Below are 144179 nucleotides of genomic sequence, written 5' to 3'. Positions count from 1 at the left end.
ACCAAATATTTGTGTAAATCTAACTGTAAATTTCTAAGCAAAATAAAGCTAAAAAATCTTCGAAAGTTCAGGAGATTTTCATTACTAAGCTATATCGAGGTAGTGCAGTGCTACTGCAAGAAAATTTGTCGTTAGTTTTTTAAAATCTCCCACTAAAATATAGGATATTTTTTTAAATGAGCAGTAAAAAAACGAGGACATTCCCCAAAATTATTAAAAGGTAGGAGAACGGGAAGACAAAGTGAGAAAAGGAGGACGTGTCCTCCAGAAAGAGGTCAGATGTCCCCTTAACCCTGACATTGTATTCATAACACGGGCGTAATTTAGTTTTTCCAATGACACTGTGACTAATGAAAGGAAAACATTCTCAGTTTACGAGCTGTCACGAGATGCCTGAGGTATATTAACCCTCTGACTAAAAAAAGACGTCAATATACACCGTGTTTATCAACTTATAACAAATTACCAATTATCATTGAAGAAACGTAAATTAAAAGCAGCTTAGAAAATTACTTAAAAATTAAACACGTATTTTACATTTCTATGCAACTAATTTGTGATACATAAAATATCAATTGATAAGTTGCAAAAATGAGCACACGAGATATCTTCTATCAAAACGAACCAATGCAATTTCAAACAAAAGATGGTTAATACAAACAGGTGCATTCCGAGCATTCGCGTACAAGGAAAAATACGAATTAAATATTAGTATATTAATACAGTCATGTAATACACGGATATATTGCTTAATTACACATATACATGTTTATACGCGTATTCTCAATGCACGTACAAAATCGTGATCCCTATATTTTCATTTTAAATAGTATTTATATGCTTTACGACCTAAATGAAAACGCGAACGATTTTATTCGAGTTTGATCCTTTGCATTCGTATTGCGGCACCCGTGAGAGCGTAGAAATCAACATCTAGGGAGCCCGACGAGCTCCAGAAAAACCTAAACCTGCAGAGTGTTCTCTGTTTAATGATCCCCGCAAGCAGGCGGCTGATTGGGTGTCGCAGCGACACCCGATACTCTGTTTACCGGGCAGTTCAGTGTGCTAACCGGAGTCCGGTGGAATCGGATAAATGCAAAGCTGCTACAAACCGTTACCATCCGCGTCGGTTCGAGTTCGCTCCAACCGCCAGAGATTCAAAGAATAGGTATGCGAGTTGCGGGAGGGATGACCCAGGTGTCGAACGAGCGAACTCGAGAGGCGGGGATAGGAGAGACAAAGAATAGGATAGGAAGGAGTCGGACCTAGAGCGATAGAGGAGAAAAGAAAAGAAGTAGGCACGCAGAGCGAAGGATAGAAGGTGGAGGCTCGCAAAGCCAAAAAAAAAGGTAGCACGTGGACGGGGGTGGCAAGTATGAGTGGGTTGAAAGGAATCTTTCCGATAGAGGCTGGGAGCCCCTCACCCCTTGGCCGAGGCCTGCGTCGCGTCGGTCTTTCGTCCGAGCATCGGTGGAAGGAAGTACCGAGTACCCGAAAGGCGGCGTGCTTGAGCGGCACGGTGTGTGTCCGATGTTATCTGTGGTTGCCATGGGGATGCTATTGATTGGCCAACGCGCCGACAGACGTCACGGGAGTCGCGGCGCCACTCCGACTATTGCCTGCCGCCTCCAACCCCACCTCCCTATAGACCATCCACCGCCGCCCCTCTTTCATCCCCGATTCACCCTGCTTCGCCCACTGGCAGCGGCAGCGGCAGCGCGGTGGCAGCGACGGCAACGATAGTGGCAGCGGTAGCGACAGCGACTGCGACAGCCTGCCGCCCTGCGCGATCTACGAATCCCCGCGCGCGTTACTAGCCCACTCACACGGCACTAGACCCCCTATTCCGCGCGTTCGACCGCGTACAAACGCATCCAAACACATGGAAACGCACTATACGCGTCCATCTACTCGCCACGCTCGTCGTGCATCCTCCTACACCCGCCCTACCAGACCCTCTGATATGGCCCGTACACTCGGTAACCTGAAGTCTCGTGCAACTAACACCGACCCTTTCTCGACCGCTAACCCCGTAACGGAGGGACACTCTTGCGCCAAACAGTGACGCCGCGCCGTTCCTGGAAAGCAAGGGGGGGTTCGCCGCGGTTGGGGCGGTTCAGGCGGTTCGGGCGGTTGGGGCGGTTGGGGCGGTTGGGGCGCGCGAAACGGGGTAGGGAAGGGTAATCGAGCCTCGTTGTTTGCATGAGAATAGAGGTAGGCATTTCTCCTCGTATGTTCTGCCTCCGTGAGCGAAGGGCGAAGGGAGGAGACATCAGCTGAGCTGCGACGTGTGACGCGGTCGTTCGATTATCTTCAACATCTCTTGGATCTCGTGACATTTCACGATTACTCCCGCGAAAATAATGCCGGCCGCACTTCGCAGCATGAATAAGCCGCCGCGCCGCGGTACTATGGTACAACTGACCGGATAATAATTCCGCGATACGGTAATTCCCTGAGCATACGTGTACCGAAAATTCAGTATTATTAATACATAAAATACCAAGCGGCACTCCATCGACATTCCGGAGAGTTCGGATTATTCTTATTCGATCGTTTAACTGACCTGAATTTCCGAAGCTCGTACGGAATTTGTTGCGCAAATTGTGCGATATATTTGTTGATCATATTTCCGGGGAGATAGATTTTTAATGACGAAGTTGGAATTCCTGATTCGTATTGTCTTTTCTACCATAAATTTTATAAAATTATATTTCTGAATTGCTGTCGTATTTATGTATACGCTGTATACTGCACAATATTACAGTATAATAATATAATAAATATTACATCGTTGCATTCTAATGAATAATATGCCAAGGTATCAAATAAATATGTCAGCAAGTACCATCGACGGTACACGTGACACAGAACGTCTTAATCCATGTTTTCGACGTCATGAAACGATTCGATCTAGCGATTCCTTCGATATCGAACAATCACAAAATCGACGCCGAGTGTTAGGAGCCTGACCTCGTCCGGGTCTCATTATAATTCTGCCTCGTTGTAAACATAATCGTGTAATGAAAGTGCACGCTACCGGCGAAGGAGTAGAACGGATGGTTAGGGTTCTGTGGCAACAGTTATAAAGAAAACCGGCGCGGTGCGACGCGGTGCGGTTTGGTGCAGTACGGTGCGGCGCGGCGCGGCGTGGTGCGGTGCGACGGCACGGCGACGACTTCCACGGGGTCGGAGCAGCCATCCTGGCGCCTAACCGGTCATATAAAACACGCCGCTCTGTCCCAGCAGCGGCGAGTGGCGTGCTCGCACGCGAGTTTCTAGGAACGTGCCTCTTCGTCAATGAAGAGTATAAAGAACGCGGCGAAAGAACGAGCGGCCGACGCGGATGAATTCCCGGCGCAAATACTCGATTAGTATCTGCCTAATGGATCGTAATCGATTGCGGTCGGTGAAAGGGTCGGTGGGATTGATAAGCGGTGGCTCCGGTGTTTTCACCAGGAATTGGAGGCAGGCTTTATTCGCGTGCGCGATCGCGTATCTCGTGGAACGCCGTTCGAGAGCAGATAAAAAAATATACATGCGAATGTTTGGAACGGTGTCTATTGGCAGAATCAATTTAATCGAATCACGTGATGAAACAATAAATGAGGCACGTGTTTAATCTTGCCGCGGAAAAATGAAAAGCGTCGCGTTCTACGTACTGTTACTGTTTAAACTGTCACGCGATAATAAAAGGGTTACCACTCCCAATAATACCATTTTCTTTTTCTTTACTGTTACTCCGGTAACAGTTTCTCGATTGTAATTCATTTACAGAAAAAGGAAAATTTAAATTCAGGCATTAAAGTAATAACATTTATAGTTAACAGGTTATTATACCAGAAAAAAGACAAATGAAATAAATTATAATTATTATAGTCATTTAATTATTAATTCAGACATTGCCGAAAAATCCAATGAGTATTATTAAACTACCTACACACATCTTTGTCGACTATCGCTTTCTATATTTTTATAATATTACATTTTTAAATTACGGTAAAGGTAAAGCTATAGGGTCATATCTCGGACTTTGATCTCAAAGAGTTAATATTCCTATAATCAAAAACTCGCGTAATTTCATTGAAACGCAATTTGTTTTCGAATGATTGAAATTGGCATCGCAAATATAAGAATAAGGCAGGCGCTGACTGCCACTGCAAGGAGTATAAGTGGCTTATATTGCGGCCGGTGCTTCTCTCACACGCGGATAAGACGTTTATGAAGAATGATGGTGATGCAAGTCTTCGTTCCAATCGTTTCAAGTCTTTACACCGTTACATTCATAGTGCTACAATGAAACATAGCATCTCCAATAATATTTTCATAGTATTGCTGTTCATAGTTTCGCATTATTCTTGAATTTTATTATGTATTAGTGTAATAATTATATATAATATGTAATTATAGTAGCCAAAAATAATAGAAAAAAATCCTTCATAATACGACATAACCTTCATAACTACCTATCATTTTTACTTACAGATTTATAAACGCGAACACTTAGAATATAACAATGGATTAAGTAATAGGGTTTTTATAGAATTAATTTAATATTATGAAAAACAATACAATATAGAACGACGTAAAATCAATGTACGAAACGAGGAACTTCATCACTTTAACAATTGTCTAAAATAAATTCTGAACAAGGAGTGTTAAATGTAAGTGGATTTTCTGTTCTAATAATTTTGTTAAATCGAAAATAATGGAATCTGTAGAATGGAGGAGAGGATTTCACGAAGAAGTGGTTGATTAATGAAATAGACAGAACTAAAGCTAGAGGGCTCGTGTATGTAGTATAAATTGATGCCGCATGCTCGTTTGACCAATCGCATAAATATTCGTGTTTCTCGCGTCGCCGTTCCTCACTCGCTCGATATAGCTCCTCTTTATTACAAGCTACGAGGTAGCAACAAGACACCAGGAACGGCTAGCGAGTCGCCAATGGGGGCGACGAGGAAATAGCTTCTCGCTGTCTCTCGAGCAAGAAAACGAAAACATTAACTTAACGTTTAAGCAACTGTGCATCATTCCGTTACAGAAAATATTCACTTTATAATGTCGAGCTAGTTTGTTTCGTACTATTCTGATGATTAATTTGCTATCTCAAATAGTATGTTATTTTATTTCGCAATTACTTCCATGTTATTTTGGGATTACTTTTGAAATAACAATGTTTGAAATATTACTTTAAATAACATGTCATTTTATTTTAGAATTATTTGAAATAATTATTTGAGACAATTATTTGAGACAATCCTAAAATTTTTCTAATTATCAGCTCTCAATCTGATTTATATTGGCACCCCTATTGATATTTATGCAAGATAAAAGATCCGATTGGCAATGTTAAAAGATTACCTGAAAAGATTTTTCTGAAAAATAATATTTTAAATAAAAAATAACAATGTAATTCATTAGTTTAGATTGATATTATTTCAAATCGACCAATATTATTTTTATTTTCAAATAACAGTTATTTCAAATAGTATAACTGTATTTGTCTATATTTTAAGATGATAGAAAAGCTCATTAGCTAAACAAATGCATAAAACAATTTCTCCAACAATTGCAATTGGGCGGAATGATACAAAGAGGTCGCGTTCTTCAAATTTTTTATCTGTGCATGTAACGAAAATTTCAACAACGTATTTTTTTCGTTCTCGGTGACGTGTAACTGGTTACAGGAACGCGCCACATATATTAAATAAACCACTTAACGTATAACCATACGACCAAAAAATATTTCATTCAATTCGCGAACAATAAAAACGTTTAAGCCCTTCAAGTTAGATGGTTTACCCGCTATAAATCACTGATAATGGTTCGCACGGCTCTGTCTCTCTAGCTTTTAAAAAATTACGCATAGCTGGATACGCGACGAAATATATGGACGGAAATATGCCACTATAGAAATGACTAAAACGTGATAACATTACAGAGGAACATTGTGATACGTTTTTTTAGTTTTCAGAACATTCGATCAAATACCTGTGGCTGCAATGAAAAACACTGTATGTTACAATATCGAGCAGTTTTATTTATTACATTCATTGAATTGTAATATATAAAATTTATGTATTTATCAGTAAAAACATTGTGAAAACATAGTTTATAGAAAAATTATACAATTTGGGATAATATTAATACAAAGCATTAATGATCAGAACTTCAAGCGGCAATATCTCGGAAGTCAATACATGTGACACGTAAATTACACTAAAATATGCGTTAAAACGTTTATGCGAGGAGTTGGAAGGTATCATAGACTCAATGATCGATTAACGAAATAAATACTATCTGGAGTATCGTAACTATGAATATTGATATTCAAATGTAATTCATCTGTCTCTGAATGTTCCATCGCAAACTTCCTTTATTCGACTATCAGCCCTTAAAACTTCCATTGTAACAAGCACTTCATTCATATTTATTTAGCGGGATATTCTCTCTCTTTCGACGAATAAATAAATGAATGAATGACAAGACTTTTGTGTCTTTATAATTGAATATCAAACCGGCGGCGCGGCGGTGCAACCGGTTTTAAGTGAACGATCGCAAACGAACGGCGGAACATTGAAATATCATCCGAAAGAATTCTTTTTAGTCTGTGAATTATGTACGCCCGTTTCGATTGTTATCTCGATCGCAGCGGAGACAATAGGCCGTTCTAAATTTCAATTATTCTTAAACTGACCAGGAATTAATAATCGGTCATCGGTATTTCGGGCGCGCGCTTACGTAATGAATTAGATTCATTTTCCTGTTACGTATTTGAAATGCCATCAGATTTACGGTGCTGCGATGACAACTCGATATCTATTGGCATATTTGTATTTAATGGGACACGAACATCATAAGGAGGATGTGCGCATTGCGACAAACGTTCCACGAGGCGCATTCTATCGCGGGAAGACGCCCGAGAGTGCAATTTAATTGCAAGTTGAATAATGAAATTCTATTCCCTGTCTAACAAATCTTAATTCAGTATCGAAACACTGATGCCCGACGTTGAGCGTGTTCAGTATTACCGAGCAACTCTAGTTACACTGGAATAGTCTATGGTGGATACAATATACAATGAAATTTACATTTTAACGAACACCGAACAGGAATGATTCGTCGGAACAGAAATTCTGACTTCTTTTCAACTTTGTTAAATTTGTCAGAGAATATTGGACAATTGTTTGATTTTGTTTTTTTCATGGTGATGACATTTCTTGGAAATAGAAGAAAGTTTCTCCATTTTTCTCTATTTTTAAAGGCTATAATCAAAAAGGTTATATTACAATCTAAATAAGTTTTTAGATTGTTTGGGGTAAATTTTCAGCTTTTTAGGGGTAATTTTTGGCTTTTTTGGGCAATTTTTGAGCTTTTTTCGGCAATTTTTGAGCTTTTTGACCATAGCCCTTTGATATAATATAATATATATAATCACGCTGTGGGTTTTTATGCAAAATTCTCCACCCTGGTTCTAATAGGGGTTAAATAAAAATGAATTTTCATTCTTCATATTTTAAAAGGTTGTAAATAATTTCACGGCATTGTTTTTATGTCTCGCGTTTACTTTGTTCCCTTGTCCACTTACTCGCTTTTATCACGAAAGCGTAAAATTCACAGTCTAGTTATAATAGATACAGAAATGATTGTAATAAAGGTTGACGGGCATTCGTACGCTGTGCGAAACAGTTACATTGATAAAAATTTAGAGTGCCGTTGCCAGACTGGCGGATTTTATGCATTTATTTCAGAGTTAAGTAGCCGATATTCGAAACAGTGGAAAGCTGAAGGAATTTAATAACCAACAGAGTGCCTGCAACCTTTTAAAATTACTAAAGATAAGAAAAATTATTTGCAATTATTCGCAGAAAGCAGTTGATTACGTATCGCAAGCTAAATGAAGAATTTCAAAATATCGTTGTATCTTTAACAGCCAATTAAAAGTATTAAGTCGTAATTTTTATTTCGTATCAAATTCCGTAGTCCACTTTATTACATGTAAATTCCGCATTAATTTCCTCAAAAACGAAGTATCGTTTCAAAAAAATTTTATTTATGTATGTTCAATTAATATTGCCAATAGTTGAAAGCATCCCCCGTCAGAGACTGAAACAATTTTCTATAGAAATAATAAATAAAAATATATTCCTATATTAAGAATTCAATTTCTATATTTCCTACTAAGTTTTCTAGTATCTGAAGAACAGTATTCCTCCCTTATCGTCGTCGGACAAGTGCACACGAACTCACGGATATGTTAAATGATGTTGCTTGCATGCTTCTATTTACATATACATAGCATGGCACACTATACACGATGCATAAATGAACTACGTTAGTTACTCGAACTACGTCAAGAACGTAAGCACGTATGAGTATGTGAACGAACTTCAATCGCATGTACGGTTTCCTCTTCACTTACAATGTTTAGAACTTCTTTGATAGTAATTATCCCTTAGAAGAAAAAGAACATTTATATTAATTATGCGCCTTTATTGACATGAATGCTTAACCCTTTGCACTCGGATAGCTTCGGCACTATATTTTCATATGAAAGTGTGAAAACAGAATTTTATTCCGACTTGCAAGAACGGAATAACTTTTATACTTAATTTGTTATCGCTAGTACGACAAAGGGTAAATTTAGTACTAAAATTCCACAGTAACGTGTAAGCATTTAAATGTACTAAATAAAACTGGCCGCAAATTAAAGAACGTTACCAAACCAAGAAAAATAGAAGGTTAATTTGCGCTTGGTATGGAACAGTAAACGTTAAAATTATTTACTACGATATCTTTTCGCAGTGTACGCCCACGAAGCTGTTCTTTATTCAGACTCTGACAAAAAGAGCGGCAGGCTTCACAATAAATCGATATTAGAATATTTACGCAGGGTTGGCGCAATTTCCACGGAATTAGAAATAACGTCCTGCCGTTTTCTCGCTCCCACGAGGATCGTAAACAGATAGATTTTATGGAGCAGAGGCGTAAACTTTAACACACGCCCGGTCCGTTCGCCTAATGTAATGATTATTAATTGCCACGCTGACAATATTCAGTGCACGCGAACGCGCCGGTTGCGACTGCACCAGTTTTATTAGCGGCAGGACGACAGTTTGGAAGGTCTCTCAACAAATATACATCTTGGTATGCGAATAGTAATTGTTGTTCTGAAGTTGCCGCCGTGTCGACAAGCAAGACATAAGCCTCTCGGCTAATGCGGTCTGCCTTAGGTTATCCGCACTAACTGCGAATGTCGCGGTCCTGAACGTCATCCCTTTTAATGTCATGTGAGTTTTCAGAACTATCCTCTATCCCCCCACCGTTCACCAACGGAACATTTACTCGTGTAACCATAGCCAGACCTTGTGGAATATTAAAAACTGAAAGTTATTTAGCAGAGTTGTTTCTAAGAGTATTAAAAATGCAATATTTCCTAGATATTCTGAATGAATTTTAATAAGGCCCAAGCGTATCGCTGTACAACCCTTATTGGTGCGTATGTCAGCGGTAGAAAATGCATTGTGCATACGATCTTACACAAGGGCGAGATGTAACCAGATTATACTTGAAAAGTTAACTTCGTACGTAGTATTGTTACTGATATGAACACGGTGATGGGGATATAGAACTTGGACAACTTCTAAAGTTGTATTCGTTGGCTCATGAAAGCATTTGAACGACTTACATTTGCCATAATTAGAGTACCAGATCAGTATATTAAAGTTGCGTATGTGAAACAAAATCTAAAAGGATGTCTGAAAATAGTGTTAGTAGAATTACAATATAGTTTATTGTATTATTCTAGGAATTTCTCCTTGCAATATTATGTCTGCTAAATTAGAATAAACAGAACCTTATAATATTATTATACATAGTATTATAAACTACATTATTCTAACCAGTTTCAGTAACATAATTGCAGAAAGGATCAGAAAAGTAAATTTCAATAATATTTAAGTAAAATGAACACTACTGTTGGCCTTGTAATCACAAATATCGTAACACAATAGTTCATAAAAATTGTGAAAATATCGCTATGAAGATACTTGAAATTAACGAGCAGTTTCATTAGTCTTTAAAGTCAGTACTACACGGTTATCAGTAACAAACTGTAAAGTATCTGAATTTAACGCGACGATTCTGAAATTTCTCTTTGCGTTTCTTTTGCCCCATGCTTTGCACTTTCTCGACACCTCAAAGAGGGAAAGGAGACGATCTATAAAAGCGAAGAAAGGTAGTCGTTGTGGCCGGATAAGAATGAAACTAATTGCAGCGACGTCTACGAATCACTCCGTAACGACGACGCCTGCCCATTCGGGCCGCGATGTGATCTGACGTATTTTCGATAGTGTACGAAACTTTTTAACCATAAGATTCTAATGATGGCGGAACGATCGTACCTCCTTTGGCAGACATTTTCATTGTTAAATCGTAACGATGTTTCAAACTTTTCTTCTCTTTTCCTTATTGTACGACATATTTTATAGAGAAATCGTAGAATTAGCATCATCGCTCATCTGTCAGCGCAATTCTCGAACGGCATTATTAAACACTTGAACGGTGGGCATTTATAACAAAAACTACAACTCGGTATGCTCGGTATCATCTATCATTTTATTTAGCAAATTTTTCTATAGGCCGTAATGGAACCCGAGTCGGGCATTATTCGGTTCTTTCGCATAAATATTTATTAAGATAATTTTACCCGAATTAATTCACTTTAATCGAATATTTATAAGAGAAACAATTTATCATTTTTATTCAAATTTATCACTTTCCGTATGAATTTCTGTATGAATAAATTTTATATAGCGACGAATAAAATTTTATTCGGCAGCCTTTGTCTCTTATCTGTCATTCGTATAATATATTATCCAGTTCTGGGTAAAATATGTGAACAATTAAATTAGTTATAAGAATCTCAATATTCAAATATCAATTTTGCATCCGTTGAGGACGAATTCGGATATATTGACGTCGGAACTGTTCATCTCATTCCGGTAGTTGCAAGCTTGTTCAGTGATTTTTATTCAACAAAAGAGCAAGATATATTATTAATTTTTCCAATAATTTAATTATAACTAATACATTAAAATAAAAACTGTTTTGTATACTTTTCATATATATTCTTTCTTTTAACGATAAAGTTATAATTATTATAATTAAATAAAGTTAAAATAATATTATTAAATGATCGTCTATTTAATAGGAATTTTCGTTTATATAAAAGGATTTATTAATCATACGCATTATTAACATTGATCTATGTAAATCCTTTACTCCCACGTAAGGTAAAATTTAAATAAAATGGTCCGCATAAATGAGATAATTTTTGTTCTCAATTACACTTATCGATGTTACCATGTGGCATTTAATACTTGCGCAAGGTTGTCCATTGTTCTATGAAATAATGACGACTATTGAACATGAGCACCATCTATCGAGTATCCATCAGAACTTTCGCATTCACCCAATAGGTCATATGTTCCTCGTCTCTTACTATACATGAATGAAATGGTATAAAGCAGAAAATGATTAATTCGTGAATTACTTGAAATAAAAATGCAAAGTAAATGTCAGTGCCTTTTAATCTCATTCCACTTTCAGAGACAATATCGTATCTTGTTCTGTTATTATTTCTTCATAGTCAAGAAAGTTATTGCAATTATTAACTCTTACTTCGCCCATCGGAGTAAATTCATATTTAAAAAAAAATTATTGTCGATTTGTAATTAAAACTTACGCTCCAACGTTCACTAGTTTCAAGTTACATCAATTAATTTGAATCCATATAAAATGTTGGAGTATGGCGACTTGATACGCTTTCATTTCTAGATTTTGTTAACAAAATAATTAAAATTTGTTTCAATCTGTACTCGTATCAAATAGCCAAGCCTTTCATAGGAAATGGTTAAATAACTTGCTTAATCAAAGCACATATCATGGCAAAAACGTCGAGAGGTATAAATGATCAACAAACTACAATCCTCAGGCTTCTATTTCCTATACACGATCAGATATTATATATTTAATCTTTATTTTAATCTATATTTAATCTTTAAGTTACCTTCTGTTATCCATCGTATGCATTTACATTCATGTTCTCTCATTATGTAGATTTTTTTACTGATCATTTTTTTATGTTATTTTAATTTAATCATATACTCCATTTGTATTACGGACTTGTTTCATGCATAGGATTATCCAGCGTTCAGTAAAGAAAAACATAATTAGCATACATTTAGTTACTTGCAGAACTCGGTAGGTATAAGGTTAAAGGAGTATAGGCCGTCTGATGCGTAAGAAGCACTATCCAATTCCAAGATCACATAGATAGAGCTCCAACAAATTCAACCGCGACTCTATGCACGAGACCTTCGATCTTGGATGAATGCAATTTTCGATTAAACATAGATGATTCGTACGTAAGAAGGGAGACAAGAGTTTCCGCTGTAAAAAGGATGAACGGCGGAACGGAGTCCCAATAAAATTGGTGGGGAAGTGAATAAGCGAGCGTCGCGGAAGTGAAGAAGCGCCCTTTGAAGCGGACTGTATACTCCGTTATGGAATTTCTTCCTCTTTTGATATCATATTGCATTCATCTTGTCACGATAAGCCTCGAATAAGGGCTAGCATAAAAAGTGGCTTAACTTAAGCCGGATAGAAGTGACAGAACGCGGGGCTAGAAACACGGCTTTTCTCTCGAGACGACGAGAACGAGGAAAAAAGAAATTCCACGTTTTCTTCGTGTGCTTACCAAACGAATAAGAAGCAGAAATATGACTCCAATAGGCTTGTGAACGATTTAAGGAGAGCCACTGCTTCGATATCGCTTTCGTAAACGTTTCAAGTACTACGGAACACAGACGAAATTGTACCCCTTCCTGCGAGCGTACTTGGATACGTATAACTAATTAACTTTGACGTGTACATTAAATATACAATATAATCAAAGTGCATTTTGCTTGATTCGCAAGAAATATTATTGCAATATTATTGCTCTGATATTTCTTAAATAAAAGTATTAAAATAGGATGAAAATGCTTTTTCAAATAAGGGATCTGATCGATTATAAAGTATTAATAAAATACGAACTATTTGGAAACAAAATTCGAGAAAGAGTAATTTACCATTTTTACGCTTTTTGAAATTATCTAAATTCTTCGAACAATAGTACGTATTTGTCGGTTCAATCTTGATTTATTCTACTTCGATTATTATTTGACATAAGTTGATTCTGTTCATAGAAGTTGGCCAAGTCAGCAATTTGACATTTGCATTCGTAAAAACTGCTAGTCTGCATGTTTCGCAACATACTCGCTGCTGTATCTTGTACTCGACGGTGCTCATATTTCACGAGCATTGTTATCAATTTGTGACAGAAACTGTAGGCGCTTTGCCCGCGAACGAGCTCTTAACCAATCTCCTCCTCAAGGACCCTTGTTTCGAAATATTTTCCCAAACAATTCATCGTCATTCCGCCGCCAATGGTACCCCGAGTCTTTCATCCAAGAGAGTTCTTTTAATTTCTTCCCTAAAATATGTTCATTTCGTGTACCGCCGTTTACCCAGAAAAACCAGTTTTATTCGAAGAGCTGTTGGGTTGGGGATATCGTGGAAGCAAGAGATTCTAACCCAGAAATTTGTGCGGTGCTGCCGTAACGAGAGTTGCATTTCAGGAAATAAATACAGGATTTTTCTTCCAGCTCCCATCCTCCTCCTCTCTCCCTCTTTCTCTCTCTTCCTCTTCCTCTCTCTCTCTCTCTCTCTCTTTCTCTCTGTCTCTCTTTCTCTCTGTCTCGCTCTCTGTTCAGTAAAGCGCTTACAATATCCAATTCCGACGGGAGCGGTCGCGAGCGAAAATTGTTTCGGAACGACCGGGCGATGGTTGTTTCGAATGCTCTGCGTCGCCAGATATCGTAATGACGACGGCCGTGAATGCTGGAAGGCAGGAAGTCGCTATTGACGGCCATACGGAAAGGGTAAACGAAACGAGAACGGGCGGTACTAGTATACGGGGGACAAAGATTCGCGAGCGGGGAGGGCCGATGGAACGGAGAATGGAGGGAGATAGAGAGAAAAGGGATGCAGGAAAGAAGGGCAGCAGATAACGGGGTGGAGAGTTTTCGAAGGGTACGAAGGTGACATAAAAGCGAGTAGTGGAAATCCGGACTGGCTGAAAGGAGCGATGCGGGATTACGAAAGGATTTATTTGAGATTTTCCGCTACTGCTACTGTCGGCGACGACGGTGCTGCCGCTACGGCTGCTACTGTCGCTGTTGCTGCAATATCTTGGCTTGGATCGGTGTACAAATAATAGAAAGAAAAAAGGGAAACGAAACCATGGGGACATAAAAAAGGATAAGTTGGCAGTCAGAATACAAAAACATACGAAACAGACTATCGAAGCCAGTATCCTCCGGGATGCAGTTAAGCCCGCTTGTTTTCGATGCCGGATCAGTCTCTTGGCGGATCGTAAATTAGAAATGGGTGAAAATATTTATATGGACGGCTCGGAAGCTAATCTGTGTAAATATGTTAATCCAAAGATTAAGATAAATAAAAATAATCTGTAAAGCAGTGACAATCCTATTAATAATACAAAATACAGTTTCGATTATAAGATAATATACAAATGAACTTGATCAGAAGAGAAATAGAAGATAAATATCAATATCTTTTTAGAGGCTGCATATTAATTTAATTAATTAATTCGGTTATCCCGTAGTTAATGTAACTGCTGGTCAATAAATCGGCTGTATTGATTTATTGACCGGAAGGTTCTCTGATAAAGATATGTTTGCACACTGAAACTCATTTTCAAACACAAGTGGACTTAGATTGATTTCCTTCTGAGCCGACCATATGTTCATCTGAAATTATTAATATGTGGATCTTTATTCAAAATAATGATTGTTTAAGTAAAATGTAAGTAACATAAGTTAACATGTCTTTTGCCTTTTAATAACCCTCGGCATTCGAAACCATTTTAATTCTAAACTCATAGAACAATTACAGTTTTAATCGATTTTAAAATTATACGAGTACATTATTTGGCACCACCTAACATTATATCAAAATAATGTAATATTATAACTGTAATAAGTTAAAAATAATGTAACAATATACCTACAATCTTCATATATTTATGATTTTTGTCATAAATGCATAATATTTAGATTGTCTAGCAACTACTTAATTTTAATGTTCTAAGAATTGAAAATTTCATTCAAGAAACAAAGAGTCGTAGTCATTGTTGAAAACTCTAGAATTTATTGCTTAAGAAATTTACTCAGCCAGCATAAATAACGCTAAAGCCATTTAGTCGCTTTTGAATATTTGATAGATGTTGGCATAATGATTTGCAATTTTGGTCAAAGCCAAACACGGTATATTTCGGAATTCTATAGGACACTGAGTTAATTAAGAGACTGGGAAGGGTTGCCTATAACCTTCGAATACAATAGTCACGTCATGTTTGAACGATAGGGAGGGATCGATCGATGAAAGAAACTAGGCTTACGTATTAAAGCTAGGCAAGCAGTGTTATTCGTATAAAAGTACATAAGTATGATTAGTGACAAATAGAATAAACAGCTATTATAACTTACTTTTCATTTTTCATCATTTTTATGGTAACATAAAACGTAAACAAATCTACGTGATTATTGATACAGATCGGTTAATTCTAAACTTCATCTAGTTTAATTATTGATTTACTTAATAATTGACTTGACTCTTGATACAAATATGTTGTGATATTCATGGTTAAATCATACATTTACAATTTTTATTCAGTATAATTTTCATACAATTAATTTTTAAATCATACATTTTGTGACAACTACTCGTTAAAATATATTGCTTATAAAATAAGTATGGCATTAATTTTTACATACAACTAAAAAATATGACATGCATGGAACATATGGGGTGCGACAAGGAGAGAGGGAAGATGCTCCCAGTAATAACTTCTAGGTCCATTTATGGTAGAAACAATAAGCAATAATATTTACCAGTAGAGCCTGTCAGGCTCGGTGTCCGCAGTAAAGGGTTATGCTTGTTTCAAGGCGAACAAGAAATTAAACAGTTGTCCAACTAAAGACATTCGCACGCAGTGTTGCGAAGGAATGGTACACGGTCGCATCGATAAAGCTATTCACCGTTCCTCCCTCTTGCAACGTTAGCGAGCGAAACGATAGCGCGTCCATTTCCCCGCTGAAACGAGCTGAACGAACGAGTCGAGTGTCTACTTGACGCGTAACGTAAGGCCTTTGAAAATTGTATAAAAGCTGGGGAACGGCGAACGTGCCAAACGGAAAGACTCCCCGGGGACTTTTCCGCTTCTCTCTTTTTTTTGTTCACGGCGCGTTAACAGATCGCATAAAGATTACTAATGGAATCCATACGAGCGTATAAAAGTTGTTCGCCGCTAGCCAAGGTTCGCCGAAACACTACAGGGGTTGGATCTTCCACTAGGCGATGTACATTAGCCAGTTACCACATACACTTTCCATTTACAAGCGTCGCAGAACACTGGTCGAATGCTAGCAAACGGGAAAGCAATATATGAAATCCCTGAAGCAACATTTTTGGAAAAATATCAGTTATAGATCGGCCGTAGAACTTTGATTTTGAATCGAAGTGTTCCTTTGAAATGATCGATAAACGTTCGTAACATGGATAATTTAGTACAATAGAATGTAAAAACTTGATCAATAGGTACAATATTTGACTTTAATACTTATTTCATTCCATATTTCTGTATATGAGTAAATCGCCGAGAAAGGAAACTTCTATAAAATTATTATAATATTATAATTAGACCCATTTCCTTTTTAAATAATTTCGATAAATTTAATAATTTCAACAAACTAGAATGTCTTCGTTTTGGTATTTCTGATTGCAGTTTTATTTGTTAAACTGTTCGATTGCATTTAGAATGAATTACAGTCGCAAGATAACCATTTTACGACAACAAAGTTTATGCTTTTTGTACTTCAATGCTTTTTGCGGGGGAAGCTAACTAATAAAATGTACGCGAACGCACCAACAACTGCTGACAATACGTAAATGTGTAATTTCAGTAACGACATAACGCAGGAGTATTTCCCCCGAGAACTTGAGTAATGGGCAATCGCCTTTACGATGCAGATTACAAACGTGTTTACATATAAGTAGTATGTAAGTATAAATTTTAACGACCGCCATTTTAAACGCGTTCTTGGAAATGCGAGGTGATACGGCTATGCACGTGAAAGGGTTACATTCGAAGATCAACAATAATATTCAAATATTGAGAATCTCACTTTTCTCTGCATTAAAAACAGTGAAGATATTTTAAGCAATTAGGTTAGCTGACTTAGTCTACATCGGCGTGACAAACTATTCAATACTTTGACTTTTGCATTAATATTTATGTCAATACGATTGACATGGTTCTGACAAATTCTGAAAGAAAAAATGTTCAACCTCGAAAAGTTAAAGCAAAACAAAATGATATTTTCATAAGTTGAAAAGTATTTTGGAGGAAATAAATGCTACTGATTCTCCTGTATAAGTTTCCTTCAACATTTGTTCTCGACAGGGGTACAGTTAGTAACTAAAACATCTCTCTTCTGGCAACAGCAATTTATCTAATTGAATTTCTGTAAATTGAGCAATTAGGTGACGATTAAAAGTACCATCGGTCAAAATGGCCCGGTAATCGCGGCGCGAAGTTCGAACGAACAATTATCTGGTTTTCGCCTATAACGAACAGCGCACGTGGCGTTCTCGGGCGCATCAGAAAATATCGTGGAGTGCATTTTAGCCAGTCCCGAGTTTGGCTGATTGGAGAAAACCCATGGGAGTCGTTTCGTCGTCGAGTCTACACCGCAGTCTTTTTAGATTCTTATTCCACGTATCCCTCCTCCCCTCGTACCCCTCCCCCTCCCCACCACCTCTCCGCACCTTTTACGGCTCTTCTCCTGGACGTTCTTTCTTGCATGCCGACCACCAGGATCTTTTTACGCGGCGGATACACGTTTACACACGGGGAAAACGTGTGTAAATGGCGGACGTGAGCTCCGCGCAGCCACCCGGGTACGCTTTTCGTTCGCGCAACAGCTCTTGAAAATTTTACGCCAGACGCAACGGAGGAGAGGATGAAGTTCGAGAAGAAGAAGAAGAAGAAGAAGAAGTAGGAGATCTTACCCGGGGAACGAACGAACGAACGAACGAACATTCCTGCGCCAAGGATCGCTTCGAATTTTCGCGTCTGCGACGTTTTAATAAATTAAGGAACCTTTGGCCGGCCCTCTGCCTAGATGGCTGAACCGGGAATCGTTTATGGTGCTTTCGGAATGAATTTGTTATTTTCCCCATGCCACGATCCTACAGAACTCTCTCTCATTGACCTTTCTCGGAGGCGTTCCCGGCTACGGCTCCGCGAGCGGATAAATTTTAGATAGACTGGTTTGTCTGTAGTTTCGTCAATTTTTCAAAGTACTGGGCTACTGAATTTTTACAGAAGTTCCCATCGAACGTGAAAAACAAGCTCGGGCAAAAAGGTCCAAGGTGTACTTGGTTGCGAGTGCATCCAAATACTTAAGAACGCTATTGAACTTTTCAAGCTTCGTTTTCACGTGAAATTTCTATGCCCGATGATTCAACGAGAATTGACAGGAAATGTAAACAGGTACACGCGAGCGACGTGATCGGAACAAAGCCGAAACGTAATTCGATATTAATATGATATCGTTAATTAAATATAATTATTAATATTATTATACGAGACTGTGATTGGTAAATGAAAATAAAAATTGAGGCATTGAAGACAATATTTTTGCATATGATGCTTTTTGAACTAAGCTTTAAGCGGAAGCTTTCTGTTTTATCTATACAAATTTCTATTCACATAAACATTGCAAATAGAACTTATGCTACCTTCAATCAAAATGCTCATGTCAAAATAATTTAACCGTAACTTGACATTATCTACCTTGTCCAATTTAAACTTATCTATAAACTAATTTAGCTTAACATTATCTTCAATGATATGGAACTTTTTATTTAAACACTTATTAAGTATTATATTTCTACTGGACTAGACTATTTGTGAATTCCAAAGACAAGGTGCACGAAGTATTTCATGTCGATGTAGTATACTTGACATTGATACATTGGGCGCACGGTTTGTCTTTAAACATAAGGAGAACTATAGTTTCTTGAATTGATCGTTTCAACATCGCGTTGCAATTTTCTAGGTTGTCTGCATAAATCGACCTTCGGAGCACTATTTATAACTTTAAAAGACACTGCTATTTTCTCAATACGCGATAAATACGTACATCATAGTGCTATATTTAATAATCTATATGATATCTATATCTCATACGTATAGGATGCAAGGTGATAAAATCGCAAAAAAGAACGATTCAACGTGAAAAATTAAATCGATTTTATTCAGTTATTAACTCGAACATTTAATCTTTTATAAAACCGATTTTCTAGTTATATATTTTTTCGTATAAAATCCCCAATTTTCTAGTTATGCCACCAAAATGAAAAATCTCAGTTTTTCATATAACCAAATAAAAATGGTAATACCTAAATTATAATCCAATAAATTAAGGAATCTATCTTTTCTTTCTTTTATCCTGTGTTTAAAATCGCATCAACCAATAGATGGGTTATTAGCGACTCAAAGTCAGATTAGACTTGGTTGTTTTCTTCTAAATACCTGCACCTATACAATATCACCTATCAAATATATTTAGCTAATAGTTTATATAAATATTATACGTTGCGAATGATCAATTTTCATTTTTCTGTTACAGGTGAGTAATGAAACACAGGATATCAAAGGACGTATTAAGAGAAGAGAAATCTTAGCCAGCCTGTTGAAGGTAGTTCCCATGTAGAATTCCGATTCTATTAGGTTGGAAACTATGAAACGGGCGCCGCAGCAGAACACAGATTAAACAAAAACGCCCGTTTCATAGTTTCCAACCTAATACTTCACAATTTTCATAGAACACGATGAATAACTCAAAGACGCGACAGATCGTTTCACTCGTAACAGTGGCTGTTAAAGTTAAATGGAAATAGCCGGCCGCTGCGACATGTATCCATGAGTAATTAGTGATAACATACTAGATTATTTGCTAGGTAAACATATATTTGAGCGCGCCCGTTCGAAGCGTGTAGCAATGACCATTTCGAATTCAGCACGCTTAAATTACCAGCCAAAATTGCGTTCTTGTATCCATGCGAGATAGCCGCGATTACATGGTCGATCACCCTGCTCATTCAAAATTTCAGTGTTGGTAACAAACTGTAACTCTCTTTGTTCCTTCAACTCTTTCACCGACGTCCAATTTTGGCTGTGACTGTGACAATAGCTTGTATACGATTACGGTTTTAATGAAAGTGAACCAAATGAATCTAGCATTTGAATAATATTAATCAGCGTGCTTCATTTTAGTCTCTCGGGACAAATATCTTGCATAATACTGATAATATAAAAGAAATAACTTTTCCATAATTCCATTTCGTTTTTAACATTTTCATTATAGTCTCAGATCGAAAAGTGACGAAAGCAATACATAGTTACTCTACATCTTTTTATTCCAAATAATATGGAAATTTGAAAAAAGTATTTTAATTATTTTACTACTAGTACAGTGAACTAGTCCCTTTAACATTTACAATATAGTTAGCAAGTTATAAACTTGCGTGTTTAAAATATATTCAGACATATAACTATACGATTACAATAAATACACGGATTACATAAACGACACTGCTCGACTAGAATCGTGTTTAACACGGTTGTGAAACGGTCGAATGAATCGTTTCTAGGCTAGAAAATCTGCGGCCGGTTCTCGTTCGTGTTTACGAGGAAACAGAGACGACGCGCGCCTACGTGATTATACCGGATTATATTTAAAGGAGAATCCGACGAGTGGAAGACCGCGGAGCTTCCCACAATAGAAAGAGGCGGCGGGAGGGCCGGGAGGGGAGAACGGGGATAAAGAGAGAGTATGAATTGATCGAGTGACTCGAGGGACGAGACAAAAGGACGAAGATAGTTGAGTAGATTGTCTCCAAACTGCACGGTCTAAGACGTTCCAGAACGATCCTAAAGCACGGACAATTAGGCGATCGGATCGATCGAGGGAACGGAAGACGATGGATCCGTGCGGACGTTGGGAAACTTGGTGTTGACGCCGCGCGCCGCGCCCGGACCGGTGTGTGTTCCCTGGCCGTCGTTATTGCCGATGCACGAAGCCCCCTCGAGTCTGCTCCTCGCATTACTTACGGATCCGCAAACACGAGAAGATTGACAAACTCTGTACACTCCGTGGCGGAACTATTGCCGCGCAATTGACCTCATATCCAGCCGTTATTACGCTCTATGATATTAGATTAGACGGAACAAGATTGGACCGCGGCATGCTTGGCCGTGAAAATTACGCGAATGCGTAAATGGGTAACGGCACTATTTCTCCTTGTATAACGTGGAAATTCAACGGTAATTCGATGCAAGATCCTCTACATTGGAACTGTTCCGCCGAGTATTCCGAATTAACCCTTTCAATCGCCATTAAAATGAAGGAGAATAATAAGAGAAATGTCTACTTGTTTCCGTTATTTCTATTGCTTTACATTATACAAAGTTATCCAAGCTGTAAGAAATAGAAATTAAAATATCTTCAGCAATCGTAATAAGCTGAAAATAATTTAACATCCGTCCGTTGTATCCGATTTGTTCGTTTCTTTTTCATAAATGCAGGAAATCCGCATTCTATTCATAACAGTTTGACGCAATCGCTTTCGTAACTCGTTCAACCCCTGTCCATAAGAATTTGCATCCGCGGACAGCTGATAGAAAAAAAGGTGGGAGACGTTCATGCGAGAATGATTAAGGCCGTGCGTCTTACCGCGACCCGGCGATATCCAGGGCTCCGCGAAAGATCGGTTTCCGTCTGAAAGTTGAATTCGAATCCGAAGCACCAAGGGAAAACCGTATAACTTCCTAATAAAGTATTTAGCCGACGGATGGAAGCGCGATGTGCCACGGCTACGGAAGCCGAAGGAGGAGAGTTTGGTACGGCGGGAGTTTCAGTTTCCGGGTGATCTGTGGCTCCCTCGTCGTGAGAATCGATGCCGCCAGCCGCCCAATAACCATACATCGTACGACTATCACACCCCTGGGGTATATATACCCACACGCCGCGGCCGCGCCGTACACCGTTCTCTCTTTCCGACACAGATAGTCCCGAGCGCTCCTCGACTTCTATTCCCCCCTCCTCATCTGGGCTGCCTTATTACAAACAGTGAGACGTGCCTGCAGTCGTTCCGAGCGGAAAAAATTATCCGGCTTTCGAATCGTTATTCAGCTTTTTTTTTCTTCGTTTCGAGACTTTTCCCTCGGAGAATGGCGAGCTTTGCTGTATACGATCATCGAGCACGCGTGATTTGCTCGTTGAACGGATAAGGCGATCTGTACGGTGAATAAACACTTAACAGTTTTTTAATCATTCTCTTAAAATCAATAGCTAAGAATTTCGTAAGAAATTATTCAGAAGCTGATATAATCTCATCCATGATTCATCGAATTATTTAAATTCGTATGGAGCAACAAGTTCTTTTAAAATTATTATTTCGAACAAAAATCTCGAGTTTCATTAAACATGATAGCAGGAGCTTGGTTGTAGTGGAATATACGAACACACGTAATATATAAATATAATTTAATAGTTAAGAAAGGTATTATAAATGCACATTGTAAACTGTCTCGTGTGCACGCCGAATGCGAAGTGAACGTTGCGTGTAAGGGAGACAAAAGACAGCGGGACTAGGATCGCGCGCATCAGAAACATAGGACTGATAAAGACGCGCATCGTCCGTCGGTAACAAAACAAAATTTAATTATTGGAAAGGCTTTTAGAAAAAGCATAATAGGCTTCAGAGAAATATAATTGCAATTTTGTTTGTTCTCTGAGCGTTTAGTCGTTATACTTCGTATAATTGGTGTACATAAAATTTACATAATGAATATAATGTGACTACAATTAATATAACACGATAGTGGCAATCATATAATACGAATATAATATAAAGCTGTGAAAGTAATATAATAGTTACACTACTATAATCGGTATATTACCATAGATATGCTATAATTTCTCACGTTAGCCAACACCGGAAAGGTTAAAGTAATCTCGAATATTTGAATTTCAATTTAGAATGTCTTCTTATTAGTTGATGCAGCTTGTTCACCACTATCTCGCCGCGAGTATTAATTCATTGGACAGATTACCCTAATCGGATTTACGTTTTTCTTACGATCCAGTAGACTATAGTTCAGTCGGTTGCCAAGGAAGTCACGTAACTAATCCAGTAGATCTATTGGCACGCAACATTACTATTCTAAGCTATGCTATTGATCGTATAGAGTAAACAGCTTAATACGTACGTATGTAGTTTCGAAACACCGGTACTAATTACTCAAGTGTCAAGATTGAGTAATTTGTTCATTTCTGATTCGATTCCTGGAATTATGTAGGAATAAAGTATTGCGCTTAAAATATTTTTCCCGTGTGTTTTTGACATTTATTTAGTTTTCCTAAAATGAAATCGAAGACTATTTGGCAGATAAATAATTTATCTAACCTAAAGCACATTTTTAAAAAAATTGTATCATCATTCATTCGATAATTTTTTTTTCACAAAACATGAAATAATTGTTAAATGTAACAATCTCGGAAATTTCCAATATTATATCAAACTTCTAGATTTATAGATACATAATTTTGTAGGAAATGATATAATATTTATCACAGATTCGTCTAGGGTAGTTTGTAAATCCGCATAATGGCGCAAACAATATCGATATAAGGTATAAACGACAGCAAGGGAATGAGTAACCGTGGATTGCTTTTTCTATCCCTGATTTGGTAATCAGCCTGAATCGCGAAAACCACTTATCTTCGCCGCATCCAATTTGCTCAAGTGACTTCCGATTGTGCAATATCGAGAAATGAAATTCGGTTGAAAATTGAGATCGTTTGTCATGTCCAGTTCTACTCACCGGTTATACGTATATCTGTTTGAAAAGGTGGATGAAAATTTTTCATCGGTAAGATGCTTGAGAACGCAACGGTTATACGCAAATGAAATGCAGACATAAAAAATGTATGGATACGAATAACTAATTTGCGGATTTTATGCATTTAGGGCAAAAGTGTGTAGCTGAAGCATAAAATTGTCATAAATGACACTGTAAAGACACGAAGAGAATTTAATAATATTGTTACACTATTTTTAATTTATCAAAATGATTGAAGGAAATTTTTATTTTGCATAAAGATTTGCAGTTTATGCATAACAGTTTTTTTTTCATGAAACATTATGTATCCTTTTGAAGATAAAAAATTTCATTAGTTAGAAATTATCGCGAAGGATACGAAGCTTATTGCATCTTGAGGAAATTTTGATTATTTATTTCTTTTTATACATTATTTATATATTATATTTATATATTTTTATTATTCTAATTATTTAACATTCTTCAATCATTCCTTGCACAATACACATTGGCGATACTTCTACAATTTCAAATTAATGATATTTTTGACAATGGTTATCGTTCACGAAAAAAATTCCACCGAAAAAGATAAACAAATTATGTTTACTTTCATTTGATTTCCTACACCGTAAAAAAATATTAAACGATTCGGCGCATCCTTGTTGATATATACCGCGATCAAACTTGTACAAATTCGAATGGTGAATATCACCGGAGTATCTATCGAAGTGCAATAGAGTGTTACATAGGAAGGGTGAACTTGAGGGCGGTGTTCCCATATTTTTTGGAGCTCCGCTAAAATTTATGGTAGCTCATGATTTATAGGAATAGCTGGCTAGAGTATGATCAAAAGGGCAACACGTGGCACATGGTCGAATTTATCTTCCTGTCAGCTGAAATATGACGATCATGAAAGTGCACTGTATTAAAAAAAAAACAAAACAAAACGGAGTTCCTGACATACCGCGTACAGGATTCGGTAAAAGATAATTAGGGCAAATGGAAAATACGAACGACGGAAAATGAAAATGAAATTTATTTTACCGTCAAAGAAACTCAAAGCGCGCGCGCATTTTCCTATAATTAGCGAAAACCAAAGGGAGATGATTTTAGCGAAGCGGCCGTGGAAATGAAAATTGAAGTCGGTTCTTGTACATCCCTTTGTAATACGATCGTTTCCATAGGAAGACCTACGAAATTTCGAAACTTTGGGAGCACCTGCCGTTGCAGAAGTGCTATAATTTGTTGTAGCTTCTCCGGAACTGTTGCAAAATTACCAACTTCGTAACCCTCGCCAAGATTCCATTCGGTTTATGTGTTTGTTAGTTCTCAACTTTAAATTGCATGTATATATATATATATGTAGCCTTAGAAAAATCCCAAATATTATTTCATAACAGTTATCTGCACGTTCATTAACTTACTACATAAAGAACAGTAACTGCAGCAGTTTAAATAAGTAAATCATTATATCAACAGCGTAGGAGTTTACAGATATGTAATAAACTGTCATGGAATTTAACTTCAACTTATATATTATAAAACTTTGAAACATTGTTGCGACTTTCTTTATCGTCAATATTCGCGGTTGTGCAATTTAAACGACTTCAATTCTAAATTAAATCTTTGTACCACTCTATTATTTTACGATTATATTTTTCTGTAAAACTATGATCAATCAATTTCGTTAGATTCCATTTTCCTACTAGTCCTATTATGCTACAGAATGGTAATTTATGTTTGAATTTCTTCAACAATACATTAAGTGTACATTATAGGGCGGTCTTTTCAATGAATGAACAACACTAGGAGTTTACTACAACATTTTCAAATTAGAATTTATACATACAGTAATTTCATTGTACACCTGCAGGTGTCTTCCAGATGCCATTTTGTTTCTACATACAATTTATTTCATGTTTCAAGTATTGGACAGCATAATATCTGCACAAAAATTTACGTTATTTCGTTACATACGTTTATTACATTTCTTTGCATAATCACCTAGCTGTTGGGAACAGGTACGATGTAGATCAAATCTATCGTAAATACCATAAATTAAACAAAGTTACTTTCGCCGGTACGAGTCACAAATTAAATGCTGAAACGATCGACAAACATATAGGTTAACTGTTCGTTCCCCGGGACAGGTGACCGCATTAGATCGTGACAGGTTGAAATTAACATTGCACACTGTGAAAGACCACTTTATCGTCCGACAATTATAAAGATTCCAATCGAAAAAAGACAAAGGCAGCAAATCTCCTTCCAGCTGTTACAGAAAATCCCCGCGAGCAACGGGAGAGCAAGGTAGAAATACAAAAATGAACTCAACGAATGGATCTCGTTGTACCACGAAAATCTCGTATCCATTCAGTCCCATAACACAGTGGACTTTATCGTTCTCGTAGCCGCCACCGGGCGCCGTGACAACGGCGAAAGAAAAAAGAAGAGAGTTGAACGCGGAACGGTGGCCGAGAGCGAGAGGGGGCCCGAGAGGGGGATGAGGGAGCCCGAGAGGGGGATGAGTGAGCCAGGGGATGAGAAGGGAAAGGAGAAATGGATGCGAGCAGAAGTCGAGGCGGAAAAGAGCCGCCCGTTAAATTATCCTTCCCCGCAATTATCGCGTTCCGTCTCAACTCCTCCGCGCTCTTCATATTCCTCTCTCGCCCCTCCTCGCCCCTTCCCCTACCGTGCCCTCATCCCCCTCGTGCCTCGCTCCTCGAGAATTTCGAACCGCGGGGCTCCACGCTCGAGGTAAATCAGAGCCCGTAATATCGCGTTCTGCCATAATACTCGTATACTGTTCCGAGTTTGTTTCAGCTGCCACTTTCGAACCGTATTATCTATATTCGTTCAGGGCATCGTCTTGGCATGGTCTTTCCGCTTCTTACTTTTCCAACGAGAGTGCCGAAATAACGCGTCAATTCACGCGCCACTTTTCTCCGCGTGTCTCGTTTTTTACACAGTAAATTATTACTATTTACACGTAAATTATAACGCTACTCGTAAGGTTTATTATAACACGACTTACACGGTAAACCATGAAATTATTTATGCGTAAACTGTAATATTATTTACGCGATAAACCGTAACACTTTTCATGCGTAAATTATAACACTATGCTTGTACATTGTAACACTAGTCATGTAATAAATTATAACACCATCCACGCGGTGAATTGTAACACTGTTTTCGCGGTATTTTTTATACGCGACACTTTTCAAAAGATTAAAAAGTGCTATTATAAATATTGATCGAAACATTCAACGCACCTTGAAATTTCATTTGAAAAATTAAATTTTCCGTTAAGCACCTCAAAATAAATATGTGGTTTATAAAACTTGTACTAACTTTTGTGTCGAATATCTTTTCTTCATTTATGCGATCTTCGTTCGCGTAAAATAGATCACGTAGAACGGAAATTCGCGTAAATTAAAGGACAGATGTAATTGTCTTTTCCCGGCATTGTTTACAGATTGAAAAGAAATCCCGTTGCCCTTGTTACCACGAAATCAATGTTATTTTTTAAAAAATGTTATACACATTTGTCGTCTGTATCTGTAAATGAATTAGTTCAAGAGGGAGGCGAGCGTGGTCCAAGAAACGAGAGTCGGTTAATAAAACGGGTGAGTTGTCGCGTCGAAATTGCATCGCAATTCCCACGATTTGTCGCAAACAATGCTTTGCCAACAGAGAGGTTAATTACGCAAACAGCATTCCTCGATATTTTTGTAACGGCAAATTAACGAACTTTCCAACAGAGAGAGCTAGAACAACAGAGAGAATGTGAGGGAGAAACAGAAAGAGATAGAGAGAAAGAGAGAGAGAGAGAGAGAGAGAGAGAGAGAGAGAGGGAGAGAGGGATAGGAGGGTTGATGGTCAGAGACAGAGAGAGAAGGAGAGAAGTGGCATGTAACAAACGGAAAAATTTTGTCGGTGATTTGCGTCGTTGGCCAGCGATCACGCGGACCGTATAATAATTCGATTCAATTATATCGTTCCGCGGAACGACGACTAACCCGGGGCCATGCAGGCTCGTTTGTAAAATCAGGCGAATTTATTTGACCGAAGGTCATTAAACGAAACTGCTAGCGTGCTCGCGTTTCCATTAAAACTCCCAGCCGATTTTGCGAATTTATCGCAAAGGTAAACTCGCGGAACTCGAGGCTCAATTAATGCGGAATTTCAGTGAATTCGAGAGTAACGTTATCGAGAATAAAGTACCCGTGATAACGAGCCGTTTCTGGATGCCAGGAGGAGAGAATTCCTTCAAAGAAAAAGGGAAGAAAAACCCCGGCTGTTGGGAGATAGAAGGAAAAATGCATCGCGCAACTCGGCGGAAAAGGATAGAGGATCGGCAAGGGTGAACTCCGCGGAAAACGAATCGACAACGAGTCGAATGCGGATCGGAAAGAACTCGAAAATGAAGCCGTTTGGACGTTAATAATAATAATTTTACACTAAAACCAGCGAGCTCTAAACGCAACATATGTTGCTTTCTAACAATGGTATGATTAAATTTATTTCAAGTTTGTATCATGTCTATTACAATATTATGTATTTACAATAGGTCGTCTCGAACATTATTCCGTTTTTCAACAAAAATTTGTTCTGTAAAGGTGTTATAGAAGCCCTATTTTACTCTAGTTATATCTGTAAATCCACTGAATATATTGTAATAATTAAAACGCAAACAAGCTTCTTTGTAGCTTCTTCTTTGAACAAAATTATGAAACATACGAAAAACTTTAATTCAATGTAGAAACAGTTCTCCGGCAAATGTGCATTCATTTACGCGTGTATTCTCAATTGCAAAATGTCGCGTTTGATTTTTACATTTAATTTATCGACAGTTAAAATTACCAGGTTGCGACGAACAATATTAGATCATAGTTCCTTAAAGATTGTCGCATAGTATTACATCGCTCCCAGAACGATAGTATACGAATAATAGCAAAAGAGCTACGGATACTGAAGGTACCCCGTAACTTATGAATTCTACGTAATTAGGTGGGCAAACAGTGGCGGCAGCTGCGCCCGGATTTTCTTCCGCGAAACAAGGGCGGACTTGTGTGGCGGAGAGAAGTTAGCGGAACGAGAAAAAAAGGGAGCAAAACGATAGGAGGATCCGAAGGGTAGTTGGCGGATGGTTCGAGTTGGCCAGCTTGCGGGGAACATAGTCGGGCGAAAAGAGGGTTCAAACTACCTCGGTTCATTTCCATAAATACTACTGTACTGTCGTACCAGTGTACGAAGTGTCTACCTCCGACGAGAGGGGGTGGCCAGCCCTTTGATCGGGGAATGTTGTAGGAGAGAAACAAACGGAACCTGAGGATACTGTTTCCAGAATTTCCCTATCGGATATTACTAGTTTTGTCTTATGTTGCTCCGGCAAAGATCTGCGTAGATCTGAGTGGATATGCGATTCGAAATACAGACTTTAAAAAGGAGAATAGAGTCCGATTTATCCATAGAAGTTGCTATTTTATTTATATGATAGGTCAGTGTACAGCGTATTTCATTGTAACTTCAATTGAATAGGAACTTTTAATAAAAGTCTACGTTGCATTTATGACTTTCTGAAATATCATGTTAGTCTCCGATAACGTAGATCCTTATTTCATTCAAACCATCATTTATTTCAACATACGTTATAATGAAATCAAATAATTGAGGACAACAGTAAATACAAGTCTTCCAAAATATTTGTGTTTTATATACTTCATAATTTTTATATGTTTTATTTTATTTGTAAAATGCATCTTTTAAATTTTCGTTGTAGGTCGGTGCATTTTATTCTTTTTATTTTTCCAACCGATTGCAATTCTTGAAAACAGCTTTTTAGCCATTGTTTAGTAAACTGATTCCTTCAATATCACAACAAAGTTTAGATTGCTTGGCCCAGTTATAAAAAAGTATAGTGTTTGCACTGATAAATGAATTTTGATGAAAATGTAACATAGAACCTTAACCAAGGTTTCCATTCAATTATTAATTTAAATTATTGATTGCTACGTCGAACTTTCAATAATGAAGGAGGCAAATGACTACAATTGTTTTGTGAACATACAAAATTTAACAAAACAGTGGAGCAAGTGTGTAACTGCAACAAGGAAAATCAGAAATGACAAACTTAAACATAAATTACAATATGTACAAAATTAGTTTTTTCGAGCAAAAAATTGTCGACCTATAAACAAATTAATGGAAGGCTGTTTTATCAGATGGATCGAGCTGCTAATTGACGTAACGGAAAAACTGTGAATGCGAAGAAAAAAAAAACGGCAAATAAGATTTTTGCAAGCCCCGTTAATGCGGCAGAAATACTACAGAGCCCTCATTAATTCGGCAATTTTGTGAAATTAGCTAATATGAAGGTGTGTAGAGCACGGTACGTTTTCGCAAACGGAGAGTGGAGGATCTGTTTACATTTTTAATTGAGTCAAGGTAAATTTTGCTTCCGCGGCATCCTAGGGGTTCGCACGAAAACCCGATGGTTATTTTCCTCTCGTGAAATCGAACCGCAATTACCCGCGAAAGTGTAACGTAACAGTAGTGAAAAAATGCTTCTCAATTTCTGGCAATTAATTCGTAAATATTAAGATTTGTTTTCTTACTCTTATGTTAGATAAATGTTTATTAGTTACATTTTTTGTTCGTCATAGGTTTAGATAGAAAAGTTAGAAAAGTGTAAGTTCTTTTTTGTCATTCTAGGAGTAAAATTGAAAAATATATTTTAATCTTTGTTGAATAAATTAGTTCCTCTAACATCTCCGAACAATTCGAAACATTTGGTTCAGTTTCAAGAGTGCCCGAATTTTGTCTCCACTACTTTATATTATAACAAAAATTGTTAGAAACCTGATTAAAAATATGTTTGTTAATTTTGCGAAGCAACACAAAATAACTACTTTTAGTGCATATCAGATATATTGTAAACCTAAATACATAGAAAGATATCTTACCGACAATTCGATGCAACGGTATTGTTAAATAAAATGGAAGCATAGATGATCGAAGCTTTGACGATCGAAATAAAGTATGATGCATTTTATTAAAACCATACAGGATTGAATAAAATATCCACGCACAATTTGTAAAGTGTTAAGTCCAAAATGAAAATGCATGAAAATCTTTTGTGACGCGACAAACAACGCGCCATTTTTTTCATCGTCTCGAAATCGCCGGCAACGTTTGCGTGCATCTCTTCGCAGTTTCAAACGCAGATGTTAAAATACGTTCACTCCGCGAGTTTCACGGTGTGTTGGCGTATAGAAATTCCTTGGGGGCGATTACAAACGGTGCAGGAACGACACAGGGCAAGATTTTAAAGTGCAGGATACACTTACGTCTCTGGACTGGGCCAAGGGTCGGAGATGAAACCAGTTGGGCGGAGAGGGTGACTAGAGGGGTGCAATCCGGCCACGGAGCAAGGGTGAGCGAGATAGAAAGCAACAGGTTGCAAGTGGAATTCGCGGATGTCAACCACGAGTGAAGGCTGGGGAGTGACTCAAGGCGACCTGTATTGATCTGCTTTTGAGTTATGAGTGTTTCAATTGCGAGCGTATCTTACCTTTCCTAACACCGTGTCGCGTTGTTGGTCACAGTCCATGCGGCAACCTTTCTTGCAACATAATTTAATTGAAAAATGTCTTTGATTGTAGAATTCCTTATGTGTTCACCTAACGGTGAATACTTTCAGCTTTCTTATGAAGGAAATAAAAATGTTAATTATCAGCTGGAACATCTCTTTATATTAGTTTCGATACTTCAATAGTGAGAACACGTCACTGTTATTTGAGAAAGTGTCGCTGATTTTAAAATTTCTAAAAAATACGTCTTCAGAAAAAAATTCTATAATAACAATAAGAATGAAAATCTTTCTGTAAATTCAACAGAATTGGCTCTAATACGATGATAATTAAAAAACATGTTACTATTGCAGTTAATAAAGTTAAAATATGTCCTAATATATTATATAAAAAAGATATGTGATTTTATTTTAAAAAGCGGATGCATTCGTGAAACCTATGACACTTCTTCAACGGCAAAAAGAATATTACTGCCATATCATAGTGGTATACTTATAGAAATATTTCACCTTCCGAGATAAGAGTTGTTGCGCGTGTCAACAGCTGCTACATAGGCGGGAGTTACGGGGAATCGAAATTTGAAACAGAAACCGAATTCGAGGCTGATCCTTGGAACCCAAACCAGAACTCGAATCACAGCCGAAATTCGAATTCGAACTCGAATCTGATCGCGATATAAACTCGCATCTATTCTGGCGACCGGGAGTCTCTGGCAGTTAAAGTTACGCGTACGTCGCCGTGGAAAATTTACATGTTGCAGAGACGTCGGCAGGTTGCATGCAAGAGCGCTATATGTTAACCGGCCGGTGACAGTCGGCTTGACATCTGCTCGGAGCACCGGTAAAGTCCTGGACTGAACTGTGCTGAACTGGTCAGCGCCAAATGGAAATGACTCCGCAGCAATTTAACATTCATTGAAAGAAGCTTCGACCGGACAAGCGACGTCGACCTTCCGTGAAACGAGCCGTCGCGGAAACCGGTCGGCCATGGTTCCTTAGTTCGCCAATGGGAAGCTCGTTATTCTTCTTGACAATCGACCGACTGACCACGCGCGATAATAAGCAACCACTTGCGAATTATAGCTTCGTTCAATAACGATTAGGCGATTGTTATACGCGGCCTAACGTGCATTTGACAAGTCTGTGACGGCGGCTCCGTGCACAGATCATTTGAACGCGTCGACCAGGCGTCAACAATTCTCTGACCTGTGGATGAAAGTCAGATCGAGTTCAAATTACGTAGGTAGTAAGAGACCGTCGAACGTATTAGAAGGCGAAAGCAATGATCCAAATAATTGAATATCTATTGCAACTGTTACTACAAATTTTTTATATACGGGGTGTTTCGTCCAAACGGCCGCTTCAATATCTTCTCCAATACTAATGTTATAAAAGATACTCTATATGGAATTTGATGGGTATCAAGAGATGAATGCAATGCAAAAATTAGTTTGTTTTTTAAGGTTCTTTTTGTTGAAGATTTCATGGTCTTCAATGTTGATTTAGAATATAAGTCTTGACTTTGAAATGCTTGACGTTCTTAAGCATTTAATTCGTGAAAATATGTAATCTTACAATTATTCCACCACCATGATTGGGCCACGAAGTTAGTTAGAGTGTCAGTGACCGTCAACAACAATCTTCACTTTTGTTAAAAATAAATAATAGGAACAGGATACGAAAAAATAAAGAAAAAGAAGAAAAAACCATAAGAAAAGAAAAACATAAGACTATTATTTCATTTGTATTGCAATTCAGTTTAATAAACAGCATAATTGAATAAATACATTTTAAATATATGTATAAAGAATATCTTCGAAAGTTTGTGCACTCTATAACCGGACTGCAAATATTTGCACGCGCGTGTAATATTTCTACTGGTACAGAAATTATTAACATCGATATATCGCATAAATCATTGTCTGAGCTGGTGGAACGGACGTTTAACAATTATATCTTAATTAATAATTTATTTGTAATAAATCGCCATAATTATCATTGCGATAAATCATAATTCATTTTTCCTTATTTGCGAAGTTTAAATATTCACGCACATCAGTTAGTATTAATTTATATGCCGAAAATGAATGTTCCGCATCACAGAACTCGATGGATGAATATTTATTATTTATATTTGCGTCAATATTTTTCTGTTACATAAATCTGCTCGTTTTCGATATCACCGCTTAATGCATTTGGGATTTCACATATTTCACATGGATCTTTCCATGTAATTGCATTTACCATTTTTTTAATTTGTTCGCCATAACCGCCGAGAAGATTTTGTAAATCAATGACGTAATTGATGAATATTTCTATATAGTACTTGTAAATGTGCTTTGACCTATATTCAATTTTAAATAATTCCAGTTTGTTAAATGCATGCTTAATAGTGCCAATTGCAAAAGAAATTATGTATCTATTGTAATTAATTTCATGCTTATTTAGAATTAGTTATAATATAGAATTACCAGATTGACGTTCATTAAAAAGCTATTATAATTTAGACTTCTATAAAGGTCTATTATAATTTAGACTTTCTATTCTATTCAAAAATTTTATTAAATTTCAAAATTTAAATCTCTATTAAAAATTTATTATAATTCTATATAATAAAAATTATTTATGATTTCATAGCAAAATAAATTACAAATTCTATGTAACTCTATGTGATACATCAGAGATAATTATCAAAGCAACACTTAACATACATACACGTGCAAACGCTTCCTGCCTGAAATAAATATGCAAAACAAAAATCTGCAAAATTGTATTGGCACATAAAAAAAATGCGATGGCATAAAAATCCGTGGCCTTAATAACTTCGCTGATAACGTAACGACGGGGTTATAGAAAAATGAATAAAAATTCTATTCGAAGACAATCATCATCATTTCATCGTATTGTAAATCATATTTTCCAGAGACATTTCGTTGCTATTGGCATCTGGGGTTTTGTAGCTCGAAAACTCTAACAGTCGTCTAGTCTTATCAAGCCGAGAGAAACAAAGGAGATAGAGTTTCTTATGGTCGCATGTGAATTCTGGAGGAAACATTTGAGGTTGATTGCGCCGAGGTGGCAGGACATCTGGTCCTCTATAGTATACATCGAACGTTTGCATGAACGACCGTTTCTTAGAGGGGAGCTAAGCAAGGAAAACAAGTTTTCCTTAGTTTAAGATGTCTCCATTTTCGGGGGACAGATGTTCCTCGGAAAATATCATTAATCGCGCTTGATTCTCTTAAGATTCTCGTAAAAAATAATCATCTACACCGTGCAACAGTATGATCCATAATTTTGAACGTTTTTTGTTACTTTGTAATCCCATCGATATCTTGGATTATTGGCAACTATTGAGTTTTGCTTATGTTTCTATTCATTTTCTACTTTGTTCTTTGAAAGTTTACAAATTACGTCTTCCTTTTTTGACTGTTAAAATCTGCACTATCTGCATGTCTTGTTACACGATACATTATATTAGATATTATTCATACTAATATATAATATAATATATATTAATATTGTACCAAAGTCTGTCATCATCGTCACATATACTCTTTGTCTTCGAATCTCTGAATAATTTATCAACAATATAGTGGTAATTAACTGGAAGAGAAGTAATATAATAAACACAGAATTCTGTCCATTATTTTTTTAAATCATGTTTCTACGTTTGGACTATTTAATATTCTGCAGAAATAATTATCGATAATTATAGATAATTTATCGCTATTAAACTATATCATTGTTTCCTACTTATATAATTTTCTCACATCGAATCACAAGGATCTCTACTTTGTTTAAGCACTGCGAAAAATATGAAATATTAAAGTTTCTTCCCAATCATGAAACTCTAAAAATAAACACAAGTACAATCAATTTAATATAATTGTTATTATCGTTAATTGATCTCTGTTCTTATTTTTCACTTTCAAACGATTTCTAATTTTTCATTACGAAATTCGACTTCTTCTCACAAATCTGTTTTACGAAGCAGATATTACATCACGAATACCTAACGAATTAAATTATGGATTAAAATCGAAATACATTTTATTCGGTCTTCTTGAGATTACCGCATTAATTTATGGTTATATATTTAGGCAAGAACTGCTCAGAAAATTCTGTGCGGTTTTTTAAAAAATTATTGACCCCGTGACCCCGTCGCGTCGATAGCACCGCCGTTCCACCGGTTCGGCCTTCTTTCCCACCCAAGAAGAGCACCAGATGTCTCGCTAGCTCGAGCGCAATCTACTTCGAATGCGTCCCCACGAATTCACATGCGGACGTGCCTCATGCAAATATCTTTCTTATCCGTGGCTTTCGCGAAAGAAGATGCCGCGCTCTGGGCGTTCATTAAAGTTATTAGTTTTGCAAGACCTAGACAGGGCGGCACTTGTATTCCCAAAGAGTTGCGGCGTCCGTGTTTTGTGAATATTTCATGCGAGCAGTGGTATAGGGGAACCGATTCAGCTATTCCTCGAAGAAGGTGGATTGCGTCATCGTTTTCTGTTTTATTCTACCACTTTATTTCATGATATATGATACATTATCATACGTTATGATTTATGATATGTCATAAATCTATGATACACCCACGTGCCATATCTATTGTCCCTATAAATGTTGTACGACGTATCTACCGTATCATGTGTACGTAATACCAATATATCGATTTTATTCAAGCGTTATATCGGTAAGGTGTAAATATTTTTTTGAATTTGGAAGCAGTCGCAACGGCGCCATGCTATCAATGAAAACATGATTGAACAATTGAACTTAATAAATGTAATTGTCAATTAAACCGTATTTGACATCAATAAACGTTGCGACAAATTATCTCGAAGTATAGACGAGTGTCGATAACTAATATAGTCTCATCGCATAACTAGCAATCAGGTTAAACATTTATTTGGCGTGTCTGAATGCACAAATAAATAAATTGCGATGAATTTACTCAATTACTTCTTCATTCAAATAACTATCTAAATAAAAAGTTATTCGAATAATGCCCAACTATGGTCAAGACAAAGTTTGTCGCAACAAAGTGACGTTGAAACCATGTTCGATAAACACGACGTCCTTGGTTGTGCGAGTGATTGTTTTAATAAGCAGTAGCGTTTGCCCCCCTTCTGGCCTGTAAAATGAGTAATAGTGGGCGAGGAGAGGCAAAACGGCAGGACAATGGCAGAAAGCTGGCCCGTTGCAGCCCTTTTCACTTTGAAATTGTCGGCAAAGGGCACGACGACGGCACTTCTCCGCGTGGAGGGTCAACGCGGTTACCCGCGTGTGTCGTTAGCAATTTCGACTCCCTTTCTCTGATTTTTCCCCTCTGTCTATTCACCCCTTTGCGTGGTTACCAAGGCCAAAAAAAGAGCAAACTGGATTCCATCTCCAGCGACTGAAAGATATCACGATCGTTCGCCGAATGAAATGGGGCAAACGGCTGTTTGCAGCTTCCTCTACCTCCCCGTAAGATTTCTAACGAAAGAACGGGGTCTTTGACAAATCCCATACTATTTTCAAAATAATGATTACATTCGAAATGTCTTTATTAACAATACGATTACCACGCCATTTATATTCGACAGAACTATTCGTTTTGATAATTGTTAATTAACAAGACATTAGAAGTATTTAAAGATATTATCAGATTATTTTCAATCCATTGCTATACTTGGAAGTCTACTTCTATCTCACGGCTTGGCCAGATATATCTATATATCTATAATTCCAATTTGACTTCGCGTTCCAGATTCTCAAACATTACGAACGCATGAAGTTCGCTGACTAATTACGATGAGCCCTTCATTTCAGGGGAATTGCACGTCAGTATGCTTGCAACTCTGCGGCACAGATTTACGCGAGCTTATTTATTACAATTACATCCCTAATTTTTGGTTTTCATTCAATTTAGATTATGACGAGTTATATACAAAATTGCATCCCGGAATTTTGAACGAACAATTAACATTCCATTGAAATTAAAACTCCGGTTAGAGTTGTTAATTTGATCAGGTACCTATTCATGTTCTCGATGGTAGCATTTAGTATGTATGTAGATTTTTAATAATGTTACAGCAGAGCAAACATAACCATTTGTTGTCAATTACTTCTTAATGTATAGAAAATAATTCAACACAAACTGTATAAATTTAAAGAGTGGAATGTTATGAGGGTGTTGGTATTGATTTTTTAAATCGATTCTCCTAGCATGACCGATAAAATAATAAATATAACTATTTTTATAGAATTCCCATGTTAAATTCGATCAATGAATTATAGTTCTATATTGATAAAGAGAAGACTCGATGTTTGATGTCGCAAATTATTTCATATTAAAGAGAATGTAGTGTACATAAAGTTCCACATTTGCAACACGTATAACTCCATGAAGTCCATTGATATTATTAGGAAAATCGTAGTAGTGTTATGGAAATTTCGTGGACCGTACATATTTCTAATGCGTGGTTCGATGAAATCTATAGCCGTGCGTTCTCGCCCGTCCAGAACAAGCGAAGCGAGTCAAAGCAACTGTGTACGACCGGAAATGGCAGCATTGTCTAACAACCCCTTGCTTGCCGGTTTCCGGCTGGCAATGTTTCGCCTGTCTTGCAAATCGCGCTGCGAATTTCGAGGGTACCTAACATCAGCAGCAGGTGGCTACACACCTGTACTCGTTCTTGGCCCTCACGTCTGTTCCCAATTCTCTCGCGAATGGTATCAAGAGAGTATTTTGGGTCTTCATTATTGTTGCTTCATTTAATATTTAATCAACTAAATCGATTACGATTTCATAAAAGACTATAGTTCAGCGCATCGAATCCACGCGGTGAACATTGATAAGGGTTAAATTCCTGCACAACGAATTCTCATTTGACAAATTGGTAAAAGATAACCAATTCACATCAATAGTTCTCCTTTCAAAGTAAAACATTTTATATCCATGTATAAATATACGTATATTGACGGAATTGCCTTTTTAAATATTGATTAGTGCATACATTGCAGAATTACAAGAATGTTCAGTAATCGGAATATTTTAAACGCATCAGAGATTCACTGATACGGGTGTTACATATTTCCACTCATTACCGTTGTTAATCACTTAATTACCATTGCCGTCATTGCCGTATAATTCGTATTATTCGCGATTTAATGTTGCTACGTGTGTTTTCCGTCTCACATTAATTTGATTCATTAACGAATCTCAGTTTTCAATTTCGCTAGTTCAATATGCAGTAATTCCACTTTCTTTACCTTGTAAATAATTTCAATTGCACAAATAATTATTATTAAATGATACATGGGTATAGATATGTATACATACATTTCTAGACTTCGATTACAAAAGACTCAACTTTTATTTCTACGTCTGACTCGTTATACTGCGATAACTGGAGTTAAATAATTATGGAAGCAAATATCGCCCTCTTTAAATAAATTATCCTAACTAAGCTTTGAATTAATAAAAGCATTTTTATGTAAGTGAAAACTAGTTAGTGGTATATTGCGTTTGGAAATCAATAAATAGAGTATTCTAGCTTCGCTTAGAAGGTACAAGGCACGTGATATTCCAAATATTTTCAAATATCCTGAAAAATGGCAAATTATTCGATCAGATATTTTAAGCAATGTAGTATAGCAAGCGGCTCGAAGGGGAAGTTTAAGGCGTATGTATCATCATTGGGTGGTGCACGCGATGCGAAACACGTTCAAGCGGCTACACAAAATAATTTTGAATCGATAAAAGTTCGAGCGGCTTATTAATTAGGTTTTATTAGAACACGTCGGGCAAGGTAGGAGACAATCATCGGCATACTTAATTAGACATAATCCATTTGGTTGGCCATGGTTCCTATGATAATGTAATCCAGCGGTGGGCGAAGTGCGGAATAAAGGCACAGCCTGCGTTGAATCCGGAGTCTTTATTCAAATTTCGCGTCACTCGATTAAGCAGTCGATTTGCTCTGGATTTGCTTTCGCAAGAACTTCACCGTCCGTGACTTCGACCACGTGCAAATTCGCAGGGATCTACTCTAATAGCTCGCGCTTAGGCACGTTGTGCCTGCCGGTCGAGGCTGGAAGATGGTGGTGAAAGGGGAAAGTGGAAAGTGGGAGACATGGGGGCGGGGAGGGGGGGGGGGGGCTACGGTAAACTGAACGTTCGGTAGCCTCTCCACTTGGTCTCTCTCCTCTCCCTCCTCGAGCCTCGGAGAGCTGGGCTCCATAGCGACGGAATGCCTTTCCCACCTTGACGCAATCTACTTCGAGTACTTACGCGCCCCTACGAATTCGTATCAGACGAAACTTCCTTCGTCCGCGTTTCCGCGCAAATGGCATTGTCGCATCGGCATCCATTAATATTATTAGCCTAAGCCGCTCCGGAATTTCCAGCCGCAAATCGCTTTCCTGTCCACCGGCGTCGAGACGCGCTCCCAACCGGTTTCTTCGGCTCCCTCCTTCGCGCTGCCAACGCATCGCAATACTGCGGTCGCAATCGACTTCATCCGGAAACGCGAAATGCATTTCGATGTTGTCGGCGATATCGACGTTGACGTTTTCGTCGATGTTATCGTCTTTCAACGCTGTGTCTTAATTAGATGTTGCACGAGGACAAAATCATTGTTGTCCAACCGACCGACAAACACGACAAGAAACATACGTGGAGATGCTCGATGTTGATTGTATTCCGCAGAAAATCGATTCTTTGATGTAAGAATAGAAAAATTAATTTCTACCCTCTGCAATAATATTAATCGTCCTTAATAGAAGCAACGATCAAATTGCTCGATGTGTAAGTTCTTTTAGTCTCTGACTCTTTATACATGATTCTTTTCCTTATTGTCTACTGCTTTATGGTCATTATTACGAATACTGTTGTCGCATAGAGCTGTTGCTTGTGATTTTCAACCCCTTGCCCTATGATGTCGTGCCAGTCTTGTTATGGACATTTGGAACTTGGTATACTAGATATGGATGTTATTCGAAACTTTTAAATCAAAATAAAATTCTACCTTTATATTAAATATATATACATTGAAATAATGGTTGGTATAATATAAATGTAAATTGTCTGGTTGGCAGAGCATTAGGAAGAAACAAGTGCTAATTAACGTAGCCTTGAAAGAAATCGCAATAAAACTGACTAAGAAAGATCTGTTGTTTTATTGTATATTTTGCTCATACCAATTTTACAGGAACGCTTTTTTTTAGAAGAATCGATTCTTAAAATTCATTTCTGATTCGACTCGATAATTGATTCTTTAAGGAGAATATTTTTTGGTCGCGTCCAAATTAACGATGCGTGCGATGCAATTGTTATTCCAAGCAAAATATTCTACGGAAACGACTTTTATGTCGTTCTCAAGTTTTAATTGTTCGCCACGTTCGTGATTTCTTCCTGATTGATTCTTGGATATGCCGGTCACGTAGACCGAAGTGCGGCGCAAAAAATAATAATGATTCGTTTCTTTTTTTTTCAGGATTTTAACGATTTGAAATTAAAATAAGCATTTCGCGTAATTCCCTTACTATTATCGTGGCCAGCGAGCGCGGCATATTTTGCAGGACAAAAACAAATTTCGAAATCTCCGGGATCCGCGGCACGTTGCCTACCCCGGCCGTTTTCATGAACGCATTACATACGTTTCAATGAGTTCATATCGCGTGCACGGTACATTGATTTAATCCCAGGATTCTCTATCGGCCCTCGCCGCCACGTGGACATCGTTGCCGCGTAAAAAAGCAATTGAAGGGTTGCTGTTCCGTCATCGACTTTCAATCGGGATTGTCCATCTAAAGTTGATACCGACCAGATGCAAATCTGCTGAACTGAACGAATAGGAACGACATTTTAAAAGGTAAATCCTCCTTATACAGTTTTCATCGCGGTTTCAACGATTTTACTTTGTTGCTTTTATTAACGTCGGTCATTAAACCGCGATTCGGGAATATTTTTCATTTATTTGTCAACTGTTCCCGTTTGAAAGCAGTGGTTATAATGTGCCGGTGATTTCGAAAGCGGTATAAGTCATACTACTACTTATTACTTTTGCAGCAACCCTCCCAACATATTTCGTTTCGAGATATTTAGACTTTTGCGTTCAAGGGTATTAAAAAGTGGTTTTCTATCGCACGGTAAAATATTTTATAAATTATATGATCTTCGAACGTCAAATTTATATACAATTATAAAACATCGTTAATAACAAGCATGGAAACATATCTTTCGAATGACTTTCCAATGACATATATAAGCTTTCAAAATTAATATTAGATTCTAGCATTTTAAAATAGTGAATTTTATTAAAAAGTACCGTAAATAAATTAACTTATTTATTTACATTTGTTTCATACGTAATTTCGTTTATTATATTTCTGATGTATTTTTGTACGATAAGAAGGATTACGTGGAATAATTATCTTAGATCAATATTTGTTAGTAACAATTTGTTGGGGCGTCACGGCGTCGATCAGTAATAGCGACGAACTATGACGCTATAGAAGTGGACTGTATTAAAATGTGGACTTGGAATTTCACTCACTTTATTATTTAGCTTACTATAATACACTTTTGCTCTCAGGTTTAGAATTCTACACTAATTCGTGATCTATGTTCTACTCGTTTCTGTGGTCTAAATGTTTCTCTAGTCGAAATGTTTCTATAGTCGAAATGTGTCTGCTATTTTGACGTCGTACGAGCTTTTAGGAAAGCTCGGTCCAGGAAGAAGTTGGTGGAAGTGGTAACAAATCCAAAAGGTGGGGATCGGAAGAAACTCTATGGTAGGGGTTGGTTTTCGCAACGATTGACAGGGATTTCCTCCAGGTTTGAATGAAGCGTAAAAATACATAGCTGCTCGCGGAACGGTCGCGAGCCTGCCTTGGGCCTTCAGGCCTCTGTCCGCGGAGCCCCTTTGGAAACCCCCGAGTTTTATGATGCCAGCGTTCGCTATTGAGACCGAAAACAGGAGATTGTAAACCGATTACCATGCGTCGCGCGAAATACTAAAATTACTTGATGGTTCGGTTCCTCAAAAATAGCATTTTACCATTACTAGCATCATAAACTATAATTTGTCTTCATTGTTTGAAGATCGTCCTTGGGACCCTGTGCCCAGGACTCAACACAATTCGAATAATGCCCGACTCTGATCCAGGAAGAAAATTAGAGTAATCCCTTGTGGCGTGGAGCAACGAACGAGATTCCCCTGTCATTTTTGTCGAGGAATAGATGGATGTAGGAATGTTCTGGCTGTATGACTCTGATGGACTCGACGAGGATGAAAAGCGACACTTCATGGCGGGTCTCCATCGTCCGGCACACTAAGGGGCGCCTTGTTATCCAACGTGATCTCTAGTTTTATTAGCTAGAATGGGGTCGAATAAATCTTGATAATTGGGTTAGTGAACGCACTACACGTGAAAGCAGAGCGCGTTACGTGGTCTGTTACACAGAGGGTATTTCGGTAAAATTTCGTTACCGGCTTCTTTGTCGGATGAAAGGTTGCTTACCAGTGCATTACTTTTTCATGAAGTTAACCTCGGTAGAAGATACACAGATATTTTCAGGAAATAACTGATCTTTTTACGTCTTCCCGTTTTTTACGTCTTTCCCGTCATCCGTTTCGTGTCTTGTTTATGTCACTAGTTATATCTGAAGTTATAGAAACTAATGTTAACTCAATTTTAACATTTTTTGTTTTTCCTTTTATGACGTGAATATAATATTCTTGCTCATCGAGTAATCTTTTGACGTTATGTAAATTGTCAGCTACATGTTATGATTTCAACACAAATCGAGGAAATTGCATACAAGTAGACAAATGAATTATAGATTCAAAATATGTGCACAAATTATGCAAATATATATATACAAAATTATAAAAACATCAGAACAGTTTAAGGATATTGTGACAATGTTAAACAATATCAAATAAGTACTGATTACTGAAATATCTTTTTCGAAGGAGAAGACAAAGTAATTACAATATTTTCAATAGTAATTAGTACAAGTCTAGAAGATACGTTTTTGTAAACTTTAATTTCTTAGGAACATAAATATGTAATTTAAAATGATTTCGCATCTGTTGTCAGACTAATTCTAGTAAAGACCGAGTCATAACGATACTAACTACCATTATTATTTTCATGGCGCCTGTTCATTACCACCGGCTAATAATAGCTTTTAATAAAAAAAAAATATCCGGGTAAATTGAAACAAGTGGTAGCAAAGATAATTACGAAAGCGAATCTTTCGCTAGGTAGAAAATCCGATACACGTACAGCCTCTTAATAAGTGTCTCGAGGCTGGAAGCGGGAGCTTCCTCCTCACCAATATCAATTAACTTCATGTCGCAAATTGCAAAACTGCTTGGCAGTTTTTAAGCGACCAATTCGCGTTGAAGGGATCGAGCCGAAGCATAAAATAGTTGTTTCAGGAGGAATGAAAAGAGAGAGAGAGAGAGGGGGGGCTAATAATTGTAGTGGCGGGTCGACCTCGTCTCGAATCAAGGCTCATGGTGTCCAGGGGCTTAGTGGTTTGCTTTGGTATATCGTATCTGTTTTATTCCGCGCGTAGAGGCAGTCACGAAGCTCTTTGATGTTCGGGCAAGACTCTTAGCACGGCGGCCGATGGCTGGGCTCGATGAAACATTGGCAGAAGACAGAACAAGGGAACAAGGGCGAAAACTATAAAGATCAGAGGAGATGTAGAGAAAACAGCTAGCAGATTCAACGCTTCCTTTTTTTGATCACTTAGGACTCGGAAAATTTCCTTCGCCTTTGAGCCTTTCGCTCTCTGTTCTCTCGTCGCCTCCTCCTTTCTCCTTTCTCCTCTCTCATTGCTCCTCTCCTTTATTCTTTGTTCTTTCTTTACGCGTTCCTCGCTTCCCTCGGTTTCTCCCACACCCTGCGAGACCACTTTCTTCTCACGAGGATCATTCCCGGAGTTCCCTCCTTTGAAGCCTCCCAATTCACGAAATTGTTATTCCATAAAAGACGAACTTCCGTATTCCTTTGCACCAAAATATATCAGCCACACTTTGCGAGGGTAAAAAAGAATTCCTGATGACGCCCTAAGCAAAACCACCATGACGCCTTCTTTTTTATTTCCGAGCTGGGTACGTCTTCCTCCGGCGTTCCCGCGCAGCCTTTGATCTACGAGAACGTTGGACCCGTTCTTTTTGTTGCTATCGATATTTTCAAAACGGTCGAATAACGTTACGCAAAATTTTTTGACGATAGATACGGGAGTATGATTCCCAAATTTTCGGTGTGGCGTTGGTATCATTCAGTATTACCTATAATTTGTTTTTGTTCTAGTATACTAAACCCTAGGGCGATTAAGGTATTAGATGGTTTATGGTCTGCTTAACACGTTCCGTGCCGAGCTGTATTTAGTCGACTCTTCATTCTCGTCAATTGAAGCTTTAAAAATCAATATATTATATTTATTTATCAATTCTTGTCGATATAACTATGAAGCAGACTTATTACGGATCTATTCTTTTGGTGAAAATTATTTCTTGGATTCTAACTTGTCGTAAAATATTTTTTCAACGCATTGAATAATTATTTAAGCGTGTACCACCAATGGTACACGTGTCACAGAACGTGTTAAGGGAGGCTCATTAACACGTTGAATGCCACGCAGTTTTATAACGACTTCCCCGTCAGGCCGGTATACGCGCGCTGGTATCGTGGTACAGCAATGCGAAACGCAACACCAGCAAATTAGAATTTGCACGATGCAAATGTTTAAACATATTAGTTTTCTGAAAACATGTTCAAGTACATTAATAATAAAATCCCGCATTAAATAAAAATTAAGTGGACTTTATATAAATTTCAGATAACAACTCAAAACAATGTAAATTTCTAAGTTTATTATCATTTTTTATACTGTCAGTCACCGATGACTGACGCGGCCTGAACGGAAAGCTCAGCGTCAGTCACCGGTGACTGACGCGGCACTCAACGTGTTAAACGATTAAATCAATTTAAAAATACGTTTTTCCCATAAAACCGAATTTTGTTTTCACTGTCATTGTAAAAAATAAAGGCGTGTCCCGAATAAATTATGCACAAAAATCCTTGCCTTCGCACCAACCACAAAGCGTGCACAAAACATGTCAAAATGTAGTGAAATTTTCCTGTTACACAGACTCTACATGGTTCAGAATTAAATTCACGGAACTCCCGCACATTTGGGGCTCATTTTTGCACATTTCTGTAACGCGAGCTGAACAAGCGGTCTTCCAAACCAAATACTCGAAAGTTGAATCCTCGTCTCGCATCGACCGAAGACAAATTTTTCGGTTGTCCAAATGACAGCCATTTATGGCGGCGGAAATCTGTACGTTCCCAAGCGAACTTTGATTGTTATCAGGCTTTTAGCGGAAGGTCGTAGAGGTGAAGTGGCATGGGTTGGAGTCGGCAGTGTCGGAGAGATTAAGAAAGCCGGCCGCGGAAGGGGAGTTGAACGAGCCGAGCGACGCCTATTAATTTGTTTAATTGTGCTGACGAATCAAACGCTAAGAATCTCTCTCTTTTTCTCTCATCCTCCACCTCCATTTCCCTCTCATCTTCGTTCTCTTGCTCCATCCCCTCCATCCATCGTCCTTCATCCAACTTCCGTTCTTTCTCGCTTCTGTACGAATTATCACTTCTCAGACCCGGTTAACTGGTATGAGTTTGTAGATGGGGCAGTAACTCGGAGACAGAGAAAGAAGAAAAGAGAGGGGCGAGAGAGAGAGAGAGAGAGAAGAGTAGAGAGAGAGAGAGAGAGATTAGGAGAGGGAGAAAGGAAGGGACAAAGCAAATCGGGGGTTGGCCGTCCTTAACTCGAGTGGTGAGGCCTGGTTCGCACGCTGCACTAGACTCTAGGGTGCTCCAGCGTCCCGAAGTCGAAGAGGCGTTCATTAAACGATAACTCACACTCGGAGAAATGTCTTGTTAAATCGTCGATCCACCGACAATCACTGCACTGCCGTGTATATAGTTCAAGATCGGTTCAAAGACGTGTGGCACGCGGTGAATTCTGTCCCATTTCAAGCGCGCGCGGCTCGTTCAAATCTCGAACAGATTCGCGAGCCCGCTCTCTCTCTCCCCGCATAATTATTCGCGTCCGTTTTCCATCGTCCCTCCGAGTAATGGATTCGTACGATACCGTTCTCCGTGAAACGGGAATTTAATCTGTCGATTTAATGAACTGGAGAAACTTGTGAATTATCTATGAACCTCGGCCCCGGAGACGTTCGTCACTCGCTTGGTTAGAAATTTCTTTGAAATAATAAACGATCCGTTAACCGTGTATTATTTTCGCGGCGTGTCCTCATTACCTTCGATTCGTCGCGTAAAGAGTATTCCGATTTTGTGGTTGGTTCACTATCTGACAAATCGTCTATCGTTCCTTATTGCCAACTTAGGCGGCCTTGATTTTTAGTAGACGGCAAATCTTTACGTGATATAAAAATTCCGTCTATCGCAACAAGTAGGAGTTTAAGAATAAAAATTTATTTTTATTCTTAATAGTTTTAATAATTACGATATTGAATATTGCTTTGCTGCACTTCTGTCGCGTCCAGCTATAAGTATGATACGTCAGAACGAAAGAGAATCTCATACGAAACAAAATAACATTTTAATATTAACAACTTCATTAATATATAATAATAACATTAATAATAACAAAATAAATATTATAATTCGACTGAATCATATAGTCACGAAAATCCAAACAGCTGAAACAACTTTAAATAAAGCCAGAAAAAAACATAGGTTCCTCGATTTCGTTGTTTAAAATTGCAAGTAGATGTATTATATATCTAATTTGCAAGAGATTAGTCACAGAAAAAAAGATGGAATAAATTCTAAACACCGTTGTGCACTGTAAAAAATATTGTCTTCGAACATTGTCATAAACCTCCACTCGTCTTCATCGGCGACGCGCGCAATTACCTGCCATTCAAAAATACGATCGACTATGAAAAATTCTCGCACGATGGGACCGTCCCGTATTTCACGTCGCGAGAAGAGCCACGAGCATTGAGGCACATGCGACCAATAAAAAAAACAGAAGCGGTAAACAAACGACCAACGTCGTATACATAGGAATGGTAGATTTCGGAAAAATGATAAAAGAAGACTCGGCGGGTCCGCGAAGTAACGCGCGATGATATATCGTCGAAAAATCGCGACAGACGGAACGATTTCGGGTAACAACAAATCACGGGATAGCGCGATGACGGGCTTCGCGTGCACGCGAATACGCCTTACCGTGAAAGGATATGATGGATCAATGTAAAGCTAACGGAATATCTTCGGGGATAATGCGACGTGGATATTTTCAACTGCTTGCATCACGTCATGTTCGACCGAAATCGTCGCACAAGATAATCATATAGAGAGAAGAGGTGACAGTTCGAAAGAAATACCTTTGTTTCGAACTCTATGTAAAGAAGAATTGGGGACGTTCATTAAAATATATTGTTTATAAAATGAATATGATATTAAATTTTACATCGAAGTTGAGTTTTATATATAAAACACATTAATTAGCAATAATATTTATAGTTGAGTCTGTCAGTCGTGTTTGCAGTTATATAATAAACACTAGACGTCTTAAAGAAGTTCTTTTTACGTTTATTTTAGGTCTGAATATTATTTAGTTACATATTCGAACATTTCTGGTTTTTGATCATTTATTTTTATTTAACGCCGAGGTGTTAATCTTATTTTTAAATACAATAAACGATAAAACTCGAAAGGTTAATGATGGAGGTTAGGAATAATGGTCAACGAATAATAAGCTTAGATTTGAGTGAAAATTTGTAAAGTTATTTGCAATTTTTGACGTATTACTGATAATTAGTACGATTTTTAATTATTCATTTATTTTGGAAGTAAAATATTACATTGGTGTATGAGAGCGGGTGAAATAATTACCAGCAATGTACATCGTTATAAAGTTAGTTCATCATCGCACACGCTTCTTTGTATTCGCGCATATGAAAGGGTTTCGTGTAAAAACCGCTCGCTTCCTTCAGTTTTATAATTAATTTAATATTTATCATTGACTCAGTTCAGTACGATCACTGTTCAAAGATATTCATTATTTACAGTTGGTTACCCCTTTGCTAAATACCGAGTATTTACGTCAAATTACCACAGATTTTTTCATCGATGTCACAGACATACGACCTTATCAAATCTCGAGAATGAGTCTCGCACGTTTACGACCATATTTATCACGATCAAATTATTGCATCGACATTGTCTGTTTCCTTTCATATTTTCACTGTTTTAAATTACAACTATTTTTTTATATTCTAAATGTATCGAAACAGCAGTCCAGATAATATGAATAGATAAAGTCTACATTAAATCTACACTAAATGTTTCCTTACAAAAAGATGTTGTAAGTCCTTGAGAGAGATGGTTCCTGAAGTGATTCAAAGTATTTTATTTCGTTACGAAAACATCCTCCGCGACGATGTTGTTGAAATTATGAATACTTTTTCATAAGAACATAATTGAACTACAATAAAAATGTTATTAGACTGAAAATAACATACAGAATAATAAAAAATCTGAACAAATAGAGTTTTCTAACTGTTATAAAGCAACACACGTTCCTTAATGTTAGTGCATGTTAGGTTTATTGTTAACATCAGATCATTAGAGTCTTCTTCTAGGTAGGCTCTTTCTGGTCGCACCAGACAGCCGTAAAGCCAGACAAGTCGGATAAATCGTGTTTTGAGCGCGGGAACTTTCGCCCCGGCACGGCAGAGTAAACGTAGTTAAGAATTTCTCAGGAGTGTCTCGTCTTCGATGTAGACACCAAAGGGGTACCGAGCTAATAGATCCGATGCGACTCTATATAGACCGAATCTAATAGAGTTCGTGATCTACATAACGTATCGCCAGTGTTCGGAATTAACTTTTACGCATTAATATGTACCGTAGGAAGCCCCTATTACGAAACATTCGGTCCGTGTCGCGCTCTCGCTAGCGACGAAATTTGTCAGGATAATGAGGGACACGCGCTTGGTGTCGCGCATGGCCAACTTGTTCTCTAATTTAGTTGGAAAGTGTTGCGTCCTGGCAAGAGTGTCGTTAATAATTCCGCGTCGTTATCCGCGCTCTGCAACCCGCGCGCCCGCCCGAAATGGAACCTCAAGACACCGGGAATGCTTTTGCATATTGCGCGCACGTAACTACGACGACGAGCACGACGACGAAGACGCACCCGCATGACTGCGGGAATATGATACCACTCAAAATTCCGCCACGACTAAGATTTCATTCCACAATCTTTCGCGGCGCCCTCTGATATTCCTCGGAATTCTACCAACGTCGAAGTAGGATATTGCGACCGGTCGTGGCCGGGTTCATACCGCACCGCGAATAATTATCGCTCCCCATATGAACCGCGGTCCGATCCTCCGCCAATTCCGTCCATCCCTTTCATTTTTATTATTTAGTTTAAGATGAGTTCCTTTCTAACTTCCGCACGTACAGTGGTCGAAATAATAATAGGTGCGCCTCATGTTTGTGCTGTAACAGCGTATTTTACGTAACTTCTCGGTTTGGTGTTATTAGTAAAGGATTCGTTACAATACATTTAGTGAAACACTCAATTGTTTAAATATTTTCCATTGTGAAAAGTTCTTTGAGATCAAAGTTGTTCCATCTGCAGTGGCTAATATTTTAACAGTCAGAAACTACCTTCACGTTAGCATTACTTAAATTAGAATTTATTTAGAATAATACCATCGAAGCAAAGATTTTATTTCGGATTTACCGCGACTGGATCTTCTTGTTGTAAGGTTTGATATCGATCATTTTACAATGACATTTGGTGATACAGTATATACAATATACTGTACAATATATACAAAATATATTGTCTCGAAGAAATTAATGTATGACTTAATCTTTTATATATGTGGAAGACATAAATAGAAATCATGGAACGATTTTCGACAAGAGAGCTCTCTGCAAAAAATAAAAAGTCTCCCTTATCGATAAATTCTCTTCCTGTGTTTTAACTCTGTCACGGTAATTTAGAGAGACAAGGTGAAATACTATCGACACGTAACGATCGCGTTTAATCCAGTCATTGACTTCGACGTTTTCCCATTGCTCTTACGTTGTGAAAAAGTAAGCCGAATCGTTCACCATTCCTGAAATATTTTTCGCTCGTACCTTTTTGCGCATACAGTCTTCAATTCTCCAATGAAGCCTGTTCAAATGATTACATTTTCCAGATTATTTGTAACGCACCGATTTTACAAGATTTTTGGAACGTTTTCTTTTTTCATGGTTGTTTAGTATTATTTAGAATTAGAAAATGAGAAATCAGATAGAGATACAGTAAAAATTTAATCTTTCAAAATTAAAAAGTCAGTAAATTGTTTTTCATTTCGGTTGACTTAGATTGAGCTGTTTGTAAATGAAAAATTCTTAGATAAGAAATAATTCCAAATCTAGAGGACTTGATAATTGAAAGCCTTTCTGGTTTAAAATTGCGGCTATAGTCGCTCAAGAACGTAGATACATTGCACTGTTGCATATTTCCTATTCATCTATCCTCTTTTTCTGAACCTCATTGCAACGCGAAGACTTAACCACCGATGAGACAAAACTTTCTTGGTCGTGTTAGAAAATCTACCCTGACACCGGGAGAACGTTGGGACAAATGACAATGGGGTTCCTGTTTCATTACGCCGTGAACGCAAAAGCCCAGCTGAGTCATCGGCTACCCTTGCTGCAAAGGGAGTTCCGTTATTCGCTTCGTTTTCTCTTTTATTCTGTCTTTGTTCGACCACATTCCTTACATATCGCTGATGATATTTATCGGGACTGCTATTAGATCGTCTAATAAGTTCGTGCCCTGAATACGTTTCAATTTCTCGAAGTTGACTATGCTTGATGAAGTTTACCATTTGTCTACTACGCGAGACTGGAAATCGACCGAGCCGTAGGCTGCACACAAGTGTCTGACACAATGGCTCGCCTTTTGCACGCTAAGCTTAACTAGCATGTAGCATGCGTAAGTCAGTCACTTTGCTTACGTAGCATGCGTAAATCAACTAGAGGGAACAGACAAGTGCGAACAGTAACGCAGCGTACGAAAGACAGACACATAACAGGCTCGCCGGCTGCTTCTGGTCGACCTTGATTGGCGCATATGAAATGTCGGACTATTGAATGAATAGCGATCATTTCATATCTATTCGAGAAATGTTTATTTAATACGACCCATTTGCTTCTGTATATTTACCAAACGAGTTTTTGGATGTATCGTGTTATTTTTAAATAACTTATGATCTCTTTAATTATAAAACTATAGATAAATATTTAAAGAAAAATGTTGTTTAATATAAATACATAATTAGTTTTAATACCCATCAGTCCGCTATTTTGTCAGAGATCACGGCAGATCGGATGGATTATAAACTGGACAACCATTTTTTACTCTTAATTTTCAGTTTATATTATCATGAAGAGGGATTACTTAAATGTGATCCCACCTGTTGCCGAACTCCATATAACACACCATTTGTTCATAAAATTCTAAAGAACAGTGAAAGTCATCCATTCGTATGATCAATTTTGCCTGAACGCAAAGTTTGGCCAAACGTGTGACACCAAAAGTAAGCGAATAAGTAACGAGTCCTTCTTGAAAAATAAATCAAAAGACTGGAATGATTTCATTTCACCTGAAACTTAGTTTTCGAGAAATCAAGTTTGAAAATTTATCGAATACGCACGTTACTGAATATGCAGGAATCGCCAAACGTTTTCGTGCTTGATCTACGGTTCCTTCTTCTTGTAAGTGACTAGTGAACATATTTTTGGAGAATTTTGCAACATTATTTCCCCGAAGATTAAATTTTGGTTATTCAATTTTATTGGTTCAAATGCCACGGCTACTACGGCAAAAATCATTTTATTAATTCACATATCTTGCTATATGTTATAAATTTACATGATTATATTCACAAAATAAATTTAATGTTCGCTATGTGAAATATAAAATCGCGTTCGTCACACACGTGCGAGACACTGGTAACAATTTAAATAAATTTTCCTTTCTATACAAACATCTTTGATATATGTTTAATTTTCTTCACATGAAAAGTAACTTAATATAAAATAAATAAATAATTTTATATCAACGCGTAGACGATTATTTATAAAAATAATAAAAAATTGAAATTAGAGTATCAGTCGTGTTTTGTAATCGATGAAGAGGATTCGATGATAAGGGAATACACGTTGACCTGCGAGACAGAGTGTTAATTGCGTACACGTATAAGGAACTAATTATCTGTAAGTGAGAGTCACCGAAGAGGCTTTCTATTCCACAATATCCTTGCAAGGGAACGAGTAATGCGATCAACAGCGGAGACTCCTTGTCGGAGGAAATATCGAGATAGCGGCGCAGCCAACGGATATTGGCATGATGATAGGCCAGATTGAGGGGAACTTTGTTATCTAGATTACTTAGGGGAGTAGAAAAACATGGCGTTGTTCCCCGATCCACGCCATCTACGCGAATAGATGTATATTCGCGTGTACGGAAACTTGTCGGATATTTAAGAGCCGTCAAGAAATTTTACGTGTTTTCGAGATTAAATTCATGCCTGTTCATTCATCATTTGTTTATATCGATAAACAATTTTATAAAATTATTCTTATTATAGTTGTTCTATGTTTTCAGATTTGTCGTTGTACAATGATCTGTAGAAATAGGCAAAATATGTTAAGTAGACGCCGCTGTAGAGGCCCTGGCATTATGGAAATGAATGATTTGAAAAATAAATGTTAACATAATATATTACTACGTATTATTTCAAGTAACTATACAATAGTTTATTAGAACAGTTAAATAATTTTTCAAACGATATACCATTATTTGAATATAAAAAAGTATTTTTTACCTTATTTGTCATTGGAATCATGTCATGATTACAGCATGTCAACTTTGCTAACAATATAAGTTCGTACGTAAATACGTATGGTGAAAGTAAATGCAATTGAATTATAAAAATTCCATTCCAAGTATAAATAGGGTTTGTCTGCGTATAATGAAATTTAACTGATTAATTTCATTCAATAATTTTCAGTTAGTTTCAAACAATCAATTCCAGAATTATGCTAATAATAAGGGATAATAAATATTAACGGTCTATATTTAAATAAGCAAACTTTGAAATGTATTTGTTTCTATTTTGCAGTTCCGTAAGGAATTTTACGAAGTTGAGAATTGTAGTAATCGTCGCGCCATTAACTAATAATTTCATGACTACTCACAGTTATTTTTACAATCATCGGGTACCATTCAATTAATAATAAATCGATCTACTTCAGCGAGTAAATTGTGAGACGAAGAGATAGGATGGGCTCAGGGCGATAGGAAACAAAAGAACGGAGAAGAAAGCGAACCTCCTAAATCGACAGGGTGTCGACAAATGACTTTTAACCGCGGTCATTCGTTTGTTGATAAATTATGGGCTTGAGACGAGCAGCAGGTGTGTCGGGAGCGAAAATATGTGTACGCGCACACGATTGTAACCCCGGGAATTTCCACCTTTATTGTTTCGACTTTCCGGCATTTCGAGCAACAACTAAAGGGAGAAAGAAGGTGAAAGAGGGATGGCGACCGACTCAATTACAGTTGCTGAATGACGCGATAATTGGGATCAAGATTGATTGTCTTCCTTCCTACTGCTCCGACCTTTAGCTAGCGAAAAGAATTGCTGCCCTTTCCTTTCCTCTCCTCTCCTTTCTTTCTTCAACTCCGATGCTTATCTGAGCAATGTGTGAACAACCGCAACACGCATACAAATCCTGTGGTAATGTTTAGCTTCGGACGTGGCTGTATAGAAATCGAGGCTTTAACAATTTAATAGACAGGAGATTAACCTTTCACGGACAAATGTCGACGTAGCGACGACATCAGGAGTGTACATCTTATTCCGTATATACGTATAATTTAATTCCAATTAATGAACATCCTTTTATTTATTTATTTCTTATTAAAATTTGTATCTCTTCAATTTAAAAGAAGCTGTAACTATTACGAAATGCTGTGATTAAAATTCAAACCGTTCTTTGAATTAAACAACGACAATTTTAACATAACATGTAGCTTGAATGTTCGTTCATCGGACAGGTTAATACAAAAGATGCAAATTTGGTATCTTGGATAATATTTCGTACGTTAACAATAATAGTTATGCAATACTTTTTTACGTATTTCACAGCTGGTTTGGATTTGTTCTCACCCTACTTACTATTAAAATTTGATTCCGTTCGTCTACGCTATTTTCGATTAATCCGTCTCAGTTGACGCTATGCCTTCGTGTCTTTACTACGGTCGAAACGCAATAGAATAGGTGAAAGGGAAGTATTGATTGCATTTTGTATGTATTGCGAACAGCAACCATGGAGATAAAATGTGCCGTATTGTTCTCCCGTTAACTTAAGCCGATTAGGTTTACAGCGGGCAAAGTGAACATGCTGGTCAGCCCCGAAATCAAAACCGGCGTAAAAATTAATTCCTGCGACTGACTAATTGCTCCACGGTCACCGACTGATGGAAACGCGAACACTATTACACGTGAATTCATGCTGCAGAACGTGTCACACGATTGTGATCTGTTCATCATAGTTGGTGAATAAATTGTAGAAGGTGTATGAAAATTATATGTATGCGCGACGTAGAATCACGCTACGGTGAACGCGACATGTAATTATTGCTTAGCTTGTACAATTGAATCAGGCAGGACGATGATGGATAACGTTTTGTGACGTGTTCTGTGGCGTGATCTGATTTGACAGATTTCTTTTTATTTACGCAATTAACAAGTCTCTCTGTGTTATTAATTTAACGTTGACTGAAAGAAATCAATCTAAAGTCTCGTACTATTTTCTTATACGACATGCAATATTTTAATAAAAATCTAACTCCTTCCAGTCGGTGCATGAATAGAAATAAAAAATCTTTCATTTACGTAAAACTTAACAGCAGTATAATGGTTTTTATTTCAATTCGACTTTGCATAGCAAAATCGCAGTTTTTACTGGTAGGTAATTTGGAAAATAGTCGGCTCGAATAAAAATTGAAGGAAGTCAAACTACATGCCATTTACGTCACGTGTATTCTTACAGAAAAAAAGGCGTAAGAAAACTGTCGACGATTATATACATTATTATTCAAAAAATATTACAATGTCTATCCAAATAATAAATCCGAATAACGAATAAAGAATGATCTCGAATTAACAGATAGAATAACTTGTTACGAGAGTAATGAATAAACTGTTAATCGAATAAAATATTCGATTAAAAACAATTCATTCGAACAATTATTTTTGATACGACGAATTCTCGTTGCGATATCAATTTAAACAAAACCGGCCAGCAGAATTGGAGAAATGTTTCCCTGAAAACTGAGCGTAAAACGCGACGCGCGAAGAACAAGATCAAGGGCCGATCGCTTGACGGTCACAGAAGAGGTCGATGACTTTCTCACCTTGATAAAGCTCCGACGTCGGCCGTGGCCAACGAACACGATCCTTCAGACCGGGTTTAATCCTACTTTATAACCTTTCACACATCTCTCCTTGCACTCGTTCGCGTGACACATCCCCGGATCGCAGGATCGTCGTGGAGGAAGGTGAGAATTCACTACCGAAAACGGAGGATCGGTTGACGTGGAAGGAACGAAAGCGTTCGGGACAGGATGATAGAGAGAAAGTGTAAGAGGAATGCGTGAACGAAGGGTGAACTAGCGCGAGTTCGGCATGGCGGAGGAAAGGAGAATGGTGGGTGGAGACGTAGGAAAGCACACAGCCGTTGCAAGAGCTGCGGACCGGGTGAGCAAGATTACTAGGATTTGCACGTAGATTTGCATATCGATTTTCCCGTCGGAACGGTGTCGTATGGCGCCAAGCGGCACACGATGTCCCTTAATTTCGGCGGCAGAAGTGCCTACGACATTAGCCTCGTGGCTACGTTTAAATACGCTTGTTTCACACCGATTCCGGGTCGTCTCTTCGCCTGTCGCTGAATTAGCCGTGTTAACTCGCGCAAGAATCAGCCGGGGCCGTGTATCGCGTGTACACTCCTTCCAGGCATTCGAGACGGTTCCGATCGAATCGATAGAGTACATAGAAGGTCAAAGCTTGCCAATGGCTTCGGACAGATAAGTTTAGATATTTTTTCATTTCACAGCATTTACAGCTGTTACGTGTCGTAACAGGACTTTCAGCAATCACAGCGATTGCTCTCACTCGTGAAGATTATACGGGAAAAAGTAAATATAGATGATCGGGCGATTCGGTAGCTAATATTTCATAACAATTTCAGAACGATAACTATTTAAAAACTTTCGACTTTATAATGCACTCCATTTATACTACAGCGTGCTATAGTTTAGTTTCGAAGAATTTAAAGCACGCATATTTCCCAGCACTAACTGGCGAGCGAGGTATTAAAGTTGATTTAAAGGGTCTACTGATAAGAAACGGTATTCTCTGGGGAACCATGCGGAATGTTTCGCTCTAATTTTAATGAAACTTTAATGATATTTGGAGGATCTCCGGAGACGTGGGCACCCATTATAAATTTCGCTTCCCGACCACATAATATCTCGTACATCCTTTTCAAGGTAATCATTCGTGCCTCCATCTGACAAGCAGCCGAGTTACGTTTCCGCGATGATCTTAATTAAATCGTTTCATAGCCTTAATACTCGTTCTCGTCCTAATTTTAGAACGTTTTTCGTCAGTAACAAGAACTACTGTTAACTGTTTCAAGCGGCGGATAGAAGAACAACGCTTAATTGTTATCTCGCTTCGAGCTTCTATCGCGTTTGATCCGATCGACGTGGGTAATTATCGAACCGAATAGTTACGAGAATATTTATAGACAAGTCTGCTGATTCGGTCTGATGCTGGTTACCCTTGCTGTGGAAAATATTCATCTCTTGTCTAAAGTTATATTATAATCGAATTTCGCGGTGATATATATTAGGTTGGTAGAAAAATAATGTCGGTTTCCAAACTACATCTTTAAATCGACATACCACAAATCAGAATAAGTTTTCTTTTAATTAAAATAAGATCCATTACGAACTATGTACACATTTTTGTCAATAAATTGATAGTTTGTTAATTCCAGTAGCGTAAAATTCTGTTGTTCTGTAATTGATAAATTCTTCGAACGCACATTCAGCAGCAGCTTGGTTGCTAAATATGTTCCCTTGCAAGTAGTGGTGGAGATGTTTAACCATCTTAGGACCGAACAACGATATATCGTCGTTGGCTATTGTTGGAAAGATAGTTTTCTTATTATTTTCATTAAACAACAATTTCATTTTTTATTTCTTCTCCCTTTCTGAATCTTTTATTTATCATGCTTTTCAAAATTCTTGCAATCTCTTTCCGAAACTTTATCAAACTTCGACAAACGAGGTTTAAACATTTCGCTCAGATTTACACTGTTTTGACCGGTACTAAGAGGGTTAAAGAAGTGGTAATCGGTTGGCGACAGATCCGGAGAATATGCTGACTAGGGCAGTGTTTTATATCCCAATTCATTCAACTTTTGTAGCGTTAATTGTGCAACGTGTGGTCGAACGACGATTCTTTTGGTCCACGTTTAACTCATGCAGGGCCCATTTGTCGAGCTTCTTTGACTTTCCTAGCTGTCTCAGGTGGTCGGTAACTGTTGGATGGCTTACATCTAACTTTTGTGCAAGTTATCGAACCGTTTTTCGTGGATCATCTTCAACTAGTGCATTCGGTTGGTTATTGTCGACGAGAGAAGGGCGTCCACGACCATCTTCGTCTTCGAGGCTCTTGTCTCCATTTCAAAATTTTTTGAACCAACCCTGTACCGTGGGTTCATTTATGACATCTTCTCCAAATGCACTGTTGATTTTACCAGTCGCAATTGCAGCTTTATGACCCGGTTTATATTGATATAAGAATATTACACGAACTTGCTTGGTATCCATTGCGAAGTTAATAACTTAAAGTGACGACAAATTAAGATGACTGCACTGTAAGATGACATTGGAAGGTAAGCAGAATAAAGTGAATTGTTATCCTAAAACGTGCGTCAAAGTTCAAAAGTTCGAAAACCGACATTAATTTCTTACCAAACTAATAGTAAATCCTTCCGAATTGTTCCCTCAGCTTGTAAAGAATAATGGACAATTTGAGAAGAGAAGAAACGTTTTTTTTAAGCTTTGTATTTCCTCTTGTCAAACTGACCATTTTTAGACATGAATTTACTATAATCTACGTCGCTTAGACAATTAACAAATAGTTTAATTACGTAAGTTTAGGAAGATATAAAACAAAATACTTTCATCGCTGTAGCTAAAGACGACCCTACTATACAGTAGTTACTACTGTTTGCAATGTGATTTGGAACTGTCTCGTACGTAAATTGTGACCGGAAATTTCGTCACCGGGACATGAAGGTAACCTTTGACGGTTCATGCGCCAAGGATGAGTCCATACATCGAGTCCACGCTAGAAGAGCGACAGGCTTGCTGGGAGGACAACGGTGTAAATAAGGGTACCAGGGCGAATGAAACACGAAGGAGAAGGAAACGGTGGAGAGCAACGTGCAATTGTGCTCTACTCAGTGGGTCGAAAGTTTCTCCCTGGCGGGTACACATTATTCCTCGAAGCTCACGAATGTGCTTAATTAGGCGATATTTGAGGAGGTATCCCTTTACCATCCTCTCGAGGTCGGCTCTATGCTTGCAAGCTGCTATTACGGAAAGCCACTGAATATTCGTAAGAAAGCATGCCTACCGGCTGTTGCTATCCCCTCTATCCTCTAGGCGTCTTACCTGAACTAATATTGTTAGGGTCTAATTAGTACCATCCCGACACCGTCTGATCTTGTTCTTCCGTCCTCTTCCAGGCCCGTTCTCGCCCACCCTCGTATCGGCTCCCTCCATCCCGCTGCGCACGTGTTTTACAACAATTGCTTCCTTCTCTTCCGTCTTTCGACTGCAGAAGAGATCGGGATGGGACATATATTGAATACGATATTATTGTTATCTTAAAAATGGCGGATCTTTATGCAAAATAAAAATTGTCCGAATACTTTGAAAGAAATAGAAACCAATCAGAACGTTATTCATTCCTACAAAAATTTTTAAAAATAATTTTAGTATTTAAAGTATATGATATTATATTTACTTATAATAAATAAGAAAACGGTTCTTGCAACATTAATTAATAAACAGATGTGTATTAAATGAAGTAAACAGTAGAGAAACTCGTTGACACTGCGTATTCTTATAGTGAAAGAACTAATCTGAATGTTTCAACCCAGAATTAAATAAGTTGTTCAGTTGTTCTGTTATATTGCCCTAAATAAAAGTGCCCCATTGGTGGCAGTGTTCTCCTACACTGTCCACGGATTGTTCCTTGCGTTTGGTCCTTTATGGCAACTTACGCGTGCCTGCTTACACCCTTCTGGCCTTGCAACGCCTTGTTTCAACAGCCACGAGAGTTACATAAGTGCCAGGCGGTGTCTAAAGTGATAAGACCCAGCGGATGCTCTCTCGACGCGTTATTACCAGCCGCACGGGTACACTTAGATTATGGGACAAATTTTGTGGATCTGTTTAGTTGGCTAAGTACCTTGTTTGACAGACACACGTACTATTTTCCTCCGCCTAAAACCTGGAAAATAGAAAATGTTACAAACGATTCGTGCCACTCTAAGCAGCTCTATCTGATTTATTTTATTTTAAATAAAGTTAAAATCGGAATATTATTCCACAACGTATGATTAACTTCGAATTTTAATACTTTGCATAAGTTGTAGTATTATCACATTTCTTTTTTCTGTAAATTTTGTTTCTACTCGCAACTGAACAAACGCTTTTCGATATTATACAGTAATAGATATTTTTTTCATTTATGCTCATTATTATGTAAAATCGATGCGTATCGTTATTTTAAATGCGTCGATATTATTTTTATTTTCAAATAATACCATTGAAAATAAAGGTTAGAAATGGATCATTTGAAATAGTGGCTCTTCATATTCATGCGAAATAAAATTCGCCAAAGTCTAATGCGTACTCTATGGTATTTTTATGGCGCGTGTATACTAAAGAATAATATCGTAGAAACAATGCCGTTATAGCAAACCATGGAACACGCTCGGTCGAATATCCTGTGTGCTGTTAAGTACTTTCATACGAGTAGAAATTATTTTGTATGCTAATATTAAACGCAAAAGTTCCCGCACGATATGTTTAATTAGCCTGAAAACTTCTGTTTTTGTGCTCCACACTCGAAATAATCCTGAAGTTTTTCAATTGGCCCGCGTGTCTGTGAATCGGTATTAAAGCGGGCACGTGAAAACCAGAAGGCAATTCCTGTTGGAGCTTATTAGAACATCGAGCTCGCACAAGTGGCATGGAAGTGCGATTAAACGCAACTTTAATTACGGTACATTCGCCGGTTAACAATATTCTCGCGAACCGTCTCTGTGTACACGTGTACACAGCCGCGCGCAAGCGTTAGAACCGACGCATTAGAAGCAGGAGGAAAGTCTTCAAAGTGTATGCGCAACCTATCTGCAATTTACCCGCGAGTGAAACTCACTCACGTACAAGTGGTTTATAATACAGCTAATATCGGAAGGTCTACCGCCTCCTCGTAACTCGGTCGTCGCAGCGAGCTTTAACGCGATTTAAGGACGCCGCGCGTCGTTACGTACGCGTCGATGACTCAAGATAGGGTAACAGGCTAGGAGAACGACCACGAAAACCGAACAATTTTTTCGAGACTGTGCTAGATACGGTGAAGGAACTAATTACTGCGCCTTGCTGGCAGACGTCAGGAGTTTTCGTTACTGAAAATAACCGCAGAAATTTAATTCGCATTTCTTTAGAGATATCAAATCCTCTTCGAATATTAACCCCTTAACGCGCAGAAACGTATTAACACGGGCGTGCAAAACCGGCCAAAATGTGCAAACCCGTATATATGTATACGGTCGGTGTCGCAACTTATGTCGCTAAAATGTTCAGATTCGAATATATCCGGGCATTAAAAATAACTTAATAAAAACCAAGGAAAACATTCAATTTATTGATATTCATCAAATATTTTTCAGTTTTTTTTTTCGTCTCCTCCTTCCCCTTCAAAATAGTAACTGGCAATTGAAAAACAGTACGATGGGTACAAAATTCGATCTGCAATGCGATTCAATATTCACTATAATTATTTATCCACTATTTTTATTGAATTTTTAGTAATTTTTGCATTTTTTTTTAATATTTATTGAAATTAAGGTCCAAATATGTATTTTCTTAGATACAAAAAATTGATTTGTTTTGGTCGGTTTTTTTTTTAAATTGTGCATTAAGGGGTTAAGAGAAAGTAAAACGAGCTTATACGTACCTATAATCTACACAGATCATTTATTGGGCCTCGATAACTGTCCACGATAAAAGATTAATATTTTTCATACTTTAATAATTTTGTTTTCCATTACAAAACATAATGGAAAAAAATAAGGTATAATAATAAGTGGTAAGGTATAATAATAAGGTATAATATAATGGTATAAAAATAAGTACACCGAATGATTTACTTTAAGTTTTAGCGGATATCTTTAATCTTTTCATAGTTTCCGTGATCTGAACTTTCACCTACTCATTTCGATCGTAAATGCATAAAATCTGCAGTCTATTTATCTCTGGTGGATTTGAAATAATCCAAATCAATATGGAAAGTATCGATAACGGACACATTAATAAATTTTGCTTTTACAGAATATTTATCTGGAAGCGTTCGGACTATAACGGATCGTATTTTTGTTTCAGGGCCGATGTAATCGCGACAAGCCACCCTGCAAATATTTCCATCCACCACAGCATCTAAAGGACCAGCTTTTGATAAACGGCCGCAATCACTTGGCCCTGAAGAATGCGCTGATGCAGCAGATGGGTCTCACACCGGCCCAGCCGCTCGTGCCTGGCCAGGTACCGGCAGTGGTACGTCCGAACTTTAACGCATACTTGCACCATGTCTTCTGCTGTTCACACATCCACATATTTTGGTTTTCTTTTATCACGATCGACATATTCCTAATTTTGTCTGTGTTAGTCGACGATTACCACTAGACTACCCCTTATTGGTAGGCTACGCTGGGTAAATGAACGACAATCCGAATCTTTTCTTTTTTGTTATTTTTTTCATTCTTACGCAACACCGTGAATAACGTGGAACGACACTAACCTCGGATCGTTTGAAAATTCTATCAATTTCATTAGATTTAGTTTTTGATTATATAGAATATATATTTATAATAACGTAGTCTATTCTTATCTAATAGATATGATCGAATTTGCTAAACTAGTACTAGCAAGTATGTTAACGAGTAATACTATTCGCTTGTTGAATACTTATTTCAAAGGATAACCTTGCTGTTTCGGGAACCACGCGAACGATCGGACAAATTCCGTTGTTGAATATCATCGTTGCTAAAATCGTTGCATCAGGGAAAAGAAACTTTTGGATTACTCATTTGTCGCCTGATGGTCCAATTAATCAGGTTAAAGGTCGTTGAAATTTTCTGTACGTTACGCAGTCGTCTCAATTCCCCAGCGCCTTGAAATTGCGGGCATTGCATCGAGAGATGAAACCTCCGCGAGTAAAATCTAGCACGCCGCATGTTTTTGGTCAATGTCATCCCCTTTTCTCCTGAATTGTATCCATGAATATTGATAGACAGTCAATATCAATGAATTTCTCTCTAGAAAGAAACAGTAGCCTTACATTAGTTCACCTAGACTCTGCCACGAAACTGTCATTGAAAAATAGAATTTTGTCGGTTCGTCAATATTGTTTACCGATCGATACTATCTATCACTCTGACGAATCAACAAAATCTGAGACGCGTCTATCGGAACGAGTAGTCCAATAGATCCGATCTGTTTTTCTATCGTGTGCTCTCGCGCCGTAGACGCGCGCTGACATTGGCGAACAGAGAAGAAAAAATTCGGTCCGGTAGAATCAAGTCACATCATTTAAATGCCCACATGCCTTTTATTCATGACATATATTCATAGTCGTTGCTACGTGACATCGAACCCTATACTACTCGTATGACTGCCTGTCTGTCCCCTATGTTTGCCGCTGTGGCTCTCGTGGTTGTGGTTGATTGTTGGTGTGTTCTCCAATTACGTCATTGGTGAACAGGAGGCACCGGCACCTCCGGCACCACACCATCACCTTCAACAGCAAATCCAGCAGCAACTTCTCGCTACCCACGCCTTTATGGTAACTCCTGGTTTTGGTTGGCTTCCACTAATTTTTTAGTTAAATTAAATGAAGCGCGACGGCGACGGACGATTAAACGAACACCGAGCTGGTCCCATTGTAGCGGACAAAAAACGAAATTTTCAAAAACATTTGGACAATTTCCGATCGTTGAACGGATGTTGGAACATCCTTCGAATTTCGGATGACGAACGTGTAGAAAAATTGTCGCGTCGATCGGTGACCATCTTGACGATATTATTGTACCTTCTGATGCTACAGTGATGCGCGTAGACATTTTCATTAGATGTAAACTGCAGTTAAATGGTAACTTCTGCTGCATTACGTATTATCTAATAACGATGTCTATTTAATGGCTGTTATGTCGTTTCAAAATTAATTGGCTGTAGGACGATCGTCAAGTTTTCGGCTTTTCGTGGTTCTGCACAGACACAATACACATATACATTGTATTTTACAATAATTCACAATATGTAGTAATTCTTTAATTAAGTATGGAAAATGAATAGTATAGTTACGGTTATTTTTATATAGCAGGGTAAGTGTATCAATAATTGTGTCTTCACAATGATTTTTCTTATATTTGAAAACAACGTTAATAAATTAAAGACGCTAAATGTTTTAAATAAAATTGGATTTGTAATTTTGTTTTCCATCTTGTTAAAAAGCTTAAGCAACACGTTAAATAAAATTAAACTATTATATTTATAAAATACATCCAAATTACAGAAAAGTACTAATATAGTACACTTCGCAGTTATATTTATTTATTTTAAGTACTTCGTTAATTGAAATAAAATCACGTTTCGTTTATACTACTCTGTACTTTAATTCGATTAATTGATACATTTACTCTAGTTATGAAAGAGATTGAAATCTTTTACAATACAATAAATGATTACATTATTCTTTCTATAATGCATTGTTTTAAAGAATTAACCAAAGAACTTTCGTCATCGATTGTAATTCGAACTGTTTGAAGCAAGTGCTCCTGTACAGTTCTACGTAGTAAAAAATTACGTAGACACGCTGAGACATGTATCGGATCCGTAGGATCAAACTATAAAAATCGTTCGATTGCACCGTCACCGCCGCGCCACTTACAATTAGTATGCCTGTAAGTTTAGTAAGCGGTTGTACGAATGCTTCGACTTGTTTAAGAAAATACCGCACCGTAAATTGAAGGAACTTAATTGCATGCCTCACGAAATGCTCCGTTTCGATATCCAAGGCGATGAATCGTCTAGTTCTCAAGTTTTCCTTCTTTTAGAGGAGTAAAGCATGGAATTCTGCGGCCAAGTTCGAATCGAGCCGACTTCTTCCCTTCCGAACGCCTCGAAAAAAAAAAAAGAAACCGATTCGATCGGTTGCGTTCTTTTGTGTCTTCGTGAAACACGATCGATGAAAAATGGTTCGGAAGCGAAGGATACGGCTGCGCGCAAGTCACGTCGCCTTTCAAAAGAGAAATTCTTATTTCGGTCGACGCTCATTTTCAACGCCGGGGTATTCGACGGCGATGGTTTTTTGGCAGCCGGCGTGCCTTGCGTTCGAAAGCTTTCTCTATACGCCAAACAAAAGTTCCGGAGCATAAGAGCAGAGATCCTTTAGAAAGAAGAATTATCTGCCTTCAAATTACCTGCCTTCCCTTCTGGAAACCTCGTTCCCCACAAAATCGAACGCTTCTTACAGGAACGCGCGCGAGCTTTCGCTCAAATGGGAATTAGGGAGAAACGAGGAACGATTAAGACTCTGTGAGTAAACGTGCTGTCTCATTTACTTTTCGAATTTTCGCTCGTTTCTTTTAACGACACAAGTTCAAATTTATATTGACTGGTCTTCCAAGAATAATTCATTCTCGCCGCGTTGTCACTTTGCGGATCTTTCTTAGTAAAATACATTTTATACATACAAAATACATCGTAATAAACTATGTTCTTTTTCAACATATTTCCCATTCAATTTCCCCTACTTATGAAACATGTGAGAGATTAAAATTATTGTTCTATACCAAACAGAACATTTATACATTTTACGCAAAGATCGCCTATGTAGGCGCGTTTAAACGTTGTTAACGTAAACGGAGGTAAATATAGAATGTACAAATAGAAGACACTGAAGTCGCGTCTATCGATTCTCTGTAAGCTCGGTAGATATCTTGATAGACAATTAACAGCACTCACAGGGTCTTGCAGCGTTCGAATGAAACGTACAGTTCGAAACAGAGCGGAAGCTAACAAGCCAAAAGTACACGATGCCTGTGCTGTCCAAGCTTGACTCGCGAGTAAATTCAGCTACCCTTATCCTATCTGTGTTCTCGAGGAAACTAAGACGCCTAAGCATGACTCAGCTACTGTTGTACGCGTCGATGACGAAAGTTCGAGTCTGCCACTATTACGGCTGTTTTTGTTAGAAGCGGTCAGTGGAGGGAACGTAAAGAATGTAAGAGGCATCGTTCCTGGACAGCACGGCACTATGCGACACAAAAAACGTTCTCAGTGCAAAAGGAATCGTCTGACCCGACGCTTCGACTTTGTTGGGGACCGTGTCGATCGACACGGAGGAGGGAAGCGTCGAGTCTAGGCGGTTTCAGTTTAACACTTTTTCGATACAATGTATATCGCATACTGTACGAGCTTGGTGGGTCACAATCGAGAGCAAGTTCGAAGGCTAGCGTAATAAAGGGGCACTTAACGAAGACGACTTTAATGCGGAGCAAAGACGGGACCAGACTCGTTCTAATCCGTGTTACCTGGATACTTTCCGGGTGTGTTTTCGCAGGCGACGAATCCGTACCTGACCAGTATGCCGCAGGTTGGCAACACGTACAGCCCGTATTTCGCACCCAGCCCCATCATGCCGGCGATAATGGGGCCGGCGGATCCGACCGGAGTAGGAAGCCCTCTCGGCGTGGTGCCGCAGACAGTAGCGATGCCGCAAAAGATGCCACGTACCGACCGCCTCGAGGTATGTCTACCACCAAACTACATTCAACAACAACAACAGCAACAACAACAGTCACAACAACAGCATGGGGCCCAACAAGGCGCAGCCGGGGCCTCAAGGTGCCCGATGGCCGCTCCCAGTACCGTGTACCAAGTGCCGGCCGGTCCCCCCAATCAAGTGTCGCCCGTTTCCACGATGCAATCTGTCAATCATCCACCATCCCCTACCACCATCACCACTACCTCCTTTTGTACTCCTTTGCACAACCCTCACGCCCACCATCACCCGATCCATAACCTGATCTACGTCCACGCGTATTACTGAAGTCGACCGGTGCTTTCCATTCTTTGTTTCTTTTCTTCTTTTTTTAATTTCTTACTTCCGACGCGACTGTTTTGTTTCGTCGAGTCACCATTCGACTTTACTCAATCTAGAAGTAGGTGAGAGGAGACCCAAACAGCTCGTTCATCTGAGTTTTTTAAGCGATGAGGCTTGACCTTTTGTGACCACGTTCACGTTCGGCAACTTTCCGAATTCCATTTCAGATTTCAAACGGACCGAACTTGATCTGTACTTTAGCACAACGAGCAACTAACCAGAGCATATTAAGTGTCCGCTAATAATTATCTTTCTGAAATGAATATTTTTCACAATTATTTGCAATCTCTGAATTTTTTAAAGTAGAGAGTGTCAATGCTCTGATTGCGTTCGCTGGATACCAAAATATTTTTCCAATCGCTCTGTCGATGCGAAAAATATTCGATAATTTTGTCGTCGCCGAAGGTCAAGATTCTTTTATCGGACCGTTTTAAAAGTCCGATGTAGACCGGTTGTCTCCTCGGAGGTCCACTTGCGCGCTGGAAACATTATTTTCAAGTGATTTGAGCCGACTTAGTCGCGCGAATATGTGCTTTGATTAAAGTATTTTTTCGATACCGTTCAGATTTCGAAGGAAAGGGAGTTGATCCGAGAAAAAGAAAAAGAAAAATGAAACTGAGAATCTGTGTCAGGCGTTTTTAATATAACGAACAGGAAAATACCTGGGCTGGAAATCAGTCATCGCTCTCGTTGATTCTCCTGAAAATACAGGGACGAGCATCTAACAGAAAAGCTATATATTTCTACACATTTATTCACGGCAGTGGACATAATGCACGTATAATTGGTGAAACAGGTACTATGATATTCTTCTATGGTGTCTTTTCTTTTTTTTTTTTTTATTGACAACGTACGTTTCCTCGTATCGAAAAGCTGTCTACTAGCCGTGAAACGCGATCGATGGATCACAATTAATTTTATATTTCTTTTTCGTTACGTCCGAAGACAGAGATGAAGAACGGTAAAATGCGGTTCCTTGGACTCGTAGCTTCTCTGATTACTAGATTGCGGATCTCTATGCAAAATAAGTATTACTTCCATCGAATCGTTTTTTCTTCAACCGTTCCAATACGATCGATGTAGCACACAAATGAAATTTTTTGCTAGTCTATTATATGAAATTAAACGTACTAGAGCAGATGTCCAAATTACTGTCACCTCAACCGTGTAACTTAACTTAATTATTTCAGAAATCGTTTAATCTGAATTTCATTTCATTTTACAGTCTAATAATGCCTAAAATCTCTTTTATTGAAGAAAATTGTTTCATGTTATAAATATTATATGCTAATTGCTAATTAAGTTTTTTATAAACTAAAAGTTTATAAAAAAATATGATGTCCCTATAATTATCATTAAAAAAGAATCGTAATTGTTTTTATTCGTCATTAAAAGTAGGTAATGTGTATAAATACAAGGAAAATAAAAAAGATTACACGATTTCAGTCGAACGCTATCCCGAATGCTGCTACTACTAATTATTATAAACAAACAATAATAATCATTACTTTTGCACGTATCTATTATTAAAATGACTCTTAAATATATCAGTAATTCCAAATTGCAGTCGCATTTTTGCATTTTTTAAAATAATTAAAGCGGCAATTATAGCGACACGAACAGTAATTGGGACATCTGCCCTAATAATTCTGCATTTATGACGCGTGTATTTTTTAAAACGAATACTTGTTAAGAGTTAAGAAGTGGTATAAATTTCTGTCTAAACTGATCCTAATGAATTCGCATAAAGATCTGCAATCTGCTCACCGTTTCTACGCGAGACTCGCGCTATCACGTTGAATCGTTCCGACCGTAGAGGAGAAATACGACATTCGATACTACTGTCCAAACGATAGCCTTAAATTTCAAGTAGTATTAGCACGAAGACGCGTATTCCCATCTACATAGGAATGATTCGGCATGGTAATGGGAGCAGCAGTTTAGTTGGCCAGAACTGGTCGCACGGTACGTCCGAAAACCGCGGCGGACAATTTAGTAGAGCGGAAAAAGGCCTCGTCGGCTTCTTGTTCGCGCTGCGTGCGCGGAGTATTACATCTGGTGCATTTTCCTACAGAACTGTCGAACTTGTTCCATCAACTATACGAATTGTGAGCCCTGTCGATGGTTTAGCTTTGTACGAATCGTGTCGCAAGAATGAGCACGGGCTTCGTGTGTGTCTTCGTTCGCAGTCGGGTCGCGTATCGTTCGTCCGTATCCCATCGATATCATAGCCGTACCGATATTTAAGGAGTATGATATCGGCACGAGAGAGGAACCGCGCGTGGAACCAACAATTTCACGTGTCGCTAGCAAACCGGGCGAACTACGACGAAACGAAGTTCGCTTAACGACGGAGTCGAACGCAGAACAACAAGTCGCATTTCTCGGCGAGAAGAGAAGAAGGTGAGCGTGTAGAATGAAAACACGGGGACGTGGCTACACGATTCATAGATACTCATAGTAATTTATCTTGTGGTTAACGTAGAATGCGGCGAAACGTTTCGATTAAGAGGAAGAGCATTACACGAGAGATAGGAATAGAGCTCCGGGCTAATCATGGAGATTACCTTTGCGGAGGTTGTATATCGATAAGATTAACTCATACTATAATGGCAACGACGAAACCGTGATGATAATTATGATTATATTATTAAATTATTAAAAGTACGCAAGTGTGGCAGGATGTAGGTCGGCTCAGAAGTGTGCAACATATTCGATTCGGTTCTATGATCCATTGTTTTGGGATGTTGGGGTCATACGTTTGTTCCTCCAACCAAGATAAGTCTTCGATGATGAGATGGCATTTGCATCCTATCGATTAGAGTTATGACGATTAAAATTGGCTGTTTGACAAATCAATGTGTTCTCATAATGGTTGTTATGTCATTCGGTGATTGACCAGAACTATGAATGCAATTTAGTGCTCGAATCGAAGACAAACCAGATTGTTCAATATCTTTTAACTACTCGTCTCTATGTATTCAACTATACATGGAACATGTTCAAATACTGCTAAAGTTTCAAATATATTTGATTACAGTGCATTAACGATTCTTTAATTCGTACAATCAGTTTTTATTTATTTACAGAATCTAATAATTTTTCAGATAAATATTACTGAAATAACGCTCGAACGCACTTATGTAAAATAGATGATCCCTGTGAAAAAGAAACAACTTATTCGTTTGTATCGACGTAATCAGTATTGCCAGATACTCGTGTGGTAACAAAACCATTTATTCAAAACATAAAGATACAATATACGAACGAATGTGCATTTTATACAGTTATTAACGAATCGAACAATCGACAGCTTATTATATGTCTCTTTTCCTATATTTTAGTAATGGATTAATTGGACAACCTTTTATAACCTAATTCTGCAATATTCGGTTTATATTTGGTATATTTTATATAATACATTTATTTAAATATTCTATCTGTGACGCGGCAGTATTAATCCCTTGCACAATAATATCGTGACGAAGATTTCGAACAAAATCTGTTACATTTAGAAGTTATTTATATATTTTAAATCAAAGTAAGATTTAATTTGTTATCAATCCTCGATTAATGGATTTAATATAGACATAAACATAAATTTGTTCACTTTTGTGAGAATTTACTAATATTTTGTTGAGATACGATTATCTCAACGCAAAGAGTTTAAGTTGCACTAAAAGCAACTATTCTATATCGCTTTGTAGAATTAACAATAATATGGTTTGAGTTCTTAGCGATTATTCTTGTCTCAAGGAACGTTCTTCGATAAAAAAGATTAAAATATTTCTGACCCGCCATTTTGACGGGTCCCGTGAACCTGGTGTTAATTAAGCCACTTTAACATCCCTGTCATCGGTGAACGTCCTTCCGTCGCGAGAAGCGTGCCGAACTCGCGCAAGAAAACGTTTTAGAAGTAACAATAATGTTTCTTGCCGGTCTTCAAAAGTTGGGTTTCAGCGAAGAACTTTCGTCCTGTCGTGGAAACCGCTGTAAGTTTTCTAATGTTCGAGTTCACAAATTTCCCCGGAGCCTGTATCGCATTATCCGGCATCCCGTTCCAGCCCACACCTCGCTACTTCTGCAGCTTTCGCGAAATTAACAAGTTTCGCACAACAGTTCCGCGAGGAAATGAATAAAATCGGACGGACGCGGGCGGGCGGGTTGGTATCGACGCGAAACTCCCGCGATTCCTTCCGCAAAATGGCAAAATGGAATTCTTTCTCTCTCTCACTCTCTCTCTCTCTCGGCCAGACAGAACAAGCAATGGCTCTTCGCGGACATTGAATTTAATACGTTCGCCGTGTATTCGACAGTAAGGTATTCATCTCGTGCGCGAATTCATCTCGAGATTCCTAAATTTGCGATCGAAGCACGTTCCTCGGGCATCGCCGTTTATCAGAATTTTTGATATTTTTGCTACTGTATGATTCAACCGAAACACGTTTACGAGTCCACGGGATGGGATAAAGGATGTCTCGCTTTGTTACGCTGAATTTTTAAGTTCGTTTTAAGAGCCGGTAATGAAACGAAATCGATCTTTGATAAAGAATTTATTTCTATTTAAAATGTGTGTTCCCCGATGTGATCATTAGACTGCGGATTTGATGAATTCATGGCTAGATTGCGGATTTTGTGCGTTTATGTCACTTTATTTTGACTTCTATTTTATTCAATTCATGCGAACAATTTTTATTTTGCACAAAGTTCCGCAGTGTATTTATGACAGAACTGTCAAATACAAAACTGTGAAGAAATTATTCAAATTTTTGAGGATACTGTTACATTATTTTCCATTTATTACAATTGTCCGAAGAGGAAGAACATTTTCATTTAATTTATGTTTCTTACAATTAACCCTTTACGTAGCAGCAGTTTTCTAATAGTTTCTTTAAAATCGAAAATTTACGTCAAGAATTTCTGTTAATATAATGTAATAAGTACTTTTGAAATTATTGTTTAAAATAAATGTATCGAGCTTCTCTTAGATGCAATGCAGTCGTTGAAAAGTCTACTCATAGGCTTAATTACACCATTTACTTAGATCATTTTTATTTTGCACGGAGACCCGCAGTCTGGTAATCACCGAAGTTATATTTTTACTCGATGCCTTGGTGTATCTCATCCTATCTCATAATACAGTTACGCACAATCTAATATTTTTACATAGTATTCGTATTTCATGGTTAGCATTTACAAGCCATAATAATTGGGACTGTAGTTGATAAACTTCACGTCATCGAAATGACCATTAGTTTTACAGACCTAAATGCAAATAGGTAAATAAATTCAACTCGAAGTACTCTTACTGACAAACAATGTTACTTATTTATGTTATTTATTATTACGATTTTACGTATTTCATTGTATTATTATAGGATAGAAGTGCAATATAAAAGTATATTTTGCGCTTGTCTAGACAATTATAATACAAAATCTCGACACTTTTGTAAACGTATATGTATCTCTTTCACTTTTGAAACAGAAAACTCTGAGAAGTTTGATAATCACTTTACAGATATCTTAAAGTGCCCCCTTAGTGCATTTTAATTGTTTTGGAAAAATTGTTCATTTCTTACTTGCGAAGAAAATACAGCAGAAAAGGAGATTACAATAATTAAGTCGAATATGGCACATTTTACATTGGTGCACAAGTATTAATGCTCATGTGTCCAACGTTTCCTGAAAACCTCATCTGTGATACTTATACAATTATGATGATTACAAGCTTTCGGCAAAAATGGATCGAGACAACAGAATCATGACAATGAACATAGCAACTATTCTGCGTTGCATTCTAGACTTATCTGGAAAAAATTGTGACAGACAGAAGGTAGACTAACCGAATAAAAGTCTCTCCGCTTGAATTTCTCGTCGATGATTGCACATTTCTGAGGCCCGAAATTTTAACCTTTTAAAGAATCTATACGTTCGTGTACGTATGCAGAAACATAGTTCAGTGCGTCGAACCGGTAATGCATACGCACACAGCAACACGTGTACATAGTAGGTAGGTTAACAAATTAATTGTGTTTCGTATTGCGGAGGACGAGAACCGAAAATAATGGACAAATCTCTGATCGAACTTACTTCTACTTATGTTCTGTCTCAAAATATGTGTAATATTTGAGCCGCTTAAACACACCGTGAATCAGCGGTTATTCAAAGTTTTCAGTCTAAATTATTTTTCCAGCCTAGGACAGCCTAGGGTTAAAATCGAGATAGCTGTCTTCTTTTTACCACTTCACAATTTCTTTGATTTGTTTTTACATTAAGAATCGAATAATCGATCGCGCTTCGACTTTTTCCCTTATAATCCAACCTGTTACAATTCCTTCACCACGAAACAATTCTTCGGAATTTTCTTACGTCTTCTGGTTTCCTTGGTCTGAGGAATAAGTACCGACGATTAGGGATTAATGATTAAGTAAAATCAGAGAGAGCGAAGAAAAGGAAAAAAAAGGAAAAAAGTATATGCACTGTAATGTCGTTAATTATTAACTATTACAAATAGAATTCGGATGATATATCGATCGATCTATCAACTAACCACAATTGGTCTTACGATAATTATATTATTATAATATTTGGTAAATATACGATAATAAATGATAATTACTAATCGTAAAAATGATAACCTATTTGTGATGTAATACTTGATGACTTGCACTAAGTTCGGGTCACAACGAAATTTATTGAGCGATGAATTCAAATAAAAGAAATATAATTGAAATTAAAAACAAACGCACAGACTACATTTATTGAATCTTTTTTGTTTTATGTTTACTCAACGACCAAACGAAGATAAAGAAAGGAAAAAAAGCAGATCAAGTGTGTGTGCTTTTTGTGTTCCACCTTTTTTTTTTAGTCTATTGTGATCTCTCTCTCTCAATATATAAATATATATATATTTATCTCGTATTTCCTTTCGATGTAATGTGCCTTTGCTCTTTTAGTTGATCGAACTTGTGCGAAGTATGCTCAAATTGTATTATTACTATTTTTCTGTTTTTTCTTTCTATTATTTGTAATACTTGCCTTATTGGAAAAATACGAACGTTTCCATAGCGCATATTCCGCTTGCAAGAGAAAAAAAACACACGAATAGTTTTTCTGTGTAAAATAACGTTTTCTTTCATTACCGTTGGCTTTTTGGTTCTATCGTTTTATTTATTATCTTTTGTTCGTTTTTCCTTTCGATCGCTAATTTACCGTGATGGAACGCCCGACGCTACCGGTCAAGTAAATTGTACAGAGTCGAGAAACTTGTTTGTTAGCTCTCTATTAACGAATTTCTTCGTCGAATGACGAACAAAAATCCGTGTCACGCCCATCTCACTCTGTCTCTCAATTTAATCCCGTCTGGATATCTTGATGCTCCTCAATCTCCACCCCCATTCATCCATGAGGAATCAAAATAATAAAAACAGAAAAGGAAAGAAAATAATTTGCATATCTCCTGCAGAACGTTATATCATTGATGGTTTTTAAATTAATTGCCTGCTGCCTGTTTAAGTATAATGTTATTAATATTCGATATAAATATGTTTGCATTTTGCTACTTAGATATCATTAATATAATCTCTCCAACCCTTGATTGGTCGAGACTGTCCCGGTGGTTAGAAGCAAAAAGCTATTTAACCGAGAACGAACAGACAAACTTTTAATTTATTGTTGTTGGCAATTTACGCATAGGGTAGACCAGTAAACGATAGTAATTAGTCGTCACGACAAAGCTTGATCAATTAAGGAGAAAGCAGAAGCAGTAGAAAGCCAAACAATGACATCTTTATATCCTATAATCATTAGTAGTGTCATGACCATAGTGACTGAAGCGTAGTGATGTCCATTTAATATTACTTTTTTTTTTGTCTTTTCAACTATCTGCATCGGTGTTAACGAACTCTTTACGCCACTAGCACACTAGCGAACGACTTACCAGAACATTCTTTGTTGTACATACATATATCATAGTCCGTGAGATTTCTTTTTCACAGGCCGGCACTTAAATTTAGTGGTCCCTCTGTTCTATTTCTTATAACCTCTTCCATGCAACGGTGTCTGTCTATTTGTCCGTTTTGCAAAAACCCAAATCGATCATAGAAGCAAATTCGATCCAACAGAATCGAACGAAATCAACAAAAAATCCAGTTTTCGTAATACATTCGCATGAAAAAACTCGCAATCGAATAAATATTTTGATAGTTGGATAGGTAGAATAAATGGACAAAACAACCGACGCCGTTGTCAATGAAATTTTTTGCTTTCAAATTAAAGTCGATTCATATCTTCTTCTCCCCCCCTTTTCGTTTACTTCTTTTCACACCGCTTAATTTACCATTATTCCATTATTTTGACAACGGAAGACCTTTTTTCTTCTGTAGCGGTACATGTAAAATATTTCTACTCTGTTGTTGGCTAGCCCGCTGTTGGCGCCACAGTGCTTTCCCAGTCAATAGGTTTTCGTTTCGTTAGATTTTAAATCGGTTCGATGATTGTTCCGTTTCATCCGCAGTTTGGAACGGTTTTCGATCCACTCTTGATTTTTCATCGTTTGATCGCCATCGGAACACGATCCTGGGAAAGCACTGATCGTATAGACGTAATTTGGCAACGTAATTGCACAAAGCTAATGCTCCTTACAGCTTTCGTAATCTTCCTACTGTTACAAATATATATACTTTATATATATATATTTATATCTATTATGCCTATATATATATACATATATATATATTTATTTATCGTCAACAGTGTATTGAGCACTTTTTGATTGAAAAATGTACATTATATTTTCACGTGGTCATAAATATATATGTATATATATGTATGTATACTTGTGTCTAATTTTTTCAGCGCCAGATTTATATTTATATATTTGTTGTTATTTTTCTGTTTTTTACCAAAAGAAAATACTTGTTTACTAATTCTATTAATTATTGAACGTGATCTGCGACTTATTGCGTTTACTTTTACAGCTAGGAGGAGGTGCTTTTACATTATGTATACGATCGCATGCTACGTTTTTTGACATTTTATATGCATTCACACATTATTGTATATATGTGTGCTATATATACTATACATATATACATATATATATTCATTGCGTATTTTTATACATATATATTTCCATATACACTCGTATATGCATCTATATACGTATATTATAAATCTATAAAAATGTATGTACATATGTGTATACAGTATGTAAGCACACGTGTATCTATATATGATATACAATACTACAACCGCAAAACGTACATAGCACATGCGACACGCACGCTTACACACGTACTCAGATCATTTTGCCTATTAGTGCAACATAGACACAGAAGATTCACGTACAAAAAAACATGACAGCATAATTCCCCTTCTCTCCACACTACCTTATTTGAAATTTTATTGTGTGTGCTTCAGCGAGCAGTATGTACCACTTAACTTGTTTTACTTTTTGTCTCATGTTTCTGCTAATACATATACCTGGATAACGTTTGGATTTAAAACGGTCACGACAAGAACGACACGCCGTCTAACGCGCGTGTAGAGAGCGTTGCGCGTCGTTCGTCACCGGGAACTTAAATACCTTACATCGGTGTGAAACAGCTGTGCCTATTATATCCGTTTTAATTCGCCAGTGCACCGTATAGTCTTGTCTATTACCTTGTGAGCACACACGAACACAAACAGCAGCGATAACGCTTCGGTGAGTGTGTACGCGGACGATTTGTTGTCGCGAGGAAAGTAACCCGCCTGGAAATATCATTTTCGAAAGAATACAGAGTAGAAACGAAACAATTCGATGACAGATCCAATTCTCGCCTGATATCCTGCTAAAACTGTTTCCGTCGTTAGTCTAGGAGTGATCTGTCGTAGTACACGCAGTGTTTCCCATCTTGAATCGTCAAATCTCGGATTGCAAAACAAGCAAATTCCTATTGCACAAGTATGCTCGTAAATGCTTTCTTTGAGATATGTTTACGATTGAAATTATTAAAAATTCGGAATGGATGGTATTGCAATAATTCAGACTCGTCGCGTGTGTTATCAAAGAATATTTTTATTTTTATTGTAAAAATAAAATAATTTTGGTGGCTAGGAATCTTGCTCAAGACGATTACGTGCAGCGTAAAGATAAATATTGCGTTTATCAGTAATAGAAGAAATGACGGATTGATAGTATAAACTTATTATATAAAACAAATGAAAAGAGCTTCGATTATCCATTAGTAACTTTTGATCTTAGAGACGCGAATATTTCAATATTAGCCACTCCTAACTGTTAATAATTTTTTGAGTAAACATGCCGTGAGGGAAGCATTTGCAATCATACCTCTGGAGATAAAATTTGTTCGTTCTCTTTCTCAGTAAGATTTCATAGCCAAAGTTTGGCGATTTAACCCGGGAACACGCTGTGTTTGTATTTGAAAAAATAGATGCAGATAAATCGTGTAAGTGTCAATCGAACCGCTTTCACACGAAACAATTCTCGTATTTTTGACCAATTGGATTGCTTGGCGTTGCTCCCTCCTTGTTTCTGATCAACGCCCGCCGGTGTAGATGCCAATACGCCATACGGGAGCGAGGGGCGCATCTCGTATTATGGGGTAGCTCTAGATCATTTCATTGGCCTAAACTGATTCCGTACGGTTGTCTACCTGTACCGTTTTTTTTTGACAAATTCGTTCACTCTACAGGGCCGATTCGAAGGTCGCAACAAATTTCAAGATCAATTCTCGGAACACCCTATACATCTATGTTACACAGGATTTTGAATCAGACGTTTCGCATACCTAAGTCACCCCACTGCGAACAAGCTATTGTATCCTTTCAGAAAATTGTCTTTTCAACTGCGTAAGCAATTATTTGAAGCGTTTGTTGGAAATGAATGACAGTCCACATGCAAGTAAACAAATCTACTCATCCTTTTTTTCACATGGCTACATCCCTTTTACATTCCCACGTAATTCCCTTTTTGCCGTTGTCTATTTCTCTCTCTCTCTTTCTCTCTCTCTCTTTTTCTTTCTTTCTCCTCTTCTCTCCCCGACTCTTCCTCGCTCTTCTCGCCCCACTTCCCGTATATGTCTGTACTACTACATATACGTCTATACGTATTTTATCATATTTTGATCTTCGTGTACGATCCGTATATCGCTTGTGTACGTGTGTGTGTGCGTCTCGTTGATCGTTTAATTTTTATGCGTATGTTCTCCTAACAAATTTTCAGCCTTTCGGTGGAAGCTTGCGCTCCCTTAGGCGAAAAGGTCGAAAGACCGTGTGCTCTCGAGAGTGTTCACGCGTTCGACCGAATAAAAAAAAAAGTGAAAAAACAAAAGACGATTGGGAACGGGAAGAAAACAATGAAAAGTAACGGAAGTGAACACTGCCGAGTGTTTTGCGCATGCTACATCCGCTCGCCTAGCTGTTTCTATCTCTTTCTCTCTTTTTCTCTAACTCTGTTTCTATCTATCTCTCTATCTATCTATCTCTATCTCCGTCTCTATTTCTCTCTCTCTCTCTCTCTTTCTCTCTCTCTCTCCTAACACACGACCGCCAGCGGCAGTTAAGTTAGCGAGGATGACAGAGGTAAATTGATCCACGCTTGATTTTCTGTGTACGCTTGTATGCAACACACAGAAGACTCGCATGCTTCTTTGGAATTTTGTAGTTCACGATGCACAGGGAAAAATGTATAACGACCTACTTGATCAACTAATGGGATCGGCGAAGTTCAACATTTCCTGCAGCGGATACGAAACGTCGTGTTAGTTCGAACACGGTGATAATCGTTCGTTACATGAACATTGCACGTGCTTTGATATCAGATAAAAATTTATAACAGCCACTTTTATTTGCAGTTCTCGTAGGCCGACGACTGGCAATGAATTGATTCTTTACGCTTTGCGAAGAAGCCAACCGGAAGGCAGGAACTAATTAATTATAAGATTTAATCGAGTTAATAGAGATATCAAATATTGGATGTTCTATAATTGCAATGTTAAAGGTTCACGTCGCGTTATATATTTTTCCATATGCGCTGTGCATCGTGACGAAAGATAAACGGCCGGACGTAGTGAGTGATGCATGCGCTAGGAATCCTCTAACACGTGTGCGAATAAATCTAATTGGTAGAACACCGAGAGGATGCCCTCTGTCGTGGCGTCCTGTTCAACAACTTCCCCCAACCCTTTTTTTTTCATTCACAAATAGCCGTCCGATATTCCGTGTCCTCTGACCTTATTGGGCGGGGCGATGGTACTCCCAAAACCAACAAGCGACGTCTATTTGACAGGACACGGTATTTAGATATCCACCAGTAGAGTAGTGATTAGATATTGTCTGTCTCCTCTGGGCGTTGGTACGCTCGAATCTTTGGCATTTTAATACTCTGGTCACGAACCGGTAATAGCATTACGAACTTAATTTGAAGAAACGTTTCGATTGATTTACTGAAATTTAGGCAAATTTATTACGCAGATAGTTTGAACTAGTTGAAACAAAGACATGTCAACTGATTGGAGTGCCGTACTATCGGCCAGAAAGAACGGATGACTCAAAGAAAGTCAGGTTGGCTGTATAGACCCGACTTGCAGAATTGGGGCGCTCTTTCGTATCATTCGATTCTCCTACTACTCTCTACATCGTTGTCTTTCTCCCTCCTATATCTCTCGTGTTCTCTCTGCCTCTTTCTCTCTCTCTCTCTCTCTCTCTCTTTCTATATATATATATCTTTCTTTCTGTCTTTATCTTTCACTTTCTTTCTCTACCTTTCATGTATTTCATCTCTTTTCTACTCAATTTTCCATTCCACACATTGGCTTTCTCTTTGTCGATCTTTTCTCACCCTGAAACACTCTCGTCCGATGTTCCTCTTGAGAAATTCCTTGTGTTCAATATATTAAAATACAAAGAATAAGTAGTTTTAATTTTGCCTGCGAATTTTCCTTCGTTCTACTTAAAATTCCTTTTGTGCACAATCATTGGTAAACTAATATTTTCAAAATGAACTAGCTGTATGTAAATTGAAGATTAAAAAATGAATTAACAATTTGATTTGCTTGTGCATAAACAAGTGCAACTAATTCTAGGAGTAAAATGTTCAGAGTATATAAATATATATATATGTATATCATATTTCTTCACGGCATCCAAATCGCTGTTATTTGTTGAACTTTCGCAATTAGTATTGTTTCTATCATACTAATCGTTTTAATTCGTTTTGTATTAAAATATTTATTGTTATGAAGTTTTTATCCTGTTTTGGAGAAGTTTGTATGCGAATGCTTGTCAACGAAATTGTTTTTATAACTATAGCTGACATAAGTGGTTTATTAATTTGACAAAACTGGAGAAATTGCTAAGCAGAAAAAAGTATTTTCTTCCTTGAAATTTAATTAAATAAGATTCTTGAAGCAACGGTTTAATCATTTCGAATGTGATATAATGAAAATTATCAATATTTGCCCAAAAGCGAATTACTTTTTTCCTATTTACGAATACCGACTTCAATTATCGAGGTATAGTAAATTCATAACAAATTTTAATAAAGTCGTAATATAGGTCATGTAGTTTCAATTCATTTTTTTGCAAAACACGTTCTACTTTTCTGCAAATCTAGTCTGTCTTCTAAATGCCTTGAGAGTAAAACAATGCAGTACAAATAACAAACGATATGATGTGACATATTTTAGGAAGCGACATATTTTACTATTTCTATCACCATATTCTCTAATAATGAAACCAATTAATCCTTTCAGTGCAGGCGAAAATGAGAAAGCATATAGTAGAGAAAGTGTCTACTTTATCTACTTTATCTTTGACTTTACATTACATTCGCATTATACAATGAATGCCATTTTTATCGCAGTACTTACATTTTATTAGTATTAATATTATAATTGTGATATAATATAATAATATATGTTATAGATATGTTAACATAATATTAATATTAAAATTATAATATTATTATTGTAAATCACATCAAGATCATGGCAGAAAAACGTTTTCTCAAGTACAGGTTAAACGTTCAAATGGTTAAAAGTAATTTTATCAAATATTAAATGCTACGCAGGAAATATTTTATTCTTGAAACCATGAATTACCAATGAATGTTGCTAAGAATTCTGTTGTAACTATTATTCTCACAAATTATCATAATTTTTTATATGAAAATACAATTAATATTAGGAGGTTCTAGATGAGAAATTAAGAACAAAATGTAGAATAAAAGTATTGTCATTTGAGATTTTATTTTCAAGATAAATCAATTTGAGAATCCGTCTGGTTACGTGCTTTGGTTTACAAGTAGAATTAGCAGATCATAATCCGACGTGTTGCATGATTCTTCTCAAACATTTGCGACAAGTTAAAGAATTTTATGCTACATTTCCATCTTATATTTTTCCTGTTGTCTTAATATCTTACGCTTATTGCTACATATATACAATCAAACTTAAAATATTGAAATAACAAATTTACATGGAATTATATTTTTATTAGAATAATTTTAAAAAATCAATTTGAGGTACAGAACCTGCAATAGTGCTTTTATCATTCAAAATATGTGGAAAGACGTTTTGGAAATTAAAGAGGTAATTCTATTTATTTATTGAATTTGTACTCGTACACACAAATGATAAATAATATTTCATTTAATTTATTGTAAAATTAATTATTGTAAGGCGCTGCTGTAATTCTTCGATGAACTTAGAATTCCGCAGATTAACAAGCGACATTATCGTATTCCTTTTTTCCTCAATTATATATTCGACATTTGCATATTAGGTCACAATAATCCGATGCAGAATAATACGAAGTTTCAAGAAATAAGAAATGTTCACGTTATTAACATTGTTTATTATGACTAAGTTAAACGGCATTTATTTTTAAAACAGAGATTGACTATCAAATTAAAAATTTAATTTTGAGTCGTCTGGAGCCGAGGAGAATAATAAAGTAAATGAGGTTCAGAGCAATATCTGACTTTTTTCCTGCTAGCAATGGAACTTCGTGTAGCTCACGGTACAAAACTAATAAAACATGAACGTGTAACGGGATAAAAGTATAATTTATCTTGGCGTTGTTTCTCAGAAAATGAAGCGAAAAAAATCTAGAAGGAAGTTTTATTAAAAAATTGTATGCTTTCGTAATACTTAATTAATGTGTGAGAATTATAGGAAAGTTTGAGGAATGAAAAGTTACAGTAATTTATGTAATAAAATATTTTAAAAGATAGAACAATATTGGAAATTTTTATCTGTATTTTGATGCCAAGTTTCCACACTTAAAGTGACGAACAGTAAATAAAGAATAATTATTATATTATTTCTGAAATAGTTAGTTCGAGACGATATTAATGAACATAGTCTGTCAAGATTACGAACTTAGAACATAGAGAAAACATTCTGGAAACATTGCGGAGAATTCTTTGCAAACATAATACTGAAACGTAATACTGGACATTATTAATAGAATCGAACCGTTTGAAATGATCAATCATGAACTGACGTTGTCTGAAGCATTAACCCACTTACTTCGTACGACCATTTTATACTCGAGATACTATTGCAGGGATTTACGATTAAATGTGTAACATGTGTAACATGTGTTTACCATTAACACTGCGACCACATAATCTTGTAAACTTGACCGTATCTTAACTACATGGCTAAATGGCTTAATGTGCGCGTATTTATAGTGTCTATGAAAAATTCGATCTACCATGTAATATGATCGGAATGGCATTCATATAATATGAACATAATGCAAAGTAACAAAAAACGACATAGAGAAATACAAGGAAATGGAACATATACATAATTATATTTAAATCTAGAATCGCAAACATAAAAATCATCAAAAGATACCAAAAACTTTAATATAAAAATATGGATTGAAATAAAATGATTACGATTATAAAGTAATCAGAATAATAAAAAGATACATAATTCTTCTATCAAAATTTTCCATGTTAATCAACACTGAGAGGATTAAAACAGTTGCTTCAAAAATTCTGTAAGATCCGTTTGTTTAAAAAACAGTTTTTGTGTCGAACACCTCAGAGTACTTTCAAAAGAACCGTAAAAATCCAAGGTGGATAGTTTTTACTAGTAATTTTTAATAGTAATTACTTTTTCGTCTCGTCCACCTCATAACTATTCTTTACATTATTATTGATGATTGTACGAGCCATTAGCTAGATCCTAAAATCCCAGTAGAACAAACTACTTGTCTGATTTACATCACTATTTCTTCACAAAACCTAGAAACAATTACTCTCCGCCCAAATCACAACGTCTTCATTACGCCACAGCCTTGACTCGCTCGAGGATTCTCTTTCATCCTCCTCCACAGTATCACCACCGCCAGCCTTCCCCAATTCCATCCGCCATTCGACCCTAGCCACGGTCCCCGTCTCCGTACCCAACCCATCGATTGAAGCGTCAAACCAACCAGCTAGAACGTCGAAGGCGAGAGATATCTTGCTGAAAAAAGAATGGGTCACACACTAGTTCACCATCTCAGCCAACAAATTCCCAGAGCTGCCCCCGGTTTTGCGCCCCTCCCCCCGGCCCCAGCCCCCTTTGGCCACATAGATAGAGTGCCATGCCATGCGTGTTCGCTCTTGCTGTAGGTATGTCGCGAGTTTCAACGCGGGGCGTGCAAACGCGGCGAGACGGAGTGCCGGTTTGCGCACCCCCTCGAGACGGTGCAGGCGAACGAGGACGGCTCTGTGACGGTCTGCATGGACGCTGTCAAGGGCCGATGCAATCGGGACCCCTGCCGCTATTTCCACCCCCCTCTGCACCTTCAAGCCCACATTAAGGCCGCACAATCTCGGGCTAGCATTGCGGTAATGCATTCTCTCTCTCTCTCTCTCTCTCTTTCTCTCTATCTATCTCTCTCTGTCTCTCTCTCTCTCTTACTCTCTCTCTCTCTCTCTACAATATCTTCCCCTATCTCCAATTTCTACTTCTATTTCTACCCCCATCTCTAACTCTAACTCTAACTCTGTCCGCATTTACCAATCTTTCTCTCCACCATTACTCTTTCTTTCCTCGTTCTAACTCTTGGTTTCTCACTATACGTTGCCGAACCTCATCATTTCTGTTCATCAACCTATACACCTTACTCACAGTTTTGAATCATGAAAAGCACTCCAAGATCCTTTATTATTCATCATGTGGACGAAACATCGGAATGGCTCTTCACCGAAATCTCCTACAGTTGTTCCCTACCCTCTGCATAATTTCATTTTATCCTGTACGTATCTTATCGAAGCTACGACGATTGGACGCAAGCGTTGGTCATTAACATTTAGACGGCGAGCACGGCCTAGATATGCACAAGTAGCGATACATATTGGAAGCTAATGTATTGTTTACTTTAAAACATGCTTCATCGAGATTCTGCGGTAGCTTTTCGCGATCCTATGACAACAGATGAGGTATCGTCAGCTACGTAAGTAAAACTATTGAACATCGCAGGTAAAGTAAACGCAGCCACTGTTCAGCGAGAGTTAAATGAAAGATATGAAACGTTGCTATAACAATGATAATATACATATGAGAGTTATTATTATTAATATATATTATTAATACATATGTACGGTAATCTAATGACGACAACACACAATTACGATTATATTTCGATGATATTTTCTCTTCGAATTTTAGTTCAATTGAATAGATTTAGCAGCGACTCAGACATTTACAGATCTAAACTTAGAGCTCGTGTTCGCCGTCGATTAATTAATTCGTCAATTTATAATTGGAGTTTACTGTATACTTGTGGAGATTAAAGTCCAGATCGATCCAAATAGTCCTCAGAACCCGTTCTTATTCTGACGCTTACCAAGTCTTTCTATCTCTTCTTCTCTCACTCCATGTTGCGTGTGCTTCATGTGCAAATATTCGATATCTTGTACTTTCTGTTTTCTTTTTTTTTTTTATCTGTGCTGAACAATTGGACATCAAATGTTTGTTAGATCGCTGAGCTTGCGAAAAGGTGCGGTGGCGGTGAAAGTCTATATCGTCTGCATATATGTTCGTCTCGTGTCTTTTAATTGGTGAACCGGGTAAGAACGAAATGCTTCAGCTGGTTTATAGTCCACCTACGGTATATATCCGTCGGAGAAGGATCGGTATTTGCTAGATGTACAATCCACGAAAATATTTTACCCGACAAGCAGCTACCGAAATTAACACTTTTCTCCATTCTTTTGGTCGATTGGATATTTATTTGGATATTTCGTTTGCAAAATAGTAAATTCAGAAATCCACGAAAGGTAAACGTAAATGTAAAACTTACATGGACAAAGTGACATATTTCGGTCGTACTTTTTGTCATTTTAAATTTTAACTATCTTTGTATACTTTTTTTTCAGCAAAATCATGTATAAGTCCTTCGATATTATTAGTGGTTGCAATTGTATTAACTGAGAGCCGAATGAAATTTCGAGAAGTTAATTTTCAATTTATAGTAAAATGTTTGAGCTTTTATGGTATAAACTTTGACGTAACACGATGATGTTGTCGGACAATAATTAACAATATTGCAGACCACCATTAAAAATAGTCACTGCACAAAAAAAATCGGAACACAAATACCCTCTAATATACAACGAGAACAGGAAAAATGTGCTAGCAAATAAAATGCGGTAGAATTTATTTGAAAGCGTTAAAGTGGAATTGAATTGTTCACTGCTGTCAGCCTTCTCAAAGCGAAGTGTAGTAATACAAGATTAAAATGGTATCATTCCACCGTACTCTTCGCTCCGCAGCAAACGAAATTAGTTCACCTAAAAAACGATAGTAAAGCCGTAGCAACCGTGTTCCATTTTCCAAAGAAAGAAGACCTCGAAGTGCACGCATATGATCCTTCACTGTATACGTACGTAATCTTTTTCCTCTGTCAACGCTCATCCCTGTTCACTCTGTATCTCTTGTATCACTCAAACTCTCTGACTTCAGTCTATCATGTCAGCCCCTTCTTCAGTTTCTTGGGTTTGCATCGAAAAAAGCTTTCGTTGCTGCGCTGCTTTTCGCCAATCTACGTCGAGTATATATGTCAGGCTTCCCCCCCTTGAACGCAGTAGACCCTTATACTCTGTATACGCTATTACACACGTATCGATCTCTATCTCTGTATATCTACCTCTGTCTCTCCCTTTTTCTCTATGTCTCTCTATCCATCTATCTATTTCTCTATACTTCTACATTTAGATAGATGTATGCAGATAGATAGGTAGATAGAAAGGACATGTGTATGGATATAGGGTATCGTAGTCGCCTGGAGGCCACGCAAATACTTTAAGGTAGCCTTATTTTAATGACATCATAATTATGAACTAAGATTTCACGGTGGTTTCGAACGGAATGTATCTTGTTTAAAAGAACGTAACTTTTCAAGATAAGCTGTAAAATATTTGAAGATTACAATATCTCCCTTGGATTAGTATTTTTACGGTATCCGAAAATTCTTCACTAAAAAAATTAACGCTGAATTGTTGCTCCCAATGTACGATATCTTCCAGTCGACGCCGCTCGGAAATCGAAATTATGAAATCATTTAAAGCGAAAGATATATTTGAATAGCCTCCTTCGGTTGGGACACCCTGTGTACATATGCATACGCTATGGCACGCGAGACAGGTGATCGAATCACAAGTAAAATTGGCCAATAGCTGCGCAGTGTTCGAATTACGCGATAGCCGTAACGGTGTGCCGTCAAAGCCGAATCAATTCGTGCTTCTATAACAGCATAAACGAACGTTTCCATTGAACGCGACGACAGATTAAATGAAACGTTCATCCGTACGTACTTTGTCTACTTGAACGTTCGATTGGAAATCGAAGAACGAGACGCCTCACTCGATACGGTTATCGTCGACTTTGTATATTATACTAGTACCCGTATTTCATTTTCTTTATCTCACTGTCCTCTCGTCTTACTTTGACGCTTTATTTCTGATTTCTACACACCCTAATATGATTTGTTAAACCGTCTGATATTTTCATTGGATTATACAAGGTACATCCTATTTCCTCATTTCATCGTATCATGTTTGTCGCTTTTGTGTTCGTCCGTTTTTACATTCTCCTGTATGATGTTCAGCCCGTTCCCGTAGCGTGTAGTAAGTAGTACACGAGGCAAAATTCTTGTTAACATCACCAAACACCACTGTTCTCTTTCTCTCTTTCTAGCAGCCTATCGCAGCTATCCAGGTGCAAAGAACTAGTTGCAATACACCAATTACCTGTTCGGTACATAGGTTGTAACGAGTACCAGATATTTACGCAGCTACACGTGACCGCTCCATTTCCATTTCCGATCATTGAGCATCGAATCTGATTTCTGGAACCCGCTACAATTTTATCGGTACGTCTACAGTGGGTTGCAAAAGTGTCTGGCTATAGAATTAACAATGTTCACGCGAAGATGGCTTTCGTTATACATTACAACGTATGTTTTTTTAGTTTAACTCGCTTCTCCCCGCACTGATACGTTCCTACGAAATCGCGGTGCGAACGCATAAATCGACAGCAAAGGCTAAACAGATTTTCTTCGCGTTGTATATAAAAGTAAAATTCTTTTAGCGGGACAAAATGTCATAGCAGTAGATTCTTTAAAAAGAGTACATTACGGAATATGGATTGGAAGAGATTGACGTGAGATACATGTCGAATTCTTTGTTTAATCATTTGAACAAGTTAAAAATAGTATGTACATCATCTATCGATATTGTCCCTCCTTCTGAATTACATTTATTCGTCTTTGTGAAAAATGCATAGAATGCAAAGTGTTGTAATCTCTGGACAAATGTCTTTTATGTGACATTAACAAAGATAATGTAAAGATTAATTATAAAAAGCAAAACTTATCATATTGGAGCCGCAAATCCAGTCACAATGCATTTGTCGACCAAATAATCCTATATGTAACAATTATATATTATCGCGGGCAAGGTATAACAACAAGCATTTTTCTAAAATACTATTTGAAGATGACCGATAAGACAGAATTTAAAAAAAAATATTAAACTGAAATACCTACTGGACATATTAGACACTTTTTGAACGCACTGTAGATGAACGCGCGAATCGTAATGAAATGTTCTGAGTGATATACTATATATAGCCTTGCAGTTTCAACGAAAATTTTCAGAATGCAGAAATGGAGCTTGGTTGCGATTTTGTAAATAAGAAAGTAGTTAAAAGTGACACGTATCTTTACGAATGACACGTACACCACTCTGCTGACAAGCTGTGCTGCACGAACCCCGGCTATCAACCCTCGCTGCTGTTTTGCTGCCCAACACAAAAACGCTACACTGAAAGTTGTTAAACCTTGAAAGAAAAAAAAAAATGATAAGAAAATAGAACCGAAAGCGTGTGGACGCGTTGCACGTCCGGAAAGTCACGTCCGATGGGTTTGTTAAGAGGTATGGGCTCGGGGACAAGAAGAGTGCGCTCGGAAATTCGTCTTCGTTCATATTCCGCGTGTTCATCACGACGATCGGGAGAACGAACGTCGTCGTTTCGAATGGATAGTCGTTAGTGGAACGTTGCTCGAGTCACACTGGTCGTTAACCGACGTCGAAATTAGCAAAGCCTTCGCAAATGGTCCTCCCTCAACTGCTCTTACAAGTTAGTTACTTCGCATCATTTGATCTTTATTTCCTTGTAGTCGACACGATTGCACGAAAACATTCGACTAAATAAAACGGGATGAAAATTCGATTATTAACGAGAGCTCGGGAAACGATTACACAAAAGCTACCTGTTTCCGCGCGAGATTACGGCAATTGTACGATTACTACCGGCAAGCTTCGAAGACCGAGTAACATACCTTTGCTTCGACCGCTGTTCTCGACTCTCGTAGCCTAGTCTTTTGTTTGTTTTGATCTGAAATTGTTACCGATAAGTTTGCGTTACGACGAGTTTACGACACGACGAGATTTAATTTGACAAGTGGTCGAGGGACGATTTTCTGGAGTAATTTGTTTCTATGTTACACGACGACGATTGAAATTCAGTTCGAAAGACGAGAAACGAATGTCGTTCGAGAGGAACAAGTCGACGACGAAGGTCAACAATTTTTTTCCTTTTTTTATTCTATGACGACGAGGTACATTATCTAGTACTTCGTTTCGACATTCCGTCCCACCCCTCGTGTGTTGTCTTCGAGGAACGTAATTACCCATTGTCCGGGGGAATAGAGAGCGAAAAGTAGTGAAAATGAAAAGAATAGAAAAGCAGAAGAAAAAAAAACAGAGAGAAAACGCGGGAAAGACATTTTCAGCGACGTCACGCGGAAGACCTGCAGCCACACCCGGACACAATGGAAGAAAAGTCTCACATGGATGATTGCGGCAGACCAGCTTGTTGGCAGGGAAGTCTCATTCTCTAAAAGTGGTTTTCAATTTCCCAAGGGTGCATAACGCGTTCCGACGAATCTAACCTTTGGCCAAATTTTCCTCGATCTTGTAGCCCACTGTGCGCCGCGCCATTTTCGGGACGAAGTTTTACTGTAATTACAGACTTTTGCTCGGAGAATATCTTCAAAGTTTCATGCCTGAACGTCTCGAATAACACGAATATTCCAAGATGGGAACAAATTTTAACCCGTTGCGGTCCGAATTGCTCCACAGCCTTGCTCTGAATCGTTGACTTTATCGTTTAAAATATTTATGTAACGTTTCATTCGATAACGGTGCAACGAGTGCATTGAATTTCGCGAAACTTTTATCATCGTAAGTTTCCTGTATACGGTATGGTTCAAAGCTTAGAACTGAGTATCTTCCAAGTGTCTTTAGTTGCAGCAAACTGTGAAGTATTAAGCAATAATAAAATTGTAAATACTTTTACAATCTCTATTTGAATAATTTTTTTATCGGTGTAGAATAAATTATTCGATTAATTTATAACGAATAATGGATAATTGTTAGTCGAATAAACTATTGAATTAAAAAGTATTCATTCGGGTAATTATACCAAACAAATATTTATCCGAAGTAATTCTAAAAATTGACCAATTCTGACCGAAACCAAGATACGATACTGATAAAGTATAGTTCCACGCAGACATCGTATCAAACGTCCTATCTTAAGTAGAGGTAGTCGCTTCGATAAAAAAAAAACATTGAATGTAACTCGCAGAATCTGTACGGCCGCAGAGGGTTGAAATAGCAAAGCTTTCGATAAAAATGTCCGTGGATAAAAAAAAAAAAGGAACAATGGCAACCAGAGATCCGAATTTATCATATAAACCGATTTAACCACGCGGCAGCACTCTTTGATCTATTCCAAGCGTCGGGCATTGATTCGTTCTCTCTCGGGCTCGGTCGCGATTTTCCATTAGATCGATTAACCTCGACCTCGCCGCCCGCGCCGGTATCGTTGATCTGTCTAATCAAATTAATGCAATGAAATGCACTCTTCGGAATTGCTACGCCATATCTGAATGTTTGTCAAATGTACGAACACGAAAAACGGATCGGGCGTTGCAGACACATGGATCAGCCGATAAGAGTCTGTCCACTATCGATTCGTACGAATATAAGCACACGATTCGTCGCACGCACATGTACACGCACACGCAACGTACACGCACACGTATCACGTCTCGATACGCACGTACCGAGTTGAACCAACGACCGCCGGATAATGCCGATGATGCCAGCAGGGAACAGTGGGACATGGACCATCGGAGAGACACGAAATAATCTGCAAATTCAATTTTTCAGGGAGAAAATTGCCTAGTTCCTCGCCCCCCGTGACTCTTTGCTTTCTCTCTTGCTTTCGTCTGACGATGAAAAAGGAGAGAAAAGCAGGAGCGAGGGAGAGAGAATGGCTGGAACGATAGGAACGAACGATATCTCGGCAAAACTAATAAATTTCGACAGATAGTCCCGATTATTGCAGGTGTTGCCGGAGTCAGAAACGCCAGCCGATAACTCGATGGACGATCAAATGGAATTCTCCGTTTTTCTTTCACCTAACTTGCCCCTTTCATTTACGCCATTATCCACCCCACCACCCCACGATCTCCACGAGATCCAACCCCCCGTCCTCCCGCCTCAATTGCGCACTTCCCACCAACAAGTGAATACTTTATTTTCAATTATTAGGAGCCCCGTTTACGATTCCATTATAGGCGTCACGTCGGGCCATATGGACGTTGAATTAAATATCAACACTGTTAGTTCGCAGATTGTCGCCGATGACGCCCAGATAGCTACTTATTGGCCCTCTTGTCACTATTACTACTGTTATCGTCACCGTTATTATAATTGTCATTACTTTTCACAGACTTTCGTTTCTTTTACTGTTTCTGTTGTCAGCTTTATTTTCATGGGCCACGCTTCGATTCGAGTAAACGCGTGTCAGTTTTGTTCGGAACGTTTGTCGGGCGAAAAATAACAGATCGACGATCTTCGGGCATTTTTTTTCATGCTCAATCAACTACCATGAGAGGTATTTGTACAGTAAGAGACTGATGGTTGTACTGTATTTTCACTTTTTGCGGTCGCGTTTGAATGTTATCGCTGATTGGGAACTAATTGGAGACGAATTCGCAATTACGTTTTTATCTCATTAGAAACCATCAATATTTTACCGTTCACCGAAGAGAGATTTTACAAGCTGACGGTACAAACAAATTTCTTCACGGTAGCTGAATAATTTCATTAATCGGTTGAAACAATCTATGTTTCTTTAAACGATTTCCAATTACAATTATCAGTGGCGAAACGCTGAATGTGCAGTGTCATGTTTATTAATGTACAGATTTCACGGTGGCTGGTTACTCGAGGCAAAGAAAGATTGAAATGAGTTTAAGAGCCGAGATCTTAAAAGGAGCTGTATGATAAATTAATTACACATTTTTGCAAAACCGATAAGATGAAGAACAGAAGCCTATTTTGGCTATCGTTAACGAAAAGGTTTAACGTTCTCATTAATGGTTTCGACAGATATCGAGTAATTCGAAAATATTTTAACTTCTTCCCTATAATTAAAAACGACGGAAATATTTAGGTGTATTTGTTCCGCCATCGTCCTGTTCTGACGGCTACAAAAATATTGTAAAATAGGTCAACATTCTGTATATACATGCTTCTGTTTAGCTATTGCAAGCTCTTTGAAAAACATGTAAGTTATTATGATTATACTGTATATATTTGATTTTCTTCACATTTTCTTCAAATGCAACACTTTCATAAAATCTATATAATCTAATATAGAATATCGAGGTATACATATATTTTTTTTAACCAGTCAGCTGTCTTTGACGAGTATAATCGCCACGAATAAACGGCAACATTTTGCGTTGTAACGAATATACTCGTCAAAAACAGTTTAAAGGGTTAAATACAACAATTATTGTGCAAATTTCTGCATGTCCATTAGCCTCGTCTCTTACTGTACGTAAGTAGATTCTTTTCGCGACTCGCATCGGCTTTCCGTGTCCGAGAGGAATGCTTCGTCAATCGCAGAATTGCGGTGTATTACGGAACCGAGAAAATCGTGAAATTCGGGAAACCTGTATTCGCGCGCGTTTACTCGATAAAAGACGCAGCGGTTCGACGGTGCACGCCTCTCCGGTTCCCCGCTCGATGAAAAACGAGATCGTGACCAACGAGAAGCGATCGAATCGCAAGATAGATACGAGTAATTACGTCAGCCCGGTACCGGTGTTCGCGCGAGCAACCCGAGAAGCGTGTTACGTCTATACAGGTGCATATTAATCTACGTGTCGTTTTACCACAAAACGTTCCCCTGTCGTGAATTTTGTGCGCGAATGCGTTCACTTGGGGCGCACGGCGTTACAAACACAATTCCGTGCCGTCATATGTATGCATCGTATACATTTCTATATACGTGCAATCCTGTTACGCATACATACAATATATCTATATATATATATATCTATATATATATTTTTATATATACTTATATATTTATATATATATAAGTATAACCCATATGTCCATGTTATTATACTTATTGTATATTTCTTCTTAGTTTAAGAACAAATCGAAAACAAATGATCGCGACTGTCGTTTCTATGCCTTTAGCTTCAACTGGTCTGTTTTTCTTTTTTTTTGATTTTTATCTTGCCCTCTTCCGCCTGATGACGCTTCTTCATGCTTGCTGACAAAACCTCCGTGCGCTTCGCTACCTGCCAATTAACGCCTGCCGACAAATTACGCCAACCAAATATCCATGCGCTCCGACTATACGGAACGTCCAACGAAAAATCGAATGAAAAAAAAAATTAATCGATGGCCGAATGCAAAACTCGCATGTCAAATATAAATAAAAAAAAAATCGAAAAAACCTACAAACAAACAAACATAACTAAAAAAAAAACCTGTGTGTACAAACAACAACCATCATCGCCGACCGGCACACATGAAACAATGAACTTGACGACGATCGTGACGATATATATATATGTACACGTACACGCATACGAACGATGCCCTATTGGCGTGATGTGTCCAATAAATATGAACAAATTCGATATGGACGAAACGAAAACTGACCACTAAACAATGCTCTGGATTTAAATCTGGATTTAAATACGGGGGATATTTGGACGATAAACGTTTGGATCGATCGCATAAAATCTAAAAAATAAAACTAAAAAGCAGACGGCGACAATGCCAACGAACGTGGCGGGAATGGGCGCGTTGACTGGCGGAGTATCAGGAGTTCCCGCGACTGCGGTTCCCGGAGGACTTCAGAGCGCCAGTATGGCGAGCATCGAACTCGGCAAGAAGCGGATGCGCGACTCCAATGATGACCTGCTAATGGTACCACGGCTTATGCATGGTGTACACTTTCCTTTTTTCGTAGCTAGAACTTACGAAAATGGCCCCCCCACCCCCCATATTTATTAGTTGTCCATTCTATCTTCTAAAGACGAACAGACCAATCGTGTCTCAAATAGTTCTCGAACAAGATACTAAATCTGCAACTATTCGTTACTTTCCAATTCTCTCTTTTTCTCACTCCGCTTGGTGTCGACTAATCCACTAATCATTCGAATCATAGAATGAAATAGTAAACAAAAATCAGCAGTTTTACACAAGACTTACTTAACGAGTGACGTATTTGTCAATTACTTAAATATTCCACAAATTTTTGTTTTTCTACTTAAAATTCAAAAATTTGCACGTTTATTTTCTGTATGTCTCTACGTAAACCTCCAAACAAATGTTTCGATATGCTGGATAAATGTCATTTATTAGTATCAAAATTCTTCCCCTATTTGTTCATACATGAACGAAGATAAATGATCTGTTAGCTCATCTCTAACGTAGAAAACAATTACAAGTAGCATTTCTACAGCCTATTAAATATTTCAACGTGTACTTAAACTTTCGGCGAATATCGATGAGGTTCATTAAATCAGATATTTTTCAAAACATGAACATTGTCAATCTAATTAAATATTGTTCATATTAAATTCAATTTGCCAGGAGAATATTTGAAAATCTTGAATATCACCAAGAATTATCGCAAAATCGAACGAAAAGGAGGACGCGCCGTTCCGGGGGCCATTTTTCTGAAGTTCCTTGTAGCCCTATCTTTAAGTTACGAATACATGGTCATTGCGATTGTGAATACACTGCCGAGCGCGCTTCGAGCTCTAGCTCTTGTCTCTCATTTTTGTTTCGTTTCTAATAAGAGGCCCGCTGTATTTTTCTATTTAGCCTCGGAACAACCGTACACGGTCCTCGAGGGATATTTTCCGCGTGTTCCGGTCGCACGCTCCGTAGAATTCGAGCATCCGCGGTATTCGGCCCCGGTACTTTTAATTACACCGCCACATATTTTCCTCGAAACTCATTCTTTTTATATTTCTTTTCGGATTCTACGCTTATTACAGTCACATGCGACACGCGTGTACCAACTGTATATGTCATTGGCTTTACCCGGTAAAGAAAATTTCGAAGATCTGTCTGTTCTCTATGAAATACGTTCTTCTTAATTTTCGTTCTCAAACTTTTCCTCTTGATTTCGCTTCGTACTGTCGTTCATTGCAATGTTGTTCGTACAAGAGCTTACGCCTCGTAATGTATTTATAGATCGGTTATTATTGGTTTTTCGATCACCAGCCACGAATTATCCCATTAGATCGCAAGCCACGGTACACCCGTTTCAATCAAGCGAGAAATATTCGTGGTTGCTGATGACCCAGTATAATATTTTTCAACCGTTTGAGCACCACGCAGCGCGACCGCGTCGCTATCACCCAATTTCAATTTCAATATCGATCACTCCACCGTTATTGTAACTTTTGTTTTCGCAACCTTTCGGAGAACTTTTTCTTCACGGGGTATTTATACAAATAAGAGCCATGCACGTGAACAACTTTGCATCTATTATCTTCGCTTGCAAATACTTCCACTCTGTCGGTACTCCGCACTGATTTCTTTAAGGATTCGTGGCACTCAAACGATTACTCTAAACTCACTTCATGATAAATTCTCTGCTGATACCAAGAAGAGCTCGTGATCGATCAAAGATCCATCGATTCGCTGGTGTATGGTTGATGGCTACGCTCACAGATTTAAGCCACGCGCGCATTTCTGTGAAATTCGAGACACGCTAAAGCTTTAATCGATTATTGTGGTGCAGACAGGGTCATCCATTTGAGTAGAACCACGTAAATATCTCGTCGACTGGTGATAATGCCAAAAATATTGTGTACGTAATGCTAATAATTCTAGCTGATTGTAAAATACATTCAAACATGTATAATAATATATACAATAACGTGTATAATAATAATAATACGATTGCAATACAGACGACGTCTCAATGTCGAATTACTGAACGTATTACTAAAGAAAAGATCGATGTAGAATTAATTAATAGCAAAGAGATCAAACTGTGAAGGGAAACGAATCGCATACATGGATAGAAATTTCCTGGTGATAAGGATCGAAAACGTGCGAGAACCAAAACTATCTGGAACGAAAAATATAAAGAAATTATCGTCGATAAAGTTAACTAAAATTCACAGGCGAGTTTATCACAATTTGAACGTGGCAGTCGCATATTAAAAACAAACATAAATATATATTCGAAAAAGATAGATATCGCCATGGTCTATCATCAGAACGGTTTACAGCAATGACAAAATAACGAATGTTTCTTTGAAACAGTGTTATTTATTGACGAACTAGCTAAAGAAGAAAATCTTGCAAGAGTTTAGTTTTAGTTAAACTCATGAAGAAAATTCCATAAATAATCTACTAAATGTGAATATTACTAATTTTTATTAAATCGAAACAAAATGATTTTTACCAAACAAGAATTCTTGTTGCACGTTAACCGTTTAATACTGTTCATGAAAGTATCAACAAAAAAACTATTCTCTGCATTACTACAAACCAACGGGACATTTATTTGGTTTTACTTAAATCGATCACCCTATATATACATGTCGATTGTCAACAGCTGAAAAATTGTACAGAACTGATTACATCCACGTATGATATATAGCGATTTGACGTCGAACAGTCACATATCCCTGGTTATCGCTATCTTCGTTTGAACCTCGTTGTATTTAAAATTCTCCAAAGTTTGCGATATTTTGCGGTTTAATTTTTAGAGAATCAAATAGTTGTGCGCGCGTGCTTCGCCATGAGCAATAAGAACGAAAACGTCGACTCTAATCTCTGAACACGAAGAGCAGTCTATGAGAGAGGCAAACACAACCGAAAGAATCGATCGATAAGACAGAATCGCACGAGTGTTACAGAAAATGATTGAGACAAGACATTGGTACTGCATTTACGGTGCGATAGATCTGTGTAAACTCCGAGCTTGCGCCGATGATGCATGTTGTGCTTAAGCGACTACCGAGGTGATGGTGTAATATGTCATCCCCTTGACGCTCTGGACGATGACCCGAAAGTTTTTGTCTCTTTTCTATAGTACCGGCGATCTACGGTACTCCCGCGATGTTTTTTCATTCGGCTTTCTCCTGGGTTCTAATTATTTTTCGTCTCGTTTCCTTTGTTTGCGAAATGAACTTCTATGTGTATGTTGGTTTTCAAAGACACGTCGGAACTGCTAAGAGCACAAGTAGACCGCTTACACACAAACACGTACGTACACGTACCGCACACAGAGACAAAGAAACATACACATTAGCAGTATTTCGTGTTAAATCTAGTTTCTCCTCGTTTTCTTTCCACGTCGTCTTTCATCGTCTTTGCTTTCTTTACGCGGACCACGCGTTTCGTTATTTTTTTCTCCGCTTTCTGTCCATTGACAGCTTGAAGCCTTTAGTCGAACATTCACGGTATCGATGAGTTTTGAGTCGGCGCAAGATTCTTGTTCTACATTTTCCCATGATTTATCGAACAGTTGAAACGGTGCAAATAGTGAACATGATTTTCGTATTAAGCTATGTTTGAACGCGGCAATAGTTATTCTGACAAAATATCGTCATAAAAGTATGACTTTACAGTATTACTACCTTTGATAATAAAATTTTCGTTTATATAGAAAACGTATATTTTCATACTTGAACATTGTCAAAAATAATAACTTTTCCGGAAGTGGTTGACATGATTGCAAGAAAATAAATTCATTTAATTGATAACCGTATGTCAAGAAAGTATATTTTTATCATGCTGTAAGCAAAAATTAAAGTTCGATTAAAATCGATTATATTTGGAATTAACAATTTATCATTTGGTCAACTACAATTCAATTATACCAGAAAAAGAAAAAAATTCGTTCTTAATAAAATTGAGAAATCCGCGATCGGTTTACTGATCAAAAACATTCACGTTTCCTTGTATTATTAATATAATAATTTTAATACCTTGTTCTGCAGAATTGTTACTAGTATTAAGACTACTGCAGATAGTTCACGAAAACAGTTTCAATCACAGTTTCATACGAAAATATTTTACCGTGGTTTTATTTACGTTCTACACTATAACTAGATTATCTAAAGACAATTGAATATTTCGCGAGGATTTAGTTTCCTGATTGTCTCTACAAACAAGTTTAACGAGGTACTATATCAAATATTTTTCTTCGATAAAACGTTCTACATTAATGAATCCAAAAACATCTGAATAATCGAGTGACTTGATACTTCACGCAATTAAACCTTCCTCCATTTTGAATATTGTACACAGCAGTGGCCACTCGATAAGTATCTGTCACATAGCTACCCGTCGAGGATATTTTAAATAATGTCTTATCGAAATGTGTTAATGTTTTATTAAAACATTACGGACCGCCTTTATATGCCGATAAAAGGCAATAACCGACCAGTAATAATAATTTGGTAAATGAAACGATTTCCAAAAATTTCAAGTGATCTTAAAATTTAATCTGGCGATTTCCGAAGATAGAGATTATGCTCCAAGAAATTGGGGCCAGACGCTGCATGTATATTTATAACTTATGTGTTTTTCGATACGATGTTTCGATGTCGAAACAGTTAAAAATTAATGAAATTACTATCGCAGCAACGCATGCAGAGGGCCTTCGTGTTACGGAAGCGAAATTTGCAATTTAACAATCGTCGAAGTTTCTACATGACATGTAAATGTGTATGTATATTTTGTCTAGCCTTTTATTTTTAGGAAAGGAGAATTTTCGAAAACGAGAACAGTGTGCGTACGATTGACTATTCGATAACTTTAGAGCCCCGAACACGAATGGTTATCGAGTGACCGCTATATTGTGCTGTACTGTTAAAAAATTCCACACTTCATTTCATTACACGATCGAGAAAAATTTCTCTTGAAGTGAGATACCTGATATCGCACCTCGCAAACAAGGTCATTAAAGTACAAGTAAAAATCTAATTAATAAAAAATTATTATTAATCTCAAATAGGAGTGAAATTTATCAAATTGAATTTTTTATGTAAAATTTTAGTCTAACGAAATTTTATTATAAATATGAATTATAAGAGATTTTTAATGAAAATTTAGATTATAATTGATTTCAAATAGTATTAATTCCAATAGGAATCCAATAAATAATGCCATGACAATAATTATGAAATTTCGAAGTAACTTTTCTCACGTTGTTCTTTACTTGCAGAATATTCAATAATTCACAAGCAACTTGGCCACACGACATTAACAAACACAAAACATTCAGTTTCAGCATCTTGTATATGTCTTCGAAGAACCGTAAAATTTAGTCGGATCTTTTTTCACTGCATCCGAGCTTGCAATAATGCTCCCAGTCTTCCTTTGTAACCAGCAAGTTATACTCCAACAAAATTTATACTTGTGTATTTCGTTTCTCTGCGTGTTTACTTCAATATTCATACGTAATATTGTGCATCAAGATATGCAAACATTTGTCGTAACAATTCACAATTACACAGTTTTTCCCCCCCACTCTACTCGGACCTTACTAGCTTTCCAGCTTTTGCATCCGTACTATGCAGCTTCTAACTTTTACCACTTCAATCTATACAACTTTTTTCATTTGTCGCATTGTTGTTCCCCCCCGTGATTGTCTTCGACGAGTACAGTCGATCGAGGAACGTCTAATCAGATTTTTTTGGCCCCCGCCCCCAACCCCCCTCTATATTTAATTTCTACATTTTCTCTTCTCTTTCTTTGATCTTGAAGAGGGTGCCTTGCTTTACTACAATTATAGTATGGCTGTTGCGTCACACGAACGGAATATGGCGAACAGCTCGGTGAACTTCCGTCCGTAAAAACCGAAGCAAAAAGAAATCCTTCTTTTCTCCAACAATCGGAGAACGGTCACGTTCCGAGTTCATGTTCGCCGTTGATACATTTTTAATGGATTTATTTGATTCTCCAATTAAAACAGGACCATCGATTCTCAGTTTAATTGGCCCGTGACGGTCTTCTTCTATAACAGAAACTGTGGCTGGTCTTTCTGACACGCTTTACTTTCTCAAATAGTTGAAACAAAGGGGAGCGAAAGAAAGAATACTGAACAATTTTACAGTTATCCAACAACGAACGTCGTCATTTGGGAACGTCGCCGCAAGCTGCGTCATCGGCACAACTTTCACACACTACCACCACTACTATATTATCATTATTATTAATATTATTATTATTACTATTATTATTATTATTATTATTATTATCATCATTATTATTACTATTATTATTATTATCACTATTATTATTATTATTGTTGATTAATTGTCACTACTACAAGCCCACTATTTTCGTGTGCAATCCCCCAAATTGTTCTGTTTTTCTGAAAAAGTAACCAATCCAATGAACCTTCTCCTTCAATTGCCATCATTCCATTGATTTAATATTCAATAATACGAACGCAGCCTTCTCCTAGAAATTAGTTGAAACCAATCCTGTCTTTGTTGCAGATGGACGTGAAGTCTGTCGGATCGTTCTACTACGAGAACTTTGTAAGTGCAGAATCTAACCATTGAATCATACCGTTCTCACCCGGTTTAACTTTACTTATTCGCTTTTCACGTTCGTGTATCTACCGCAAAAAAAGGAACGAGAATAATAAAAAGAAACTATACACCATTTTGTGTGGATACTACGTGTGTATACAGCCACTCGAATCATGTAGAAAGCGATATATAGTATCGCTATCTACGCAATTCGAGTCGCTCGTTCAATTAAATTCTAAACAGAAAGCAATTGTTGAAATTGAAAGTCAGTAACGAAACGTTTGAAAGTTAAGCTACGTTCTCTTGCGAGATACCGTGGAAGACCTCGAACCAATTTCCGTGCTCCGCTGGATCAAGAGACAAACGATTGCATAAAAAAAGGAGGGAACTTAATGCGAGCGAGCAAGAGCAAAAAGATAATAAGAAATATAAGACTCGAAGGTCGAGGCCCTTCGACGAAGTTTCGATTCGAGCCTCTATAGACATCCTGTCGACATCGCTAATCGTAAACGTATGTGCGCTTCCTTTTTCCAGGCCTTCCCAGGAATGGTTCCGTATAAACGACCGGCGGGCGACAAGTCCGGCATGCCGGTCTATCAGCCTACCAGTGCGACGACCTACCAACAGTTAATGCAGTTGCAGCAGCCCTTCGTGCCTGTGTCATGTGAGTACACTGGAACACCACCCCTACCCACCCAAACCTCTAACCAATCGGTCGTGCAACCTCCGAACGTGCAAAGCAACCACCACGCGGTGGTGGTTCAGTCCTCCTCCTCCTCCCAGGGAACCAGTGGCGCCACAGTCAATAACTGCGCCGACGCCAACAATGGCGTGCTGATGGATCCCTGCAACAACCCACCGCCACCACCTCCAACTGCTGACAATAACAGTAACAATAGTAACGGCAGTAACAAGCAGCCGAATACTACGCAAAATCACGATGCTGAAAACGCGCATAACTCCCCCGAATTGAATCACTCGAGTCCTTCGACGATTACTCAACAGCAAACTCAGCATCAGCAAGCCCAACAAGCTCAGCATCAACAACATCAACAGCATCAGCAGCATCAACAGCAACAGGCTCAGCAACAACAACAACAGCAGCAACAGCAACAAGCTCAGCAACAACACCAGTTGCAACAACAGCATCAGTTACAACAACAGCAACAACAACAGTTACAGAATCAGTTGGCGTTGTCCGCCGCTTCCGTGCAGCCCGCGATGAGCCCGCTGACATCAGTCGCCGGGTTGACCTCGATGCCGGGCGTAGTCAATATGGTTTCTATGGCCTCTATGGCTTCGATGGCGAACATGTCGAACGTACCGTCGGTGACGAACATGGCCTCAATGTCGAATTACAACGCCTCGAACGTTGCCAGTCTGAACATGCTGAACAGCCTAGGCATGGCGTCCGGGTTGCCAGCTCATCTCGATCCAGCGGCTCTGGCGAAAGAGGTTGCCCAGAAGAATTACGCGAAAGCTATTAAACTGTCGCAAGCGTCTCAATCGTATCCTATTAACCAGCTGACGGCGCTGAATTACACCGGCGTAGCTTTAAACAAACAGGCTCTCGTGAATCCTGCAGCTGCGGCTGCAGCAGGGAACCCAGCGGTAGCAGGATTACAAGCTACAGCAGCGACGCCCAGGCCAGTCATTCCCAACCTAGCTGGTATTCCAGGAGCCTTGACTTCTCCATTGTCTGCTGGACTTTTGGCCTACTCGAGACCACCGGCGGGCACTCACATCAATCCTTATTCGCTCATGAGGCAGCAGATCCTACCGAATCCTTACGCCTCGCTACAGACCGTTCCCAGCGCGGCGGTCCAAGGCAGCCCATACGTACAGAATCCGTACACGGTTCTCCCCGGTGTTCCTGGTGTCGCTGCTGGCGTAGCAACAGCCGGTGTACCGAGTGTTCCACAAATGCCACAAATGCCGAATCCTGCTACCATCGCGGCGCAACCGCAGGTAGCCATCCCCGTGAGTTCTGGTGTGATCATGCAGCCATACAAAAAGATGAAGACTTCGTAAACTGTTTCTTCTTCGGGGAACACGAGGGAAGACTTGCTTCTCTTGCTGCTGAATATCTGGTTCCTTCTTCTGGGCCCTTTGAATTCTCTCTTTCGACCGCGAACGGCGCGCGTCGGTCTTTGAGTTTCGCGTTCTTTTCGGCTACGATCGGATTATCCTTGTGACGCTCGCACGGTCGGTGGCACTGGTAAAATCCACCCTTGGATACTAACTGTGACACGCTAGATTTTTGTCGCGTTCTATTGTACGAACAGTCTGAATTTTGATATCCGAGGTAGGAACGATCGTTGACGGGAAAATGTTACAGTTAATGGGAACGCACTTGTGTTAATCACAAGCAAGTATACTTTTAAGGAAGCTAGAATTTTTGCAGACGTATCTTCATTTCTCTCGAAAATTTCGAGTATCTGTTGCTCTATTCACAGTATCACAATTTTCCTGAAAGTTATCCGTTTGTCTTAAATTTAGTGAAGTTTGAGAGTTTGAGCGATCATCGACGTTCATGACGTCGTTTTCATGTTTTGTCCGTGCGAAACAAAGATTGAACTAATTTCAGCTTTATCTTCTATCAGTTTCGTGAATGTATTTTCATTAGCTGGATAGATAAACACCGGTTACATATATCTTAGATATCGAATAAACGAAAGGGATATTTGTAATGATGAAAGTGAAAAGAATCAATTAAATACTTGTTCTCCTCGATATGATAGACATTCAACAATAATCGAATAATCGTACAGCAATGGTATATAAATATCCTATAATATGCGAACTAACTGAAATCGAGACGCATAGCGATCTTGTCAGAAACCGTGCGAGAGTTAACAATCAATTTGAAAAATAATATTTCTTTTGTATTCGTTGTTAAAGATATTAGGGATTGAAGTAACTAGTGTATTGTTAGTTAAATAAATGATACTATAACGAGGAATTGAGCGAACTGTAGAAAACCGTACGCGGTCCCGTCCACGAAAGAGAGAATACGAACCGAGCAAATGCGAAACGAGAATTGAATTGTTAGAAGAAAAGACGAGGAAAAGTTAAGAAATAAACAAGAGTTCCGAAAATAGATTCATTTTCTAGTCAGACATTGTCGGTGAACAGTGCCTTATTGACCCGATTCCACTTTAAAGCGTTCTGAACTATGTAAAGACTAACAACGCGAAGACTATTTAAGTCATCCTCAATTTCTTCGTTTTTGTTTAACTATTAACATAAACTGTATACTTTCAGTAACACGAGACGTCCACGAAAGGCGTATTTATCACATTGTTTTATGTTTTTATCTCCTACGTACCGTCTGTTAAAGTGGATCTATGAAGACTTGCCAGAGTTGAAATTTTTGCGGTTTGCACGAGTCATCGGGATTTTTCTTAATAATTTCTCCGTTTTCTTCCCCGTAGCGCCGCACGGCGTCCCTTAGTTCGTAGGTACAATTTTATTTATAGAACAAAATTCGTCGGTCGTAATAGCCGTACTTAGGAATAATTTTAATTCTGTTAAAAATTTCTATCGCGCCGTGTCATCGCGCGACTTGTTCCGTGTTTTGTTTAGTGTATATTATTTTATCTGTTGCGATGATATTCGAAGTGAAGCGTTTCCTCAGAATTTTACTCTATTCTTCTTATATCGGAAAATATATTTTGAATATATTTTGAATATATTTCGAATATATTTTGATGATGCTGTGTCTATATACATATAAATATTTATGCGAATATAATATGTGTATATACATATAGGGAAAGCGCAGATACGCCAGAATGGACGAAAACTACGTTCGGCCTAAGTCACCTAATTCACGTGCGCGACACTTGCCTTTTTAAATCCGTAGAGAGAAAATGAATTTAAATCTAGTTGGCTGGTTTCGGCGTACATTTTTATGTTTCTCGGTCGATTGTTCAATATTCGACGTCGATTGATTTTATTCACTATATATATATTGTTCGTTTATCATTTTCCCAGATTTTAATTTTGATCGTTTAACGTATAGCTCTCACTCTAAAAGAGCAGGAGGGGAGAGGGGACGGTTGGAAAGGTAAAAGGAAGGGAGAAACAGGGAAATTTAATTACCAGGAGGTTTCTAGACTCCCGTTGATCGTACTATGAAAATATTCTGTTATTCGATTCTTATTCTAGACCTCCGATTTTTCCTGGATATTTCCACCGACCCGATCTCTCTCCCTTCTATTTAGTTTTAGGGTATTAATTGAACTATAGTAACGTATGTTTCCTAGAAACACCTTGCACATCGATAAGATTGAAATGGAAATGCCGTCGTGTTCGTGGCAATCCTTTTAATTCATATATATGGTCCGGCCGAACGATACGTGCATGCGGGTGTACGTTGTTGATACTTCGTGGAAACATCGGAAAAAATGTAGTAGAATATTATTTCTTCGTCTCAGGTTTCGATTTTCAGAGAAACGAATTTGAAAATCCGTTCCGTTCGATTTCGATCAATGCTATTCGCCGTGCGACGTGTAACACTTACCTTGACTGCAAACAGTACTCTACGCTTTGTACAAGACGTGTGTCACTATGTATACAGGAAAGAGAACATTAATTTCACCAGTGCTATAATCGATAATAACACCGTATTCTTATAGAGATATTTTTTTGTTCTTTCCTGAATCCTATAATTTTTAAATGTCGCGTAGATATTGCTTACAATCAGCTGTCGTATACGTTGCATGATGAATTAGACCGTACGGATAGTTAATTTTATTCCGAATTTTCTCACAAGAAAAATACCCTGCGACTGTTTCTACGTATTATTCGGCTGGGTCATGTATATATCTATATATATATAAATATAACATATTCATAGATTTAGCAGAGACATGGTCCTATCTTATTTTATTTAGGGCTATAATAACGGTAATATTGATAATATTGATAATATTAATAATATTAATAATATATTTATCTAGATAGTATTTAATTAGCATGTGAAACACGAGGCGTCATCCTTCTGTCCTTTGTGAATTCAACTCGGGGGAGTTTGTTGCACACAGTGAACCTCGTCAATTGCAACTTTCGAGCTTATGCATTTAGTCGAGTGAAGAGATGATTACGAGCGAACCTAAGCGGAAATCAGAGTAAACGAATGACAAATATTACATGCATTTACACGAATTTGCGAGGGAGGAAAACAAAAAAAAGAGAGAATAACCAGGAGGCTGATCTTGAGAGAAGAGATAGAGGAAATATAAGACTAAATAACAGATAACAGAAAAATGAAAAACGAGTTCACATGCGCATTAATTGACACACGACCGCACAAAACCGTTCAAAAAAAACTGACACACGAACACTCTACAGAGGGCAAAATACACGCAAACGTGTCAACGTACTTTAGTAATTGTGCATTTCTTATGGAGAAGAGGATAACGTCCGAACGGAATAACGACGTAACGAGAACTGTTGCTCGTATAGAATTAATTGCTCTCTTCTGTGTACTCGTACACGTATTTGCCAGTGATTTGAAAGCCTGTTTTAGTCAAGACGATAGTACTGACGAGGATGGATATACACTTGTATTATATATATGTATACATATATATACGCATGTGTATATGTAGGTCTACGTACGTGTAAATAAGAAATTTCTTTACATTATTAACGGAGCTAATGGAACCGTGCTAACATGCGAATCTAATTTTAAAATGTTTTAGGTATTCTCGTCGCGCATCGAAATCACTAAATCGCATTACGTCTTTTATCTATGATCTTTTTTTAAACGATCTTTATCTATGATCTTTTTTCAGTTTTAAAAAGTGACAAGAATTAGAAATTATTTATTGAAATGAATGACGCGCTCGCGTCGCCTTGCATTGAATTAACTTGTGTACAGAAAATCGAGCAATCTCTCGACAGACGTTTTTAATTATTGACTACTAATTTTGTTTTAGTAGAAGACAGTGAAGGAATGATTTCCAAGCTTCAAAGAATCGTTCACAATGCCTTAAGAGCGGCCTAATCTAACCGTAGATTTAATGTTTTCGCGATTCAATCCAAAATTTCAAACGACATTGCTTACTTGTTTAAGCAAAATTGTTGAAGAATGAATCGTCACCGTTCGAATCTATATATTCCGGTGTGTGTGTTGCCACGGTTCCCTTTGCTCGTACGCGAGAAGCAAAGGCATCTTCTCCGTCTTCATCGCGAAGACGCAGCACACATTGCACAGAGCGCGCTCACACGCACAAAATAATAAATTTGTGGCATCCATATGGCTACCCCTCTGAGCGTAACATTGTTCAGAAACACGGTCTTCCATAGCGGCGGAGTGTACGACGGTTAACCTTTTTGTATCGTTCATCGAACAAAACAGAGCGGAGAGGCTGTCTTTGTTCTGCGCTAGCTGAAATACCTCTAAAGGCGATACGTTGTGATAGTTTTCGATGTGTAACAACCGGACGCCATCTATAGATGACACGAATATACCGGAGTACACGTATTCGCGCGCGTGCGCGCACTTTACACACATACACGTATACAACACACGATCTTGACGGATCGTACACAATTTCGAACGGCCTCCTAGAGAACAAACAAATTGAGTTGTTACACGTACTCCTCGGTTTCGGAAAGACTCGTGCACACGAACCGACGACTCCAGTGTTCCTTGACTTGTTGTTGTTCACTCTTGTACACTATCGAGAGGGTGGCTGATTTTTCTCAGATCTTCGTCGGACACGGAAACCCACCGTCTCTTTTTACCGATAAGAATATATTTCTTTAAAGCCTTTTGTATCTAATATTAATAATTCTATTACGGTGACCAGTTCCAGTACTCTTATCCAGCACTGCAGTCGCTCTATCAATGACAATTAATTTCACTTATCTCTTATTTCGCATAATCTTTCAAACAGTGCTTAAAAGTCTTTATACAAGTTCTTGTGTCAACATTTATGATTTACTCGGCAGTAATCGAAACGGAAAGAAAGTAGCGTGTACGCATTTGTTTCTCATTCTTCGCGACGTTTCCTGTTACGATTCGTACTTACGACGTAATGTAAAATCTTCCACGATCGAAATCAAGTTCGATGGACAATCAGTCAGAAAGGTGAACTGCGATTACGAGTTTTCCGGCGAAAGATCAAATGAAAAACAGCAGAAGTGCCTTCCCCCTGCACTCATACACCGTCGCACACAAAGAACACACGTGTATCGAAGTACCCGATTAATTCGAAGAAGAAAACACGTAAGAAGCACAACGTCTGGTTTACTTACACGGCATACACATATACACATGTATGTATATATATATATATATATTTATGTATATAAGTACATCAGCTTGCGTATATATACTTATATATATATACATACATGCATACATACGTACATACATACATATTATTATATTTATATATAAATCTATACATACGTACATAACAAATATGACGAAAACCCTAAATACATGATCAGTGTTGCATATAGATATCGTGCAACGAAAAGAGAAAGGTAGACATAAGTTCGCGGAGTAATAGGCAGATAAGCATATATAATAATAATGAAATAATGTATTAAACTGTCGACTAAGGTTTATAAACGATAAGAGAGGAAACACGTTTAACGACGAAACTACGTATATTACACGCGTATAAATAGTAATTTATAACTGTGTACCGTTTCGTCCCGCATCTTTTGTTTAGGCGTCACATGATACACGGATACGCGTAAAACACCATGCTTGCGTGCGTACACGCACGTATTACGTGCGAATCGAATAAGAGCCAGTGTGTGCACAATGTCTCGAAATGTAACGAAATTTTCATGATCGTATAATTGTGTTTAAAAGAGGTCTCACTCTATAATCTTGGACTCTTTATATGCATGTAGACGCGTATGCGCACACACACATGTACACGTTCACATTCTCACACACACACACGTTGCACGATATCACGTAGAGAGCGTGATAAAAGCCGCGTGTTGCGAGAAGACGTCTCACGAGACTGACACGTCGTCCATTTAATTGAAAACAAAAAGCATATACTATAGATCGTATAGGGGATCTAACCACGTGTAATCTGCGTCATCGACTCAATGAAAAAATAGAAAAAAAAACAGAATAGAGTTCCAGCAACAAGTTTGAAATGATTGCGAGACGATAGCTTAATGAAAACAGAAAAAGTTAAGAAACAAATAAGAAACGAGTCTTCGAAGGTCCCGAATGCGTTTTCGCGCGTGCACGCTCACGGGGTTTGTCAAGGAGTCAGCCAGTATTTGTAATAATAATGCTTGAGAAATGCATGAATATTTGTTTTATTAATGCTTCTTCTTATTTCATCTCTTTCTATCGAAACAGAACTTCCCAACAACTCGCTAATCCCTAGTAATACAATCCTATATATATATATAGGACCATATATAAATATATGTACACATACATGTGTGTGTGTGTGTGTATGTTCTTGAAATATAAATATATGTACAAAGAAAGATATATATATATATATAGTATTATATAATATATTATATATACTACATATATACTCGTGTATTACTCGATATTGCGCCCATTATTGCTCACAGTCTTAGCCTCGCTTCCTGCTTCCCTTGTTTTTTACATATCCTTTGACGATATTTGGTCGACTTGGTGCTTGTATCATTACTCGCTCTTCTACGTAATATTAGTTTTAGCCTTTTCTCATTTTCTAATTATTTTTCTGTGAATTTATTGGTAACATTGTTCTGATTTCTTTTTAAAAAAAATTTTCCTCTGGTTTTGATATATATATATATGTATTTATTTTGTTGTATTTTTGCGTACGAATTCCGATATGTTTCAGTTGATAAATTCTCGACGGACGAAATGATAGCAAATTGTACGCACCCGTTTAATTTTTTTCACGTTCGCGGGAATCGTTCCGTACTTGCTGAGCACACCTAGACGTTACCAAGTACACGGTCATTTCTAAAACCTTGTAGATGTTAGCCGCTTTTATTATGAGGAACGCCGTAAAACGAGCGTACGGCTCACTATCTTGTCTATATATTCTTCTTCTACTTCTCTATTTCCTTCACGTTTCTCTGATCGTAAAATTATGTTATTTACATCCCTCCCTTCCCTACAATCCTCGCCGCACCGTATCCTTGGTTCCACCCCTAACCGCAGCTTCTGTTGCGCTTTAGTTGCGAAAGTCGGAGGCACGAAGGAGTAATATCTAGGTTTACCCGTATTTAATCATGTCGACTTTCCCCATTTGCATCCTATGATTCTTAAGAACAATCGCCACATTATGTCTAGTGTCACTTCCACTACCGTTTTGATTATTCGTTGAAAACGATCGATGCATCAATCAGTATTTACTTAAACTGTTATCGTTTCATGAAAACAAATGCTTGCAGGAAAAAGAATATATGTCGTTGTTTCAAGATTACTAACTTGAAAGATAAACGAAACATAATGTTTACAAAGGTATTATAGAAACATAATTACTTCATTAAAGAAGTTTATTTGACTTCCTTTTTATTATGTAAATGATTTCTTCCTTTATTTCAACTATTTTATAGCAGCAGATGCGCTGAGTAAATTTATATGTACACGTAAATTTATTCCATATTGTATATACTAATTATACCGTTACAAAATAATTGCAGCGAATCGATCCGTGTGAAATTCAACTTTAATCAACAAATTAATTTAAACTGATTATCGTTGTTTAGGTAAAATTATTTAATCAAACAGCTATTACTGTAGACTTAAATACGATTTAAAACATAAATTATTTCAATCAGTTATTAATTTTGTTCGTCAGTTATTAGAGCTGATAGGTACAATAGGTAGAATTATTGTATATATATAAATATATAATAACCTGCACGTACTTCGAATAATTTCGAAGAACTCAATTCCGTAAAACCAATATGCCCGAGTCGATCTTTTTCAGCAGTAATCCCCAGTTTCCAAAACTAACCATCCTGCGTTCGGTCAGCTTCATATCCAAGCTTCGAATTATATTATTTCGCCGCTACTCGCCTGCGTAAGAATTTTCTTATATTCGCGCGTGTGCCTACTGAATTGTTTTGTAACTGCTTGGCACATGGATTAGAGACCTTTGCAATACGTCGTGCCTCGGTAACCGGGAGCCACGGTGCACTTGTTACCGACCACCACTCGTGATTTCAAAGGCAGTGTCGCCGGAACAAACGCTGTACATGCATCTCTATTTCATATCAAATAATCCACGCTTCTGATCGCATCAAGTATCGCGCCGAGGCCTACACCTGTTCTGATCGCTTTCAAACTGCCTTGCGATTCAAAAAGGAGAGAAGAGTGCTACGCAGATTGTTTGCCGACGTTCTGTGTCAAGAAAAAGTGAACTCGTAAATATTGTACATACATCAAAGGTTTGGTGATTCCATATTCATGCATACACATATATATGACATTTCGATACATTCGCATGCATATGCACACGTATATGTATGTTTTATATGATATAGATGCATGTATACGTATACGATATATGATGTACGTTTGAGTATACGTATATAATATATGATATACGTATATGCATATGATATATGATAAACGTATATGTATGTGCGTATACACGTGACATACGATGTATACGTCTATGTATCTGCATATGCCCGTGATACGTATATGGCATACGTATATGCATATGTGTATGAATTTGTATAATGTATATGATATATATATATATGTATATGAAGAAGCCAAAGTGATGAAAATGCAAGTATCGAATGCGAATACGCGATTAAAATCGGTATTCGAGTTTTGATTTTCCCATTCGTGTCGACGGACGGCGAAAAGAGACGCTGTGTATGCGCGAGTGACACGATACGCGCACCGTCTCACGTGGTTTCTGGACACGTCTCGTCGATGCCATTACGTTTTGTAAATGCGTAAAAATAAATGTTCATGGCACCGCACGAACAGGGAGCAAAGTAAACCGGAACTGCACACGAATGGCCAGGACTATTTTGACCGATGGTTTAACGCCGCACTCGAATGTTCAACGTGTGACGGCCGATCGGTGAATATCAACGGATAGATAGAACTGACTTCTGGTATTCGTCTAAATTTCTCCGCGAACATCGTTCCGCCGTTGTTCACGGGGGCGCGTCGAATCTCTCGTTCGACGAAAGCAAATCGAAGTATCGTGTGTTCATTTGTATACGGCCGACTTTCTATTGGATACCTCACAGTTCTGTCTTATCTATATGTACGCATATGTTATAGAAACCGATGTGAAGCACTCTTTCCGATGTAAGTATCGCAGTAGCACTTTATTTTGACGCATATGCAAGCTTAAACACTTGGAGCTTCACGATCAATGAATTGATACTCGATCCGATAGAACGCTTCTGTATAGAGTACACAAAGTAGAACACTTACGGCTTCCACGCAAAATGTTCGTAAGAGGTAGTACTGGCTTGTTTCTCATTCATTTCTTTTGTGTATCTTTCCACGCTATTATTGTATGGACGAAATAAATATCTCTTTGTCAATTCTATCTCTATACCTGGTCTTGTTTCTTGTAATCTCTCTTTCAATTTTGTACGTGCGTTCAATTATAACACGATGTCGACGTCACAATGATTTTCACGCATGTGCCTAAAAATGTCGGTTGAAGAAATTGGACTCGACCACCCTCTAGAAATTAGCCAAATCGGTGAATCGATTCTGCGTGGCAATCGATATTTACTTTGAATCCTCTCTGTTGAAATAACAATATTTAAGAATTGACATAGCTTTTCATTATTTGTGGGCGTAATTTCTATTCTACAGAATGTGTTACTGTTATAGCCATCATTATCGTCGAAATCATTGTCGTTAATTTTACTATTATTAGCTGTAATAGTATTATACTATAATGATATCGTAATTAACAGCATACGAAGAGTTTCTCTATTATACGCTATCGAAAAATTGTAAATTCGCAGGAAAGAGAAATTTGTAGATTCTGCCTTCGTAGTATATGTTGATCAATAACAACTTCAATTCTGGATCGCATTGAATCATTCGAGTTCCTAGATGCATATTTGACAAAACACGTAGTTCACTGTTTTTATCCATAGCATACATCCAGAAATGTTTAATGTGTATGATAAAGGATCGTCACTATCAACGAGATGCGTATAAACATAAAGGGAATAAACGATAGACTTGTTTAAAAAGAAATAACGTAATACGTCAAGGACACCATACACTTCTGTATAATTTCCAACTGCGTCCTCATATTTTGAAACAGCTTGTAGACTTCTAATTTCATAGAACTTAAAGTATGATTATGAAGAACGATGTGTCGTTTGACAGGATCGTCTTCATTGAAGTCCAATGTTTTCAGTTTCCATCGGTACGATATCGAACGAATAACACACACAATACACAGACACACGACATCCCACGGGAACAACAAAAAAAAAAAGAATATATAAACTGAAGCGCATGCGAACACGATTATTTATTATGTGTGCAAATCTCTCTCTCTACATACATATATACATATTTTTATAATTGTTATATAGTTGATAGAACATAAGATCGACTGTACCTATTTAGTTGACACGAATGAAAATGGAATGAGAATTTTCTAGCCACGTAGCCATATATACAAATTACAGTGAATGGTTCCAGACATGATCCACATACCAGTCTCTGCACGTTTACTCGCCGATCGTTTCATAACCACTCTTTCAACTTTCTGTTTCATGCTTGCCCTCTGCCTGGATATCCACCACGCACGTCTTTCGATCGAAAATTACCACGCATACTGTTTGATCTCGTCCCGTCAACGCTTTCATCCCTGGTACCATCCACGATACGAACCGACGCAACATCCCCCACAATCCGTCATGGTCCACCACGCACGTGCCTGAATTACCCTCCAATCCCGAAATTCATCCTGAAACGCCACACGTGCCTGAATTATTCCCCGCTCTTCGGAATCTACAACGACTGCTACGGAACCTCGATCCGCCGATCTTCGATTGATTACATTTATGTGGCGATTGTGACCATTTCCTATCGTCCTGTGGGCTGGGAAACAAACCACCGTAAACCGATTACCATGTTACCCGTTTATATCTAATGTCCGCCTTCAACCGTCCTCTCTCTCTCTCTCCCTCTCTCACTCTTCCCTCTTTTCGTCCTTCTATCCTCCCGCGGATCCGACTTTCACGTACTTCTCACACACACACACGAAATACAAAACTGTGTCGTTGCGCATTACAAACGAACCCACGTATACACACGCGCACATACCATATTATACGCTTGTGTTCACACATTAACGGATTTATAATCGTTTCTGATCAATGAATTTTTGGTGACGGATTGTTTTAATATAAATATATACTCTTTACTATTTATTTTTTTTTGTTTGTTTAAATTTGCTTCGTTTCTTAAAATTCGTGTACGCGTTCACGATTTCTCTACTGTGACACGATAACGTAATCGGTACACGTTATACACGTACACATACGTCTAAATCTATTGATAAACGCTGGCTTGGTATGTGTGCACTGCATTATCGCCGTCATGTTCGCCCCCCCCCCCCCCCCCCCCTCTCTTCTATCACTCGGAAACAACACCAACGACAAAACGTTGCAACGAATACACCCTGGTACATGCATCAACTTGCCACCGAACTAAAACTACAAATGATAATGAAAAAAAAAACAAAAATTACATACGTTTACGTGGGAACGACACATGATTCCGTAAACAACAACACGATGTCGCCGCATGGCGTACCCTTTTATTTTTCACGCGACTTATACATAACCCCGGCTTTTTTCTTCCTACCACTACACTCCTCTACCTTGAATCGACTACTTTTTGTCTGTGCACCAAAATGACAAATAAATATATATGTATATATATACATATACATATATATATTATTCGTTGGAAACGATTAAAATTACGAAAAAAAAAAAATATTACATTCTTAAACATCCTTCTGTGGAAATCCTTCAACCAACAATGCGACAACGAACAAAATCGTCCTAAAATATTGAAAAACAATACGATTAACCACCAACATACTCGTACTCCTTTTTTTCTCTCGTACATGTACCTGGGTGCCCCGAGGGCACGTTCGACGTGCTTCATTTTGATTTTTGGTGCCTTCTCCACCGAATTCGATCAACTGGTAATAAACGGCCTACATTAAAAAAAAATGAATTTAAAAAATATATATGTATAAAACTGCTACCAATACTTAAAAAAAAAAAATACCGTACCGAACACTGCCTCGTTTGCTGCATGTGGATCGCCTTAGCAGCCTTAGCCACTGTCGGGGCCCAAGTGGTCCCCCAAAACGCTCACTGTGTCGTCTACACAGACAGCTGCGGACAGGTAGACTCATTATTGTAACCAGTTTTTTATCTGGGTCTCGAATCTGCATTAGAAGCGCCTGACATTCAGAAAATGCAGCGGAACCGGTTCTCCAATTTGTTGAACTTGTTAAATTTGTTGAACTTGTTGCACTTGTCGCGTTTATCGAACCTGTTAAATTTGTTAAAATGCATGCGTCGTCTCGTCGACCATGTCGTCCGGAACATGTTCGTAAGTTTTCCAAATTGCGTGTAATTCTCGGAAGATCGTTGTGGCGCTTTGATGCAAACTCGAACCTTTTAATGCTGCTAACCTTCAAGGTTAACAGGGGTGAGGAACGCGTTTGATCATCCCACAGTCTAATTTTTTCGCATGAAACCCTGACTGTCGATAAGGCAGTGAATTCACTGAATTCTGAAGAGTTGACGTATTTAAAAAAAAAAAAAGAAAAGTAAATGGGTGATGAAGCACGGTTCCAATCCCTCGGTAACTTTGGCTAACACGTAGCTTTTGGGGGCATCTCCCTCACGACTGCTCACCGCAACTATAACTGCGAATAACCACTGCCTTATCTGGTGTTTGTCTACTATTATTACATCAATAATTATTATTATGCTATTTCGAAAGCGTTGTCGTCACCCTTCCCCCCCCCCCCCCCCCCCCCCCCTTACAGACAAAACCTATTCACGAAGAAAGAGATGCACGCTTCTTATTCAGTAATTAGTAAGATCTTGCTATTAGGCGGTTTCGCATGTATACATATTACAAAATGTATACGCTATACGTGTGTATACATGTACTGTCTGAAGTATTACAAGCCATTTTCTCTGAAAGCTCAGCAGGTAATTAGCATAACTTCTGTACTCTTTTAGATACAGTAGGACTATTAGCTGAAATAGATGATCATTTTATGTACAATAGAGTTCTCTGAGCTTATGCGTTTGTGTTATTGAATTGATGAAAAGTTTAAGGATCTTTTTGTTGCATAGTTAAAGAGTTACGATGAACGACACTTTTTTCAAAAATCTCTACAGACGTATTCGAATTTGAGAATGTTTTTACTGACTTATATTTTTAAACACTTTAAATTATATTAAATCTATCACGTTTACACTAGCTAATATACTGAAGCACTTTCTCAATGTGTTTAATCAAAATTAACCTAAGCTGTATCTTGTTCATTAATGAAATAATTTCAAGGTGTAAGGAAAAAAATATTATTCATCTAACGTTATTATAATACAGATCAAAATCTTTAAAAATAATAATAGTATTTACTATTATACTACGTGAATTAGTCAAACAACTAGTTCTACCTCATTTTGTGAACATAAAAAATATTCTGAAAGCGTCGTACAACAAAGAAGTATGTGTGTGTGTTATTATGAATAGCCATTATCATCGAAACTCTTTATCTATGTAGAACATTAAAATAAGTATATCAACTAAATATTTTTCAATACGTTCAGTTATCTGAGTAAAAAAGAAAATTTTATACAAATTCGATCTGAATAAATTAAGGGGAGCTCCACTCGTATTCTTAATTGTCAAATTAGAAAACTCATTTGCCATGCTGCTTAACTAAGACAATAAAGTTGTTAATAACCGCTGCCTTTTTCAGAGAACATAGTTTGTATATACTTTCTTAGCTTATTATGTATACTTATACATATGTGTACGGTGTGTTTCACACAAGTGTACGAAATATCAATATTATGTAACTATTGAAGGTAACAAAAAAGTTTTTCAATGGAAATTAGATGATCTGAATGATGAAACTTTCTGGTTGAGATGAAACCATTTTTTTCGATTATTTGATTGTATACTTAAAATCGAATTCAAAAATGTAATTCGTCTCCAGCTAAAATTGTGTGCTTTCACGTCATTTAATTTCCATTTAAACGCTTTCTTGATGTTTCACTAGTTTTTGTACACTTACGTGAAATATACTATATCTATGCACATGTCTATGAATGTATACATGTACATGTATACATTATATATTTATTATTACATCTATCATGCCATTGTCTTGATATATACGCTTCTTTCATTAACGTTGCGCGTTTATTGTGAATCTTTTTATTACCGCGATACGTCTGATATACAATCAGACTGCAAGTATACAGGAAGTTCCTCGTCTTCTCGTTTCTTCAAGCATTTCTCTGATTTTTATTTTTTTGGGAAATATCGTTTGTTCGATGAAAACGTATGTCTGAACTTTACCTTGCTCTTTTACGTCAATTTAACAGAACGTAACGATGTGATTCATTAATCTTTCTCTGTGCATATGTAGAACAAATGGAAAAATTAATGAATATTAACATCCTTTGATTTTCATCATAAAGTTGTATTTAAAAATTCGTACGAAATAAAAAAATCTTTCAATTCACATATAAATTCATGATATCGCGTGTCTACAATAGGTCAAATTTTCCAAATCAATAAAAATTATAGAACTGGAGGAATGAAGTTGACCAAGACACCCTGTATACGTATTTTATTTACATTATTCTCGGATGCTTCAATATCGAAATTAATTTGTCTCTGTATCCTACCTTTTCTGTGCATCTTTTTTTTATCGCACTAGAATTTCCACACGGTATAGACTGTTTGTTAAATAATGTCCGATATGTACTGCATGTATATTGATATTAATGTTCCTATAATAGATTCGTTGCGTCACAATGCTTCCGTTCGATTCGCGATCCCCCTTGTCGATTTATTAATGATCATTTTTTATGTATTACTTATTATTGTTATTATTATTGTCTAGTCGGATATTCGGGTAATTAGAGTCGCGTTATTTCGGACAGAACAATGGTGAGACTATTTCAAGAGAATAATACTGCAGTAACAATTAAAATAATAGAGTGGAATACTAGTAGCTGATAAAAAGACACTGTTACGTAGAAAATTTTTCGCTATGCTACTTTCTGTAAATGATATCCGATTACTAGAAGGTGTTACTCTTCGTTTACGTAGTTGAACCGTAGAAAGAAAAGTTATATCTAGATGGTCATGGTAAATTTATAATATAATATAAGCAAGCGTACAAAATAAGAATTGCTGATAAAATCATACGTACGTTGTGTAAAGTGTAGAAGTACGAAAACAGTGTTATTTTAGTCGGTTCACGAATCACGGTCTTTGACAAAAAAAATTGATAATGTTCGTCCGATTTTAAAGATTGCCTTCATAGCCGAATGATGAAATTGTTCCACAATAGAGAATCGTCCACCAAAATGAAATATTATTCTCCCGAGATTCGACTTCCAAAACGTGCAGTACCTTTCTCCCGTTCTCTCTGGTCTCGATCCAGGTCATAATTTATTTATCGCTATCGCCAAAACAAACACGAGAATTCTATCGCTTGCATAGAGAGCTTCTGACGCCTATAGCCGGGAATAAGCTGAAAGAAACTGATAAAAAGGGTGCAAATCAGGAACGATTACGCGTTGTCACATTAACGAACTGCCTACAAAACAATTGACAAAGCTTTCCTCCATCCTTGAAAACAAATTCGATCGCGTTCCACAAATCTCTCGACTCGAGTCGAACAAAACGGTTTAACTTGTACCTTGTCTTTGTGAGCGTAATCAGCTCTATTGTTATGGTTGCGGAGTCGCAGTTGCTATAGTGTTGAACTTATTTGCAGTAGAATATTATTAATTTGACAGCTTACGACATCCCATATCCACATTATACGAATGCCAATAATCGCTGACTTTGTCCAGCCACCTACGGCAGTTTCGGTTCGCAGGCGTGGATCAAACCCCCATACCCCCCAAAACAATACCCCCATGGATCTATCTTTATCTATCTTCCGTAGCTTTAGTAATGAGTGGATGTGTGTGTTTCAAGTCTTGTAATTCACGCACGCGAACCAAAACCCGGCGGTTCTATCGAGTCGGCTTTTGGCAGCACACGAATGCTTGGGTGATGAAGAGAGCAGCTCCAACCCCTTGTGTAATCGAATCAACAATTATGATTCATGGTCGATCATCACGTCAAACGGAGGAATTTCTTTCATTTTATTTTTAATATGCTCGCCGCTAATTCATCAAACCACTGTATAAGTAATATCGTCTTTATACGTGTACGCGATACGAACATGATTCGGTATTTTATTTTACGTAAACGTCGTTTCAGGCCCATTACATCAACAAAATAGATTTCCTACTAAATATTCCGTGTAATAATAATTTAAGTTTTATTATGAGACGTTAATCAGTCTGCTCGTGCCAATATATCTTATTAAAATTTCCTTTGACGTAGATGTTGAAATAATTATTATAGTTTGGTAATCTTCGGTAAAAGATGTGGAATTTACTGAATCGTATTGTTATTTGTTCATTGAACTTATTGTACGAGTTAAAGTATGAGTTGTTCTGTTAAAATAACATTTGAATTAGTCGGTTAATCGTTACAAAAGAATCTATATAATTTGACGAAATTCTATTAAAATCATGGTAAAGTAACTTTTTAAAAATGGTTGATTAAATCTGTAGTTAATACTTTCTGGCCTATGTATACGCTATTTTCTAGATTTCACACTTACAAATCTACAGGAATTACTGCAAAATGTCTTGACGCCAACTGACAGATACATAATAATACCATACCAAAAAATGATTGTAACAATCTTACGATACTATAATACCTCTATGATATATTTATAGATACATGATTAACGAGTAAACAGAATTTTTGCATCTTTTCCGACATCTCGCAAAGACAAAATTACTTATTATGTGATTTGATATGTGCCACCATCTTCGATAATTAAAACGCGTATGATCACCACCCAAGCAGAAACCACCCCCTTCTCCCGGGCCATTATTTGCATGACCAGACTCTGTGTTTGTAGCAAATTATCTCTTTACGCAGTTGCAAGAATTATTTGTTATTATTATGATCATTATTCTTATTCTTATTACGGTTTATATATTATATATTATATATATTATTATACACGTAATATGTATATATATAATATACACATATATATACATCATTGGTCATTTTATTCTTTCCCTCTTTTTCTCGTTACCACGGTTGTTCGTAATTAAGTTATTGATCTGTTGCTGTGTTTCTAATACATTGTCGCCATAACGTGGTAGAACCGGTGACTGCTTGACAAAGAAAGAAAATGATTTAATTTTCAGTGACTTCTACCTGTCTCTTTCTTCATTTGTTTTTAATACACCCATATATTTTGCACGCTTTTATGGTGAGGCTATGGTATTATACTTCCGCGCGATACGGTTTCGCAAATTGTTTCATCGTACGTACACTGTAAGAGTTCATTAATTTTTGTTATTTTCTAGTTTAACGGTTCTCTCTTCGTAGATTGTTAATGCTTCTTTAACCTAACAATTTTTTTTCGCTAACCACCGAGACAGAGTTTCTTTTTCTCACTCTATCTATCTTTCTGTTTCTCTTTTACTAACTCGCTCTCTCTCTCTCTCTCTTTTTTTATCTCTATCTGTTTCTCTCTTTCTTTCACTTTCTTTCACTTTCTTTCTATCGCTCTATACATATCTCTGTCTCTCTTTGATGATTTCAATGTCTCATCTATTTGCTGCATTTGTCTATTATATTCTCAGAACGTACGAATTCGAGTTTCCTATATACGAGTGTACGTGTGTGTTTCTGGCTGTCTGCGCGTGTGTCTCTGCGTGTGTGTGTGTACATATAATATGCATACATCTTTCGCTCGGGACTAATCTAAGGAACGGGACGATAGTGTAGCTAGACTCTGGAGTATTGTACACAATTTTTGCATATTCTTTATTACGTTATATAATGTGCGGGCCATGAGAAACAGAACACTGTGATACGTTCATAGAATTTTAAATCGATGACAAATGTGTAGAACATAATTTAAACAAAATTTTAATTTCATATTTCCTCGATCGTAAATATCAATTACGACGAAATTGCTAGATTAATTTGTCACCTCCTCAATTTTTTTAACTCGTTCAGAGTGACATCAGCGGAGCACGAACATTACAAAAATGAATAAAAGTAAACAACATTGTTTCTCTGTTGAATAATTTTAATAAGTTGTAATCAACATATCAACGTTTTTAGTTTCTTTTAATTTTTCCACTATTCCATGTTTCACCTATACAATTTTTACATGAATATATAAAATCTACAGTCCACATAAAACACTTAAACAAATTTGAAGATATGCCACCCTTGATCTATGCGAAGCATTTGTTCTACATATCTATCTCCTTTTTAAATTTGTAGAAAACGTACCAGTGTTTTGTTTCTCGTGTACTCCCTGTGAATACATACGTACTTGTAATAAACACCATAAATTTTCTACGTTTCTTTTTGAACTTGTTTAGAAACGACCGAAGTATTTTTCGTAGTAATGAATTATTTTTCCAGTTGAAGTGAAAGATTTATCAGTATGCAACGTTCTCTTTGCGGCCATATTATATCTATACACGCACACGAGTGATACGATTATTGTTTCTCATTCTTACTGGTCAAGTCTTACATTTTAAGTCACTGTTTAGCAGAACCGTATTTTCCAGCCAACAGCGGAACGTTTCGAACGAGCCGCGACACGTTGCTTTCCACGATTTTTGTTAACACTAAAATTTCAGTCTAGTCATTGTGCTGAATGGCCCGCTGAGAAGAGGGCTTTTTTTATCCATCACTTGATTCGCAAATTATACCAAATTCCAATTATTAACGGTGTTCCGACCTTTCTCGTCTTCTTTCTAGAAATCGATATCAATAAGACAATCACTATGCTGAATATCTTAGTTGCTTCGACAAAATTTGCGAATCAGATCCTTGTTTACAGGCACGCTCCTTGCACACAAAGTGTCGGGAATGATAACTTACGGGAAAAAAAAAGAATAGAAAATAGTAATTTGGAAGACATGATCACGCGTGAATCGTCAATAAACGAAACAGAATCCTTTGCTCTCGCCCACTTTTGGAAAGTCAATTCTTTTTTGAGTCCGACAACCGTGGTGTCGTATCGTAAGAAAAAAATCTTATCAAATCAATGAAAACGAGCTTTGTAGCTTGCGTCGATTGAACCGAAACCAAACCAATCATACAATCGACGAATAATATTACGAATAATGAAGTTAGGCGATTGCCCTGTTTGAAAATGAAAAAGTTCTACTGCAAATTTTCCTCTTAATTCGATCTGCCCGAATAATCGACGCATCAAAATCAATTAGATCTTGTCTTCGCACGAAGAATATGATGATGTGTCGTATCATGTCGCAACAGTTTTCTTTCAGTGAACAACTCTGTCGATTATTCGCGCACTAGTAGTAATTAATAAATATTCGTATTACGATCCGATTTTTTAGAGCATGTAATGTACCGTGCATATGCTCTAACACTGAACTGTCTGAATGTGCTCGATGATGTTCGAGAGACAAAATTCCATTTGTCTCCTTTTGAAAGTGGTGAGAGAATGAATGGTGGTTCTGTGTTCCGTGTGCTTGAGGTGAGATACTGTAAGAGTTGTCCCCTTTTTGTTGTAACTACTGTTCGCGAGCACTTGGCAAGTACCTGTTATAAAAGTACCTGGCACATTTTCTTTCAGTTACTGGACACCCTCCCGGTGTGCCAAGATTTTAATCGACAAGTGTGCAACCGTCCCGCCTGCAAGTTTATCCATCTCAGTGACGGTAAGTTTCATTCGTTCGAGTTGATCGGGGTTGTTTCCACCCCCCTGAGGATTACACACGAAACTCTTACACAGCAGAACACACTAATCGAATATTAAACTCGCTTTGCAGTTTCTTCTCTTGTATTTTCTTATCTTTCTTTTAGATTTCTGACGCACGGCGATGTAATTGTTTCTTTATTTCAGTGGACTTTCCAAAAATTGATCGAGGGAAGCTGCCTGTAAGAATATTAATGGTTCTTAAATTGTGCGTTCCATATACACTTGACGATAATACTTTCCATGAAATTTCATTTCTATTACTACAATCTGGAAATTTTTAATGCATTTAATAACACAAAATGAATAATTTTGTCGATGCTTGTACACATTTCCATAGCAAAGACAATTAACATTTTCAGTTACAAAAATAATTAGCAATCAGTGCTTCCGAGTCACGTCAATTTATAAAATATTGGACAGCATAGTGTTGTTAACTATTATTTAATAACGTAGTACGGAATCCTAAATTTGTTTTCTTCTATTACGCAGAAAAGATTACATATTTTGAAAAAGTAAAATATAGCAAGAAACTTATTATCAATTAATAAATTAATGAATACTGTAACAAAATGTTACACTAGCTGTCTTGGACGTTAAAAAGAAAAAGTTGTGTTCGAATATTCATTGAGAATGGAAATTGCGAGAAATCACGCGCAAGGTTCGTCGAAACATTCCGAAATAAACCAAGCACAGAAAGCTCGTGTTGACCTATCGTTTGCTGAGTCGTTAAACAATCTCTTCTCCTAATGTTACAGGAAACGTGGAGGTGATCGAGAATCGCGTAACTGTGTGCAGGGACGCAGTGAAGGGCGCGTGCATGCGACCCCAGTGTAAATATTATCACATACCGGTTGCGTTGCCGCCAGCGCCCCTGATGGCGATTACATCACCTGGGACGCCCTAGTTACTCCTTCTCGTTTAGCGGATAACACGACGAGGCGATCAGACAGATAGAGAAACCGGAGAGGGGAGAGCACTAGCGAAACAGTGCGAAAAATGAATGCGATAGGTTCGGAAGCGAAGGGAAAGGAAGAAAGAGAGCTGCGAGCGCTGAATGGGGATGAAGGGGACGAGAGAGGTAGATGAAGGGGGAGATTGGCTGGAAATGGGAAATGATAGGGACGGATCGGGAAGGAAGGAACGGAGAGGGCAAGAGAGAATATATTAGAAACGTACGCAGCACGAGTTTCTTGAGCAAGCGATTCGTCGGATCGGCTTGATCGTCGAAGATCGAGGAAAAGAGAGAAAAAGGATATAGCAGCGGCAACGCAAGTTCCAACTGTTTCGTCCTCGTCGTTTACATCGTCGTCCACATCGGAAGAACCGACTCGATTTTATTTCATCCTGCTCTGCGAATCTCCTTCGACGCATGCGTTACCATTAAATGGGGAGGGGAAGATAGACACACCGAGAAGCAAACTATGACCGAAGAAAAAGGGAAGAGAACAAAATCATGCAGATTCTACTTTATTTTCCTTCTTTCGATCGGAGCTGAACGATTTCGACGAGATTCCTACGACAATCGGCCGGCTGAAGTCGATGTACTTCGACTTCGAAACCTCGTCATAACGACGCGGCCCTAACAAGAAGAGATCTCTAGATCGTTGAAGGGCTGTATAACAATCTCTATGGATCAACGGAGCCGCGCCGTGGTGACGAGGGAACGTTGATTGTCTCTGAACGTCTTGTTGCTCGCTGGATAGACGGCTATCGATAGTTTTGTGCGTTGATACTGGCGCTATGTTCCGCTTAGTTTTCTAGACTAGGTTAACAAATCTTCACCGACTAGTCGCTTGTCTTTAGCGAAACGGACAGTGAAGATTAACTTAGAACCGTCCCGCAGGTTGCTTGATACACAACAGACGAGCGTCATTAGACGAGGTCTTCCTTGATCCTGCCTTCTCATTTTCTTTGTTCATGCCGCGACCGGTCCTGAAAGAAAGAAACACTAAGCGAAGTTGCGATTCCGAAAATCCGACGAAGTCGTTCAGTTTCTCTGTCTAGTGCTATTGTTCTCTTCCCTGGTATCTTTCTTTCGAGTACGAGCAAATTACGTAACCAACGACGCTCTTTAAACTGCGTTACACTTCTGCAGATGGCCTCGGTAACGCTACGGCATACTTCTGAGCGTAATATTTGTCGTCCTGAATACTATTGCACAAATGGCGTCCAGCTGCGTCCCCGGTTCCTGGTCGATAGTCTACGATCGTGTACGCTAACGACCAGAAATCAGCGGATAGCAACCACGACGTGATAACCAAGTATAATCCCTAACTATGTACATACTTCTGGATTCGAAAAGTTTTAGAACTTAGATCATACTGAGTTGAGACCATGATATTACTTCGAGAAGATACTTGATTAATCGTAGGATTAAGTTGTCCTAATTTGCATTATAGTATGTATTAATCTCCACGTGTGATTCATCATGATCTTTATTTAACTTTACAACGTAAACTTTGTTCCACTGACTGATTTCTTTTAACACTTCCATCAGCTCTGGGCTAGAACTATCAGGTAGTATCAGGTAGATACTATTGTTTCTATTCTTCCATGATTCGAACCGAAAGAAAGGGAGTGTCAGTTATGAATACAAACTATAATATAATTAGCAGAAGTTGTTAGTAGGAAGCAAGGTTGGTTTGGTAAATGTCCTTTTCTTTAACAAACTGTTTTAATAATGTTAAAATATTTTATAAAACGATATAATACTTTGAATATTCTTTTATTTGTTTCGGTATTATATCGATACGAACGTTTTATAATATCGAATCATTATCGAACTTGATATCTTTATTGATAATAGAATCTGGACACCAGATTGAAACTTGTTATCTTTTAATTTTACTTTCTCTAGAGATTATATTTATAATTGCAGCGTTTCTTGCAAAAATAACACAACTGGGGATTTAAGTACTGCAAAGAATTGTTCTGAAAATTGGTTAATTTGCACAGACTCGGTGAAATAGAAATATGAAATATCGGTTGATTTCATTCTTTTCGAGAACGAGTCATTTTAGATGAACTGGCAAATTTCGAGGATAATTAAAGTACGCGCGAGATTGATTTGAATAGGTTACATCTGCATTCGTGTAATTATTGTGTTTAAGTACTTCTTCGATGATATTAAGGAACCTTAGAAGATTAAATGGCGTCGAATTAACGATTTCTGTCTGGACCAGCCATTGCTTAATTTAAGAAAATAGCACGACGGACTAAATATCTTGTTATAGGGAAAGCAATGCATTTTCGTTAAATCATTAATACGCATCGATTCATTCTGTGTGACGTTACGTAAACTTTTTAAGAAAATTTTGAAGGCTGATCAAAGTAGGAACACGCGACAAAAGATTCGCGTGAATCTACGTTTGGGCGAAAACACACACACACACACACTCTTGGCCGGAGCATATTGTTTATTTCCTATAATTACGAGGTTCGGATATCGGGAACCGCAGAACCGTTATTTTCATGCAGATGTTAAGAGAACGGTGAAATGATCGAGGACGTTTCTAATCTAGACGAGTGAAAGGGGGTCCGGGCGATAAAGATAACTTAACGTCTAATGAAGTTTTTATACACGTATATATTAAACAAATTCCACTTATATTTTGTTTCTATATCAATATATTATTGCGTATGCATATACGTTTGGGCTGATAAATGAACGTACGTACATACGCCGTGAGACACTGATCGATCGATACAAACGATTGGTATTTGATCGAAAGAGAGAGAGAGAGAGAGAGAGAGAGAGAGAGAGAGAGAGAAAAAACAAAACAACCAGAAATAATAGAACAGAAAAAGGAAGAGATAACGACCGGTGATCAGAGGACGAAACGATACATACATATAAATATAAGTATAAATATATAATTAAATAAATAAATAAATAAATGAATAAATAAATATGTTCTTCCGTGGGAGGAACAAAGCCTTACATCAAGGTTTCCGGCGGCTCTTTGATTTTCGAACGATTTATTTTTTGTTTTCTCCATTCGCGGAGAGGAAACGCCGAAAATCTACACACTTTAGGCGAGTAAACGCTATTTAATTACTAACACGACAAATGTATATGACAAATATATAAATATATATATATATATACTATTTATATATGTATATATACGTATATATGTATCCGCACATATGTACGTATATGTACACTTATATAAGAAATTATATTTAATTAAAGTAATAGAATTTTTTGAGAGGATGCGAGGTTATTGTACGAAAGAAATAAATTAAGAATGAACATGACAAGCACAGAAATATAAGTATGGTAGTGAGGGGGGGGGGGGGGGTTAGGGGCAAATTCGACAAAAACATCATTCGGAAAACGTATAACAAATGGCACGGAAGTATATTCGTGTGGAAATGATTTTATATTCGCTAACTATTTACGTGAATAAGTTTCGAAAACTTCTACTGCATCGTATTCGGACGTTGCAGCGTTTTCTTCCCGATTTGTCGCGCGAAGGACCCACTATTGACCGTGTGTTTTTCGACGTTCTTACAATTTTATATCATCTCGAACCCTCGACACAACTTTGTTTCATACTCTACGCCCTTATGCATTATTTACTCGTTTTCTTTAGTGTAATCGAGAAATGAAAGTAATCCATGCAATCGAAGCATAAACACAATTTTAACGTGATATACCATATATTGTATTTTTGGGGGATACTTAAGGAGTTTTATTGGCAACGCGTAAAGGGCAGTAAAAGCAGATCTGGGTTCTACACAACGTCTCTGTATATCACGTCGTATTTACGAATCTCAAATTCATTGAACGTACTTTACCAAAAGTACGAATAATTTTCGTGATATTTAAATTGTTATGACCACGGTTAGACGTCGGAAGTATTATATATACATCTTATAGTATTAGATAAAAGTATTTCGTTCGGTGGAACGTGTATATCATTTCATTGATCTAGACACGCTGTGAGATTATTTTGATTCGCGCCGTTCTCCTGAAGCCCGAATAAACCTAGAAAATAAAAAGAGAAAACGATAAGAGAATACGACCGTCCAGGAAAAATCTTTGAATCATTTCCCCGACCAAGCCCCGTGAGAGCGAGTCTTCTCGTTCGTTGAACAATTGCAACGAGGAAACCGCGTTTGTTGTGGTAGCGATGTGGTAGGCCGGGTCCTTTGCGCGCTCTTTCACTACTTGTACAGGCCACAAAACGACCAGACTATTCCTTTCGATTAATTGATTGATTGATTAACGGGCATACCACGCGACACACATACAGAAACACATTCGGAATTTAAGAATCATTATTTTCATCGATTAAAAACCGAACGGTAACTTCAATTATTTAAACGACATATGTAGGTATAAACGAAGTACTTTAACGACAAACTAACTATAGGTTTATTGATACGAAATAATTGAATAAAGAGAAAATGGAAAAAATAAATAATAATAAACGAGCGATTAAACGATTACACAAGTAAATGTTCCTGTACAGCATTTAAGAATCAAAGAACATACTTATATCGACGATGCATACAAAATAAAACACGAAAAGGTTTAGCAACTTGAGATGTTTGATTTGTTGTGACGTTCGTTCAGTTTCGTTCTTTTTCTTTCAATTTTTTGGTATTAGAGGGGAAAGATCATGAAAAATTCAATGCTGTAAATTATTTGTGTACATAGCTTTAGACTGTATGAAGAGATTAAGAAAGTTTCGAAGAATTTTAGGTCATCGTAGAATCCAGAAATTACACGTGGTTCCGCAAACGTGATACGGAGAACGTTTTTTACCAGTGAGATATATATAAACATAAAAGTATATATTTTACCGCGCTTTCTTCGCCGTGAAATTCCACTGTTCCGACATTCGAGAATCTAGTCACGAACATGTAGCTATTCCTTTCTTTTCGACGGGATATATTTTTGAAGATAGAAGGCTGCCTCTTCAAATATCGCTGGTCCGAGTACCGTCGGCGCATCGCAGTTACGGAGGGACGATGGATCCCTTGCGAATCAACTAATTCGCGTTCGTGTCCTCGTGCATCGTAGACGACTTAGAGAACATATAATAGGTGATAGAAAATGTCATTCGCACGAAGAATCTTCCGATTCAGTAAATACCACCGATATTTCTGGAGGTGTTCTTTTATCACTGTCGTTTCGTGTATGAACAAATATAAAGATTTGGTAGAACGATAAATAACAACAAGAAAAATGGAAAAGAAGCGAAAAAGTTAGACAGAGCAAGAAAATACGGACGAGTTCCTCGTGACTGCATCTAGCATGCGGAGATGGGAAAAATTTTCTGCGAATAATGTACAACGAAGTGAAAGAAATATTAACAAACGGCTGATCATTTTTATTCGATCGAACGCATTATCTTTCGCATTATCTTTCCGCCGATTATCCTGACAAACGGGAAAGCAAAAGCAACCATTTTATCGTTTACGATTATTCGAGATCCTTGCCTGAAATTTTGCCCGTCTCTGCCAACTATGTTCATAAATAGAATTATATAAAGAAGAAACGAGAAGCATCGTACGATATACCTATCTGTATAAAACTATAAGTACAATAATTAACGAATGTCCATTTAAGTAGCGCCGAGAAGGAAATGACGAGAACGTTTTTAATTGCGATTTTTATCGTGTTCAAATATCTTTCAGACAATGTTTTTTCTTTCCCTGCGAAATCGAATCACAACGGTGTGCCGTTCGACTCTTTCTGTTAAACTAGGTGATCGTGAGTGTGATATATTCGAATTCGTCCCAATCGCTGCCAATCATCAAGCAATGTTTTTCCGTTGTTTCGAGACAACCAGAAATGTCAACGATCGAGCGAACGAACGTGTTTCCTCGGCTCGAGACGACTTGTGTTACGTATTTCGCGCGCGAACGTGTTGCTTAATACTTGTCCTTGAGAGTAAAACTTTACCAACGGCTAACAGCCCCGAGAATACATACCTCTTTAACAGTTTACTCTCAATTAAAACGACTGTCTTTATCGTTGAGATTAGAACTCGCAAGTTTTCGGTATCGTTCGTTCTTTATAAATACGTAGACACGGTGGTCTCGCGAGGGGGCCACTGTTGCGATTAGATGGACACCGCGACGTGTTAGAAGCCATTTTTTTTTTATTTCTGTACGAAACGAAACGGATCACGCATAGAACTTTCGAATGAACGAGATCGAATAGTAGTAAACCCGTCTTTCCCTTCAATACCAAACGTTCTCGCAAATAATACACCAAGTATTATAACTAAATAATTCATAACCATGCCAGTACGAATGAGAAGGGGAGAACGACGATAGACGAAGGTTGCGGAACGGGCGCGCTACTCCGCCAACGTCAGCGGAGTCAACTAAACCCGTTCTCCGAATGGAAAATCTCAAAAATCTGTATATATGTAGTATATAACGTACGTAGATAGGGCTAAGAAAATATGAACTATAAACTATAATATCTAATGAAAAGAAGAAACGAAAGGTAACATAACAAAAAACGATCCAACTTGAGTCAAGGGTTTTAGCTGCTGCAGCAAGCAATTACAAAAGCGGTTGAAAGCAAAAATCAATTATTCGTAAAACAAAACAAAGAGTTCACTCGCTTGAACGCCATGTCGCCATTACTAATGAATCGATGTATCCTGGTAAATAAATGGGGAATCGAGTAAAACTGTTCGGCGACGGCGGGTTCATAGGACAATTTATATGTATATGCTGTCGCTTTGACGAGACAAAGAGTGCTGCTTTGCTAGGCCATCGAATAGCATCGATAGGCAGGGGAAACGGTGTTTCCGAGGAAACGAGGTCTGACCCTATTCTCGGATGGATTTGATTTTTGCGTGTTCCGGTAATCGGCATGTCTACGTGACTCCCATAACGTCGTATATCCCAGCGTTTCTTTACGATATCCAATCTATTTACGAATAATTTACGGCCAAGAAATTATGAACGGTTCCGAATAATATTATCTCGGCAGTTTTGATCTTTGAATCTATTCGGCAATCGATTTTATAAATATTTTATTGTTAAAAATAAGATATCGAACATTCAAAATCACTGTGTCCAGAAACTGTATCGATAAACATCAAAATTGCCTCTTAAAGAATTACACTCCAGCTACCTTTCTTTTTACAAGAAAAAGAGAAGAATAGAAAGGCCTCGTTCCACGACTCCGTTTTCCTTGCAAACCGCCATTTCTTTGGCCGCGAAATATATATCCGCGTGTACCTATCTAGCTTTTTGTGCGCAACGCATTTTTTGACTCTACCGAGAGAAAACGGAGCAATAGACGAAATGGTTCGAGTGAACAGCCAGTCCCGGTGAATGCTATTACAAAAACAGAGACAGAAAAAAAACGTGGAAAACGTCGGCGAACAGAGTAGGAGGTCGAATGAAAATTTCAACGGGCACGTATTCGCTCTGCAGAGCACTGGTTACTACGGATTGTGAAGCACGCTATTGGCTACTTAAATGAAAACGGGATCGAGTGTTCGGATATTTTGGTACATTTTCATTTGGATCGCGCGTACTGTCTCGACTCTGCGGGCCGCATACGAAAACGTGGTCATTAAACGCCGATCAGAATTCTGTAGATAACCCGTCCATGGTTCGCGGTAGAACGCGAGAACGGTTATCAATGGTCCGCATCTGAGAATAGTCGGCTGACTGAGAGCAAAAGTGACTGAAAAGAAAGTGGGAAAGAGAGAGAGAGAGAGGGGAGGGGGGAGAGGAAGAAGGAGAACGAACGGATAGAAACTGTACCGATACAAACTGAAGTAAATACATTAACAGACCGTCCACACCAGGGACAAGCTTGTCCGATGAAAAAGAACGAAAGCATGTGATGCAGGATCAACGATGATTTTCTTCAAGAAGTGTAAGAATTGTAGAACTTTAGTTCTAGAACAGTATGTGTAACCGGTACGCTGCGGATGTTTGCGCGAATCCCGAATTTCGTTGATTTACCTGACAAAAATTAGAATTTTATAACGTTCCGTATTGTTTTATTAGCTTAACGCGAGATAAAAATACGAACGCTTTTCGTCATTCCCAAACATCCTATTTATATTATAGTTCTTTATAGAATTCCACGTGCTACTACTTATTACGTTTGCACAAGCATCCGCAGCTAAATTACAGTCAGGTTCAACAAAAAAAAAATGGTCTAAATAGCGTCGTGAAAGAGCCCGGACGTATACGCTTCTGAAGTACGCTAGATACATCTATATACATAAATACGTAATGTATATATAATATATATGTATATTTATATATATATATACGTATATGTGTACTGTATAATATACTATATACATATATATTATTATATTATACATATAATATGTTATATACACATATTAGTAGGTACAACAGAACGAATATATATGGATATACATATAATATATTTTTGACTTTTATTCTACAGTAACTCGTAAGTGGACCGTGTGCGAAGATAATTAACTAAACAACGGACAAGTCTCCTTGGTTACAAATATACGTTAGAATCGCGTTCACGAGTTTTGGCTGCTTGACACCTTTTCAATTCCTTCTATGGATCCAAGTGGTCAGTATTCTAATTCCGTCGCATAAATGAGGATCAAGCGGCCTCGAATCTCTGTCGGAGACGACTCAGGAATCCGACTTGAAGTCCACTCGACGCAAACCAGTCGCTGACGATAGAAAAAAAAACAAGAAACTGGGAAGAGAAAGAAAAAAAAAAGAAAAGGTGGAAGAAAATGGAGAAGAAAAGGCTGACAATGAGAGCAACCGGGTTCCTCTGCAGAGCGATAGTGCTCACGCGTGTTGCGCGGGGTGTTTCCCTTGTTGGTGGATAAAGAATCATGCACAGAAAACGAGAGTAACGAGGTGAACGAGAACTCGAGCGCGGTTCGGTAACAATACAACAACTAGAATTTTTGTTGCATGTGCGATGCACGTATAGTGACGCCATTTACTGTGCGGGCGCGAGTCCGCGCACGTACAGAAATAAAACATGTATTATAAGTGTATAGAAAGAAAGAAAGAAAGAAAGAAAGAAAGAAAGAAAGAAAGAAAGAAAGAAAAGGAAGAAGTGTAGATGGGAATAGAAACGAAAAGAGAATAGATGAGAAAAGACGAGAAAAGAATGGAAAAGAAAAAAAGTGTACATAGTTATATCGTTCGAGCAGTTGCTCCCACTTCAAGAGAGTTCCTTTTTATTCAAATTACTGTTATAGACACGTATAGGAGAACAAGATACAGTGCGAACACAAAAAACAATGAACGGTGTTGGCCGCACCTAACGACGGCCGGAGAGATCGCCAACGAACGAGAAATGCCCCGTGTGCATGTAGTCCCTTCGATTTCGAGTACAAGTACACACAATGAAACAATTTATCTAGATGGACATAAAAAAGAAAGGATAACACGCAAAAAAACTCAAGAAATACGAAGACAAAACCGATACACAAGTTTTTGAAACGACTCTTTCAAAATAGACAAACGAGAAAAAATAAGACGATCAGGAGAAGTTGAAACGCGTTTATTCGATATTGATAGCTATCGATGTTAAAAGATTTCTCAATAATTAAACGTTCTTTGAAACTAAGCTAACGAGAACTAATAGTATTTTTCGAATCTAGATTATTAACATTAGCAAGTACATCGTAGCGTGTACACGATTTTAGCAGGTAGAGACAAAAACGGGAAGAGGAAAAAAGTTTTACCGATCGAGTAATTTGCATGTTAGTGAATCCATCCTATCTCTAGTAAGCTTCTGGTAGTTACGGTAGTCACGTGTAAACACTGCTGTTACTCCTCATGAACGAGCGAATACGATTTTAGATCGTCTCTAATTGCTTTCTAAATAGTTATTACATTCTTCGAATTGCGGCGATACGAGATAGGGTACCGATGGTATCCCTTCGTCGTTTTTCCGTTAATTATCCGCTTCTTTCGAATCTTTCAACTCCTTCAGCTTACTCCTCTTACCTCTCTCATTAAGAGAAACCGACGGAAGAAGGGACGATTGATCTCGCGCTGACTAACGTTTAGTGTTTAATATAACTATTATTGCCGAGACGTAACTAATAAACGATGGTAAAACTTCATTTATACGATATATCACGAGGGAAATGATTGAGAAGGAGTATATTCATCGGACTCAGATTGCTATCACGCGAGGACGAAACATACCGTCAGAGTAAAATACACTCCACTTTCCCGTTCAGTGCGAACATTTTCGACGCAATCAACAGACTCTACAAGGAGCTACGAAAATTCACAGTTCACGATGAATTTATGGGCGAGGACAGCACCCTCTCGAGCATGCCAAGCGTAAGATTATAGCGTCTTACAATTCGTTTGCAAGACGACTATGTCGATACGTGTATCATTCAATATTATCGCCAACTCTTGGTAGCCAGAGAGCATGTCCGTTCTTGGATCGGTGTTGTCCGCAAGCGAGACGCTTTGTCGAAATTGTTTAATTGCTTCGTACGTACTGTATTTACATCGAGGACGTGTACTTAAGATAACGCGGAAGATTGAACGGAAGGTGCTTATCTTGGTCAGCACTGTCGTCAGGTGCGAAACTATCTCAACGCGATAGAATTTTCGTCCGATAGCGATAAGGGGAAAGAGAAAAGTAATCTGGATCGGTGGATTTTCGTAGCTCCCGTGCGCACCCGTCTTGAAACACACAAAAATCTGCCGTTCTTGGTCATATACGAAGAAGGAGAACTCGCCAATAGAAGAGGTATTCGAGAATTTTCGAAATTCTGAAGAGAGAAAAATCCACCGGACCCTCTCCAAATCCCCTCTACAATGCCCCCAACCGTTTCTCCCATTCCCGAAACTTCGTTAAGATTGAATAGCCTCGTTCAACCAATAAACACGACAAATTTTCAAAGCCCCTCTCGGCTTGTTCCACGGTAGCGAAGCACACGTAGGATTTATGGGAGAAAATCAGCTTTCTCGCCAATGAAAACACTGTTCATCGCGCATTGATTATCGGAATCGTAGTTAGAATAATAAAAGTAGACCGACTGTTTGACTAATAGTAAACCCTCTATTGTTTCCATAGTAAGCTACGATCGTCCGGTGTTCGTGGTTCTTTCCTCGCTTAAAGTGAAAGCTTCCACGCGGTTTATGAAACGCTTTTTTAGATCCTTATACATGTACACGTATGCAAACGGACACATATATGCATACCGATATTAGATTAAATGTTCTTTATCCTATATGAACGCGCACGCCTGAGCTATTGCTAAGAATAACGTGTTATTACTATACGTATATATTTATATATATATACATATATTTCAAACTATACTCTTAAAAGTAGTATAATCCGCTGATGTTAGTACGACACTTTTACCGATCGTTATTAGTGGACTCCCCGCGTCCTTGTTGCGTTAAATGTGTTCTCCGTCAGTTTTCGCTTTTGCGTGTAAACACGATGAGAAATTTACGATGCTTTTGGAAATAATAACACGTAATAATCGTCTTTATTTCGTAAGAATTTGTACAATTAATGTCATTTGAACAATGTGAATGCATTGGAAATTGATACATAAGAATTACTAAAATTGTTATTCAATTTTGTGTTGCATTATAAAATTGTTAAGTTGTTTATGATGGAGGAATATTAGAATATCCTTAACGTATTAAATTACCTAGAAAAATAATACATACCTTGACATACCAAATTAACCAAATACGTGCGTTTGGAAATTGTTTTACATATGGAAAAACGCTTTGAAGTATCTATTATTTATGGAAGATTACGATAAACGTAATCCATCGGCACGGACATAAAGAATCTCGAATAAAGTTGTAATATTATTCTTATTTCTGTACACTTTGCCTAGAATTTACGAAATTCAAATTCGAATTAAAGAGAACTAGTAGTAGCAGAACGAAAACGTGTTTAACGCTGCAACGACGCAACGATAGCAACCAGCTTGCACATCATGAGATAGCACTTGCATTCTAAGACTTTTCCTTCGGGTTACGCATACATATATCGCCCACTAAATGTTAGAATAGTAGTTCCTTTTTCGCGGTATTAGTGACCGATTGCATGTAGCCTCGAGAAAAATAATTCGATGTAGTCACTGTACGTTGTTGTATAGCCGAAAGATTAAAATGGCTTAATCTCCTCTATCCCACACCGGCCCCCGTCATGTCCTTCTGGTATAATAACACGGTTGCCCCCCTTGACTACAAGTTTTCTAAAGAGAAAAAATTCCGAAAACGAAACCAAACGAAACAAAAGTAAATGAATAATTACGAACGAAAGTTGAATTTAATGGATTTAATGAATTTAATGAATTTAATGAATTTAATGAATGAAAAAAAGAAGAAGAAGAACGACGACTAAAGAAACTTTTCCATTCGCGACTGATTCGGCATAATCCGCAAGATTATCGAGCAACGTAAGCAATATGAAACAAACTACACACTTACATAACAGCATGTAAGCTCATCGAAATATAAAATCTATTTACAACATCACGAGACGAACAGAGAATGTTCTGTGGCAGCGTAATAAACAGAAACAAAAATTTCTACTATAGTTCGACAATTTAAACTAACCGTACGTTGGAGACGAGACCGTATGGTCCTGGCGGAAAGTTACAAAGCCGCCGAAGACCCTCCGGAACGTTGCGTCTTCCGACAGTGATGTAACTATTAACATGTATCCCTTAACGTTATACTTTTCTGGTGGTAGCCTGTGCGTTCGTACCGAAATTCGCTGGGTCCTGGCGAATACAAAAATAAAGGAGGTTCGTTCAAACTCGTGGGAAAGATTTCAGACGCGTCGTTGCCAGGGACGACGGATAATTTCGGTACGAACGCGCGGACTGTATCAGCCACCGGCAGTTTGTGATATATTTAGTAAAACAAATTTAAAAGGAAAATGGTTGTTATTCGAATTAAAAAAAATGATGAGAAGGGGAAGAGAAGCGTTTTACATCAACACGAACACACCAAATGGAGTTGGTAATGTGACGCGCGTACTGCTGAGAGTAGCAACACGTTTCACGATAAGTCGATGATAAATTTTATAGGGCATTCCGTGGCGAGGAACGGCTAGAACGGTTGTCCACTGTTGTTCTTATTCGACGTCTTGTTCGACCGAAACGAAAAAAAAAATCGATAGCAAAGACCGATCCGACAACTGGTCTACCCGTTCGGTATACGTAATAATTCATATGGAACTCGAGTTTTGTAACGAACGAGAGATTTGTATTCGTGACTTGCAGATAGAATAATAATAATAATAATAATTATAATAATAATAATAATATTAATAATAATTTTATACGACCGTTCAGAGGGACGAACACAGACGAACGCAGGTTGACAGTCCTCTCAGCAGCATCGAGTCGTCGATTATAAACTAATTAATTGTACATTCTAGGTACTACAGCGCGTAAGATAGGGGAAAACGAAAGAATGATGGAAATTGCGATAGTTCAGAAGTGTACACTATCGCCGAGGAAAAGAACGAATAAGGAGAATAACAAGGAAAAAAAATATGATAATACACGCAACAACACACACTCTTGACATCCACGGGCGTACACACACACAGAGACACACAATAAACACGCAATAAACACACGAAACAACACGAGTAAATACAATGTACACGGTCGCACACAACGTAACCCGCGTACACACACAACACTCGACACGCAAGACAAGAGAACACTCCCATATACACACACACTATATATTGTAATATTATTTTTCGAACATAGTAATGTAATGTAGAATATAATATATGTATTATATATATATTATATATATAATATGATACCGTAAACGATTATTTCGTAATAGCGCCAAGCCTGGACGAAGTATTTCGAAGATTTAAGGAAAATTAATTAAGGTGGGCCAGAAGCGTCGGCAAGCCGAGTGGCGCCGGGTCGCACTACACATATTTTTACCAAGATTTTTCGAATATTCAGTCCCCTTCGATTCCTAATACGACGATATCTTTAAATGGAAAAAAGAAAGAAACAGGAAGGTACTCGTGCGCCACTGTCGCTTCCGCGCTGATTTTTCTTAGCGTACAACCGTTGATCGGTGGTCGATCGGTCGAGGTACGATCTTCGTTGTGTTCATGGAGGTAGATTCACGGGCAATGGATTCGCTTCTTTTGGCTCGATTCTCGCCATGTCCGGCGGCGAATCGACGATAGTCAAATGTGTAATAAAGAAGAGAAAGTCCGAGTTGTTCCGTAAGAGATAATTGACCTTTCGACGACCGAGCCGGTGGATTTTCAATTCGTCGGATCGAAGAGTGAAACGATGGGACGGAGGGAAAGGGTGGGGGGTACGCGCGCGTGTAAATTAACGTCTACAGCGATCGGTGCGACCAGACATTGGATGTTCCGGAGATGCTCCCTTCGATTTTCATTCTCTGAAGCCGACCTACGCGTATCTTAATTTTTCAATGTCCACGACGAGGACGAATAGTCGAGCAGAAGCCTGTAAAGTGGGTGTGGTTGATTATTATAATACGAATAAAGTGAGAAACGGAAAGTTAGTCCCGCTCCTCGCCCTCCTCCCCTCTCCCTGCCGGTCCCGTATCATCATCCTGATTCCTTTTTCCTTCAAGCTCGAAACCCGCCACGTTTAGAAGTTCCTCGAATATCGGCTCGATAACGGAATTAAAAGACGAAAAATGTTGAGGAGGAATGGCGATCGCAAGAGGGTGAATATAAGAAAAAAAAAACGATAACCGACAAACCGATGCATTTTTTCTAATTGTCGATAAAATCGACGTTCAAATTCCGACAACTTTTGTAATACGAATGCGAAGTTAACTAATATACTAAGTTGCGTTCTAACGATACATCCGTGCTCGGATACATATATATACACATATTATATATAAATATATATTAATATTATAATTATTAATTATTGGCCATCGGAACCACGCAAAAACGAAATTCGTAATCCTGAAACAGTTGGCGACTAATAATACATACACTTCTCCACTTTCGTTTCGTTTTGTCTTCTTTTCCTTTTTTCTTTTCTCTGTTTCTTCTTCTGTTTCTTCATCTTCCGTTTCCTTTTCGTTTTCATCTATCTTTTCTTCTATGCAGTTGTTATATTCGATGTTTTGTTAGAAGAAATATGCTGGCATGTTGAATCGATGGGAGAGAATCAACAAAATGCTGGATATCATCTATTTTCTGCGGAGCGCAAGCTGATCGTAGTCGGACTATTTTCACTCGTTTCTCGCGCGTTTCTTACGGCAATTTAAATAACGAAAATAAAACTTCGAGCGATAAACGACAAGGAACATTTTCGTTTCAATCTCTCTTTCATCGATTACTTCTACTCGATTACTTCAACGAACGTTGGCATATATTGGTAAGCCCGAAACTACACATGTTCAATGTGCAAATCAAAAAATTTGAATTTATTTTACTGTTAACGTACGAACAGCTTGCGCATCACTTTGAATAGACAGAACAAAATAAAAGAAACTGTGTGGGTTAGAAGAAAATTAACAATGTGATGTTTACTGATCAAATATGTCAAAAAAGAGGAGGCCCACTGGTTGAGGCCCGACATTTCTGAGTACACTATAAATAATAAACATTATGTAAAATTTACACCTGGATATATCTGATTTTCCCTGTCGCAAATATAATGAAAATATTTCGTTTCTTCACCTTTCATTCTCCATTTCCACCTCTACCTACGTAATTGTATGCGTATTACGCATATAAATGAGCTTCGGTTCCGTATAGACGCAATTATGATGATATTAGTAACGCAAGTTACTCGTCATTTTACATTATGCAGTTCAGTAGTATTTTGCGAATCATCACAATTATCGATCGATTTAGTAATAGCTTTAGCAAAAACACCATAACTAATTCTTTAATTATGTTATTTTTGTTTTAAATACAAGTGACAGTCTCAAGAAATGAAACATTTCATTGCATATTGGAATGATAAATACAATAATTAGGATAACAAAAGAACATACTTCTTATTTAAGACACACGTTGCCTAATAAATAGGCTAAGCATCTCATGCAGTTATGACGAAACTGACTAGCTGAAACAGAACAGTAAAAAAATATTAAACGACTTTCAATAATACAGTTACTTTATTTGCAACCTATTTAGTCCCATATTTAAAACAGAAACAATCGTTTATTTCATTCTAGCTTGTTACAAGTGGAGTGGGCAGTTTTTCTTTTACAGGAAAATTCATCGATGGTAAGTATAGTTCAAAATATCAAAAATTCGCGAAGCACGTGATATTATTTTTAAAGCTTTCACCAATTCTCTAACCGCAGATGATTTCTTGAATATTTGAATTTATTTAAATTTTACAAATTATGTAGAACGCGGGACTTTCATGTTGTCCGCGGTTAAAGATAGGAATATTTTCGCACCGATTAATCAAACCTCGGAACAAAATTTAATTAATCCAGATTCGTTAATATCACCGTAGCTTTTGAACTTTAAGATAACTAATACGCGCAATTTCCGCGCGTTCCTACGGTTCTCGATAGAGAACGCTCGATGCCTGGTATCATTATTGCTGCACTGTTCAAAAGTATCGCATTACAGCTGGCCAATCAGCCGTGCTGAACGATGCAATATGTCTTGCCCGTTCACCTCGACGTATACGATATTCCGAGATGGCAATGCGATGATAAGCCGCGGCTGCGCACTCTCAGTGTGCGTTTCTGCTCATGCACACAGCTCGCGGAAAACTTGCTTGAAGTTAGCCGTGGTTTTCCTTATTACAGTCTCGGCTGCAATATAAATATTTATCGAAAACATTCTCCCAGGAACCGACCAGAGAATGATGTACGATATTTCAGTATTTAATATTGTACCAATTGATGAAACTGTAACTTCAGCTTTAAATTGTCAGAGAAATATTGATTTTCGTTAGACGGAGAAAGTGAGCACGTTTCAACAAAATGATTAGATTATATAGAAAAAATTCGTTATGAGAAGAAAAAAAAATACTTGACAATTCGTTAGTTTAAATCTGATTCGATGTCTTTCTATTAAAATAAATAGTAATCCATGTTAGCAATTATTAATACATATTAGAAACTGTTGAGAATAAGAATATAGCGCCAACTTTCTTCATTTCATAGCATCAATTCGTTCATCTGAATTATATCAGGCATTCCGTTGAATTATCTCGAATTTTTAGTCACTTTCCTCCAGAATTATCTAGCGCATATCTGCACACTTACTTTACTATGTTCACTTGCAACGCGATTCGTTCCACATTTTACTTTGTCATCAATAGCCTGCGGATCTTCGCGCAAAATAAAAACTTCATCAGCTACTAATTTTTACAAGAAATGCATAAAATTCTCATCTCGTCGTCAGCTACAATAAAAGGATGAACCTCTTTTTTCCGAAGCTTGCGAAGATAAGGACCGAGCGAAAGAAGCAGAAAGCTTAAGCATGTAACTAAATGTTCATTTGGATGATTATTTGTTATTTGATAACGTAAACAGAAAACGAAAATAATTACTCATCATTTACATAAATAAGTAATTTACAATCACAAAATTCATTTCTCATTTATAAATACAATTTAATTATTTATAATTAATTCGAAATAATGGTCTTCAATCGCTCTAAACGATATCGATTTCATGAAGAAATACACAAGTTCTTGAATAATAATAAATTATTTAATAAAAACAGGAATTACTTATTATTTCATCTGAATTCGAATAAAATGATGTCCAACAGACGAAAGGGAGGCAAAAATTATTATTTACAGATACGAAGCAATAAGTAAATTATATGTTGAAATATTTAAATATTAAAATAGATAATAAACACATATTAATTAAATAAAAAGTAAATTGATACAATTTTAATGAAAATAAAATTTGCCAAACTGTGCGTATCGCGTTGTTCGAGGTAGGGAAGATATCCAGTTTCAATTGAGAGCATGCGTTCTCCCGCCTAGCTCTACTAGCCGATGCAACTTCAGACGGTGCAACGGATCTTCCATTGCAAACTGGTACGCAAGCGTCGTAAGTACGTAACTGACTTGGCTAATCGTTAGACACATCGGCGATTGATGCCTAGCGCGTGTGGCTCGGACTCGAATACGTGGTAAAAAATGTGTCAACGTCGTTTGGGACAGTGGCACCCCGAACAAGTGAATTCGACGCGTGGTGCACACGTTCAGCAGGGACAGCCTCGAGGGAGCGAGGATCACACGATCTGAGCGCTGGTCGCTGGAGCAACGTGCCTGCCAGCGTAATACTTAAACAGTACAGTCGCGTGACAACAAACGCGGACCCAAGTTACATGGCGAGTTACTCGCGGGGACGTTCCTCTCGACAATCCGAGTGAGTGGCTATAGTTCAATCGGCCAGTCCCAATCTGGAACTTTAAACGATCTTAAACGGTCGTATTCCTTTGATCCGTCGTGTCGATTAGTTGCTCGCTGCTCATTCGAATTTCGTAACAATCGGTTTTTCAGAGGATCTCAGTGACTGCCAACTGGCCCAGCAAGTAGTTTTCATTTACGATCGCTGACGCGGATGTCTGATCATAATGACCGCGATCTACTGCAGGCGATTCATTGACCGCGTATTTATCACCGCATTTTTTTTTACATCTCCTGCATCCTTGTGTTGCACTATTACGGCACAGAAATCGTTGTCACCTCTATTCTTATGAAACCGTATTGGTATCGATTATCGAAGTTCAGGAAATCGACAATGTTAGAGATTCGATAGAATTTCAACTGGTTCTTGGGGAACAGATTTTGCAGCGTGACGCATGTGGTCGATTGTCCTATAAGATTTTGAATATCGAAATATGATCGAATTTATTTTTGTTCGAAGGACTTTTTGTTTCTTCTCGCTTTTACTCTGTCTTTGCGAAATGTATATATTGCGTTTATTATCTTCTGAATTACGATTTTTAATAGTCTCATAATATGTTACTTTCACAATTACTATTTCCTTTCATTGCGACAGAGTAACGTGAAATGCATTATTCTAATTCCCCAGCGCATTTTAAAGAAATTTCTTTTTTTCCTTTTCGATTTAAAAAATGCTATAGGTTTCTTGCATTTTATATTGCTTTGAATCTTGTTTAATATTCATCGATGTTTTTATATCTATAATTTGAATAAATGAAAATGTTGTGGAGAAATATACTCCATCCGAGTACTTTTACCACTGACCGTGCAAACCCCCATAAACGTGGCTAATATTGATTACCACACGTGTTACACAACAGTCGGTTCTCCTACTAGTTCAAATGCTATCGATTTGATCAGGACACACGTGTTACCGTATACAGAGTCTGCACTTCAAATTCATCATTTTTCAAATCGGATTCATCTATTTCCGTATTAAATTCACACTTTGGCAAACCGAGCTTTTCTGTAACTATTTTTTCGTAAATCACATCCTTCGTAATAAAAATCAAATTCAACAGGAATTTGCAATTCAATAATCTAAAACAGCAGTGCATGCAACAATGAACGCAAATCACTGGTCTGCATAGTTTTATACTTGTTCTGCTGTAGCGGTTGATTATAATTTTATGCACATATTCATGCAACAATTATGACAACCTGTGAAGATAATAGTCTCGACATAGTCGTTGATTACATATGCTACATGTTGATCACTTAAAAAATTGGTTAGAGGATATTTCTCTCATAGAATTCGATTTTTTATCAAACTTCTTCGATGGAGTACAACAATGAGAAACATATTGAGGGAATACATGCATTAATTCTTGACAAAATCACACGAGCCGATTAACTTTCGACCGCGCCTTTTTCGTTGAAAACCACAATTCAACCTCGACTTATTAATGATTGTTATTTTTTGTTTTTTATTTGCATAACATTAAGTTTGCATTAACACCTAATCTCTCTTATTATAGTAAACAATCATCGACTGTGTAATCACTTTATTCTGAAATAATCATTCTGAAAATAATTTTTGGTAGTTACCTAAGAGGTTCAGAATAATAAGTGTATTAGTGTAAACAAAAAAATGCTGTGCTCTAGTTGCATATAACAGTAAATAAATGGAATTTATATCAAATTATATAAATTTATTGATTTAACCGACAAGAATAAAACGCGTGGTTGATCAAATAAAAGATTTGAAATATTAATAAATTCTCAAAAGTACTGTTCCACGAAGATATTTTTTTAAATTGCAAATCAACATACCACGTATTGCAAAATTACTGCTCATTAAAATTTGATTGTTCCGATCTATGTTCTAATTTATTAACTGAACGACTTCTGTACAGTGACACAATGGATGATGACATCGACGACAAAGACGATACGAAGCGGTAAGTTCTTCTGATTCTTCGATCA

The 144179-nt window shown here is 37.7% G+C and overlaps 2 protein-coding genes across 3 annotated transcripts in view; both read left to right on the top strand.

The window, feature by feature from the left end:
• The first annotated feature begins 62566 nt into the window (after positions 1-62566).
• On the top strand, positions 62567-114361 carry LOC144478696 (uncharacterized). Of its 2 annotated transcripts, XM_078196846.1 has the most exons (5): positions 62567-62733; positions 66800-66985; positions 83979-84197; positions 100718-100759; positions 101288-114361. In XM_078196846.1, exons 1-5 carry the CDS (start codon positions 62674-62676, stop codon positions 102782-102784), a joined length of 2004 nt encoding a protein of 667 aa, XP_078052972.1. In that variant the 5' UTR covers positions 62567-62673; the 3' UTR covers positions 102785-114361. The 2 variants fall into 2 exon arrangements, with proteins under 2 accessions (XP_078052972.1, XP_078052973.1); XM_078196847.1 differs by lacking the exon at positions 83979-84197.
• Positions 114362-141833: 27472 nt separating this feature from the next.
• The window catches only part of Clk (circadian locomoter output cycles kaput protein Clock), an 11739-nt gene continuing 9393 nt past the window's right edge, over positions 141834-144179 (top strand). The window contains exons 1-2 of the mRNA XM_078197211.1: positions 141834-142173; positions 144110-144154. Coding sequence (XP_078053337.1) covers positions 142133-142173; positions 144110-144154 — 86 coding nt within the window. The 5' untranslated portion in view covers positions 141834-142132. The remainder of the gene's footprint in view (positions 142174-144109; positions 144155-144179) is intronic.

Source organism: Augochlora pura, chromosome 3, assembly GCF_028453695.1.
Source record: "Augochlora pura isolate Apur16 chromosome 3, APUR_v2.2.1, whole genome shotgun sequence".
NCBI classification, from domain to species: Eukaryota; Metazoa; Arthropoda; class Insecta; order Hymenoptera; family Halictidae; genus Augochlora; species Augochlora pura.
Note: the sequence above shows the minus strand (reverse complement) of the source record. Positions and strands in the feature narration are given on the sequence as shown.

Coding starts and splice junctions, on each gene's coding strand:
- LOC144478696 (XM_078196846.1), top strand. CDS start 62,674: ATGCAGCAGATGGGTCTCACACCGGCCCAGCCGCTCGTGCCTGGCCAG. Junction 66,986..83,978: donor CACGTACCGACCGCCTCGAG/GTATGTCTACCA, acceptor CTCTTGCTGTAG/GTATGTCGCGAGTTTCAACG. Junction 84,198..100,717: donor AATCTCGGGCTAGCATTGCG/GTAATGCATTCT, acceptor TCTTTGTTGCAG/ATGGACGTGAAGTCTGTCGG.